At 40.7% G+C, this 144179-nt stretch overlaps 1 protein-coding gene across 1 annotated transcript; it reads right to left on the bottom strand.

Annotated features, from left to right (window-relative positions):
* Positions 1 to 58030: 58030 nt before the first annotated feature.
* On the bottom strand, positions 58031 to 140633 carry GIPC2 (GIPC PDZ domain containing family member 2). The gene is made up of 6 exons (XM_079942348.1): positions 140374 to 140633; positions 111238 to 111423; positions 101295 to 101475; positions 81339 to 81445; positions 75909 to 75990; positions 58031 to 58292 (listed from the first exon to the last, which is right to left on the bottom strand). Exons 1-6 carry the CDS (start codon positions 140611 to 140613, stop codon positions 58153 to 58155), a joined length of 936 nt encoding a protein of 311 aa, XP_079798474.1. The 5' UTR covers positions 140614 to 140633; the 3' UTR covers positions 58031 to 58152.
* Positions 140634 to 144179: the final 3546 nt, after the last annotated feature.

Raw genomic sequence — 144179 nt, 5'->3', positions numbered from 1 at the left:
ACCCAGGTCAGAAGTCGGCTAGCACCCAAATAACCGTGCAACACAAAATGTTCTCCTACAGTCAGATGACTGAGCAAGATTAATCAGAGAAAGCATTTTCACTTTCAGATAATCTTCGAATACTTACCTACAGCAAGTATTTAACTATTTCCTTGATCAGATGACAGATAATAGTACAGACAAAATTTACATCAGGGGAAAAAATGATGTTTTAGAAAAAGCCAGAGTTTTCATATATAAATCTGGGCTCCTCAGACTAGCTGCAAGTCACCTCTGATACGCCTCCTCTCCCAGCACCCCTCCCCAGCTGGCTGTCTTGATTTATTGCCACCATTAAAAAAAAAGTTCACTTACGCAAACATTCCAGCCACACTGACCATCTTTTAGTCTCTCAAACTTGCCAGATCTTTCCCATGTCAAAGCCATCATTCCATCTGCTTCAGTCTCCCCAATATATCCCTGGCTCAGATACCTCCACATCCTTCAGTCCCAACCTAAGGGTGTTACCTCCTTGGAGAGCCCTTTCCTGACCACTGGATGTGAAGCCATCTCTCACACCATTTTCTCTTGTGGCACCCATCTCTTTAGCCCCAAAGCACCAGCCAACCTTTAGAAAGATACATTCCCGTGTAAATTTACTTGCTTAACTCTCTCCTTCACTAACTCCATGAGGATAGGAACCTGAGGATTGTGTTCATCAGTGTTTATCCAAGATCTAGCCTAGTGTCCAGTAGTTAATAGGAACTCAAAAATATTTGCTAAGTAGTGGATATACACGTGTCAAATTCAGGGGAGGTGTTTGGTTTATAGATTTGACTTTAAAAGTCATTAGCATACTGATGGTATCCAAAGCCACAGGCTTACATTACAGAAATGTTCCTGAAATGTGTATAAAATATTTGTTTTTGTAAATTGTGCTCCTCCCCTCTGCTCTAAGCCCACTGGGGACCACTGATGGATCTCAGTTCCCCTAGATAGGGAAAGCTGATGCTTCCAGTGCATCTCAGAACAGAGATGACTACGGAGCAGGCCACACATCCTTTCACTGCCCCATCCCTTGATTCTCCGCTGTGCTGGTAGATCAGACTTTACTCACAGGTTAGGTGAGTAAATAGCCAAAGGAAATTACTACGTGGAGGGTGAATGCTCTTAACTATATCGTAAATAAGACTGCCTTTAAAATCCAAGGGAGGGACTTCCCTGGGTGGCACAGTGGTAAAGAATCCACCTGCCAGTGCAGGGGACACAGGTTCGAACCCTGGTCTGGGAAGATCCCACATGCCGTGGAGCAACTAAGCCCATGTACCGCAACTACTGAGCCTGCCTTCTAGAGCTCGCTAGCCACAACTACTGAGCCCGCGTGCCACAACTACGGAAGCCCGTGCGCCTAGAGCCCGTGCTCCGCAACAAGAGAAGCCACCGCAATGAGAAGACCGTGCACCACAGGGAAGAGTAGCCCCCGCTCGCTGCAACTAAAGAAAGCCTGGGTGCAGCAACGAAGACCCAGTGCAGCCATAAATAAATAAATAAATAAATAAATAAATAAATAAATAAATAATCCAAGGAAAAACCAGAAAAAAAGTTAAAACCCTTCACAGTGCTGTCCTGTTGGTCACGTCCCAGTTTCTAATCTTGCATCCTTGTCTTCATCTAACCTCCAGAATGGGACTCTCCACCCCCGTTTAGGATAACCTTACCCTCTACCCACCAGGAATGTCTTACTCTAGAGTTCATCCTCTAATTCTCCACCTACCCCAGCTCTGAGTAATCTGTAGGATACAGTAACCACTCAACAGAATATTTCCCTAAATCTGAGTTATTCAAACTAGAATATCATCACCGGAGACTACTTTAAGGCAGTTCAAGGTAGGCTTTGGCCTGGACTTCTGGAGTCACGTGACCACTGTCAGAGGCACCTGTGCCTACTTGATTATCCAGTGATTAACTACTGGCTCCGACATTTACACATTCACCTTCCGATGACAAATGTTAAGCCTCAGAGTCAATTTAGCCCAAATCTAGACAAAAGAAGACTAATGCTTTTCCCAATGTATACAATCTGCACCTCTGTCTGTCCACAACAGAGAGAGCAACTTGCATTATTGTGCAAAGTAGTAGGAATTCCCTTTGTTCATCCTCTCACTTTCATCCTATGCCCTGAGCTTACCAATGAACAAGAGACATCTAAGAAACAAAAGCACCTGTAGGTACTCCTTGGCTAAACAACTCTCTAGCTGAAATCATGAAATTAAAATTTTTTAATTTAATTTTTGGATCAAATTTTTGTGACAGGGACTTCTCAGGTGGTGCAGTGGTTAAGGATCTGCCTGCCAATGCAGGGGACATGGGTCCGATCCCTTGTCTGGGAAGATCCCACATGCTGCGCCGCAAACAAGCCCCTGCGCCACAACTACTGAGCCTGCACTCTACAGCCCGCACACCACCACTCCTGAGCCCGTGTGCCACGACTACTGAAGCCCGTGCACCTAGAGCCCGTGCTCCACAACAAAAGAAGCCACTGCAATGAGAAGCCTGCATACTGCAACAAAGAGTAGCCCCCACTCGCCGCAACTAGAGAAAGCTTGCACACAGCAATGAAGAACCAATGCAGCCAAAAATTAATTAATTAATTGATTTTAAAAAATTTTTGTGACAGGTATTTTCCTGCAATCTGTTAAATTATAGTTTAGCTGAATATATAGAATTCTAGGTTAGCATTTGTTAATTTATCTTCTCAGAATTTTCAATAACATTCCAATTCCTTCTGGCATCTATTAGTGCTGATAAGAAGTCCCTATCTATTGGGACTTCCCTGGTGGCGCAGTGCTTAAGAATCCACCTGCCAATGCAGGGAACACAGGTTCGAGCCCTGGTCCGGGAAGATCCCACATGCCACAGAGCAACTAAGCCCATGCACCACAACTACTGAGCCTGCACTCTAGAGCCCGTGAGCCACAATGACTGAGCCCGCGCGCTGCAACTACGGAAGCCCGCGTGCCTAGAGCCCATGCTCTGCAACAAGAGAAGCCACTGGAACGAGAAGCCCACGCACCGCAACGAAGAGTAGCCCCCACTCCCTGCAACCAGAGAAAGCCCGCACACAGCAATGAAGACCCAACGCAGCCATAAATGGATAAATAAATTTATAAAGAAAAAAAAAAGAAGTCCCTATGTATCAGTCTAATTGTCCTTAAGTACTCTGTCTCTTCTCTCTGGAAGACTTTAAGATTTTTCTTTGTCTTTGATCTACAGGTTTCCACAATGTTTCTAGATATAAATTTGGCTTTATTTATCTTGACCCAGACTGATAGTCACCTTTAATCTGAAGACTTATGTCTTTTTTTTCAATTCTAAAAATTGTCAGCCATTTCTTTTCAGATATTGCCTCTTCCCCATTCTGTTCTTTTTGATCATATTAGATAGATGTAGAAACTTTTCAGTCTAATCTCTCTCTCAGATTCAGTATCTCTTCTCTGTATACTGTACTGAGTGATTTTCTCAAATCTATCTTCCAATTTACTGTTATATTCTACTATTCCTAATCTACTATTTAACCTAACTATTGAGTTTTCATTCCAATGCTTATTTCCCAGAAGTTCTTAGTTCTTTTTCTAATCTCTCAGTTCATTTTTCATACTCTCCTGTTGTTCTGTGGGCTTTTTCCTTTTTTCTTCTCCTTAAGAACATTAAATATAGTAAGTATTAGGTCTATTTTAGCTAGTTCTACTACCTTCAGTTCTTGTGGTGTTACTTCTCCTCCTAGTTGCATCTGCTGCCTCCCTCACATGGTGATTCCTTTCCTTGTGTGATTTGCAAATTTTTTATCTTCAGCAGAGTTGTTTCTCTGGGAGTCCCATGTATAATCTCTGGTTATCTCTGGAGAAAAATTTCCATTTGTCTCTACCAGACTTCAGGTTCTATATCAGTATACATATAAATTTTTAATTTGGCATCCCACAAGAATGATAAATCAGGATGCTACCTCCAGATTTCCTGGGCTGGTGAGCCACATTTTTCTAATTCCTATTCTATGGATTGGGCAGTCTTACAAGGCTTCTGCTTCTATTCATTTGTCTCAGTTCCAGATCCCTACCTTACACAGTCTTGAGGCCTCATCTCCTGACTTTGTGTGAGTGTTAAAATTCCAGAAGAATTACACACCTCTACCCTTTATTGTACATACCGTGTGTACGTGTGCACACACACACATGAGCCAGCCTTCTACCCCCGCAACTCCCCAACTATATAATAAACCCTAGGGAGAAAACGCTTTTCCAATCCATTTGTTTAATACCTGGCATAGAGCCTATAACAGGTACTCAACAAGTATATGATGGACAAATGAATGGATGGATGGAGAGATGAAAGAATGAATAATACGGATTAATAACAGAATATACAGTCAGATCACCAAGGACAGATTCACCACATCTGCTTAAGAGAAGTGGATATTATTTCTATTTCCAATTTTTTTTAATTTCCTTAAAATAGTGCAGTTTCTATTATGGTAGAGATTTTTCTCTACATTATTACTAAGCTGTCTTTTAATCTTACTCTCAATCTTTTAACAAAGATATCTAATTATATAGAAGTATTCGAGTTTCCCAGAATCTGTGCTTTCACTGCCGAGGGCCCCCACAACCAAAAGAAACTTTTGTTTAGTATGTAGAAGGTACTCAATAAATATATATTTATTGAACTTAATCTTTTTTTTTTAAGATTTAATTTTATTTATTTATTTTTGGTTGTGTTGGGTCTTCGTTGCTGTGCGTGGGCTTTCTCTAGTTGCCACGAGCAGGGGCTACTCTTCATTGCGGTGCACAGGCTTCTCATTGCGGTGGCTTCTCTTGTTGCAGAGCACAGGCTCTAGGTGCACAGGCTTCAGTAGTTGTGACACGTGGGCTCAGTAGTTGTGGCACGTGGGCTCTAGAGTGTAGGCTCAATAGTTGTTGCTCTGTGGCATGTGGGATCTTCCCAGACCAGGGCTCAAACCCATGTCCCCTGCACTGGCAGGCAGATTCTTAACCACTGTGCCACCAGGGAAGTCCACAAGACACAAATTATTATCTTCTCTTCCTATTCCTTTCCACAATCTCCTTGGACAAAAAATATGTGTGAATGCGGGGAGAAGGGTCTATGTATTTCTTACATCATATCCTCCTGCTTCTTGATGTTAATCCTGTTAAGCCTTAAGTGTGTACAAGGTGCCTTCTCTATATGATGGGGACCCCTTCATGATCTGAGCTTTCTGGGCTCAGCTAGTAATGTGTGAAATGGGAAATAAAGTAATTAGCAAACTCTCTATCTCTGCAACACCTGGCTAAGAGGTCAAGAGTTCACCTTCTCCTTCTCTAGGACAATAAACCTCATGGCTCCCCATTAGAGGTCTGCCCTTTGCAATAAAATATGACATAAGAGAGAAATTTTAATGCATCCATTTAACATTTGCAAAAATATTAAGCCAAGAACATTTGTTTGACAGGTTGGTTTTGAGTTTTGGTTTTTAGGTTCCTTCCCTTTCAGCAATCCTACCTTTTCCTTTTACAATTAATTCTTGAGTACATACACTATCCAAAGCAATCAGAAAGAGAGCCTGCACATGAGTATTCAGGGATGCATTTAGCTTGATTCCAAATCTCCTATCTGAATCCCAGTTCTGTGTCTTTCCCTGAATGGTCCATTAGGTCCTCAGACTCAGCAATAACGAAAATTGAATCCATTCACCTTTCCCTAAAACTAGCTTTGCTTCTTGACTTTCTTCTCTTATCAGCAGTTTAAAAAAAGAAGACAAAACAAAACAAAAAAGAAAAAATGAGTTTAGAACAGCAGTTCCCAACCTTTCCTGGTTCACGGCATCCTTAGTGTTTAGTTAATTTTATCACAGTGCCCCTAAGCCAAAAGAAATACTTAATAGTTCCATTCATTAAATAGCTAGGTCCAAACAAATTTGTAAGTTGTATGTACTCACAACTTAATTATATTTGAAAAGTAATACACATAAAATTTTAAATGATATCTTATTTCTTAACCACATTTACTTGATAATGGTATATATGCACACATTGGGCACCACACAACCTCCGCAACCTTGGAACCAAATTGGACACCACTACCCTCACTTCCTGCTTCACAATCATTTTCCTGTGGTACTTGCTTTTCATCACAGCAACCACCATAAATCCAGCTTTGTAAAGATACAACAGCACCAAAAGGAATGTATCATTATGATACTGACATTGTGACCTACATCAAGCTAGTAGTTCTTGTGATGTCCAGCAGTCACAGAATAAAATTATGTTTCCCTCAAAATTGTAAAATATCCTGCAACAGTCCCTGTGAATTCACTCTGGTGCCCCAGGGCACCTGAGCCACAGTTTGTGGACTGCAGGTTTAGAGTGATAGTTTGGTACATGCTTTGATAGATCGTTGCAGTAATGACTCCCATGAATCATGCCTCCTGTATCCATGCTCTCAAGTCAATATGACTTGCTTTGGCCAATGGGACATTAGTAAATGGGACACAGGCAGAGGCTTGAAAAACATATGTACTTTGGGGTTTTCCCTCTCTTGCTGCTGGAAATATGACATATGCTGCCATATGACACACTCAGGCTATCCCCCGGGGGATAAAAGACCTGGTGGAGAGAGGGCCTAGTCATCCCAGCCATCCCAGACATGTGAGTGAGGCCAACCTAGACCATTCAACTCAAGCCAAGATGACCCAGACTGAAAGTGCTGCCCATTGACCCACGGAATCATAGAACATAGTGAAACTTTTTTGTTTTAAACCATTATGTTTTGCGTGTTTTTTAGGCAGCCAAACTAAATGATAGGATGTTAAAACAATTGCCCTTTATACTTTAGGCAATGGAAAATCAATGAGAATTTCTTAATTAAGTTGAATAGAGTTATTAAATACATGAATGCTTGATCATTCAATTATCCCCTTAAAATTCTTTTAGGAAAAACTCGTGATTTCCAGTCATAGCCTCAGGAACAGATCCTGAAGTTCATAAACATTTCATTGCCAATGAGATTAGAAAATTGACGTCATTTCTTTGAACCACAGTTCCTAAAATTATAAGTGATCATTAATCTATAAGGAAGCCTGATTGTAAAGCAAAATGTGAATTTTAACTCGGTTGTCAAAAAGGTGACTAGAAACCTTGATGCAAAGTATAAGAATAGCCCCTTCAACCAGAGGTCAGACCACTGACTGCTATAACTAACTGGCCAAAACCCAGCTGTAAACTCAGAACCAATGGAAATGGCCTCACAGTGGCAGAAATGTCTGCCACAAGATACTGAGTCTTGCTTCTAATCAGAGCCATTCCCAACCAAATGCTATTTCAGTATAGCAGGGTCTCAACCAGAACACACAGATTCTCAGATGGAACAGCTGTCAGCAGGGAAAGTAAGCCAACCATCTAAAAAACACAGGCATGGCCTTGAAAGTACAACCAGTAGCTGCTCTTGGGACTACATGTTTCAATGTGCTCAGAGAACATCACCATTCAACAGCACAATAAAACATGTTCTTTATAAGAATGAGACTGCATCATCAAGAAAATATTGAATGCTTGTGGAAATAAACTGAAAGCCCTTCGGTAAGATTTCCATTAAAAATGATGAAGAAAAATAGTATAAATTCTCAAGGTAGTAAATGCTAGTTATCTAGAAACTTCACTTGTGTGGATAATTCCATTCCCCAGGAGCCATTGTGAATGATGATGCTTTTGGCATCTCCATGAATTAGAGGTAACTCTGTGTACCAGCTCACCCCGAGCTTGTTACTATCTACGGTTTTATTCTCTTGAGTGGGAGAATTCTCCCAACCCTCAACGGCCCCAGGATGGCTGAGGCACTGGCTCTCCTCAGACATCAACACTGCTTCCTGGGAAGAAGACCACGTGGGGCACTGGAGGAAGAGGATGACCATCGCCTCATTTGGGCCCACAGGTGAGCTCCTTTCTGACCAGGTGAGGCTCTGCAGAAAAGAGAGAGGGATGGAGTCAGTAGCCACAGATCACAAGGGGGCCGGGTCCTGTGCAAGAATCCATGTAAAGAGGTGTCCAGCAGAGAAAAGCTGACCCAATTCCAGGTGTACGGCCTGTGGCCAAGACCCTGCTCTCCCCACCAAGGAAACAGACAAAAGAAGGGAAAGCACATACCAGCCACCATGAGCACAGGAAACACAGCAGTGAAAACAGCCTATACAGAAGCAAACATGTATTTAACCCATTTTGTGTAGTTACAGAAGCTTTAGAAAATATGGATGAGGAAAGAAAGAGGAAAAGAACAGACTACGTACATATATAATAAGTGTGTATGTATGCAGAATGCTATATTAGAATCTTTTCTTCTTGTATCAATATGTGCTTCAATGAATTGTTTTGAATTGCTGCATCATATCCAATTTTGTTGACACATCTTTTTAATCAATCCCATGTTTTTGAATATCCAAATTCTATTTTGCCATTGTTGTTATTTCTTGGGGGTATCAGGAAGCCCCAGTTCAAGGCTAACTGAGCAATAGAGAGGAGACTGACAAGTGGAAATCAAAACATCAGCCTTATTTTTGATAAAAGTTGGATAGAGGACATGGATCAGGTATGCAGCCCACTGAGATTCCTAACGCGGTAGCTGGAATTAAACAGAATTTCCCAAACATGCACAGACATAGCTGGGAAACCACAGGGCTCCCCAGTGGAGGGAGGCCTTTCCCATGAAAGCTCCACCTGCAGGAAGCTGATGAGAGCGCATGCTCTCCACAGACAGACATCCCAAATCGCCTAAAAGTAGTCAACGCTACTATCCAATTGCAGAAAAAGACGATATAGATTTACATGCTACTGTCCAATTGCAGAGAAAGACGATATACACCCCCAACAGCGATGGATCAAAGTGCTCTTTCTTCACATCCTTTTCTACTGTGACAGGTTCAAATGGTATCTCACTGTTGTTCGGTTTGCATTTCTCCATATGCAAATTTTTCTATATATATATTGGCCATTTTTATTTCTTCTTTACTGACTGCTTTGATATGCCCTTTACCCATTTTTCTAGTGAGATCTTCGTATTCTTATTCATTTGTAAGATGCAAAAGTATTTAAGCAAGTCACTCTTCTTAATCTTAGAATTGTGATGCATGGGGTAGCAGTTAGAATCATAAGCCTGACAAAGCATGACACTGATGTTGAGAGTGATCGTTTCCATATTTATTAAAACTTTTACTTATGCCAAAACAAGAACCTATTTGAAGAAGAGATGGGTTTTTGGAAAAGGTCAAGGTCTATTGCCCACAGAAGTGCTTAGATTTAATATCTTCTGATATTAAGTCCATGCGCTGACATTTTTATTCCAAATTTTAAGATACTTGATTATTGATCCAGAAATTTCTAATATGAAAAAATCCTTATGGATGTACCTTATTTCATTGCATATTCAATACATGGAAATTTGAAATTCTGGAGAAAAATGTAACTACTTGTTCTCTTTATTAAAAGTGCCATTAGAAACTTCAGGTGTAAACTACTGACTGAGGCAAGGTGCGCCGTCAAAATGATTGAACTCATACAGACGTTATAGAACAAACTGAGAGTTCCAGGATGTTGACCCATAACTTGCCAAGAAGAGCTACTTTATATTTTTAGGTATTACCATTGACCACTGAAAAAACAGAATACTCTTCAAAGAACTTTTATGGATTATTCAATAATATTTTTATAAAAGGTCTTAAAGCAATGGATATTGGACAACTGCTAGTAAACAATGCTTTCACAAAAATGTCTTTAGCTATTCTTTCTATTAAGAGAATAACCAAATCACTAAATTTTGGAATTCTAGAATCCCTGCTATTATGCTTTGTCCCAAAATCTTCCCTCCATCATCCTTATATTTCTCCATAAAGTATAAAAATGCCTGTTAGAGCCTTTATCATTCATCACTATTCATTAATTCAACAGACATTTTTAAGAACCTGCTAACAAACATTCTTAAGAACTTAGCTATATTTGGAGCTAAGGATAAAGACAAGTGAAACAGTTTCTACCCTCAAGGAAAACGTGATCTATAGCTTACATAATGGGGGAGATAGGCAAGTGACAGAAAAAGAGAATTCACTGTGATATAATCAAGCACTGACTGCTGAGACAGCCCAATGGAGCAGCTGCTAATCACGTCTGAGGGAATCAGAGGAGGCTTCCAGGAGGAAGTGATGAGTCACTGAGTCCTGGAGAATGAGCACATTCTATGCAGGGGAAGAAACCGAGGGTAATACAGGGGGCTGGTATAAAGGCACAGAGGCAGGATGGGTCACAACGTGGAGAATTACTATAAGGAGTTCGGTTTAGCTGAAGCATAGAGTTGGGGTAGGGACAGATGACGGTGAGAGACTGCACTACAGAAGGAATATTCCATCTTTACCTCTCAATGGATGCTGACAAAAATTGATGACGAAAAGAGTATTCATACCCTCCTCCTCCATTTCACAGTTAAAGAAACAAACCCAGTGTGATTAAGTGACTTGCCCAAGGTCATACATTTCTCAAATTACTAAGATAAAATTCCAATTTAGAAATTCTGATTCCAGAGCTTAGACTCATCTGCTAGTCATGAATGGATTTTATGCTATGCTAAGTAATTAAAATTTTACCTTGAGAAGGTCATGGGAGGCCAAGGATTTTAGGCAGGAGAATGACATGGTCAGTTGTACCTTTTAAAAGGAAGGCCCAGGTTACTGAGGGGAATAAACGGGGCTACATGTGATATGGAACTACTACATACAGTTCTGCATGTTGTATCCTCTACAACCTAGGGAGGGCCATGAAATGTGGTCTGTGAATGGCACCCCGGAGTGGTGTAGTGCTTGACCTACATGGCCAGATTTTGTGTAATTGCAAGTAAGGAGGCTAATAAAGAAGTACTTCAGACATGAAACGTAGGAAGGGTTGCGCTAAAGAAGGGCAATAGCAGAGAAAGGAAGGGGTCATAATGCAGAAATAATGATGTAAAATCAACAGGAGCTGGTGGCTGGTTGGATGAAGATGGTGATACAGAGAGAGCAGTCAAAGAGAGAATGATTTTATTTTGTGTAGGTCTGGCTAAGTCGGAACCACATTTTAGAATCGCCTTCCCTATTTGGTTTGGGGTTAGATTTGGTTCTAGGTTAGAAACTTGCACAAGATTTGGGAAGTGAAAGGAAGCAACAGCCCTTATGCTCTGAAGATAGTCACGATTAGAGGTAAGATGAGGCAGACACAGAGAAATGGCAGATGCCAGGCTGTCCTCACCCTCCTTCTCCACTCTGAAGACTCTTCCACCTCCAGGGCCAGCAGCTCTACCCGTCTGCCTGCCCCGCTGACCGACAGCAACCAGTGACCAGAGGCTGGAATGCAAATTCAGAGGCGGTTGCTAGGACCAGGTCACAGCCTTGCACAGACCTCTACACCTGCCCCCTTAGGGGTCCCTCTCAGCAGACTCCCCTCAAGCTCTGACTTGCCCACTGTGCCAGTGCTTCAGGAGGACTACTTAGTGACTTCCCTGATTCACCAACTCTCCTTTTTCTGGACCCCTCTTTCTCCAGGTTCAGTTCCTGATCCCAGCAGGTTCTGTTGCAGCCATTTGAAAAAATGAATCTAAAATTCATATAGATCTGCAAAAGATGTGTAATAGTCAAAACAGCTTTGAAAAAGAACAAAATTGGAGGACTTACACCAGCTGATTTCAACACTGATTATAAAGGAATCTATATACAGAGCTGTAAAGATGGACACCCAAATTTTACAGGGGCAAAACATTTGGTAAAATTGTTGTCTGAGATGACTTGGAAAGCAGACCACATGCCTAGTGAGGCCGTAGCTCTGGGCAAAGTGATTGGCAAGAGAATAACTGGGCTCACTTTCTTTGTACTGCAGCAAAGCATTATAAGAAATGAGCTCAGGAAATAAGTGGTCAGTTTGCAAGCAGAAATTGAGGGTCCAGAAATTGGACGCCTGACTAGAAAAGCTGTATGATAGCTGTTAGACCCCGAACACAAAAGCCTATTAAAATCCAGCTTTCCTGCTGCCATTGGGCTAACCAAAGTTACTTGTGGTGAGGTTTGAGGGTGATGGCCCTGACTGAAGGGGTATGACAGCATCTCCCACTGTCCCTGACACCATTGTGAGGCCTCTGTTCACTCAACATCATGAGAGGAAACACAGTCCTGATGCAAAGAAATCTGGATCAGAGAAAACATATTCCAGGGCCACACCAGTCCTCCAGGAACTGCAGGCAGGGAGGCTGCCTCAGCCTCCCAAAATGCCCGAGCAACAAGATGGACGGGAGAAGGGCCTTGCCTTCATTCTGGATATGTTTGTATCGGGATAAACTCCATGCCTAAAGGATGTGCTGAAAATCCAAGCTCCAGAAATATGTGGAATGTTTCTTGGAACTGGGCCGCTAACAACTTTCAACTGTGCAAACAAAAGCATTGTAAATCAGGCTTTTCTAAGAAAAAGGTGCTCAAACATTCAGTAAGCTTGGTTACTAGTATTCTTGGCAGGATTTTCTGTTCTTTCATTCTCAGTCACTTTATTACAAGTTAATCTTTTTAAATCCTACTTTGGATCATTCAAGCTTCTCAGAAGTACTTTGGATTATTAGAATTACAGACTTCATTTTGAAATTGCTTTTCATAGGCTCAAAAAATCTTATTATAGTAGTGCCTTCTTTCATCCTGCTTTTTAAATCCAAGGGTTACTGGTGTATGCTCTTATAAGAATTATGTCAGTTTTATTGAATTTTGTTCCCATATCAGTTTTGGTTTCATTACCTTATTTGCTTCAGGGAGTTTAATAATACAATTAGCTAGATTCTTGGGATATTACTGTCTTTATTCTACCTCATTTTATAGCTTTGGGGTTTTTTTGGAAATCTGAGAACTTTCAGATAGGTTTTGTGAATTTTTTGTTTTGTTTTGTTTTGTTTGCGGTACGCGGGCCTCTCACTGTTGTGGCCTCTCCCGTTGCGGAGCACAGGCTCCAGACGCGCACGCTCAGCGGCCATGGCTCACGGGCCCAGCCGCTCCGCGGCATGTGAGATCCTCCCGGACCGGGGCACGAACCCGTGTCCCCTGCATCGGCAGGCGGACTCTCAACCACTGCGCCACCAGGGAAGCCCTTGTGAATATTTTTTTCACAGCCAAGTTACAGAGTGACTTATTAGATGTGGATGATATTTGTTCAGTATGTCAAGCTGAATTTCAGAAAATTATTCTTCCCATCAGTCAGCATGTTTTTCTGAAGAATGCATTCATTGCCTTATGGTTTTACAGAGGGAATATATGTCCACTGTGCAGAACTGTGATTTCAGACCTTAGAAACAGATGGAAAGATGGGGCTGCCTCATCGTACCTTCAAATACAATTAAGTCCTATGGACTATTAAAACCACCACAAAAAACTAATTTCATTTGGTTACAATGACTATTAGTAGATCCATTTCAGTACTAAAAATTAAGAAAAATGTTTCCAAACACTTTTAGAATACCAGAACAAGATTTAAGCATGTTTTAATTCTTTTAATTTAAATGAAAGAACACTGTTTTTGAAAATATAATAGTCAACCTAATGTGTATGTCAACAATATTTCTTCAATCCTAATTACTTGACATATGATTGCGATGTAAAATTGTAAATGCGTTTTCTTGTTAATTTTATCAAAAACAGCAACTGGATAACTGACTATAACTAGTTGTTTTAGAGGAATTTGGGTATTCTTTTTTGACGTTGTTTCAGAATAAAGAATATTTTTCGTAATATTTTGGATATATCTTTACCCAAAATCTCAAAATTTTTTTAATTTTCATAAAATTTGTATTTTTAAATGAAAGTTCCATATGCTATATTTTACCTGCAACCATTAGATTTTCTAAGTGCATATTAATTTACTGAGGATGATGTATTTTAATATTGTATTACTCTTTGTAATATGATTAACAATCAATAAGAATTAATCATTTAAATTATTCCAAAACCTCAGTGTTGTTACAAAGTTACATTAATGGTGTGGCCGCCACCCAAACCTATTGTCCTCAAGGTAAACACCATTAAACTGAAAAAGAAGGGCATGGGGGCAAAGAAGCAAATAAATAAGACTTGAGAACAACATCTAGGCAAAACTTTGAATATATTTACTGGCATGTGGAACTGACTAGAGGCTAACAGATCAAAAACCTTCTAAATTTCTGGGTGAATTGTACTGCCAAATAAACATTACCTCAACCTGAAAAAGCCTGTGGCTATTTGAACATTAAAACCATCTCAGGACCTCATGCTTGCACAAGCAGAAAGCAGGCTGTGAAAGTTGTACAGCCCTCATGAAGAATAAACTCCCCGATGTCCTCTTCAGGCGCAGACATGGAATATAGGACATGGAAGACCCACCCAGAGGATGGACCAAGTGGACAAGGGAGTTCCAAGAGGAGAGCAGAATCAGAATCTAAACAAGGACCTTCCCCACCCACAGGGCAGGAGACCTTCCTGAACCTGCTCAGGAAGATATCATGTGTACCAGCAACTAATAACTGTCTTTCATTCTTTTGTCTTCCAAGAGAGATTTTATTGTAGTTATCCCTTCTCTGATCCACCGTATATTGAGTGGGAGAAGGGATGAACAACTTATCTTTTTATTCACAGATCTCCACAAGGAGCCCCATCCAGACACCACAGACATCATCTGAAGATCCTAAACTTTGTACTGCTACATTGACTTCATGTGTCTTGGAGTTGCCTCCTGTGGAAAAAGAAGGTGTTCTACAAAAGGAAGAAAGAATAGAATAGGAAATTTGTGACCAGAAGGAAAGACTGTGGAGGATACTGGTTAGTAAGTCACCAAAAACTACTTCCTTTTTCTCCTGGGCACACTGCTAGATTACGCTTCCCAGTCTCCCTTATGGCTAGACATGGCCCTGTGTCAGTTCTGACCAATGAAACGTGACATCCGTTTCTTCCAGGCCTGGTCCATTTAGCTCTTGATTCATGACCCTACATGGCCTTTCCCTTCCAGCTGGCTAGACTGGAGATGACTAGGACAACCCTGAGAGTCATGATGTGAAGATGAAGCAGCCACGGGATAGAGGAAACCTGTCTCCCTGAAACACGTGGAGAAAGGCCATCTTCCAGGAGTGACTGTATTGTACTATTATCTGAGCAAAACATAAATATTCTTTAATCATACTAAGTTCCCGAGGCTTAGGAGTTTATCTGTTACAGTCACTAATGTATGCACAGCACAGGGAACAGCACAGGCAAAGATAGGATTGAAATAGATGACATAGCCTGAGAAGGGCGAGGAGTTCCCTCTGGCTGAAATGTAGACACCGGGGGGAGAGCTGCAGAGGGTGAGCTTAAAAGGGTTAGCTAGAGTAAATGCTGCCAGTAATCTGCCTTTTCTGAGGCAATTGAGAATCCAAATCTTTTACACACTGTTGCCCCCCAAAATTGAGAACAGGAAAGGTAATCACCAAGCTGACAACAGCTTTTGCAGTCTGTTAAAGCTACAACTCATACCAAAATGGATCCTGCCGAATTCAGTAAGAAAATCGAGAATCAATAACCTTGAGAGGAAAAAGTCAATTTTTAAATCTTTATGAAACCGTGTGTGTGTGCTCACACATGCACGCACACACACATGCACGTGTGTGGTGTGTTTTCAAGTAATGAATGATATTCACGGAACAAAACGAGGTTGGCTTCAATTAATGCCACATTTTCCAAGCTCCTTCCATGTGGCAAGTGTCTGACTAGGTGTCTATGACAGGAAGATAAATAAATGACTTACCAGGACTTGGAATCACTCACAGACTAATACAATTGGTAGGCACGTAAACAGATTAACCAGGATACATGAGGACACATGCTATTATAAAAACAGGACCCACTAGAACTACAAGGGTTAGGGAAGAATCATGGGCAACTGAACTTCCTTAGCCTGATACTGAAGATGCTTCTTGATCGGACCCAACCTACCTTTGCAGGCTGAAATATCACTACATTTCTTCACACAATTAGTTGCTCTCATACCCGTCCTCCACTTTTCCACCTCCATGCCTTGCCTTCTGCCTCAAATTCTCTCTGACCCATTGCTGGTCACTGTTTAAGGTGCTAATAAGATTCCACTCATAAAATCTTCCCTGGTCCCAGTGCGGTGGACTCTCCCTTCTCCCATCAGCTCTCTCTGCCTCGGTAACTTACCACTCTCTGCTGTGCATAATAGCTATTTACTGACTTCCTGGTCTTGTCTGTGGAGACTAAACTGTAAACCCCCTGAGGACCAGGAATGTTTCTAGTCCTTTTTTATACTCCCAGTACCAGGTATAGCACTTTGTATGTACCTAGTGGATGTTCAATAGATATTTTCTGAATATTAAATTTTTAAACCCAAAACTCACTCCCTGTTGACTCTACACACACCAGTAGTCACTGTACTCTTTGGTCCAGAGCTTAAATGTTCAGTGATATATGATGTTTTCTCATGAGAAGAAGGTAATTTTGTAAGAGGATTCAGTGATAATGAACAAGAAAATAAAAATAGTGTCTACTTATTTCACAAAAATTAAGACAGTTCAATAGACAATAGCTTACTGATTAGAAAGATTGAATGTAAACTTTTCTTTACTGCAAAAAAATCTTTTCTGGAAGAATCTCTATTAACTTGTAAACTATCATGTTCAGGAGGAGCTTCAAGATGGCAGAAGAGTAACACGTGGATATCACCTTCCTCACCACAAATACATCAGAAATCCATCTACATGTGGAACAGCTCCTACAGAACACCTACTGAATGCTGGCAGAAGACCTCAGACCTCCCAAAAGGCAAGAAACTCCCCACGTACATGGGGAACAGACACCCTCAGGAGACCTACACGCAGAGGTGGAGTCAAATCCAAAGCTGAACCCCAGGAGCTGTGCAAAAAAAGAAAAGAAAGGGAAATTTCTCCCAGCAGCCTCAGGAGCAGTGGATTAAATCTCCACAGTCAACTTGATGTACCTGCATCTGTGGAACACCTGAATAGACAACGAATCATCCCAAAGTGAGGAGATGGACATTGGGAGCAATGATATATATTTTTTTTCCCTTTTTCTCTTTTTGTGACTGTGTATGTGTATGCTTCTGTGTGTGGTTTTGTATGAATAGATTTGCTTTTACCATTTATCCCAGGGTTCAGTCTGTTTGTTTGTTTGTTTTAGTATAGCTTTTAGCTCTTGTTATCATTGGTGGATTTGTTTTTTGGCTTCGTTGCTCTCTTCTTTCCTTTTTTCTTATTTTTTAAATTTTTTTAATAATTATTTTTTATATTAATAAATTTATTTTATCTTATTTTATTTCATTTTATTCTATTATATTTTGTTTTATCTTCTTTCTTTCTTTCTTTCCTTCTATTTTTCTCCCTTTTATTCTGAGCCGTGTGGATGAAAGGCTCTTGGTGCTGCAGCCAGGCATCAGGGCTGTGCCTTTGAGGTGGTAGAGCCAAGTTCAGGACACTGGTCCACCAGAGACCTCCCAGCTGCACCTAATAGCAAATGGCAAAAATCTCCCAGAGATCTCCATCAACGCCAAGACCCAGCTCCACTCAACGACCAGCAAGCTACAGTGCAAGACACCCTATGCCAAACAACTAGCAAGACAGGAACACAGACCCACCCATTAGCAGAGAGGCTGCCTAAAATCATAATAAGGTCACAGAAACCCCAAAACACACCACCAGACATGGACCTGCCCACGAGAAAGACAACATCCAGCCGCATCCACCAGAACACGGGCACTAGTCCTCTCCAACAGGAAGCCTACACAACTCACTGAACCAACGTTACCCACTGGAGGCAGACACCAAAAACAACGGGAACTACGAACCTGCAGCATGCTAAAAGGAGACACTAAACACAGAAAGTCAAGCAAAATGAGAAGACAGAGAAACACACAGCAGATGAAGGAGAAAGGTAAAAACCCACCAGCCCTAACAAATGAAGAGGAAATAGGCAGTCTATCAGAAAAAGAATTAGAAAAATGATAGTAAAGATGATCCAAAATCTTGGAAATAGAATAGACAAAATGCAAGAAACATTTAACAAGGACCTAGAAGAACTAAAGAGCAAACAAATAGTGATGAACAACACAATAAATGAAATTAAAAATTATGTAGAAGGGATCAATAGCAGAATAACTGAGGCAGAAGAACGGATAAGTGACCTGGATGATAAAATAATGGAAATAACTACTGCAGAGCAGAATAAAGAAAAAAGAATGAAAAGAACTGAGGACAGTCACAGAGACCTCTGGGACAACATTAAACACATCAACATTCAAATTATAGGGGTCCCAGAAGAAGAAGAGAAAAAGAAAGGGACTGAGATAATATTTGAAGAGATTATAGTTGAAAACTTCCCTAATATGGGAAAGGAAATAGTTAATCAAGTCCAGGAAGCACAGAGAGTCCCATACAGGATAAATCCAAGGAGAAACACACCAAGACACATATTAATCAAACTATCAAAAATTAAATACAAAGAAAAAGTATTAAAAGCAGCAAGGGAAAAATAACATACAAGGGAATCCCCATAAGGTTAACAGCTGATCTGTCAGCAGAAACTCTGAAAGCCAGAAGGGAGTAACAGGACATATTTAAAGTGATGAAAGGGAAAACCTACAACCAAGATTACTCTATCCACCAAGGATCTCATTCAGATTTGATGGAGAAATTAAAACCTTTACAGACAAGCAAAAGCAAAGAGAATTTAGCACCACCAAACCCGCTTTACAGCAAATGCTAAAGGAACTTCTCTAGGCAGGAAACATAAGTGAAGGAAAAGACCTACAATAACAAACCCAAAACAATTAAGAGAATGGTAATAGGAACATACATGTGTGGATTAAATGCTCCAACCAAAAGACACAGACTGGCTGAAGGGATACAAAAATAAGACCCGTGGGCTTCCCTGGTGGCGCAGTGGTTGAGAGTCCGCCTGCCGATGCAAGGGACATGGGTTCATGCCCCGGTCCAGGAAGATCCCACATGCCGCGGAGTGGCTGGGCCCGTGAACCATGGCCGCTAAGCCTCTGCGTCCAGAGCCTCTGCTCTGCAATGGGAGAGGCCACAACAGTGAGAGGCCCGTGTATCACAAAAAATAATAATAATAATAAAACAAGACCTGTATATATGCTGTCTACAGGAGACTCACTTCAGACCTAGGGACACATACAGACTGGGAGTGAGGGGATGGAAAAAGATATTCCATGCAAATGGAAATCAGAAGAAAGCTGGAGTAGCAATTCTCATATCAGACAATATAGAATTAAAAACAAAGACTATTACAAGAGACAAAGAAGGGCACTACATAATGATCAAGTGATCAATACAAGAAGAAGATATAACAATTGTAAATATTTATGCACCCAACACAGGAGCACCTCAATACATAAGGCAAATACTAACAGCCATAAAAGGGGGAAATCGACAGTAACACAATCATAGTAGGGGACTTTAACATCTCACTTTCATCAGTGGACGGATCATCCAAAAGGAAAATAAATAAGGAAAAAAAGCTTTAAATGACACATTAAAGAAGATGGACATAATTGACATTTATAGGACGTTCCATCCAAAAACAACAGAATACACTTTCTTCTCAAGTGCTCATGGAACAGTCTCCAGGATAGATCATATCTTGGGTCACAAATCAAGCCTTGGTAAATTTTTAAAAATTGAAATCATATCAAGTATCTTTTCTGACCACAGCGCTATGAGAATAGATATCAATTACAGGAAAAAATCTGTAAAAAATACAAACAAATGGAGGCTAAACAATACACTACTTAAAAACCAAGAGGTCACTGAAGAAATCGAAGAGGAAATCAAAAAATACCTAGAAACAAATTACAATGAAAACACGACGACCGAAAACCTATGGGATGCAGCAAAAGCAGTTCTATGAGGGAAGTTTACAGCAACACAATCCTACCTTAAAAAACAAGAAACACCTCAAATAAACAACCTGACCTTACACCTAAAGCAATTAGAGAAAGAAGAACAAAAAAAACCCCAAAGTTAGCCGAAGGAAAGAAATCATAAAGGTCAGACCAGAAATAAATGAAAAAGAAATGAAGTAAACGATAGCAAAGATCAATAAAACTAAAAGCTCGTTCTGGGGCGTCCGGGAAGATGGCGGCAGAGTAAGACATGGAGATCACCTTCCTCCCCACAGACACACCAGAAATACATCTACACGTGGAACAACTCCTACAGAACACCTACTGAACGCTGGCAGAAGACCTCAGACCTCCCAGAAGGCAAGAACCCCCCCCCCCCCACATACCTGGGTAGGGCAAAAGAAAAAAGAATAAACAGAGACAAAAGGATAGGGACGGGACCTGCACCAGTGGGAGGGAGCTGTGAAGGAGGAAAGTTTTCCACACACTAGAAGCTCCTTCGCGGGCAGAGACTGCAGGTGGCGGAGGGGGAAAGCTTCGGGGCCGCGGAGGGGGAAAGCTTCGGGGCCGCGGAGGAGAGCACAGCAACAGGGGTGCGGAGGGCAAAGCAGAGAGATTCCCGCACAGAGGATCAGGGCCGACCGGCACTCACCAGCCCGAGAGGCTTGTCTGCTCACCCGCTGGGGCGGGCGGGGCTGGGAGTTGAGGCTCGGGCTTCCGTCGGAGCTGGTGTTGGTGGGGTTGGCGGCGTGCAAACAGCCTGCAGGGAGTTAGTGCGCCACAGCTAGACGGGACGGAGTCCGGGGAAAAGTCTGGACCTGCCGAAGAGGCAGGAGACTTTTTCTTCCTTCTTTGTTTCCAGGTGCGTGAGGAGAGGGGATTAAGAGCGCTGTTTAAAGGAGCTCCAGAGACGGGCGCGAGCCGCAGCTAAAAGCGCGGACCCCAGAGACGGGCATGAGATGCTAAGGCTGCTGCTGCTGCCACCAAGAAGCCTGTGTGCGAGCACAGGTCACTCTCCACACCCCCCTTCCGGGAAGCCTGTGCAGCCCGCCACTGCCAGGGTCCCGGGATCCAGTAACAACTTCCCAGGGAGAACGCCCGGCACGCCTCAGGCTGGTACAACGTCACGCCGGCCTCTGCCGCCGCAGGCCCGCCCCGCACTCCGTGCCCCTCCCTCCCCGCCGGCCTGAGTGAGCCAGAGCCCCCGAATCAGCTGCTCCTTTAACCCCGTCCTGTCTGAGCGAAGAACAGACGCCCTCCGGCGACCTACACGCAGAGGCGGGGCCAAATCCAAAGCTGAGCCCCTGGGAGCTGTGAGAACAAAGAAGAGAAAGGGAAATCTCTCCCAGCAGCCTCAGAAGCAGCGGATTAAAGCTCCACAATCAACTTGCATCAGCGCAATACCTGAATAGACAACGAATCATCCCAAATTAAGGAGGTGGACTTTGAGAGCAAGATTTATGATTTTTTTCTCTTTTTCCTCTTTTTGTGAGTGTGTATGTGTATGCTTCTGTGTGTATGTGTATGCTTCTGTGTGAGATTTTGTCTGATTTTGTCTGTATAGCTTTGCTTCCACCATTGGTCCTAGGGTTATATCCATCCTTTTTTTTGTTTTTTTTAATTTTCTTTCTTAATAATTATTTTTTTATTTTACTAACTTTATTATATTTTATCTTACTTTATTTTATTTTACTTTATCTTCTTTCTTTCTTTTTTTCCTCCCTCCCTCCTTCCCTCCCTCCTTTATTTCCTTCTTTCTTTCTACTTGTACTGATTCTTTCTTTCTACTTTTTCTCCCTTTTATTCTGAGCCGTGTGGATGAAAGACTTTTGGTGCTGCAGCCAGGAGTCTGTGCTGTGTCTCTGAAGTGGGAGAGCCAACTTCAGGACACTGGTCCACAAGAGACCTCCCAGCTCTACATAATATCAAACGGCGAAAATCTCCCAGAGATCTCCATCTCAACACCAGCACCCAGCTTCATTCAATGACCAGCAAGCTACAGTGCTGGACATCCTATGCCAAACAACTAGCAAGACAGGAACACAACCCCACCCATTAGCAGAGAGGCTGCCTAAAATCATAATAAGTCCACAGACATCCCAAAACACACCACCAGACGTGGACCAGCCCACCAGAAAGAAAAGATCCAGCCTCATCCACCAGAACACAGGCACTAGTCCCCTCCAACAGGAAGCCTACACAACCCACTGAACCAAACTTAGCCACTGGGGACAGACACCAAAAACAACAGGAACTACAAACCTTCAGCATGCTAAAAGGAGACCCTAAACACAGTAAGATAAGCAAAATGAGAAAACAGAAAAACACACAGCAGATGAAGGAGCAAGATAAAAACCCACCAGACCTAACAAATGATGAGGAAATAGGCAGTCTACCTGAAAAAGAATTCAGAATAATGATAGTAAAGATGATCCAAAATCTTGGAAATAGAATAGACAAAATGCAAGAAATATTTAACAAGGACCTAGAAGAACTAAAGATGAAACAAACAATGATGAACAACACAATAAATGAAATTTAAAATACTCTAAATGGGATCAATAGCAGAATAACTGAGGCAGAAGAACGGATAAGTGACCTAGAAGATAAAATAATGGAAATAACTACTGCAGAGCAGAATAAAGAAAAAAGAATGAAAAGAACTGAGGACAGTCTCAGAGACATCTGGGACAACATTAAACACACCAACATTCGAATTATAGGGGTTCCAGAAGAAGAAGAGAAAAAGAAAGGGACTGAGATAATATTTGAAGAGATTATAGTTGAAAACTTCCCTAATATGGGAAAGGAAATAGTTAATCAAGTCCAGGAAGCACAGAGCGTCCCATACAGGATAAATCCAAGGAGAAATATGCCAAGACACATATTAATCAAACTATCAAAAATTAAATACAAAAAAAGCATATTAAAAGCAGCAAGGGAAAAACAACAAATAACACACAAGGGAATCCCCATAAGGTTAACAGCTGATCTTTCAGCAGAAGCTCTGCAAGCCAGAAGGTACTGGCAGGACATATTTAAAGTGATGAAGGAGAAAAACCTGCAACCAAGATTACTCTACCCAGCAAGGATGTCATTCAGATTTGATGGAGAAATTAAAACCTTTACAGACAAGCAAAAGCTGCGAGAGTTCAGCACCACCAACCCAGCTTTACAACAACTGCTGAAGGAACTTCTCTAGGCAAGAAACACAAGAGAAGGAAAAGACCTACAATAACGAACCCAAAACAATTAAGAAAATGGGAATAGGAACATACATATCTATAATTACCTTAAATGTAAATGGACTAACTGCTCCCACCAAAAGACACAGATTGGCTGAATGTACAAAAACAAGACTCAGAAATAAATGAAAAACAAATGAAGGAAATGATAGCAAATATCAATAAAACTAAAAGCTGGTTCTTTGAGAAGATAAACAAAATTGATAAACCATTAGCCAGACGCATCAAGAAAAAAAGGGAGAAGACTCAAATCAATAGAATTAGAAATGAAAAAGGAGAAGTAACAACTGACACTGCAGAAATACAAAAGATCATGAGAGATTACTACAAGCAACTCTATGCCAATAAAATGGATAACCTGGAAGAAATTGACAAATTCTTAGAAATGCACAACCTGCCAAGACTGAATCAGGAAGAAATAGAAAATATGAACAGACCAGTCACAAGCACTGAAATTGAAACTGTGATTAAAAATCTTCCAACAAACAAAAACCCAGGACCAGATGGCTTCACAGGCGAATTCTATCAAACATTTAGAGAAGAGCTAACACCTATCCTTCTCAAACTCTTCCAAAATATAGCAGAGGGAGGAACACTCCCAAACTCATTCTACAAGGCCACCATCACCCTGATACCAAAACCAGACAAGGATGTCACAAAGAAAGACAACTACAGGCCAATATCACTGATGAAAATAGATGCAAAAATCCTCAACAAAATACTAGCAAACACAATCCAACAGCACATTAAAAGGATCATACACCATGATCAAGTGGGGTTTATCCCAGGAATGCAAGAATTCTTCAATATATGCAAATCAAGCAATGTGATACAGCATGTTAACAAACTGAAGGAGAAAAAACAAATGATCATCTCAATAGATGCAGAGAAAGCTTTCAACAAAATTAAACACAAATTAATGATAAAAACCCTCTAGAAAGTAGGCATAGAGGGAACTTACCTCAACATAATAAAGGCCATATATGACAAACCCACAGCCAACATCATCCTCAATGTTGAAAAACTGAAACCATTTCCACTAAGATCAGGAACAAGACAATGTTGCCCATTTTCACCAGTATTATTCAACATAGTTTTGGAAGTCTTAGCCACAGCAATCAGAAATGAAAAAGAACTAAAAGGAATCCAAATCGGAAAAGAAGTAAAGCTGTCACTATTTGCAGATGACATGATACTATACATAGAGAATCCTAAAGATGCTTCCAAAAAAGTACTAGAGTTAATCAATGAATTTGGTAAAGTAGCAGAATACAATATTAATGCACAGAAATCTCTTGCATTCTTATACACTAATGATGGAAAATCTGAAAGTGAAATTGAGGCAACACTCCCATTTACCACTGCAACAAAAAGAATAAAATACCTAGTAATAAACCTACCCAAGGAAACAAAAGACCTTTTGGGTTTTTTTATAAGAACATTAAAAGACACTGATGAAAGAAATTAAGGATGATACAAATAGATGGAGATATATACCATGTTCTTGGATTGGAAGTATCAACATTGTGAAAATGACTATACTACCCAAAGCAATTTACAGATTCGATGCAATCCCTGTCAAATTACCAATGGCATATTTTACAGGACTAGAACAAAAAATTTCACAATTTGTATGGTAACACAAAAGACCCCGAATAGCCAAAGCAATCTTGAGAACGAAAAATGAAGCTGGAGGAATCAGGCTCCCTGACTTCAGACCAAACTACAAAGCTACAGTAATCAAGACAGTATGGTACTGGCACAAAAACAGAAATATAGATCAATGGAATAGGATAGAAAGCCCAGAGATAAACCCACACACATATGGTCACCTTATCTTTGATAAAGGAGGCAGGAATCTACAGTGGAGAAAAGAGAGCCTCTTCAATAAGTGGTGCTGGGAAATCTGGACAGGTACATGTAAAAGTATGAAATTAGAACACTCCCTAACACCATACACAAAAATAAACTCAAAATGGATTAAAGACCTAAATGTAAGGCCAGACATTATCAAAGTCTTAGAGGAAAACATAGGCAGAACACTCTATAACATAAATCACAGCAAGATCCTTTTTGACCCACTTCCTAGAGAAATGGAAATAAAAACAAAAATAAACAAATGGGACCTAACGAAACTTCAAAGCTTTTGCACAGCAAAGGGAACCATAAACAAGATGAAAAGACAACCCTCAGAATGGGAGAAAATATTTGCAAATGAAGCAACTGACAAAGAATTAATCTCCAAAATTTACAAGCACCTCATGCAGCTCAATATCAAAAAAACAAATAATCCAATCCAAAAATGGGCAGAAGACCTAAATAGACATTTCTCCAAAGAAGATATACAGATTGCCAACAAACACATGAAAGAATGCTCAACATCATTAATCATTAGAGAAATGCAAATCAAAACTACAATGAGATATCATCTCACACCAGTCAGAATAGCCATCATCAAAAAATCTAGAAACAATAAATGCTGGAGAGGGTGTGGAGAAAAGGAAACCCTCTTGCACTGTTGGTGGGAATGTAAATTGAAACAGCCACTATGGAGAACAGTATGGAGGTTCCTTAAAAAACTAAAAATAGAACTACCATAGGACACAGCAATCCCACTACTGGGCATATACCCCGAGAAAACCATAATTCAAAAAGAGTCATGTACCACAATGTTCATTGCAGCTCTATTCACAATAGCCAGGACATGGAATCAACCTAAGTGTCCATCATCAGATGAATGGATAAAGAAGATGTGGCACATATATACAATGGAATATTACTCAGCCATAAAAAGAAACAAAATTGAGTTATTTGTAGTGAGGTGGATGGACCTAGGGTCTGTCATACAGAGTTCAGTAAGTCAGAAAGAGAAAAACAAATATCGTATGCTAACACATATATATGGAATCTAAAAAAAAAAACAAAACTGGTCATGAAGAACCTGGGGACAAGTTGGGAACAAAGACGCAGACATACTAGAGAACGGAATTGAGGGCACAGGGAGGGGGAAGGGTAAGCTGGGACAAAGTGGGAGAGTGGCTTGGACATATATACACTAACAAATGTAAAACCGATAGCTATTGGGAGGCAGCTGCATAGCACAGGGAGATCAGCTCGGTGCTTTGTGACCACCTAGAGGGGTGGGATAGGGAGGGTGGGAGGGAGGGAGTCACAAGAGGGAAGAGATATGGGGATATATGTATATGTATAACTGATACACTTTGTTATAAAGCAGGAACTAACACATCATTGTAAAGCAATTATACTCCGGTAAAGATGTTTATATATGTATATATATATATATATCATGTTCAGCATTTGCCCTCAAACAATCAGAAAGGAGAAAATGGGCAGCCGCCACCCTTTCGAATATCAGTACCATTAGCAAATGATATTGACATAAGGGCAGGTGGGTGAGGAGAAAATATTGACTATAAGCTTCCCACATTGGTGGCATAAGAGAGCTGGAAGCTAAAACATGGGGCCAAATCAGTGTTATTCAGTATGGAATGGTCAAAGCCCAAAGTAGAAAAGATCAATATCTGTAAAATATTGACGTATACTGAATGTGTTTACTAAGATCTGGAATATAATAAAGGAGATGTATGCTTAAAGCTTAAGTGGGGACCAATTTAGGTTAAAGGGAAATATATATGTAAAGTAGTTTTTTTAACTGGGGTAAACTTTAGGTTTTTGTTAACAAGAGCAGACAAGAATGAAAATATAAATAAATCCATGGATAACATTTCCACAAAGTTAATTAATAGTAGAGAGATTTTTGTGGAAGTAGTCCCCAATCTGCTGGGTTCTGGAGCCCCTTGACCACTGTAATTATTTTAAGGAGAACTTAAAAACACACAGCACACCTTGCTTGTGGATATGCCTAACACACACATACTACCATTTGACGCAAACACGTAGATATTTTACTGATGAGTAACAGAATGTAAGACAGGTTGGAGAAGCCAGGCAGGCTGATCTAGCTTCTCGCATGGGAAGGGTTGTCAGAAGGACAGAGAGGACTCTACTCATCGGGGGTGCACATGATCAATGGGAGGGATCATGGCAAGAGCATGGGCTTTGAAAATCCCTGAGCAGAAAAGAGAGGTGGATAGAGTCAGCATGCTGGCATAGGCTGCATGGTGAACAATGGGACCTTTCAGATCTTCAGAAAATTACCACATTCATAAAATGCTGTGTATGGTTAATTTTTTTGTGGGAAATGGTTAAGGGGCTGAGCTTCTAGATTTGGCCCAGGGCTCATCTGAAACAGAAAAAAAAAAAAGTGGGAGTAAAGGAAACCGTGAGGAATTAAAGAGTGGGAAACCCAAGGAAACATGAGTAGTGGGACTTCCCTTGTGGTGCGGTGGTTAAGAATCCATCAGCCAATGCAGGGCACACAGATTTGATCCCTGCCCCAGGAAGATCCCACACGCTGCGGAGCTACTAAGCCCATGTGCCACAACTACTGACCTTGCCCTCTAGAGCCTGCGAGCCACAACTACTGAAGCCCACTCGCCCTAGAGCCCACGCGCCACAACTACTGAGCCCACGCACCGCAACTCCTGAAGCCCGCCCGCCTAGAGCCCATACTCCACAACAAGAGAAGCCACCGCAATGGGAAGCCCGTGCACCTGCAATGAAGAGTAGTCCCCACTCGCCGCATCTAGAGAGAAAGCCCACGTGCAGCAACAAAGACTCAACGCAGCCCCCCCAAAAAAAGGAAACATGAGTAGCACTTTGCCTGTTACAGGCCCTGGAAATGGAGCTCAAGCCAAATTTAATCTGATTTTCAGGGGACCTTGGGCAGTATTTGAGTTTCTTATATAAATTCACTTAAAAGTGTTCCTGAATACTTAGAAGCTTTTTGTCATTGTGAGTTTCAATTGATGGGATAATGCAGGGGAAAAAAGTTTTATATTAAAAAAAAATCAATCTTCATACTACAAGAGTTCAGAACCACTATTTTCAGAGCAGTTATGACTGGTGTCAACATGAACATGAATTTGTTAGCTTCATCAGAGAGGAGAGGCTGAACTGGATCCACTGCAGACTGTGAAATGCCATGGAAGCCATTGTCTTTTCTGAAAACATCTACAGACTGACCACATGCCGGACCCATGTGCTATGGACAAATAGAAATATTGGTCACAAGAAAGGCCCTGAATGGATATAAATGATCAGAGCTTTCATCAAAGCTTCTGCTTTCCTTTTCTGCCTTTATCTCATTTAATCCTCACAACAACCCTACATGGAAGTTAATATTATCTTGATATTAAATATGGAGAAACTGAGCCACAGAACTGACCAAGTTCACACAGCTAGTAAATAGCAGAGGCAGAGTCCAAAACTATTTATTTGACTGTGAAGCCTATAAGCATAATGATTAATAAATCAATTAATCAACTCCTTTTTGAGCATCTACACTGTGCAAAGATTAAGATAAGTATATTGTTAGCAAATGTTATTAGTCAGCATTCTCCAAAGAAACAGAACCGATAGGATGTGTGTGTATGTATATAAAGAGATTTATTATAGGAGTTGCTTACATGAGTATGGAGGCTGGTAAGTCCAAATCGGCAGTGTAGACTGGCAGGCTTGAGACCCAGGAGAAATGATGCTGCAGCTCTAGTCTGAAGACCAGCAAGCACAGGCCCAGGAAAGCTGATGGTACAGATGAAGTCCGAAGACAGTCTGCTGATGACTCTTTCTCTTACTTGGTTGAGGGTTGGTCTTTTTGTTCTATTCATGCCTTCCACTGATTGGATGATGCCCACTCACATTATAGAGGGCAATATGCTTCACTCAACCCATTAAAATGTTAATCTCATCCAAAAACACCCTCACGGAAATGCCCAAAATAATGTTTGACCAAATATTTGGGCACCCTATAGTCCAGTCAAGTTGACACATAAAATTAACCATCACAATTAAATTTAAAATGAGTCTCTCTCTCAACACTTTCTTACAGTAACTTTATAATTTATATACTTCACTAGTCTGGGATTTAATACAAGTACATTTTAGTCTCAAATACTTAAGAACCCACAATTCCCTTTATAGCAATTAGGGATATCATTTACATTTGTATCTCTTATTTTTAAACTTTAAATTAGATTTTAAATGAAGATTTTCAATTACTGTGTCTTCAGGGAACTTGTAAACGTACTAAGACATAAATTTGAAATTAACACTTTCAGGATTAAGCTCCTATCTAATAAAAATTTTACTTAAGTAAAGTGTATTGTGTTTCACATTTACCATATAAATAAAGACAAGAAAAAAATGTCTGAGTCAGGGAAATGAGCACTGAGGAGGCAGAAAGAACAACTTAAATCAGGTGGCAAGAAATATTAACAAAATTACAAACAGCAGTTAATAGAATGTCTGGTGAAAAAGAAAGCAAATCTTAGAGCTATGAGAATGATATCTCATTCTCAGAATGATATCTCATATCTCAGAATAGACAGTGAGGTCCTACCCTCCTGTCTAGAGAGAAGAGTTAGTGTGAGAGTTAGGACTAGGCCTCCCTGAGGGCAGGAATCACATCTTTATGTCCCCAACATGTGGTATAATACAGGCCTTACATAATAGGTGTTCAATAATTTTTTTAAGTTAAAAAAATGGATATTTGGGGAAAAGTAATCTAGCCGAAGGGAACAGAAAAAAAAAAGAAAGGCATGTGATATGGCTTGGTTACAGTCCTATTAGGTACAGAGGCTGAGACTCCAAGACCTCTATGGATCATCAAAGGGGTAGGGTTTACATGAAGAAAAGTTTCAAGGCCTGATATGCTTGCTCAGTTCAAGAGATACTTCTTCCCTATGGCAATAGAACATATCAAAACTTAGTTATTTAGTGAGAGGGAGGGAGACGCAAGAAGGAAGAGATATGGGAATATATGTATATGTATAGCTGATTCACTTTGTTATAAAGAAGAAACTAACACACCATTGTAAAGCAATTATACTCCAATAAAGATGTTAAAAAAAAAAAGATTAGTTATTTAAGAACCCCACTGCCTCATCCACCCACTTGGCTTTTTTTCTTCTTTCTTTCTGAAAAGCTAGTAACTTTCCTAGGTTAATTAAGGAGAATGTTCATTTCCAATTTTTCTTTTCTAATCTTTCTTTCTACCACCTTCAAATATTTGCACTCTGTTTTACAGCTTGAAAAGTCTTTTTTGAAACACGCATATATAATCTCAGCACCGATTAGAAATGCAAGATCAGCTCCACTTCATGTGTAGCATTATGGGAATTCTGATGCAATGAGAAGTCTGACACTCCTTCAAAGCCACAAGAATTCTCCCACAGATATATATATATATCATATATACAAATATATATACAGAAAACCAGACACCTTTTCACTTCATAGGATACATTTTTTCTAGGAAGAAACCCAAAGTTTTATAATCAATATATGTAAAGCACCAATTAAATAAAGCTATCATTTCAGAGCAAGAGCAGAACTTCTGGCCTAAGACTTGGGGTCCAGACCCTTACATCTGAGAAAAGTGCCTTGAGATCCTTCAAATTCCAATATCCCGTCTGCAAGAATAAACACAGACAACTGTGTGGACATAGTCAACTCACTAGAAAGCAGATATAGAAAGAGAGATTTCATTAGGATTGAGATGTGGTCAGGGAAGAATGGAAATCATTAACCCCAGGGTTAGAACTCACCTAGTAATTTTCTAACCACTCTCACTAGTGAAATCACAAAATCATAGACTCTTAGGCTTGAAGGAAGTATTAACATATCAAGATTCTAGAGCAAAACACTGCATCAGACACAGGACTATCCATATTTTGTTAATTCATTTCTCATGTTTAATAAAATGTATTTGGGAGAAAGCAGGGGGAAAGAGCCTGAAGTTAGCATTTTTTAAGTTACTGGCAATTTTACTTCCAGTTTGACAGAAAAAAAAAAAAGACAACAAAAACCAACGAAGTACAGTGTGAAACATTTAGGAAGATGGTTATTTGGAAATTTCTGTTAAGTGTTTTTTAATGTTTAGGCACGTATTTTGAGACTGCTTTTAGACAATAGAGAAAAAGACAGGATTAACAATCAGGAGGAAGGGAAAATTCCCTGGCGGTCCAGTGGTTAGTACTCTGCGCTTTCACCGCCTAGAGTGTGGGTTCAATCCCTGATTGGGGGACTAAGATCCCGCAAGCTGCAGGGCGCACTCGCAGCTAAAAAAAAAAAAAAAAAATCAGGAGAAAGAAGGCTGAAAAAGATCCTATGGACACATGGATACTACTTCTCTATCAAATGTGAACACCATGTCACAACACATGTCTCTGCTGGTTCTGGTGCCCACAATGGGGTCTCTGTCCCACTGACATAGGGCAGCTGCCTGATCCCTCAAGCTCTACTAAGGCCAACAGAGGCAGGTATTTTAACAGTTCTCTATTTCTTTGTATCAGCTACATTTCAAAAGATAACTTACTTTTTCCCTGGAGTCCGAGACCTTGTTTAAAGAAGGAGGTCATAGATGCTTCACACATTAATACTTCCCAAGCTTATTTCCACTAGTCAGTTACTTGGTTGCCATCTAAGCCCTTTAATTTAACACTGGACAGAAATGGCCCTGATGACATTTTCTGGAGAATAATGTGCTCTTTGCCTGGGAAAACTGGCTTTAAAAATTATGTCCTCCTTGGGGACTTCCCTGGCAGTCCAGTGGTTAAGAATCCACCTTCCAATACAGGGGGTGTGGGTTTGATCCCTGGCCGGGCAACTAAGCCTGCATACCACAACTACAGAGCCCACGCGCCACAACTAGAGAGAAGCCCGTGCACCGCAACAAAGAGCCCACGCGCCACAACAAAAGATCCCGCATGCTGCAACTAAGACCCAATGCAGCCAAAAATAAATAAATATTTTTTTAAATTATGTCCTCCTTTAGCTCTGAAAATTTATCACTTATGTCTGTGACATAAAGCAAAGCATGAAACAAAACACAAATGCCAAGCAGGTAACCTTGATTTTCTGGGATAGTCCAAATTTCACGCATTAAAATATAGTATTAAGTGTCAAACAATAGATGTTTGGTTAAATAAATTGTAATATATTACACAATGGGCAACTATACAACCATTTAAAAGATGGGTAGAAGAATATGAAAGGTAGAATGAAGTATGTGTTTAGGTTAGAAGCCAAGTTATAAAATACTATTAGAGAATAATCCCGATTTTGTAGAGAAAGGACTGAAAAATGTGTATCAAAATAATAATTGTAGTTATATTTGGGTGGTAAGGTTATACGTGACTTTTTTCTTTGAACTTTTCCATTTGCTAACTTTTCTATAGATGTGTTTAAAAAGATTTAAAATCATTGTAAAAGGAAAACACAGTCACTATCATCCATTCAGCAAAAGATACCTAAAAAACTAAAAGTTGCTATGTTTCCTCATATGTTCAGTATGAGCCTCTTTTCCATGGTCTTTGAACTCATTTTTGCCCCTTCTTTCTAGTCAAATGCATTACTTCCTATTTCTGTAAGACAATCTACCCCAAAACTTAGCAACTGAAAACAACGCACAATTTTATCTCACAGTCTCCATAGGTCATGAGTCTGGGCACAGCTTATCCGGACCCTCTGCTTCATGGTCTCTCAGTCAAGGAGTTAGTCCAGGATCTACAGGTTCAACTCGGTAAGGATCGACTTCCCAAGCTCATTCCGTGGTTGTTGGCAGCATTCAGTTTCTCACAGGCTGTTGGGCTAAAGACCTCAATTCCTTGCTGGCTGTGGGCCAGAGGTTTCTCTCATCTCCTTGCCACATGTGCCTCTCCCACTCAGCAGCTTGCTTCACCAAAGTACGCAAGCCAAGAAGATGACAGACAGGATCTGCCAGCAACACGGAAGTCACAGTATTTTTTAACTCAATCACAAAAGTCCCAGCCATAGTCTACTGTCTAGAATTTAGTCATTAAGTCCAGCCCATACTCAAGGGGAGAAGATTGCACCAGGGCACGAATACCAACAGGTGGGAACACTGGGAACCATCCAAGAAGTCTGCCTACCACATCATCCTTTCCAATTAGTCTTTCTGTGATTTCTCTGCTATACCTTTGAAGCAGTTCTCTTTTCTATCCCTCAACTCTCTTCCTTCACAGTCTATAAGTTTATAAAAATAAAAAACAAAGGTCAAGTTTTCTGTTTTACCCTTTAAGTTTTTAGATAAAATAAATAATTTTAAAATCATATGTTTCTGATGATAAATTGATGGATTTTTTTGGTATGTGTATGTCTTTAAGGGATTTTGTATTCCTTTAATGGGAAATAGAAAAACTCTATCACCACGTTATTTATAATACCAGCAAGCTACTTTAAAAATCTAAATTTTCACTGTATATAAACTATGATATAGTCATCAGAGGGAATAATATTTAATCATTAAAATCATGTGGTAGAAGAACATTTAGAACATCAGAAACACCTATATTGTTAACTTTTTTAAAAATCAAGATCTAAAGCAATATATACAGTATGATCATTATTTGTTAAAATATACAAGTAAACAAACAGGAATACTACTGGAAGTATGCACACCAAAATATTAACAGTATTTATCTTTGGGTATCAAAATCTCAAGTGTTTTTTTCCCCTTCACAATACTTACAGAATCTGAATATTTTATTAATACATTATTATTATATTTATTAAATGTTCATTATTTATAAATAATAAGTATTTTCTTCTTTCAACAAAGCAATATCTAGAATTAATATATTTATTGCCTATATTTAATGTGACCAATATTATTCACAAATTTCTAGTGGAATCTTTAAAAAATCCTTATAGTACCAAACAATTTTGAAATTCAAGTAATATAAATGGATTTTAAAAGATGTAGACATTCAGAAAGTTACAATGATCTTACATAGTAAGAGAATATGATGTTAAGACTAAAAACAAGAGGCAGAATGAATACTCTAGGATCCTTCCAGATAAAATCTCTTTGGAGAATGAGATGAGTGGAGTATAATTAAGTTTTCAAGGAAAATTTTTTTTCATGTTCTATTTGAGAATCTATTATGTGCAGGGAGATACTTCTACGGCTTTAAATTCAATTAGTTTGGAAACATAAAATCCAAGTTAGCATATAAATTTTCTTGTTTGCTATAATAAATCATTTTTATGTATCTAACAGTATTTTCTAATTAATTTATTGAACTTATCTGTAAAACAAACTTTTTTTTTTCTTTCGGTACGCGGGCCTCTCACTATTGCGGCCTCTCCCGTTGCGGAGCACAGGCTCCGGATGCGCAGGCTCAAAGGCCATGGCTCACGGACCCAGCCGCCCTGCGGCATGTGGGATCCTCCCGGACCGGGGCACGAACCCGTGTTCCCTGCATCAGCAGGCGGACTCTCAACAACTGCGCCACCAGGGAAGCCCTGTAAAACAAACTTTTGATAAAAGTTATTTGCTACTGAATTTTCGGTAAAACAGCCTTTCTTCATTTTTGTCACATTATGGAAAGCAGAAAAAAAAAAATTAAAAGAGAAAGCCCCTCAACATTAAAACATCACCTAGAGAATACTGCTATATTCCAAATTAGGATCCTCCAAAGATTCTGGCAGATAAAATTCATCTGTTTAAAAAATTTTTTTTTTAATTTTTAAGGGACAAAATAGAAAATGAAGAAAAGAAAAATTAAAGGAGAAATCTCCCAAAGCTTTCCAAGGACAAAGTTGGTCATGTGAAAGTATCTAACAAATATTCTTTCATAAACATTATCAATTTTATTATATCCTACATGACTGTATTTTTATGTAGTCAGTCTTCTTTTAGAATAACATTCCTTTTCTAAGTACAGAAATAATGTATAACCACTGTAGAGAATTTGGACAATTGACAAAGGCACAGGGAAGAAAACAGAAGTCACCCACAATTGTTTCTACCCAGATTTTACCATTGTTAATATTTATATTATCACCTTTCTTTCATATTTTTTGCTACCAAAACGGATCCTGAATATAATGTGTCTTTTCTTTTCACTGAACATTTTACATTTTCTCATGATATTAAATGTCTCTGAATAAAGTATTTTAATGACATTCCATCATGGTGATCATCTTTGTATCCAATGCTCTGTTCAAGTATTCAAAAATTTTATCAAGTTTTATATCAATATTATGCTACTCTTGTAAATTCATTGATAAAATGTTAGCATGATGTCTTTATGCTCTGCAACAGTTTCTATAAAACAGGAATTATCTTTTTACAAAACTTAAAAAACTCACCTTGGGCTTCCCTGGTGGGGCAGTGGTTAAGAATCCACCTGCCAATGCAGGGGACACGGGTTCAAGCCCTGGTCCGGGAAGATCCCACATGCAAAAGAGCAACTAAGCCCATGCGCCACAACTACTGAGCCTGTGCTCTAGAGCCCGCAAGCCACAACTGCTGAAGCCCACGAGCCACAACTACTGAAGCCCACGTGCCATAACTACTGAAGCCCATGCACCACAACTACAGAAGCCCACGCGCCACAACTACTGAAGCCCATGCGCCACAACTACTGAAGCCCACGCGCCTAGAGTCCATGCTCCACAACAAGAAAAGCCACTGCAATGAGAAGCCCACACACCGCAAGGAAGAGTAGCTCCAGCTCACCACAACGAGAGAAAGCCCACGCACAGCAACAAACACCCAATGGAGCCAAAAATAATAAATAAATTAAATAAATAAATTTATTTTTAAAAATTCCTGTAATAAACTATAATGGAAAAGAATATATATATGTACAACTGAATCACTTTGCTGTCCAGCAGAAATCAATACAACATTGTAAATCAACTATACTTCAATAATTTTTTTTTTAAAAACTCAATGTCTGCCTGGAAATTTATCAACAATAATAATACATAAATTTATTAAATATTTACTATGTTCCAGATAATATGCTAAGTGCTTTAGGTATATAATCTAACTAATCCTTACAACAACCACACAAGTAGGTATTATTATTCCCATTTAAGGAAATGGACTATTGGAGAAGTAATTTATCTAATCTGTAGGTGGTGGAACTAGTCTAGCACTCAAGTCTATGTGACTCCAATTCATTTCCTTAACGATTTTACAATATTCTCTCCCATTGTGAGCCATTTTTCTCTATTGTTCATTAATGTATTACTTATTTTGATATGTTTACACATATTAACTATTTCTCTCACCCACTGCAGATGAAAGAATCTAACTGAAAAACAAGGAAAAGGAATTTAATGCTATTAGATATAAAAGATTTTACCACCATGTGATAAGAGGGATAGGCATAGAAAATCCCAGACTTTTCCAAAAATTGAAAATTTATACATTCTAAAATATTTTCTTGCCAAAACAGATTCTTTTTGCAAATATTTTCTCTTTATTATGGTAACCTCATTATGTTGACATCATTATGGTACCTATGATTCCTATTTTTTTTTTAATGATTAACAGACTATTTTTTAGTACAGTTTTAGATTAACAGAGTAATTGGGCAGATAGTACATAGAGTTCCATACACCCATCCACTTACCCCTCTAACCCTTCACACAGTTTCTACTATTATTAACGTCTTCTTTTAGTGTGGTTACAATGAATGAACCAATATTAATATATTTTTATTAATTAAAGTCTATAGTTTACATGAAGGTCCAAATTTGTGTTATACACTGGTTTGTACAGTTTATGGATTTTGACATTTATATAATGACGAGTACACTACTATAATATCATACAGAGCAGTCTCACTGCCCTAAAAATCCTCTGTGTTCTGCCTATACATACATCCCTCCTCCTAACCCCTGGCAACCACTGATCTTTTTTTACTGTCTCCATAGTTTTGCCTTTTACAGAATGTCATACAGTTAGAGTCACATAGTATGTAGCCTGGCTTCTCTCATTTAGCAATATATAGTTCAGATTCCTCTATGTCTTTTCATGGATTAATAGCTCATTTCTTTTTTTTTTAACATCTTTATTGGCGTATAGTTGCTTTACAATGCTGTGTTACTTTCTGCTGCATAACAAAGTGAATCAGCTATACGTATACATATATCCCCATATCCCCTCCCTCTTGTGTCTCCCTCTCTCCCTCCTTATCCCATCCCTCTAGGTCGTCACAAACCACCAAGCTGATCTCCTTGTACCATGCAGCTGCTTGCCACTAGCTATCTATCTTACATTTGGTAGTGTATATATGTCCAAGCCACTCTCTCATTTTGTCCTAGCTTCCCCTTCCCGCTCCCCGTGTCCTCAAGTGCATTCTCTACGTCTGCGTCTTTATTACTGTCCTGCCCCTAGGTTCAGCAGAACAATTTTTTTTTTTAGATTCCATATATATGTGTTAGCATATGGTATTTGTTTTTCTCTTACTGACTTACTTCACTCTGTATGACAGACTCTAGGTCCATCCACCTCACTACAAATAACTCAATTTTGTTTCTTTTTATGGCTGAGTAATATTCCATTGTATATATGTGCCACATCTTCTTTATCCATTCAACTATTGATGAACACTTAGGTTGCTTCCATGTCCTGGCTATTCTAAATAGTGCTGCAATGAACATTGTGGTACATGACTCTTTTTGAATTATGCTTTTCTCAGGGAATATATCCAGTAGTAGGACTGCTGGGTCATATGGTAGTTATATTTTTAGTTTTTTAAGGAATCTCCATACCATTCTCCATAGTGACTGTATCAATTTACATTCCCACCAACAGTGCAAGATGGTTTCCTTTTCTTCACACCCTCTCCAGCAGTTATTGTTTGTAGATTTTTTCATGATGGCCATTCTGACTGGCGTGAGGTGATACCTCAATTATAGTTTTGATTTGCATTTCTCTAATGATTAATGATGTTGATTATCCTATCATGTGTTTGTTGGCAATCTGTATATCTTCTTTGGAGAAATGTCTATTTAGGTCTTCTGCCCATTTTGGATTGGATTTTCTTTTTTTTTTTTTTTTTTTTTTGATATTGAGCTGCATGAGGTGCTTGTAAATTTTGGAGATTAATTCTTTGTCAGTTGCTTCATTTGCAAATATTTTCTCCCATTCTGAGGGTTGTCTTTTCATCTTGTTTATGGTTTCCTTTGTTGTGCGAAAGCTTTTCAGTTTCATTAGGTCCCATTTGTTTATTTTTGTTTTCATTTCCATTTCTCTAGGAGATGGGTCAAAGAGGATCTTGCTGTGATTTATGTTATAGAGTGTTCTGCCTATGTTTTCCTCTAAGAGTTTTATAGTGTCTGGCCTTATATTTAGGTCATTAATCCATTTGGGGTTTCTTTTTTTGTATGGTGTTAGGAAGTGTTTTAATTTCATTCTCTTACATGTACCTGCCCAGTTTTCCCAGCACCATTTATGGAAGAGGTGGTCTCTTCTCCATTGTATATTCCTGCCTCCTTTATCAAAGAAAAGGTGACCATATGTGCATGGGTTTATGTCTGGGCTTTTTATCCTATTCCATTGATCTATATTTCTGTTTCTGTGCTGTCCACACTGTCTTGATTACCGTAGCTTTGTAGTATAGTCTGAAGTCAGGGAGCCTGGTTCCTCCAGCTCCATTTTTCTATCTCAAGATTTCTTTGGGGCTTCCCTGGTGGTGCAGTGGTTGTGAGTCTGCTTGCCAATGCCAGGGATGCGGGTTCATGCCCCAGTCTGGGAGGATCCCATGTGCCGCAAAGCAGCTGGGCCCATGAGCCATGGCCGCTAAGCCTGCGTGTCCGGAGCCTGTGCTCCACAACGGGAGAGGCCACAGCAGTGAGAGACCCGTGTACCGCAAAAAAAGAAAAAAAAAAAAAGATTGCTTTGGCTTGCGGGGTCTTTTGTGTTTCCATACAAATTGTGATTTTTTTTTTCTAGTTCTGTGAAAAATGCCATTGGTAGCTTGATAGGAATTGCATTGAGTCTGTAGATTGTTTTGCATAGTATAGTCATTTTCACAATGTTGATTCTTCCAATCCAAGAACATGGTATATCTCTCCATCTGTTTGTATCATCTTTAATTTTTTCATCAGTGTCTTATACTTTACTGCATACAGGTTTTCTGTTTCCTTAGGTAGGTTTATTCCTAGGTATTTTATTTTTTTTGTTGCAGTGGTAAATGTGAGTATTTCCTTAATTTCTCTTTCAGATTTTTCATTAGTGTATAGGAATGCAAGAGATTTCTGTGCATTAATTTTGTATCCTGCTACTCTACCAAATTCACTGATTAGCTCTAGTAGTTTTCTGGTAGCATCTTTAGGATTCTCTATGTATAGTATCATGTCATTTGCAAACAGTGAAAGCTTTACTTCTTCTTTTCTGATTTGGATTCCTTTTATTTCTTTTTCTTTTCTGACTGCTGTGGCTAAAACTTCCAAAACTATGTTGAATAATAGGGGTGAGGGTGGACAACTTGTCTTGTTCCTGATCTTAGAGGAAATGGTTTCAGTTTTTCACCATTGAGAACCATGTTGGCTGTGGGTTTGTCATATGTGGCCTTTATTATGTTGAGATAAGTTCCCTCTATGCCTACTTTCTGGAGGGTTTTTATCATAAACAGGTGCTTAATTTTGTTGAAAGCTTTTTCTACATCTATTGAGATGATCATATGGTTTTCATTCTTCAGTTTGTTAGTATGGTGTATCACATTGATTGACTTGCATATATTGAAAAATCCTTGCATTCCTGGGATAAACCCCACTTGATCATGGTGTATCATCATTTTAATGTGCTGTTGGATTCTGTTTGCTAGTATTTTGTTGAGTAGTTTTACATCTACGTTCATCAGTGATATTGGCTTGTAGTTTTCTTTTATTGTGACATCTTTGTCTGAGTTTGGTATCAAGGTGATGGTGGCCTTGTAAAATGAGTTTGGGAGTGTTCCTCCTTCTGCTATATTTTGGAAGAGTTTGAGAAGGTAAGTGTTACCTCTTCTCTAAATGTTTGAAAGAATTTGCCTGTGAAGCCATCTGATTCTGGGCTTTTGTTTGTTGGAAGATTTTTAATCACATTCTCAATTTCAGTGCTGTGATTGGTCTGTTTATATTTTCTATTTCTTTCTGGTTCAGTCTTGGAAGGTTGTGTTTTCCTAAGAATTTGTCTATTTCTCTCACGCTGTCCATTTTATTGGCATATAGTCACTTGTAGTTATCTCTCATGATCCTTTGTATTTCTGCAGTGTCAATTGTTACTTCTCCTTTTTCATTTCTAATTCTGTTGATTTGAGTCTTCTCCCTTTTTTTCTTGATGAGTCTGGCTAATGGCTTATCAATTTTGTTTATCTTCTCAAAGCACCAGCTTTTAGTTTTATTGATCTTTGCTATTATTTCCTTCATTTCTTTTTCATATATTTCTGACCTGATCTTTATGATTTCTTTCCTTCTGCTAAGTTTGGGGGGTTTTTTGTTGTTCTTCTTCTTTCTCTAATTGCTTTAGGTGTAAGGTTAGGTTGTTTATTTGAGATGTTTCTTGTTGTTTGAGGTAGGCTTGTATTGCTATAAACTTCCCTCTTACAACTGCTTTTGCTATATCCCCTAAGTTTTGGGTCATCGTGTTTTCATTGTCATTTGTTTTTAGGTAATTTTTGATTTCTTCAGTGATCTCTTGGTTATTTAGTAGCATATTGTTTAGCCTCCATGTGTTTGTATTTTTTACAGTTTTTTTCCTGTAATTGATATCTAGTCTCATAGTGTTGTGGTCAGAAAAGATACTTGATACAATTTCAATTTTCTTGAATTTACCAAGGCTTGATTTGTGACCCAAGATATGGTCTATCCTGGAGAATGTTCCATGATCACTTGAGAAGAAAGTGTAATCTCTTGTTTTGGATGGAAGGTCCTATAAAAATCAATTAAGACCATCTTGTTTAATTTGTCATTTAAAACTTGTGGTTCCTTATTTATTTTCATTTTGGATAATCTGTCCATTGGTGAAAGTGGGGTGTTAAAGTCCCCTACTCTTACTGTATTACTGTAGATTTCCCCTATTATGGCTGTTAGCATTTGCCCTATGTAGTGAGGTGCTCCTATGTTGGGTGCATAAATATTTACAATTGTTATATCTTCTTCTTGGATTGACCCTTTGATCACTATGTAGTGTCCTTCTTTGTCTCTTGTAATAGTCTTTATTTTAGTCTATTTTGTCTGATATGAGAATTGCTACTCCAGCTTTCTTTTGATTTCCATTTGCATGGAATATCTTTTTCCATCCCCTCACTTTCAGTCTGTATGTGTCCCTCGGTCTGAAGTGGGTCTCTTATAGAGAGCATATATATGGGTACTGTTTTTGTATCCATTCAACATTCAGCCAGTCTATGTCTTTTGGTTGTAGCATTTAATCCATTCACATTTAAGGTAATTATCGATATGTAAGTTCGTATTACCATTTTCTTCATTGTTTTGGGTTTGTTTTTGTAGGATTTTCCTTTTCTTGTGTGTCCTGCCTGGAGAAGTTCCTTTAGCATTTGTTGTAAACCTGGTTTGGTGGTGCTGAATTCTCTTAGCTTTTGCTTTCTGTAAATGTTTTAATTTCTCCATTGCATTTGCATGAGATCCTTGCAAGCATAGAGTAAATCTTGGTTGTAGGTTTTTCCCTTTCATCACTTTAAATATGTCCTTCCACTCCTTTCTGGTTTGCAGAGTTTCTGCTGAGAGACCAGCTGTTAACCTTATGGGGATTCCCTTGTATGTTATTTGTTGCTTTTCCCTTGCTGCTTTTAATATTTTTTCTTTGTATTTAATTTTTCATAGTTTGATTAATATGCGTCTTGGTGTGTTTCTCCTTGGGTTTATCCTGTAAGGTACTCTGTGCTTCCTGGACTTGACTATTTCCTTTCCCATGTTAGGGAAGTTTTCAATTATAATCTCTTCAAATATTTTCACAGTCCCTTCCTTTTTCTCTTCTTCTTCTAGGACCCCTATAATTCGAATGTTGTGCCTATAATGTTGTCCCAGAGGTTTCTGAAACTGTCCTCAATTCTTCTCATTCTTTTTTCTTTATTCTGCCCCCTGGCAGTTATTTCCACCGTTTTATCTTCCCGCTCACTTATCTGTTCTTCTGCCTCAGTTATTCTGCTATTGATTCCTTCTAGAGTAATTTTAATTTCAGTAATTGTGTTGTTCATCACTGTTTGTTTGCTCTTTAATTCTTGTAGATCCTTGTTAAATGTTTCTTTTATTTTCTCCATTCTGTATTCTGTTTCCAAGATTTTGGATCATCTTTACTAACGTTACTCTGAATTCTTTTTCAGGTAGGTTGTCTATTTTGTATTCATTTATTTGGTCTTGTAGGTTTTTACTTTGCTCCTTTGTCTGTAACATATTTTTTTGTCCTTTTTTTTTGATGGGTGGTGCTGTATTCCTGTCTTACTGGTTGCTTAGCCTGAGACATCCAGCCCTGGAGTTTGCCGGCAGCTGGATAGAGACAGGTCTTGGTGCTGAGGTAAGGACCTCTGGGAGGCCTCACTCTGATTAATATTCCCTGGGGTCTGAGGTTCTCTGTTAGTCCAGCAGTTTGGACTTGGAGCTCCTACCACAGGAGCTCAAGCCCGACCTCCAGCCTGGGAAACAAGATACCACAAGCTTTATGGTGTGGTTAAAAAAAAAAGAAGAAGAAAGAAAGAAAAATAGGAGCAGTACAATATCAAAGAATAAAACACAAAATAAAATTAGAAAGATAAAAAATATATTAGGAAAAATAAAACTATAATTGGAACAACTGCAACAAGGTAAAATAAAACCACAACAGAAAAAAGAAAAAAAAAGGGGGGTGTGGGGGAGAACAAGCCAAAGGGAGAGAAAAATAACAAAGTATAAAGAATAAAAGAAAATTAGAAAAATAAATAAAGATTTATTAGGAAAAATAAAAATATAAAAGAATCAACAACAATGAATCAACAAGGTAAAACTGAACCCCAATCTAAAAGAGGAAAACAAAATAAAAAAACCTTGGCTATGGGGACGGAGTTTAGGTGGGGGTGGAACTCAGGCAGGGGAGGGGTTTAGGGTGGGGCGGGACCTAGGCGGGTGTGGGGGTGACGTTTGAGCGTGTGTCGGGGCCTAGACTCAGGACCCACAGAGCCCGAAAATTCCCTGGGGGTGGGGCCAGGGCAGGGCAACGTTCAAGCGTGGGGTGGAGCCTTTACTTAGGATCTGTGCCCAAGGGGAGAGGCAGCACGTGGAAAGGAGGGCCTCTGGAGTGTAGGGTTCCGGAGTTTGGAGATAAGGCCCTGAGGGAGGGTGTGTGGGTGGGGTTTAGGCCCAGGGCGTTGGAGGGGGTCTCCGAGTGTAGAGGTGGGCCCCTGGGTGGGGGTGTAGGGGTGGGGCTTGGGCTCTGCACGTCAGGAGGGAGGCTCTGAGGGCAGAGGATTAGGCCTAGGAGCCCAACAGGCTCCCCGGTGCCTAAGTGGACAGGGAAAACACTGGCCGCGTTCTTTTCGTTCCTTCATGCCCCTCCCCCACCATCTCCTCCAGGGTCTCCCATGCCCACTGGACCCCTAACCATGGGTGGGTCCCACTGGGTATAGGAACTCCTCCCCCCAACCCTCAGGGGTGCCAGTCCTGGAGGTCTGGCCTTTACTTTTGCTCCCCCTTCCCTCCCTCCCACTCCCTCAGAACCCGTGAGGCTGGAGGGGGCCTTTGTGGGCAGAGGATCAGGCCTGGGATCTCAGTAGGTTCCTGGGGGCCCAAGTGGGCAGGGGAAACCTGGCCACGCCCCCTTTTGATCCTCTGCCCTCCCAGTGGTCCTCCAACTCCCCCCTTTGGGGTGGGATCCCTTCCCCTCCCCCAGTGGCCCCTCAGGGGCACCAGTGCCGTCCCACCTCCACTTCTCCTTCCCCTGCACTCCCTCCACACCCCACATCCTACCCTGTTGCTGGGGGTTCTTCCCATCCCCTTAGGTGTGTCCATGGTCCCCCACCAGTGCCTGGTAGGTGCCCTAGTTGTGCGGAGACACGAATTCCCCGTCCTCCTAGTATGCCATCTTGACTCCGCCTGCAAAAAGGAATTCTAGGGCTTCCCAGGTGGCGCAGTGGTTGAGAGTCCGCCTGCCGATGCAGGGGACACGGGTTCGTGCCCCGGTCCGGGAAGATCCCACATGCCGCGGAGCGGCTGGGCCCGTGAGCCATGGCCGCTGAGCCTGCGCGTCCGGAGCCTGTGCTCCGCAACGGGAGAAGCCACAACAGTGAGTGGCCCGCGTACCACCAAAAAAAAAAAAAAAAAATGGAATTCTAAGGGCAATGCTTGTTCTGTAGTACATTAAATTATATAGCAATGATATTATCACTCACCTTTATATCTTAGAGCCAAGAGATTTGCAGCAGCATGGATTTCTCAGTGTATGGGACATTTAAAACATTAATTATCTACAATTTTTTAAAGCAAAAGTCAAAATACCTATTATGAGAATGGCTGGACTAGTACCTCAACAATCAAGCAATCAGGGATGGAATTATACTAACCAAGAGTCAGTGACTAAATTAATTAAAAGAGAATAAGTATTCATTTAGATCCGTTCTTAGCACAAATCAAGGAAAATATCACTAGCGTTTAGCATTGCTTGTAAAATCCAATTTGGAAAGTAAATATAATTCATAGAGAAGATGCTTTAGCATGAACAACAGGGAGGCAAGAAAGCCATTTGCTCATTTAGATGAATTAGGAACCTATTAGTTTCTCAGTATGATTTGTCTATATCCTTTGCACTGAGATCCTCTATAATAATGAAGTAAGCCTAATAAAAGTCCACCTTTTATATAGGAACAAAGGATATTTTTTTAAGAAAATTGGAACATTTCAATCACCCAACAAGTAAAATACAATTGAAACAAAAACACAGTGGATGGCTGCCCACTCACTGAGTCCCAAACTAAAAACAGCCCTGATATGTCCCACATCACCAAAGAGAAATGCAGAAAAAGGAGTATACCAGTAAGCTGCCTTCTACCACACACCTCAACAATTAATCTATGAAGCTCATTTTTGCTTCATATCTTCAAAAATAAACCCTCTAATGTAGATGATTTTGTCTTAAGGCAATGGAATGTGCTTGGATGGTACTCTTTTATCCTGTGTCCAATATTTCACCAACTTTCATGTAAACCTCTACAAAAGTTGTTAACTATTTCTTATTCACTAAACTACTGATTTTACTTAAAAGCAGAAGCATTGCAGCATAGATAAAGGAAAAGCAGTTTACCAGGCTGTGTAAATACATTCTGGCTATCTGCTCACTATGCATCATGCCAAAAAAGGCTGGACAGATTTTTACCAATTAGGGAAGTAGGTTGGGCTGACCTGACCTAGTTTATTGGTGGTGGCAAATATTTTGGATTGGCATGCGCAACATCTATTCCAATACCCTTGTGTTATCCTTCTGATACTGCATTAGCCAAAAAGCTTTTATTTTCCCCAAGTTCCCTAGAGGCTACAGGTTCTGGATATGATTTAAGTTCTGCCAATCGCATGCACTTAAGACTTGAATTCAGAACCAAGTTAATTGTGAGAGAGGCAAGGCATGCGGCATCATTTGTGCCAATGCAGATAGAGCAGAAGTGGTATGGCCCCAGAGTTGGTACTATTTTATCAGAAGCAGCTTTCTGGCCATGGCAGCAGCTCCTTTAGCAAACCAATTGGTCAGCAAGGCTTTGGGAATTTATCCTAGTGTCTGCCTACTCAGCTCAGAGTCTTCTCTCCAATCTTCTAACAATTCTGGGGCCTGTTTAATAATCTGTAATAATCCCTTTCTGCTTAAAGCAGGTACATCAGAGTCTGTTCTCTATAACTGAATCCTAATAGGATATTAGGATTTTTTCACTGACCCGGTGAGGTGGTGGGGCAAGCCCCGAGGGGCTCTCCGGGAACAGTGCCAGGTGGGGAGTTTGACTGGGGCGGTACACCTGTCAAACGGTAACGCAGGTGTCCTAAGGCGAGCTCAGGGAGGACAGAAACCTCCCGTGGAGCACAAGGGCAAAAGCTCGCTTGATCTTGATTTTCAGTACGAACACAGACCGTGAAAGCGGGGCCTCACGATCCTTCTGACCTTTGGGGTTTTAAGCAGGAGGTGTCAGAAAAGTTACCACAGGGATAACTGGCTTGTGACGGCCAAGCGTTCATAGCGACGTCGCTTTTTGATCCTTCGATGTTGGCTCTGCCTACATCGGAGAGGAGAGGCATATTCCCTCTGGAACAATTGAGACTGATGCTCGAAATGGAGATTGTTTATGTCCTCAAAGAGATGAGCCATAGTCCTCCTGACTGCAGAAAATGAGGCACAGGATGCTGACTCCTGTGACTGTCAAACAGGAGACATGGTCTCTCACAGGCTACTGAAATTCAAGTCCAGCATTTGGTTGGGGTATTTGGTTCCAACAAGGAGGAACATGCCATACCTAATAAAACACTGTGAACACAGAAAACAAACAGTGATGCAAAAATAAGCCACAAATCAGCTATGTTAAGGAATCTAACAATAGTTTATTGTCCATCATTTACCACCTAATTAAGCATCCATGCTATTCCTGGAACCAATTACTAATCTCTAGAGATTAAGAAATCCTTATTATCAAAACAACATGAAGAATTTGGACATTTAGGGGACTTCCCTGGTGGCTCAGTGGTTAAGAATCCGTCTGCCAATGCAGGGGACATGGGTTCCATTCCTGGTCCAGGAAGATCCCACATTCCGTGGAGCAACTAAGCCTGTGTGCCACAACTACTGAGCTTGCGTGTCTGGAGCCTGTGCTCTGCAACAAGAGAAGCCACCGCAATGAGAAGCCCGCGCACCGCAACGAAGACCCAACGCAGCCAAAAATAAAATAAATTTTTAAAAAAGAATTTGGACATTTAAAATAAGATCAATGCTTACAGCAGGGCTTTTCAGTAGGTCTAGTAAAGGGAAATTTTCTAGAAGCCCCTGATTTCTTTCAACTTCCCATTTGCTTTTATATCTCTGCTATTCCCTGTGAGCCTCTGTTATACCATGACCAGTTATAAAGCGCAGAGAAAACAATTTGAATTGAGGGTGTTGATTTGTGATTCAGCTGCTTCTCTCACGGGCAACTCTACCTCATACAGCAGCAGGAAATCAGTCATATATACCCTGGACCTGAATTGACAGGTATGACTGATAAGAAAGCAATTCTATATTATCATAATGATAGGAAACTATTTCAATTCCAACTTTAAAAACTCTTGTTTCTAACAAATGTCATTTAACTATAGTTAATGAGTCTTTCAAGAATATCAGGTGATAATAGAGCTAATATATAATAAGAAGGAAATATCCTATGATAAGACCAAAGGACTTGATTTACCTCAAAAGTATTGGTAAATTATTTAAATGTGAAAAAATCAGAGAGAAGAAAAGTTAGTTCAAGTGATAGCTGTTGAAACAGTAACATATGGATCAATGTCTAGCCAGAATTCTATCTCAATGGAAGCAAGGTTTTCAGTGATGTGAATCATCCACATGATATTAAGTACTAAGTCCAAAGAAGCTCAGTTTGTTTTATTTATTCATGCAAAGAACAAATAAATTCACAATTAACTGTTTGCTTGAAACTTATTTAAAAGTTTTGAAACATGAATGAGGTTTTTAAAGTTTTTAATGTACCTATTTAATTTTATGCTTGGTATGAAGCCATCTATAACTTTCACAGGATATTAACCATAATTACCTCTGCAGCATTTCAGTGCTCAGTCATTTCTTTGCCTCTCGGGTCTAGAGGACCATTGGTTGGTTTGTAGAATTAGTCATTCACTCTGAATACTCTCTGAAACCGCATGATATAATCCCCAAGAGTCAGAGGAGAAGCTCTCTGTCTATCAAAGACACTTTAGCTGTCAAGGGGCTATGCTTCTTTGGATCACAGAGAGCTCAAAAATCAGACCCTGGACAAGTCAGAATGGATACAACAAAAATATAACAAATACCTGATTTGCTATTCAGGTTCACATAAGAGGAAGATAGACTCAAGGTAGCACCTAAGGCAGGCAATGCCACATAATGGACAGCCAAGATAAAATTTTAAGTTGCCTAGTGAATTCTGCCATATAGGACAAGGAGATAGTGGGAGTTTTATCAGTGAAATAAGCATTAGATTACCTGGAGGAATCTTTGTGGAAGCTAATGAATTTATATTTAAAGATTAAGCCAAGGTTATTAACAATGTTTATCAAGAAAATCAAAAAGGATAGCCACAGACATACTCCTTGGAATTTCAGAATAATCACGCTTGAAAATGCCACCTGTCTCTATTTCAGTCAGTATACCTTCCCACTTCAGAATTTCCTTGGATCTCATTTCAATAAAAATTCAATAAACATATCTAAATTACACATGAATATGTAATCCCCTGGAAGGAACATGGTTGATTTAATTTTTTAAATCACCACAGTTACAAATAGTCTTACTTTCAGTTTAATATTGAGGGAAGCCTTACAGATATTCCCTACTCATCAACTCATAAGTTAATATGTTGAAATTGACCACTCATGTATAGAAAAGAATTGAGTAGGGAATATGTTCAGGGAATTTATAATCATCTGTATAAACTCACCCCTTTGGCATATAAATTGAGTTTTAGTCCAGAAATAAGCCTTCTGAAGCAATATAACTTACCAATTCATTTCTCAGAACTGAAGTATCTTTGAGTCTTAAAAATGGTTAATGATACGATTCCATGCTCCATGAAACCTCAAATGCTAATGACATTTTCAAACAGTAAGTGGCATGCAGAGCATTTGATAACAAGCTGCTACTTTTTTTTTAATTTGTTTCATCCTATTAAAAACAAGCTTGAAGAACACAGCAATCACCCCTTAATAGTTTACTGAAACATAAACAATAATGATTCCAGAAGCAAAATACCCACAGCCCAAGTCAAAACAACTAAACCATGAAATCACTTGAACTAGAAGAAGCTTTGAAGGATTTCTAAGGCAAGTCCTTATTCTCCAAAAAAATGCTCAGGTCCTTTCTTTCCTTAATCTTTTTTTTTTTTTTCAGTCAAACTAGCAAGTGATTATTATGCCAGTGACTATAAAAAAAATCCAGACTTATTACTAATTATAATTTTTAACCTAAAGAACCATTACAATCCTTCAGCATATGGTTTCTAACCTAAAAATCTGTCACTTAGACATTTAAGTCTACTTCTTAGCCTGACCTCTGCATAGCTGCACCCTTACTCAGGCTGACGAGAGCAGTTAACTGGATCTATAACCTTGTTCCCCAAATGTTGATCCCCTCTACATCTTTCTTCAGTTGAGTGACTCAGAACATTGCTCTGGTAAAGTATTAACAGGATCAATTTTACAGAGAGCTCAGGACTTAAACTCAAAACTAGGTTCAAATCCTGCCACTAACCAAATATATGTCCTAGAGCAAGTTATTTAATTGCTTTAGACCTGTTTCTTCATCTTTAAAATGGGGCTAATCTTTACCTACCTTGCGGGGTTGCTGAGAATTAGGTGAGGTGATCCATTTCCTGCGGCTGGACACACAGTAGGCACTCAACACACATTTGTTGAAATTCCTCATCAATAATTACTTTTTTAGTGCTTGATATATACGAGGCTCCATGATAAGTGCTGGGGATACAACTATGAGAGAGACATTAACAATCCCACCCCCAAGAAGCTGACATTAAGGTGGGGAACATAGAATAAAAACAGCCTAATAAAATAATCACAGATAATGATGTGTTGTGATGGAAACAAACAAGGGCTGAGATCAAGAATACGGAGAATAAGGGGAGGGAGAAGGTCAAAAAAACCTTTTCCAAAGAAGTGGCATTTAAACAAACAACAGAAAGATGACAAGGACATAGCCATGCAAATAGGAGGAAGGGTGTTCAAGGCAGAGAAAATAGCAAGTGAAAAAGATCTGAGAAAGGTAAGAGCTTGGAAGTCAAAAGAAAGTTTAATGTAACCAGAGCACAGAACTAGGGGGAGTATGGCAATGGGGTGGGCAGGGCTTAGGGGGCCACTGTATGGAGCCTGAAAGGGAGTGATGTGATCCCATTAACATACAATTTGCCGGTGTCCCAGCCAGGGGTCACATGCTAGTTCAGGTCAGCCTCCCAAGGATTCCCCCACGCATCACCAGGTGTTCAAGAGACCATCTCTCTTTTCTAAAGCTTATGTGTCCTTTTTAAAAAAGAGCCTGGGGGGACTTCCCTGGCAGTCCAGTGGTTAAGAATCCACACTTCCACTGAAGGGGGCATGGGTTCGATCCCTGGTTGGAGAACTAATATCAAGCATGCCACGTGGTATGGCATGAAATGAAATGAAAAAAATAAAATAAATACAATGCCTGGGAATAGGGCAGCCACAAGAATAAGCCAGAGGTTCTAGCAGATAGGGTGACATTCCTGCTATACAACAACAGGCAAGACTGCTGACAAACAATATCCTCACCGAACACTGATGACAGAAACAAATAGGGGATGGGAAGAGCTGTTCTATGAAGGCTGGTGCTCTCTGGTCAACGACTCAAGCTTCCTCACAGGTCTTGGGTGTTCAAACACCACCCCTCATTGTGGGCCTTACTCCCTCTGTGCCATGATGAAAGATCAGGGATCTTTTGAAGACTTTTGTTCCTGTTGGTCTAAACACTCCATCTAACCATGATGTGCTTGCAGGAAAAAAAGGTACCAATCTCCTCTGTTTGGGCCTTTAAAGACATTTCTCTCTCTCTCTCTGTGCCCTTCCTACACACACACACAGTTTAGCCTTCACAGCCTTTAGTCTACACCTAAGAGATTTCTTCATTTTGCCTCCTTCCTCCTATTTCTTTCACAGTAGACTCTGTGGGCCCTTTAGTAGAAGCTGAATCATCCAAAAAGTAGTGTCCCTTCCCTCAAAGACAGAAAAGAGCTTAATATCAAACACTTCCAGAGAAGAAAAAATGAGGCGCTGACACTTTCATTTTAAAGGATGCTGAACACTCATGCCCTGCAGTAAATGTTTTCAGGGTACTCTTGTTACCGGGCAGCGCAGAGCCTGTTGCAGCAGCCACAGGAGAAATGACATGTGGATGAAATAGGTGACAGTGAAACTGGAAAGAAGTGTGATGTATTCAGGAGGCATTTTAGGAAATACAACAAAAAGGACTTGCTGCTGAATTAGACACAGTAGGTAAAAGAGCAGTGAGGTGAATTATGAGCCACTCCCTGTCACAGAAATTGAAGAAAATAAGACTTCTGAGAAAAATCTAATGTTTCATGCTAGACATGTTAAGGTTTTGACACACCAAGTGGAGATGTCAAGGAAGCAGTTGAATATCTGCGTACAGAGCTCAGAAGAGAGGCCCAAACTGGTGATACAGATTTTGGGGTTGAAAATATAAAGATGTTTAAAGATACAGGATCAGATGAGTCTCCTAAGAAGAGGGTAGAATAGGGGATAGGAACCCAGGCCTGAGGCCTGAGGAGCACCATGGATGGAGGTTAGGTAGAGAAGAAAGAGCAAGGAATGGAAGGTGTGAAGAGGGAAGGACATTGCAGGAAGATGGCTACAATGTTCCCATTATCCTGTTATCCTAAATTTTCCCATGGTTTTGACTCCATTCCTTAAGTTTGTAAGATTTTATTTCTTCATTTTTCTCCAGCGCCATTGCAAAAGACGAAGTTTTCCTCTTGTTTTATGGGGAAGAAAATCTTTGGTTTATCTCATTTTTATATTTCTGTTTACTTTTCTGTTAAAATAAGATGAAATTCTGATATGTGTTGCAACATGGTTGAATCTTGAAATCATTTTCCTGAGATAACCCAGACATAAAAGGATAAATATTGTATAACTCCATTTATATGAGATACCTAGAGCAGGAAAATTCATAGAGACAGAAAGTAGAAGTTTCCAGGGGCTGGGCAGAGAGAGGAATGGGGAGTTGTTGTTTAATGGATATAGAGCTTCTGCTTGGATGATGAAAAAGTTCTGGAAATAGGGCTTCTCTGGTGGCGCAGTGGTTGAGAGTCCGCCTGCCGATGCAGGGGACGTGGGTTCGTGCCCCGGTCCGGGAAGATCCCACATGCCGCGGAGCGGCTGGGCCCATGAGCCATGGCCGCTGAGCCTGCGCGTCCGGAGCCTGTGCTCCGCAACGGGAGAGGCCACAACAGTGAGTGGCCCGCGTACCGCAAAAAAAAAAAAAAAGTTCTGGAAATAGAGGTAATGATTGCACAACATTGTGAATGTACCTAATGCCACAAAACTGTACATTTAAAAATGGTTAAAATAGTAAATTTTGTTATATATATATATATATATATATATACACTATAAATATATATAACGTAAGTATTGTATATTATATATATGCAATATAAATAAAAAATTTTAAATAAACGAATCAAATTATTTTTACAAGAACTTATCTGAACAAGGGGGTAGAAATTCTAACTTCTAGAGAAAACACTTTTTCAAAGCTAAATTAATTCATTGGATGTATAACTTTTTTAATCATAAATATTATTTCTCACTTATTTTTAGATGACACATAAGATAAGGAAGCATGAATTACGTTCTGCATTCTACCCTCTGCATAAAGGGACCTCAATAAAAGAAAAATCTCTACAAGGAGAATTCAAGCAGCATTTTTACAAGATTAGCTTTTTCATAATCAAAACCACAGCATCCACTGAACTTATTCTAATTGAGAGAGGTCAGTCTTCTTATCACACATGTCAATTCCATTCTCCTAAAAGCGAAAATGTTTAGAAACCATTGTTTCAGAGGATCTTTATCTACAAAACTAGAAGAGGATAAAAAACCTAATAAGGGTAAGATAAATAGCCAATATTTACTTGTATCAACAGTAAGCATCAAACACTGCATGTAAACTGAGGCAAAACCATCACATGGGTTAACCAATAGTGCGCCACTTGGGGAGTCTATTTCTCTAAGATAACAAATTCTTCTAGCATACCAAGTAACGTTTAGAAAATTGCCCACTTAACAAAATGCCTATTGTCATTTACGGCTTTTTCGCATACTACATCACATGCATTTGAGCACTTATCTGATTGCATTAGAGATCTCTTTTATACCTCTGTTTACCTTGATAGATCCTGAGTGCTCGAGTGTATCTATTGTTCCACCCTAGACTAGGCCAGCACCTTCAGAGAGCTCACAGTCAAGGTCCCTGATTCATTTCCATTTAGAACCATTTGGAGGAGGTGTCAAAATGCAGACTCCTGGGCCCCACCACCAGTACATGGAATTAGCACATTTGTAAGGATTTCTAACAGCTCTGATAGGGCCTTCAAACTATCAAGGAGATAATGAACCCAAAAGGCATAACTACCGAAGAGCTAGGGGCTGATATGTCTTTTACTTACACTATTGTTTGGAAATTAGTGCCATAAAAATTGGTTGAATAAAGGAGAAAGTGTCACCCTGGGTAAACCTCCATCTTATAACAGGAACAGCTTCTGACTGTTTTGTCTTAAGAGTATTGTAGCAGTGCCTATCTCGTGTATTTTTACTGAATCAAAGCAAATAATTTGGGGATTTTAAAACTAAGAGACCATGAGGTTATACCTTGTTTCAAAATATGTTGAGAAAAAGATATACCAAGGTATGTTAAAAACACAAAGGCCTGGACAATCACATGTGTTATTCCCATTATTTATTTAGACAAAACTAAAAAGTCTGACATTTAAAACCCCAAATTTTTATTGTTTTCATGATAAAAACATTCATCACTTTTTTTCCATGAAAACGATTTTTTATTTGAGTTCTATTTTAAATATAAGAAATATAAAGTTATGATAGCTTTACAAATAATTTACTTTTTGATCAATACATGAAGATGTATACATTATAAGTAGAAATACAGTAAATATTACATTTTTAAACAATGTATCAAAATATAATTTGTAATTTCACATATTAATAAATTTCCAAATTCAATCTCAAAAATACATTTTAAAGTATAAGCTATGATTTTTACAAAAGAGAAAAAAACTTCTTTATGAAAAAGTAGAATATTTTACCTCTATATAGTCAATGCTATATGCATGGCACAAACAGTTCAAAATACAAAACGTTTACTTAAAACTATCTTTCAGAAATTTTTTTTTTAATTTTTCTTCCTATAGCTTGAAAATATCTATGGCTATACATAAGTCTCATAGAGATGTAATGTCTCCGATGAAATAAAGATGTCATACTCAACTTTTGTTCGCCCTCCTAGCAGATAATAACCGTGAATCATTTCTTAGAACTGGGTTTTCAGGTAATAGGTAGGGACAGGCTGTGCCAGTGGTACACTTCTCAATCTTAGAAATAGTTTATAACCATGATACATTACTCCGATATCTCTTTCAGTCTGTGTCAAGAAGATAATAAATGTGCATTTTACACAGAGCACTAATACGAGGGACTGTGAGTTGAATAGCATCTCCTATCTCTCTCTATTCACTCACAGCTTGAGTAAAACACTCAACTGTCTTTTTAACCTATTACTTCCTCCAGGTAACGGTACACTATTGGTATCCATATGTTTTAGACGTATCACAGAGTGAAATGGTAATTATATGGTCACTCTTTTACATCTCTGGCAGATAACTGTACTCTATTTAGAAAAGTCATTACTTTGAAAAAAAACACCATTTGCAGGTGAAATTCATTTTGCTACTATGCTAGGAAGGCAATGATAACTGAAGGAACCAGGAAGGCGCTCTCTAGACTTGATGGAGGTCTAGCAACATGGACCCAAATAAAGTGCGCTTTACTTGGAAAATGTCTATTTGTTAAAGTTATGGGGGGAAATACTGCAAATTAAACATCATGTGGAAAAATTATCTCTATTTAGCTAATTATCTGTCACATTATACTATTGGCTATAGCAGCCCCAAGCAGAGGTTAACTGATTACAGCTTTTATAGTTGAATTCTTTCTTTAAATTATTTATTTATTTTTGGCTGTGTTGGGTCTTCGTTGCTGCGTGCGGGCTTTCTCTAGTTGCGGCGAGTGGGGGCTACTCTTTGTTGCGGTATGTGGGCTTCCTATTGCAGTGGCTTCTCTTGTGGAGCACGGGCTCTAGTCATGCAGGCTCAGTAGTTGTGGCGCACAGGCTTAGTTGCTCCACAGCATGTGGGATCTTCCTGGATCAGGGCTCGAACCCGTGTCCCCTGCAGTGGCAGGTGGATTCTTAACCACTGCACCACCAGGGAAGCCCTATTAGTTGAATTCTTAAAGAGTTTCACATCATATAATTATATAATTGTATTTTTGAAACATCACAGAAACCCAAAATGTACCCATTTGTAGTCACCAGAATGTGTAGACCTGCTGGGAGCCAAGCTGTGCTCAAGACCCCATTGAACCCAACGTTCACTCATCCTTTGCATTCTTTGCACAAAGAAAACAGAGTGTGCTCTTAGTGGCCACTGAAAGATGCTGTTTTGCATGAAAGGAAATCAAGAATAAAATAATCAAAATCTTAAAAAGAATGAAACAATCATCCTCCACTTGGAGGAAAAAAAGTTCTTAGAGAACAAGAGAAAACAACAGAGGCCTTCTGAAAATGTTTAGTGTTGCCAATAAAATGGCACAGTTAAAAAAAAAAAGACTTCGTCTCATTGTAGCAGTAGAAGGGTAGCTCCCACTTGTAGACTGTGACATCCAAAAAGAAACCCTGTTCCTTTTGTGCACTGAGAGTTTTACCAAAAGGCACAAAGTTCACAAAGAGATATATTTTCAGGTAAGAGAACAGAGTGAAGAAACTTACTTTGTTATCAGTTTATCAGTAGAGGTAACAGAGAAAGACATTTCAAGAAAAAAGAAAACTGTTAGTAGTAAAACACCTGTGCCCAGCTGACACCCTTTATGCTCATTTGATGCTAACAAGCAAGTTACAGTTGCAGCTGTACATGGCCGTCAGTACCTTACACATCAAAACTCTAGAAAGATCATGGTAACCACTTTGTGAATATGAGATTGCACAAATCACAGGGAATTTGCACCAAGTGTCAGTGTTCATCCGTATCCAGAAGGAAAGGAGGATCAGACAGCCATCAGTAATAAACAATGACTCATCATTTCAAATCTAACGTCTAGTGCCAAAAATTTTATTTTTTGCTTCAACCGAAATATTTCTGTGGGCCTCTTAAGTCATCCAATAACTTTCCTATCCTATGAGAAGTGATATTAAGAATTAGTATGGGGGCTTCCCTGGTGGCGCAGTGGTTGAGAGTCCGCCTGCCGATGCAGGGGACACGGGTTCGTGCCCCGGTCCGGGAGGATCCCACATGCCGCGGAGCGGCTGGGCCCGTGAGCCATGGCCGCTGAGCCTGCGCGTCCGGAGCCTGCGCTCCGCAACGGGAGAGGCCACAACAGTGAGAGGACCGCGTACCGCAAAAAAAAAAAAAAAAAAAAGAATTAGTATGTATTTGGGGACCTCTGAAAGAAATTCACTAAACAAGTAGCAACAAATTACTACAGCCTGGGCTGAATGCTATTTCCAAATGATGGGCAAGGGCAATAAGACAATCCACATTCCATAAACTGCTTTTGTTACATGTTAATGACTGCAACAGTTTCTGTGCAGGTTTCAGATTAATGAGACAAAGAATACCAAGATTCATAGAATTAAATTTATGTGAAAAAGAGAGCGGAACGCAGCAAAAGTGAAGTTGCACCAGAAAACAAGAGTTATCTAAGCATCAACCCAGCATGAAAAGGGAATTACTTCTGATTTCCTAGAATACACCCCTCACAGGTTATTATTTCTGATTACCACGGCAGCATGCAGCATTTTCCATCTGACATTTTAGAAGAACACTTGGTCACACCATGCTCTGCCTTATTAAATGATCTATGTTGAAACCATTCATTTCCATTTCTCTTACATCTGTAAAATGTCAAGTTAAGAGTGATAAAACAGTCATTTACCCTCAATTTTCTCAATAATGTAAGGTTTCAGAGAGAGTGCATTAGAACTCTAAAATAATAAGCTAATATATTTTCTCAATTTTCCCTTCCTCCTGCATTTTCACTAGGGGGAAATCTACTGCTTATAGTATCTCCTTTTAAGTTCAGGAGGCTTAAAAGTGTTGCTCTTCCAAAAAAAAAAAAGTGTTGCTCTTTAACCCTCAAAAATGTTCTCAAACATAGTTATTTTCTGAGTAAACATCTTTCAAAAGAAAAGTTCTACAAAGACTATAAAAACTTTCCCTGGAATGCTTCTAAAGGGTAACATAACAGTAGGTATGGATGGAAAAGAAATAGTGTTGTAAGAACTGCTAAAAAAAGAAAAATCAAATATAAGTGGTTTCTACTGTATCTGCCTCTTTTTCACCTTCTTCTACATGTGCAAATACATACACAACACAATAGATTTCAACAAGTTTAAGAAGCAAGGAAGCAATTACAAAGAAGCAAAAAATAAAAGTCAATCAATCCTTGTTTTACAAAGAGAGTAAGTAAGCCATAGACATCAACAGGCTATAGGAATCTTCCTCTCCTTATTCAGTGGATTTAAAAAAAAAATGTTTCTAGACCTCTAGTAGGCATAATGGGTATTTCATGTCCTGAACATATCCTGTTCAAGCTAGTATAACAAAATGAAGATGCTATGAGGCAAATTATACTCCAATCCTCGTTTTCACTGCATTAAGATTTTGCAAAAGAACTACAAAGAGATTGCAATCAACTACTTATACGTGGAAAACAAAATATGGCTGTCAATGGGGACCAAAATAACCTATCTAGAAATACTCTCTAAAACTAACTTTAAAAAGCTTTTAAATGAGTATTAAATTTGATCACGTTTTAGGAAATTTATCTTAAGCATACTACATATGCAACTGCATTAAAAAGTGCCCAGAAATCAAAATTATATTTCAAAAGAATGTATTCATACGCATAAAACAAGCCAGAGTCCATAACAGTGTCTAAAAGCAGATTTTAACTTTTTTTTTTCATTCCTCCAGAGACGATCATTCACATCATAATCATCCTCATTTGGCATCACCAATGACTCCCCAAACATCAAAGACAAACTCATCTGGGAACGCAAAGTCTCCAAGGGTTTCATCAAGTGCCACAGCAAATTCATCCGGATTACCTTTGTCCTTTCCAGCTTCAAACATTGTAGTAGCTATCAAAAATAATTTTTAAAGATTAATTAGCATCAGAAGACTGAGAAAAATGACACCAAGGCAAAATACTTTCTAAAAGTAACATGCATAAGTCTATTCCCATAGATATTCTAGAAGGAGATGCACGTCTATGTGCACCAAAATCCATGGGCAATAAGGTTCATAGGCAGTATTATTCACAACAGCCCCAACCCAGGAAGACCCCAGGTATCTATCAGTAGGAAACTAAATAAACATAGTATAATCATACAATGAACTTATACACAGCAATGAAAGTGAAAAAACCACAGCTAATATACCAGAACATTCTCAAATCTCCCAAATGTGACATTAAGCAAAAGAAGCCGGACACAAAGGAATCATACTATATTATTCCATTTACATAAAGATAAAAAAACTGGCAAAACAAATTTATGGCTAAGTTGGGAAAGTGGTTACTTTTGGAGAGGAGGGAACAGGCAATAATTGGGAGAAAGCATAAAGAGGGCTTTTGAGTACTGGCAGAGTTTTATTTCTTGACATGAGTGGCGGTTAAATAAGTGTTCACATTGTGAGAATTTTGTGTTGTATACTTATAACTTGTTCATTTTTCTGTATGCATGTGTATTTAGCATTAAAGAGTTTAAATAATAAAAGTCATTCATTCATTCAAAAAATTTTTAATAAAAGGAACATGCATAGATACATACTTCTAGTACAAATTAAAATAAGTTACTCTCTATCATTACACATCAAGGTAGCAAAGATGTTTTAAACAATCTGTCTTTGGCACCCTGGTTTGCATCTTCTACCCCTGTCTTCTCCTCCATCTTGGAGCTCATCAGGTGGGAGCCTCTGGTGTCCCTATGGGTGGAGCAAGGGCTCCTGTGGCTAAGCCTGACGGGAGACCCAGAGTACATCTGCTCCCCACCCCCCACAGTCACTAGCTTTCTCCGTCCCCTCTTCCACTCCCCACCCCCAACTATAAAAAAGACAAAGGATAACAGTTTGCAACGGGGCAATCAAGCTAGGGAGAAGGGGAGGAAATCTGTCTCCTCGTGGAATCAAGGAAACTTTTTTTGAGCCCCTTTCCAGTTTGGGATAGAAAGCAAAGATGGTGCCCTTGTTCTGTTTTTCTAATAAGTTGCCTGGATCCCATATTTTATGTCTGGGGAACCAGCATCTTCAGGAGTACACACTCCCCTGGGACTTGTCCCTCCTGGCTGGGAGCCCATAAGGCTCAGCTGGTTTTTTTTCTCAGCCCCCTATAAGCACTAGCTACCAGGAAGAGACAGTGTGGATGTGATTTGGGACTTGGGTGAAAAAAACCCAGGTAAAACAGAAACACCAAAGCCCAGCCTCTTTTTCCCTCCCAAGTTAAGGTTAAACAAATGAAAGGTTGTATGACTTCTCTGAATGAGCCAAGAGGTCTGGTCTTTCCAGCTAAAATCCACTAGGGCTCTGGAGAGCATTTAAGAACTGTTCCTCACCTCGAACAGCTTAGTACTAACACAGGTAGGCTAAGGGGAAGGCAGGAGATGTGGCCAATAGAAGGGCACCACAATCAGAGCAGAAGTGGGATGTGGATGGGGTGACCTGGGGCAGGAGTCAAAGCCCTAGTAAAGGTGAGGAGGGCTTCCACATAGCTGGACAGGTTGGTGTAGGGTGGAGAGTCCAGGTGTGGTAAGGAGGGCATGGGGTGGGGGAGAAGAGGACAGCAGGCACACTGATGAGAGATTGGTTACATACAAGGGCATGCATCACATACATGTATATCCACCGAATAGTGGGAACCACGTTTTGTCAGTCAGAGAAAGATAAATTGGAAAAGGGAGAAAACTAGAATGATTGCTGCTAAATTAGAATTGTAGAGATCAGTGAAATATTTTTTTTTTCAAAAGAGAGATTAAAAACTATAGAGGTAAAGACATGAACACAGGGTTTCCGTGGTGGCACAGTGGTTAAGAATCCACCTGCCAATGCAGGGGACACAGGTTCAAGCCCTGGTCCAGGAAGATCCCACATGCCGCGGAGTGGCTAGGCCCGTGAGCCATGGCCGCTGAGCCTGCGCGTCCAGAGCCTGTGCTCCACAACGGGAGAGGCCACAACAGTGAGAGGCCCACGTACTACAAAAAAAAAAAAAAAAAAAATCCTTTCTCTCCTTCAAGGCTCCTTCCTCCATGAAATCCTGTGTCCCCAACTGGAAGTGACATCTGCATTCCCTAAAGCCTTCTACCAGTGCTCTTCATACTTGAGTATGCAAACATATTGGCTGAGATCTCGGCAAAGTGCAGATTCTGGTCCAGTAGCTCTGCAGCAAAGCCTGAGATTCTGCATTTCCAACAACCCCCAGGTAATGCCAGTCCCCAGACCACACTCTGAGGCATAAGGCCTTACGGTGCACATTTAACATTGTTCTGTGTTGTCATTATTTTCATCTACATATTGCCTCTATCAGAGAATAAACTCCCAACAGATCTTGAATAGCTTACTCAGTCTTTTATGCCCAGGGAAAACTAGTTCAGTGTCTTATGTACAGTAAATGCTGGTAGTTGGGTAGGTCCAGAAAGAGTCCTTGTAATTACACTTAAATAATTTTTGTACCCGCACAGTTAGCATGCACTCAAGAAAGTGAAGCCCAGAACTCTGATCCTGTAGCCAGGATGTGAAAGAAGAGCAGCCAAAACTTTTGCAAAAGTAGGACTCAAGTTCAGAAGTTTGCTTAGACTCCAATTCTAAATAGTTCTCATAGGGCCTACAGACAGCATTTATTGAGACAGTTACCTAAAGATCATACTGACATGAGGGTGATATTTCTTCTTTGAGGAAGAAATAAGATGCACACAAATAAAAGATATGAGAAAACCTACAGACAATTCAGAAGCAGAAATTAACAGTGCAGATGACTGATGCTCTTAAATGCTGGAGGAAACGATGACCAGGATCAGATGTTCACTAATGGACACTGAATCAAACAACCTCCCTCTCTCTCTCTCTCTCTCTCTCTCTCTCTCTCTCTCTCTCTCACACACACACACACACACACACACACACATTGGCTGAAAGAAACAACTTGGTGCATGTTTTTTGGCACCTCAGGAAGTCAGCAGTACTGGCTAGCGCCCTGAGCCCAGGAACAACATATCCTGGACCTGGCCGACTCTGACTCGCAATCTCTGGTTTGGGTTCCTTAGTCACAAATTGAGAAAAATGATGGCTTAAGATGCCCAGACAATAACCTTACAGTCCAAACTATATAATCTCACTCATGCTGGCACAGCAGAGAAGAAAACCTCCAATACACTAAACACAGCCCCAGAACTGCTCAGACCTCCTATATGTTTCTACCTCTACTACACCACTACCATTATTACTGGCAATAATTGTTAGTAATCATTGCTAAGAATGATAATAGCTATACCTATTATTTATGATGTGATAGAAACTTTATATATATTTAATTTAATGCCTTGCCAACCCAGTAAGGTTGTTTTTTATCATACCCTTTTACAAAGATACAGAAATTATGATTCAAAGTTAAATAATTTGCCCAAGGGCTAAAGCTTCAAAAATGATATTAGGACTCCATACTCCCTGTGAATTCACTATTTTTGTGCCTCTTAACAGACATTCGGTCAATAAACATTTACCAAGGATTTACTCTGGGAGAGGCACTGTGGTAGGAGCTGAGATTAAAAACTGAGTAAGTTATCTCCCTTCAAGGAAACACGGGTCTTGTAGAAGAAACAAAAGTACCAATTAGGCAGCTTCATAGTTATGCTGGAAATACTGTATGTAATACAGTGCTCCAGAGATCTTTCCAAAATCCATAATTTGCTTATGTATTTTAAAAGAAATTAAGAATGGAGCAGGCTCTGAACATGTTATGAATTGCTAACTCATAAAGTATAAACATAGATTTTAAATATTTTTTACAGGAGAAATAAATGGTATTATTGTATCCGTTTTGGTGAAAGATTGAACCTCTGATTTAAGACAAAAGCAAAAGAGGGCTTCCCTGGTGGCTCAGTGGTTAAGAATCCACCTGCCAATGCAGGGGACACGGGTTCAAGCCCTGGTCCAGGAAGATCCCACATGCCACACAGCAACTAAGCCCGTGCGCCACAACTACTAAGCCTGCGCTCTAGAGCCCACGAGCCACAACTACTGAGCCCACGTGCCACAGCTACTGAAACCTGTGCGCTCAGAGCCCGTGCTCCGCAACAAGAGAAGCCACGGCAATGAGAAGCCTGCAGACCGCAAGGAAGAGTAGCCCCTGCTCATCGCAACTAGAGAAAGCCTGTGCGCAGCAACAAAGACCCAACGCAGCCAAAAATAAGTAAAGAAATAAATTTATGAAAAAAAAGAGAAAAGCAAAAGAAACTTTAGCAAAATGAAATACTTTTTAAAAAGTTTTATTACATTAACATAGTGACAGCTACTAAAATGCTTTTAATATGTTAACTATAATAGATCTGCAGTATGCCGCAATAATATTCAGCACCTGAATACAACCTGGCAAAAAATATTCCACTAAAATGTAGAATTGTTACACCACATATAGCAGCTAAGTGCTGACATCTAGTGGCCATACTGAGAATATCTTTATATTATTACCACTACTAAACAACTTTCACATCATTATTAATGACAAACTTATATTGGTGATACAGGTCAATCTGTATTTTCCACTAAGTTTTTAAATACTTAAACATAACTTTTAGCTATAAGGTACTACTTAAGGTGAAAAATCTTGGTATCAAAGACCCAGAATTAAATCTCAGTCCTTGTTAGCTGACTGGGCAAGTTACCAAACATCTCTGAATCTGCTTGTTCTCAAATCTATAAAATGGCACATAGCAGGGTTTAGATAAAGGTTAGTGACCACCATTGTTAATTTAACCATTAAATCTGTAACTGTACCTCTTTCTACGTAAAGTCTTTAACACCTACTTTCCCTAAGACTTTTCATAAATGTCGACCCATTTCAAGCAACTCACACATTAGTCAAACATCAAAAAATACAGGCAATACAGAATGTTTAAGAAAAATCTATTTCCAAAATTTCATTGGCTTTATCTGAGAAGGATGACTTTCACTGTTTTGAATTCAGTGAAAAAAGAAATCATCCTAGGAAAAATGTAATAACCTCTAAATAACATTATGATATACATTTAAAAGACCTATAAAAGATTTTACAGGAAAACTCTACTGAGAAACTATCATTCAAATTTCCTTTCCACATATTTCTGGATCTTTTTTTTTAAGGATTTTCATTTCTACTTTTAAAATGATAAACTTCATTAGCAATAACATTAATTTTTTAACATCTTTATTGGAGTATAATTGCTTTACAATGTTGTGTTAGTTTCTGCTGTATAACAAAGTGAATCAGCTATATGTATATATATCCCCATATCCCCTCCCTCTTGCGTCTCTCTCCCTCCCACCCTCCCTATCCCACCCCTCTAGGTGGTCACAAAGCTCCGAGATGATCTCCCTGTGCTATGTGGCTGCTTCCCACTAGCTATCAATTTTACATTTGGTAGTGTATATGTCAATGCTACTATCTCTCTCTGTCCCAGCTTACCCTTCCCCCGCCCCATGCCCTCAGGTCCATTCTCTATGTCTGCGTCTTTATTACTGTCCTGCCCCTAGGTTCTTCAGAACCTTTTTCTTTTTTTTTTTTTTTTGCGGTACGCGGGCCTCTCACTGTTGTGGCCTCTCCCATTGCAGAGCACAGGCTCCGGACGCGCAGGCTCAGCGGCCATGGCTCATGGGCGCAGCCGCTCCGCGGCATGTGGGATCCTCCCAGACCGGGGCACGAACCCGTGTCCCCTGCATCGGCAGGTGGACTCTCAACCACTGCGCCACCAGGGAAGCCCCCCTTTTTCTTTTTTTTTAGATTTCATATATATGTTTTAGCATATAGTATTTTCTCTTTCTGGCTTAACTTCACTCTGTATGACAGACTCTAGGTCCATCCACCTCACTACAAATAACTCAATTTCATTTCTTTTTATGGCTGTATATATGTGCCACATCTTCTTTATCCATTTATCTGTTGATGAACACTTAGGTTGCCTCCATGTACGACCTATTCTAAATAGTGCTGCAATGAACACTGTGGTACATGACTCTTTTTGAATTCTGGTTTTCTCAGGGTATATGCCCAGTAGTGGGATTGCTGGGTCATATAGTAGTTATATTTTTAGTTTTTTAAGGAATCGCCATACCGTTCTCCATAGTGACTGTATCAATTTACATTCCCACCAACAGTGCAAGAGGGTTCCCTTTTCTCCACACCCTCTCCAGCAGTTATTGTTTGTAGATTTTTTCATGATGGCCGTTCTGACTGGTGTGAGGTGATACCTCAATTGTAGTTTTGATTTGCATTTCTCTAATGATTAGTGATGTTGATCATCCTTTCATGTGTTTGTTGGCAATCTGTATATCTTCTTTGGAGAAATGTCTATTTACGTCTTCTGCCCATTTTCGGATTGGTTTATTTGTTTTTTTGATATTGAGCCGCATGAAATGCTTGTATATTTTGGAGATTAATCCTTTGTCAGTTGCTTCATTTGCAAGTATTTACTCCCATTCTGAGGGTTGTTTTTTCATCTTGCTTATGGTTTCCTTTGCTGTGCAAAAGCCTTTAAGTTTCATTAGGTCCCATTTGTTTATTTCTGTTTTTATTTCCATTTCTCTAGGAGGTGGGTCAAAAAGGATCTTGCTGTGACTTATGTCATAGAGCATTCTGCTTACGTTTTCCTAAGAGTTTTATAGTGTCTGGCCTTACATTTAGGTCTTTAATCCATTTTCTGTTTATTTTTGTGTATGGTGTTAGGGAGGGTTCTAATCTCGCTTTTTTTTTTTTTTTTTTTTTTTTTTTTTTTTTTTTTTTTTTTTGCGGTACGCAGGCCTCTCACTGTTGCGGCCTCTCCCGTTGCGGAGCACAGGCTCCAGACACGCATGCTCCGGACGCACAGGCTCAGCGGCCATGGCTCACGGGCCCAGCCGCTCCACCACATGTGGGATCTTCCCAGACCGGGGCACGAACCCGTATCCCCTGCATTGGCAGGTGGACTTCCAACCACTGCACCACCAGGGAAGCCCTAATCTCATTCTTTTACATGTACCTGTCCAGTTTTCCCAGCACCACTTAAGAGGCTGTCTTTTCTCCATTGTATATTCTTGCCTCCTTTATCAAAAATAAGGTGACCATATGTGGGTGGGTTTCTCTCTGGGCTTTCTATCCTATTCCATTGATCTATATTTCTGTTTCTGTGCAAGTACCATACTGTCTTGATTACTGTAGCTTTGTAGTATACTCTGAAGTCCAGAAGCCTGATTCCTCCAGCTCCGTTTTTCTTTCTCAAGATTGCTTTGGCTATTTGGGGTCTTTTGTGTTTCCATACAAATTGTGAAATTTTTTGTTCTAGTTCTGTGAAAAATGCCACTGGTCATTTGATAGGGATTGCATTGAGTCTCTAGACTGCTTTGAGTAGTAGAGTCATTTCCACAATGTTGATTCTTCCAATCCAAGAACACGGTATATCACTCCATCTGTTTGTATCATCTTTAATTTCTTTCATCAGTGTCTTATAGTTTTCTGCATACTGTTCTTTTGTCTCCTTAGGTAGGTTTATTGCTAGGTATTTTGCTCTTTTTGTTGCAATGGCAAATGGGAGTGTTTTCTTAATTTCTCTTTCAGATTTTTCATCATTAGTGTATAGGAATGCATAAGATTTCTGTGCATTAATTGTGTATCCTGCTACTTTACCAAATTCATTGATTAGCTCTAGTAGTTTTCTGGTAGCATCTTTAGGATTCTCTATGTATGGTATCATGTCATCTTCAAACACTGACAGCTTTAATTCTTTTGCGATTTTAATTCCTTTTATTTCTTTTTCTTTTCTGATTGCTGTGGCTAAAACTTCCAAAACTATGTTGAATAATAGTGGTGAGAGTGGGCAAACTTGTCTTGTTCTTGATTTTAGAGGAAATGGTTTCAGGTTTTCACCACTGAGAACAATGTTGGCTGTGGGTTTCTCACATATGGTCTTTATTATGTTGAGGTAAGTTCCCTCTATGCCTACTTTCTGGAGGGTTTTTATCATAAATTGCTGTTGAATTTAGTTGAAAGCTTTTTCTGCATCTATTGAGATGATAATAGGGTTTTTATCCTTCAGCTTTTTAATATGGTATATCACATTGAATGATTTGGGTATATTGAAGAATCCTTGCATTCCTGGGATACACCCCACTTGATCATGGTGTTTTGATCCTTTTAATGTGCTGTTGGATTCTGTTTGCTAGTATTTTGTTGAGGATTTTTGCATCTATGTTCATCAGTGATATTGGCCTGTAATTTTCTTTCTTTGTGACATATTTGTCTGGTTTTGGTATCAGGGTGATGGTGGCCTCATAGAATGAGTTTGGGAGTGTTCCTCCCTCTGCTATATTTTGGAAGAGTTTGAGAAAGATAGGTGTTAGCTCTTCTCTAAATATTTGAAAGAATTCGCCTGTGAAGCCATCTGGTCCTGGCCTTTTGTATGTTGGAAGATTTTTAATCACAGTTTCAATTTCAGTGCTTGTGATTGGTCTGTTTATGTTTTCTATTTCTTCCTGGTTCAGTCTCAGAAGGTTGTGCTTTTCTAAAAATTTGTCCATTTCTTCCAGGTTGCCCATTTTATTGGCATATAGCTGCTTGTAGTAATCCCTCATGATTCTTTGTATTTCAGCAGTGTCAGTTGTTACTTCTCCTTTTTTATTTCTAATTCTGTCGATTTGAGTCTTCTCCCTTTTTTTCTTGATGAGTCTGGCTAATGGTTTATCAATTTTGTTTATCTTCTCAAAGAACCAGCTTTTAGCTTTCCTGATCTTTGATATTGTTCCCTTCATTTCTTTTTCATTTACTTCTGATCTGATCTTTATGATTTCTTTCCTTCTGCTAACTGGGGTATTTTTGTTCTTCTTTCTCTAATTGCTTTAGGTGTAAGGTTAGGTTGTTTATTTGAGATCTTTCTTTAGGTAGGATTGTATTGCTATAAACTTCCCTTTTAGAACTGCTTTTGTTACATCCCATAGGTTTTGGGTCATTGTGTTTTCATTGTAATTTTTTCAGGTATTTTTTTATTTCCTCTTTGATATCTTTGGTGACCTTTTGGTTATTTAGTAGCATATTGTTAGCCTCCATGTGCTTGTATTTTTTACAGTTTTTTCCTGTAATTGATATCCAGTCTCATAGCGTTGTGTTCAGAAAAGATACTTGATATGATTTCAATTTTCTTAAATTTATCAAGACTTGATTTGTGACCTAAGATATGATCTATCCTGGAGAATGTTCCATGAGTCCTTGAGAAGAAAGTGTATTCTGTTGTTTTTGGATGGAATGTCCTACAAATATTAATTAAGTCCATCTTCTTTAATGTGTCATTTAAAGCTTGTGTTTCCTTATTTATTTTCCTTTTGGATAATCTGTCCATTGGTGAAAGTGGGGTGTTAAAGTACCCTACTATGATTGTGTTACTGTCAATTTCCCGTTTTATGGCTGTTAGCATTCGTCTTATGTATTCAGGTGCTCCTATGTTGGGTACATAAATATTTACAACTGTTATATCTTCTTCTTGGATTGATCCCTTGATCATTATGTAGTGTCCTTCTTTGTCTCTTGTAATAGTCTTTGTTTTAAAGTCTATTTTGTCTGATATGAGAATTGCTACCCCAGCTTTCTTTGCATTTCCATTTGTATGGAATATCTTTTTCCATCCCCTCACTTTCAGTCTGTATGTGTCCCTGGGTCTGAAGTGGATCTCTTACAGACAGCATATATACAGGTCTTGTTTTTGTATCCTTCAGCCAGTCTATGTCTTTTGGCTGGAGCACTTAATCAATTCACATTTAAGGTAATTATCAATATGTGTGTTCCTATTACCCTTTTGTTCATTGTTTTGGGTTTGTTTTTGTAGGTCATTTCCTTTTCTTGTGTTTCCTGCCTAGAGAAGTCTCTTTAGCATTTGTTGTACAGCTGGTTTCTTGGTGCTGAATTCTCTTATCTTTTGCTTGTCTGTAAAGGTTTTATTTTCTCCGTTGAATCTGAATGAGATCCTTGCTGGGTAGAGTAATCTTGGGTGTAGGTTTTTCCTTTTCATCACTTTAAATATGTCTTGCTACTTCCTTCTGGCTTGCAGAGTTTCTGCTGAAAGATCAACTGTTAACCTTATGGGAACTCCCTTGTATGTTATTTGCTGCTTTTCCCTTGCTGCTTTTAATATTTTTCTTTGTATTTAATTTTTGATAGTTTGATTAATATGTGTCTTGGCGTGTTTCTCCTTGGATTTATCCTGTATGGGACTCTCTGAACTTCCTGGACTTGATTGACTATTTCCTTTCCCATGTTAGGGAAGTTTTCAACTATAATCTCTACAAATATTTTCTCAGATCCTTTCTTTTCCTCTTCTTCTTCTGGGACCCCTATAATTCAAATGTTGGTGCATTTAATGTTTTCCCACAAGTCTCTGAGACTGTCCTCAATTCTTTTCATTCTTTTTTCTTTATTCTGCTCTGCAGTAGTTATTTCCACTATTTTATCTTCCAGGTCGCTTATCCATTCTTCTGCCACAGTTATTCTGCTACTGATTCCTTCTAGTGAATTTTTAATTTCATTTATTGTGTTGTTCATCACTGTTTGCTTGCTCTTTAGTTCTTCTAAGTCCTTGTTAAACGTTTCTTGTATTTTCTCCATTCTATTTCCAAGATTTTGGATCATCTTTACTATCATTATTCTGAATTCTTTTTCAGGTAGACTGCCTATTTCCTCTTCATTTGTTTGGTTTGGCGGGTTTTTTACCTTGCTCCTTCATCTGCTGCATATTTCTCTCTCTTCTCATTTTGCTTAACTTACTGTGTTTGAGGTCTCCTTTTCACAGGCTGCACGTTCATAGTTCTCATTGTTTTTGGTGTCTGCCCCCAGGGGGTAAGGTTGGTTCAGTGGCTTGTGTAGGCTTCCTGACGGAGGCACTGGTGCCCGTATTCTGGTGGGTGGGGCTGGATCTTGTCTTTCTTTTGGGCAGGGTTGCATCCAGTTTTGGGTGTCTTGACTTAGTATGATTTTAGGTAGCCTCTCTGCCAATGGGTGGGGTTGTGTTGCTGTCTTGCTAGTTGTTTGGCATGGGGCATCCAGCACTGGAGCTTGCTGGCCGTTGGTGGAATTAGGTCTTAGTGTTGAGAAGGAGATCTCTGGGAGAGCTCTCGCTGACTGATATTACGTGAGGCTGGAAGGGTTCTGGTAGTCCAATGTCCTCAACTCGGCTCTCCCACCTCACAAGCTCAGGCCTGACACCAGGCCGGAGCACCAAGACCCTGTCAGCCACATGGCTCAGAAGAAAAGGGAGAAATAAAGAAAGAAAATAAAAATAAAATAAAATAATTAAAAATTAAAATAAAAAAATTTAAAAGTAATTAGAAAAAGAAGAGAACAACCAAACCAATAAACAAATCCACCAATGATAACAAGTGCCAAAACCTATACTAAGATAAACATAAAAATCAGAAACAAGTCAGTTGCAGACAGCAAACCCCAAGTCTACAGCTGCTCCCAAAGTCCACCGCTTCAGTTCTGGGTTGATTCGTTGTCTATTCAGGTATTCCACAGATGCAGGGTACATCAAGTTGACTGTGGAGATTTAATCCACTGCTCCTGATGCTGCACAGAGAAATTTCCCTTTCTCTTCTTTGTTCGCACAGCTCCTGGGGTTCAGCTTTGGTTTTGGCCCCACCTCTGCGTGCAGGTCGCCCTCAGGCTTCTGTTTCCACCCATACAGGAGGGGGTTAAAGAAGCGGCTGATTAGGGGTCTCTGGTTCACTCAGGCCAGGGGGACAGAGGGGTACAGTAGTTATAATTGGAATGCAGCACGAGCCAGTGGCAGCAGAGACCACCATGATGTTGCAACAGCCTGAGGTGCACTGTGTGTTCTCCCAGGGCAGTTGTCCCTGGATCACAGGACCCTGGCAGTGGCAGGCTGCACAGGCTCCCGGGAGGGGAGGTGTGGATAGTGACCTGTGCTCGCACACAGGCTTCTTCGTGGCGGCAGCAGCAGCCTTAGCGTTTCATGCCCGTCTCTGGGGTCTGCGCTGATAGCCGCGGCTCGCGCGCATCTCTGGAGCTTGTTTAGGCAGTTCTCTGCCTTCTGTGGGCAGACAGGGAAGGAATCCCCTTCTCCTCGCACACCCTGAAACAATGGTCTCTTGCCTCTTAGGCAGGTCCAGACTTTTTCCCAGACTCCCTTCCTGCTAGCTATGGTGCACTAGCCCCCTTCAGGCTGTGTTCACACAGTCAACCCCAGTCCTCTCCCTGGGATCTGACCTCCAGAGCCTGAGCCTCAGCTCCCAGCCCCCACCTGCCCCAGTGTGTAAGCAGACAAGCCTCTCGGGCTGGTGAGTGCTGGTCAGCACTGATCCTCTGTGCAGGAATCTCTCCGCTTTGCCCTCCGCACCCCTGTTGCTGTGCTCTCCTCTGTGGCTCCGAATCTTCCCCCCCCACCCACCGCCCCCCACCGTCTCCACCAGTAAAAGGTCTTCCTAGTGTGTGAAAACCTTTCCTCCTTCACATCTCCCTCCCAGAGTTGCAGGTTCCATCCTTATTCTTTTGCCTCTGTTTTTTCTTTTGCCCTACCCAGGTACGTGGGGAGTTTCTTGCCTTTTGGGAAGTCTGAAGTCTTCTGCCAGCATTCAGTAAGTGCTCTTGAGGAGTTGTTCCACATGTAGATGTATTTTTGATGTATTTTGGGGGAGGAAGATTATCTCCAAGTGTTACGCCTCTGCCATCTTGAAGGCCCCCCCCCACCTCTGGATCTCTTTATAAATTAGAAATCCTAAAATTCTGAAGTTGCTGGGATGATCTCCAAACTCCTAAGTTGGTATCTTCAGAAAATAGTGTAGTTCCGTATACAATTTACACAATGGCCTTAAATATTCATGAAGAATATTTGACACAACTTTCCTTTAAGTTATATGACACAACTTTCCTTTAAGTTAGGTCAATCCCATCTAGGGTCTTACAGGACTCAAAATCTTCCAGAAACCATTTTCCCCATTGGGTAACATTCCAAGGCAAGCCACGTTGGCTGGCATTGGGTTGGTTGTGAAATAGTTCACAACTTTACAACCAAATGAAGCACTATCCCCTTCAGGGTTACTTCTACATAAACCCATTTGAATTGTTTTCCATTTTCAAATGGTAAATACATCCCAATCCTTTTTTGAGGATAGTGTTTTGGGTTTTAGTCATTTTATTGCCATATTACTTTTTAAGTTTTCTAACAAAAACATATTAACTCGAATATAACGTGATATCAATGTAATTTGCATTAAGACAACATTTCTGAAAGCTAAGAAATGCTTGGAATACAAACAAGTAAATATATTCATTTGTCTGTTGAATCAGTGTCATATTTGTGAGTTATATCTCATGCTAATCAGATCTGAATAATGAGAGAAATTCCTAATTCAACAATGGTTCACATTCTCAAAATAATTACTTTCCTTAAACTTTACCTCCCTAGGTGACTAATCACGTTGCTAATCATGTATAATAATAATGATTTTTATGCCATTGGAGGAATTTGATTAATTAACTTTATAAAGGGATTACTAGTTAATTTACAAGGAATTTGTGAGGAATGTTTAGTGCTCTGAATTTGTCAGAGTGAAAGAAAATTGATCTTTAAAGAACTTTATTGGGCTTCCCTGTTGTCGCAGTGGTTAAGAATCTGCCTGCCAATGCAGGGCACATGGGTTCGACCCCTGGTCCAGGAAGATCCCACATGCCGTGAAGCAACGAAGTCCATGTGTCACAACTACTGAGCCTGCGCTCTAGAGCCCATGAGCCACAACTACTGAAGCCCGCGTGCCACAACTACTGAAGCCTGCACGCCTAGAGCCTGTGCCCAGCAACGAGAGAAGCCATTGCAATGAGAAGCCTGTGCACCGCAATGAAGAGTAACCCCCAACTCGCCACAACTAGAAAAAACCTGCGCGCAGCAACGAAGACCCAACACAGCCAAAAATTTAATTAAATAAATCTATAAAAAAAGAACTCTCTTAATTCATTTATAATTACTTGTACCATTGCCCAGCACTCTTCACTGTATATCTGTATATTTTAATAACAAAAGATTTATTATTAAATATGATTTATTTAATTATGCCCAATTTATACTTAAGTAGCTATAAGACCTATGCCCAAAATTAAGTTCTAAAATTAAGCACTGCTTTAAGTTCTCACCTTTGAAAAGTATGATTCTCCTAAAGCTCAAGATCCAGCAACTGATACCCTAGTTCCTGAATCTTATAATATTTATACAGTATACAATTTTAAAACTTCTCAATTGAATAGAGATATTTCATATTACTTTCCTAACAAATACTACCTGAGTTTAAGAGCACTACCATCTCTAAATCCCCTTTACTCTCATTTGCAAGTTCATTTGCATAACTGCCACAGGCCCACATCATTTATGCAAATCTCTTTACTTTTCCAAATACAAACAGGTTGGGAGAAACATTTTAAAACACTTGCTTTCTATAGGATCATCTCAGCTTTAACTTCATGTCGTGTGTAGCAAGGATCTATTATATGCAAATTTTATATTTCTCTTAAAGGAGCTAGAAAAGAGTATCACTTTTTTCAATTACAGACATCATCTGCACAGCCAACATAAACATTTTATTTTTAAAGTTCAGATAGGCTAGAAAAAAATAAGAATAAACTCTGTAAAGAAAAAGGAAAATGAGTAGAAGTAGAAAAGGAAGAATGAGTTTTAAATACTTCTAGCTAATGTAAAGTAAAATACTTTCCCTGGTAGCAAGTAAATAAAATAGTCCCAGTCTTTGACTTTAAAAAATTTATTAAGTACCTGATACAAATTCACCCATGCCCACACACAGATGCATGCAGGCACACACCCCACCACTAGCATGCTCATTCACTCTTTCCCCACCCAGCATCCACCTGCCCTTCTTAAGGGAACAGTTATCATCTTGCTTCTACACTGGAGGGACCAGGCCCTGCACAATCTCAGCCCTTGTATTTCAGAGTCACTCTCTGTTGCATAGGTAGAGCATCTGACCCAGACCTAACCACCTCCCTGGCCTCTGTGACTAGTTCACTTGAGACAATCAGAGACGATCCTGAACATTTTGTTTGAATGACTTGGAAAAGGCCCTCCCTCTCTCCCACCGTGCTTGCCACCAAGAAGATGTAGAGGGTGGAGCCATGGCTGTCATTTGGGTTCTATGAGGGAGGGCCTGAAGCTGCCAGGGGATACCATGGAGATCTGAAATGAAGCCAGAATTGAGAGAAGAGAAACCACATCCTGATGACAGCATGAGAACGCCACTTCTAACCATTTTTGAAGCCAAGATCTACCTCTGGAATTTTCAGCTATAAGAACCAGAACATTTCCCTGGCTTAACATTCCCTTAAGCCAGTTGGAATTAGATTTGTTGAGTTTTGTTTTGTTTCATTTGTTATTTGCAATTGATAGAGTCTTAACTGAGAGATCAAGATACTGACATCCTAATGATGACATAAGAAATACACAGAGAGCTTCCCTGGTGGTGCAGTGGTTAAGAATCCACCTGCTAATGCAGGGGACATGGGTTCAAGCCCTGGTCCGGGAAGATCCCACATGCTGTGGAGCAACTAAGCCCGTGTGCCACAACTACTGAGTCTGTGCTCTAGAGGCCATGAGCCACAACTACTGAAGCCCGCACGCCTAGAGCCCATGCTCCACAACAAGAGAAGCCACCACAATGAGACACCTGCACACTGCAACAAACAGCAGCCCTGCTCACTGCAACTAGAGAAGCCCGTATGCAGCAACGAAGACCCATCACAGCCAAAAATAAAATAAATAATTTTTTTAAAAAATAAAATAAACAAATACACAGAAATTCAACTGCTCAAATGCCCTTGTTCGTCACATGTCAAGTGTGTCTGCTTTCTTCATATTTGATTCATTGTTCACAAGGTTTCAGTATTCTTATTAAATGGGGCACAACTTTAATACTGTAACAAATACACAATTTGTCCATTAAATCTGATGTATTCAATACTTTTCATATGTATCATTTACTAAATTTTTATATATATTTTAATATATGTATATATTATGAAATCATCACCACAGTAAGTCTAGTTAACATTTATCATCATATATATTTTTTAAATCCATAAAACTGCTTATGTAGGAAATATTATTTATAGGTTAAAAACTGAAGTTTAAAACAGCCTATACAACTCAATACCAAAAAAACAAACAACCCAATCAAAAAATGGGCAGAAAACCTAAATAGGCATTTCTCCAAAGAAGACGTACAGATGGTCAACAGGCACATGAAGAGATGCTCAACATCACTAATTATTAGAGAAATGCAAATCAAAATTACAATGAGTTATCACCTCACATCAGTCAGAATGGCCATCATCAAAAAGTCTACAAATAATAGGGGACTTCCTTGGCAGTCCAGTGGTTAAGACTCTGTGCTCCCAATGCAAGGGGCATGGTTTCAATCCCTGGTCAGAAAACTAAGATTCCACATGCTGCAGAGCACAGCCAAAAAGAAAGTCTACAAATAATAAGTGCTGGAGAGGGTGTGGAGAAAAAGGAGCCCTCCTACACTGTTGGTGGGAATGTAAATTGGTGCAGCCACTTGGAAAACAGTGTGGAGGTTCCTTAAAAAACTAAATATAGAGCTACCATATGATCCTGCAATCCCACTACGGGGCATATACTGGAAAATATGAAAACTCTAATTCAAAAAGATACACGCACACCAATGTTCACAGCAGCACTATTTACAATAGCCAAGACACAGAAGCAATGTAAGTGCCCATTGGCAGATGAATGGACAAAGAAGATGTGATAGATACAGATATATTACTACTCAGCCATAAAAAATGAATGAAATATTGCCATTTGCAACAACATGGGTGGAAGTAAGATAAAGAAAAATATGATATCACTTATATGCAGAATCTAAAAAATAATACAAATGAACTAATTTACAAAACAGAAACAGACTCACAGACATAGAAAACAAACTTACAGTTACCAAAGGGAAAAAGGGGGGGAGGGATAAATCAGGAGTTTGGGATTAATAGACACACACTACTATACATAAAATAGATAAACAACAAGGATTTACTATATAGCACAGGGAACTATATTCAATATCTTATAATAACCTATAATGGAAAATAATCTGAAAAAATATATATATATATATATAACTAAATCACTTTGCTGTACATCTGAAACTAACACGATATTGTAAATCAACTATACTTCAATTTAAAAAAGTAGAATGAACATTTTCCTGTAAAAAAAAAAAAAAAAAACCCTGAAGTTTAGGAAAGTTGACTTGGCTTTGAGGCCTCACAACTAATAAGGGGTAAGGGCCAGGTGTTCTTTTCATTTTTATTTATCTTTATTTTCATTATGCTTTTCATCACTACACAGATACTGTTTATCTTGAAAAATATAAGTGACAATAAATGCAAGCAAGACACAAATAAGCATTAAGTTCCATCAAATTAAGACATAAGACTTTTTTAAATAGTATGATCTTACCTAAATCGATATCTCGAATTCCCATGTACAATTCAAGAAGATCATCAACCTTTCCAATCGACTTTGCTTTGGTTTCAGAGGGCTTTATCAAAGAAAAGAGAAATGAAATCATATTTTTATGTATAATCTCTTGAATGTCGAGCCATACATAGGGGGAAATCTGATGTGGAGCCAGTTCCTGGTTGTGTACTTCAGCTAATTTCAATGGAAATATATCTAGAATGTACACCGCAACTCAATACAAATCAATATAGTAAATATTTTTGGTGTTTGTGTTAAGTATTATAGATTCAAAGAAGAAAAGCAAGAACAGTCTCCAAGCGGCTAGCAGTCTAGAAGGGAGACAGATGTGAAAATAAATAGCTATTTAACAATAATAAGGACAATTTCTAAAGGATGTCAGAGGCAAAGAGGCATCACAGGGGAAGTAAATTTAAATCTCTAAGTGTCCAGGAAGACTTCAGAAAGGTGACTTAAGAAGTGTGTTTTCAAAATGAACTGGCGTCAGATAAGCAGAAGCAGGCACCGAAAGTAGAAGGCAATATATACACAAAGTCTACGTGAGGCTGCAGAGTCTGATAAAAGCGCACAGTGGGTTAAAGGACTGCAAGAAGTCCCATGAGATGGGAATCATAGCGCCAGACATGACTAGATCTTAAGGAGTCCTGTATGCCTTGAATAGGGCTTTGGTCTTTATCATGCAGGCCACATGCATTAACAGCTCACCCCAAGAGTAAAACACTCTGAACACATACCCCTATTATTTATTTTTTATTAATTTTATTGAACAGAAGTCCCCCCTCATCTGTGGTCTTGCTTTCCTCAGTTTCAGTTACCTCAGTCAATTGAGGTCCAAAAATATTATATGGAAAATTCCAGAAATAAACAGTTCACAAGTTTTACATTGTGTGCCATTCTGAGTAGTATGATAAAATCTCACACCACCTGCTCCATCCCAGAATCCCCAACCACAGACATCACCTGCTCCTGAGATCCAACCTTCACCATCATCACGGCTAGATGATCCAGGATCACCCAAGCAGATGATCCTCCTTCTGACTTAGAGTCAGAAGGTCAGTGGTAGCCTAACACTATGTCACAATGCCTATGTCATTTACCTCACTCCATCCCATCACACTGGCATTTTATCATCTCATATCATCACAAGAAGGGCGAGTACAGTAAAATAAGACATTTGGAGAGATCACGTTCACACAACTTTTATTATAGTGTATTTTATAATAGTTCTATTTTACTATTAGTTATTATCATCTTTTACTGTGCCCAATTTATAAGTTAAACTTTATCATAGGTATGTATGTATAGGAAAAAACATAGTATATATAAGGTTCAGTACTATCCACAGTTTCACACATCCACTGGGGGTTTTGGAACGTGTCCACTGTGGATAAGAGGGGACTACTGTATGCAATTTTTATCAATTACACACATGTTACCACATTAATGTATTGAGTATGTTATAAAAATAGAAATTTTATAAGATGATGAAATAATATTTTTAAATAATTGTTGTTTTATGTATTAATGGCAATAAAATATTTTTGTTCTTCCTACAAGTTTCTATGAAAAACATGATTGGATATATTTTATTATTCTTTTAAAATCTTGGTTTAATATTTGGTGAAGTCTGGTTCTGTTTAGTTTATTTCAATCCTTGGTTTTAAATGGCTTCATAGCTGAAATAAAATTTGCCCAAAGATGTTAAACACTCAACTACGGGTACAAATGTTGAATTCAAGACTACACTGCAGGGCTTCCCTGGTGGTGCAGTGGTTGAGAGTCCGCCTGCCGATGCAGGGCACACGGGTTCGTGCCCTGGTCCGAAAAAATCCCACGTGCCGCGGAGCGGCTGGGCCGGTGAGCCGTGGCCGCTGGGCCTGCGCGTCCGGAGCCTGTGCTCCGCGACGGGAGGGGCCCCAGTGGTGGGAGGCCCACGTTCCGCAAAAAAAAAAAAAAAAAGGCTACCAAGATGTTACTGTTCTAAATAGCTATTGATCTCATCACCCCCTCTTCCATTCACATTCTGATTGCCTGTGTTCAGTCCTGACTTTTTTAAACTGAGATATAATTGACATATAACATTATCTTAGTTTCAGGTATACAACATAAAGATTTGATATGTGTATACACTGTATGGAAAATCATCACCACAATAAGTCTAGTTAACATCCATAACCACACATAGTTATTTTTTTTCCTTGTGATGAGAACTTTTAAGATCTAGTCTCTTAGCAACTTTCAAATATATAATATAGTATTATAAACTATAGTCACCATGCTGTGCAGTCTATCCTCAGGACTTGTTTGTAAGTGAAAGTTTGTACCTTGACCCTCTTCACCCACTCACCCCCAACCCGCTGCCTTTGGCAACAACCAATCTGCTCCATTTATGTATGAGGTGGGGTTTTTTTTTGGCGGGGGGGGAGGTGAGAGGAGCATATAACTGAGGTCATCCAATATTTGTCTTTGTCTGACTTATTTCACTTAGCTTAATACCCTCAAGGTCCATCCATGTTGTTACAAATGGCAGGATTTTCTTCTTTTTTATGGCTAAATAATACTCCCCTCATCTTTTCTTATTTGCAGAAGTCTCCTAATTGGTCTCCCTGCCTGAAATCTTCAGGCTCGGGACTTCCCTGGTGGCACAGTGGTTAAGAATCCGCCTGCCAATGCAGGGGACATGGGTTCAAGCCTTGGTCCGGGAAGATCCCACATGTCGCAGAGCAACTAAGCCCATGTGCCACAACTACTGAGCCTGAGCCCTAGAGCCCACGCGCCACAACTACTGAAGCCCACGCACCACAACTACTGAAGCCCATGCGCCTAGAGCCTGTGCTCCACAGCAAGAGAAGCCACCACAGTGAGAAGCCTGCGCACCGCAATGAAAAGTAGCCCCTGCTCGCCACAACTAGAGACAGCCCGCACACAGCAATGAAGACCCAATGCAGCCAAAAATAAAATTAAAATTAAAAAAAAAAAGACAAATCTTCACGCTCTCAAATCCACCCTGCTCAATATCCCATCCCCCAGAACCAAGGGGTTTTTCTAAAACACAAAACTGATTTGCTGTTCCCCTTGCAATTTTTAAATAGCCCCCCCGCTCCATTATCCACAGGCCCTTCACGCCCTGACCCAGGCCTCTACCTCCAGCCTCATCACCCACCACCAGGTACTTGCAGCACACTCCAGTCCCGTGGACATTTCCATTTCATGCGTAGAACACTCTTCACCCCATCTTTGACCAGCTCAACCATTTCTTCTGGAGGGAACTCTCCCTGATTTCCCTTTCCCAATCCCTGACTGTAGCTGATCAGCCAGCCCCTCCTTTATGACATTAACCTTGCCCTTCTGATTTGTAATAGCTTCTTTTCCTGCCTCTCTCCTTTTAAAGGAAAAACAACGTCTTTATCCATCTTTGTATCACCAGCACCTGGACTGTACCTGTCTCAACAAACACATAGTGAATAAATTGTGAGGTACGCAGGGGAGTATAGTTCAGTTTTCAGAAATTGTGCTAGATAACGAGGGGCTGATTTGCTTCAAATCTGTAAATCCTTTGGTGTTTCAAATTAAATGGTAGGTCATTTGCATCAAATTTAATATTAGCACCAAACTAGTTTTTTTTCCCCTTTATTACGAGCTATTTTAATTGCCCTATTTAATGAAGCAGGCTATGCAAATAGGAAGGGAGTTTTAGATGTTTTTCTTGGAATGAATCTTTCCCACCTCCTCAGGCAGATCTGCAGTTATTCTTTTTCATTGCAGCACCTTCTATACAGCAGCTGCTCATAAATAAACAGATATGTATTACCCATTTTAACTGTTAGAAGAGGGCGCTCCTCCTGAAGTGGCATGGAGTTTTTCCTGCCGACCCCACTTCCTTTGCAAACAGTTTGAAGGTCTGTCCTTTTCTCCTCCACTTTAAAGCACACTTGGCATCCCCTAGCTCCTTCCCACTGTCCTTCCATCCTCTTACAGATTCCTTTCTTCCACTGAGGTCTGTTCATTTGTTCAACAATAAACATTTACTGGACTTCAGCAATATGTCTGGCAGTGTGCTGGGCATTGGAAAAGCAAAGACTCAGAACAACCAGATGTCACTGCCCTGGGTTTTTTCACAAATCTTGTCATATCTCACTTTCAAAATGCTTTCAGCTCTCCCAGGCCTCTCCGTTGTCACTTGCCTCCAGATCAATCTTTTCATTCACCCAGGACCAAGGCACTCGACTCGGAGTCTTCCTCTGGATTCTCCAAAACAGACAACATCCTGGGTGACTCAAACATTCAAGAGGACAACCCTGGCTTCGTGGTTCCTTGAGGGTCTGCTCCAACCAACCACACCCATGACTGACCCTGACATCGTCCCCCAAAAGCTCTGGATCCTATGAAAACAGCCTCCTAACCATTCATCTGTCTCTCTTGCTCTTCAAACAGCTGGGAGCCCTAGGACGGTAGGCGCACACAGACATGCCTTCCCCCCGACCCAGCCCCCCCACCCCACGCCAAGGAGCTCCGGAGCCTCTGCCTGACCTCCCCAAAGGAGGGCTTCATCACCGCTGTCTTCCTGCTGTGAGCGGACCTGCCACTTGTCATTTTGAATCCTTACCACTGCCACCCTCTTCTTCCACCCTCCTTCCCTCCATGTGTCTCTTCTCCTCGTGTTTTTCACTCAGATACTGACCTTTACATAGACACAGTCAATCAGCAAAACCCTTCCTCCAGTCAAGCGTAAGTGAATCACTCACTAATTCATTAAATTCAAAGATCTGAGCTCCTCTGAAGTGTCAGGCACTGTTCTAGGTGCTGGGGATACAGCTGTGAACAGGACATGTGAGAACAAGACATGGGACCGAGAGGAGACAAGGATATAAGTCCCACTGGGTTCAGCGCCTTAAAAAAAATGAAGGGCAAGGAAGATTGGGCAGGGGGCAGGGTGGCGGGACCTGCTATTATACCAGCTGCTCAGAGGTTAAACAGGGTAGGATGTGGACAGAAACTCAAGGCGGCAAGGGAGTGAGCAGTGCCCGTAAATGGGCAGCGCATCCAGCTAGAGGTAACAGCTCATACAAAGGTCCTGAGGCAGGGATGTATCTGGAGTGCTTGCGGACAGAGAGGAGACTCAAATAGCTGAAGCAGAGGGAGCCAGGAGGAGAGGGGTGGAGATGAGAGCAGAGAAGAGACGCAGAGTCAGATCGTGTTGGTCACTCTGAGGACTTTAGCTTTTACTCCGAGTGACGTGGGAAGCCACTGGAGGATTTTGAACAGATTGTTCCATCACATCTGAGTTTCTAAAGGATAACTCTGGCTGCTGAGGGAGTAGAGGGAAAGAGGGCCTTTATTTCCAGCTCTGACAAACACGAACGTCCATCCATTTCCAAGACATATAGGGATTAAATGAACATAACATACCACTTCTTCCACAGTGGCAGGACCTTTTGATCTCAGGCGAAGTGTCTCCCTTCCAGTACCAATCCTTCCTGTTGATGACTTTCCAGCTTTTGCCCTGGGCTCCATGTCTATAAACATACAATGGATGGGGAAACGTACATATATTAAGAATTCCAACCAGTTGCTATAAAAGCTAATGAGTTTCCGTCACAAATTTCTGTACAGTTATTGAAGAGATTTGATAAAAGCTATGCCTTCTGATAAAATTTCCCAAAACAAAATAAATTCACCTGTCATCCATTATTCTCATATGAGAGTCTCTATGAGGTCTGCCTACAACAAGAAAAGGAAATACGTGAAATGTGCTGATTGGAAAGACTGGAAGTTATAAGGAATAAAAAATAAAACAGTCGGTTTTATTGTAAGAGTAAAGAGGTATATGTGGCAGGAAAGCAGAGGTAGGTGTGTAGCTGGACTTCATTAAGGTCGTAAAGAAGGGAAGGAGTCATGTCTTGATAGAAGACAGAGATGGAGGCACTATTATTGGAGGACCTACCTTCTGCTGGATGCTTTCAATACAAAATCCCATTTAATTCTTGGGCCAACCTATGAGGCAAGTTAGAGCCGTCATTTTACAGAAAAGGAAACTGAACTCAGTAAGGATCAGAGCTGGTATTCAAATCCAGGCCTTGTGACCCCAAAGTCTCAACAACACTTCACCACCACACCTCTTGGAAGCACAAGGGATAAATTCAGAGGTAACGGACCTCAAGAGGCTGGGAACAGGTTCCAAGGAAGGAGTTCCCCTCGCAAGGCAGACGACAACAGAGAGCAAGAGTCCACGAGAAGCCGCTCCTTCCCTTCGCTGGTTTTCTACGTGTGTGTTTTGGTTTGGTTTTGGTTTTCCAGCATACCAAGAGTCACCCCCACTCCCAGACAGTAACATAAATGAGTGGAAGGGTAGGGTGGGAACTGAGGACAACTCCCAGGACGTACCCTATCGAGGTCACTCCAGTAACTGCTCTGTGAGAAGGCAGGCCCTGCACAGCCAGATCTTCTACTGGTTTTCAAAGCAGATGAACACTCAGTTTTTTGCCAACCTCCTGATTTTTAACTTTTGGCAACTAAATCAAACTTTTAAAAACAACATAATGTGCTCCGCAACAAGAGAAGCCACCACGATGAGAAGACTGCGTGCCGCAACAAAGAGTAGCCCCTGCTCGCCGCAACTAGAGAAAGCCTGGGCAACAGCGAGGATGACCAAACACAGCCAAAAATAAATTAATAATAAATTAAAGATACAAACAACGTAATGGCAAAAATAAAAAATTTGTGGATCAGATTCTGATCATAGGCCACCGATTTATAACCTCTGCAGGTATCCCGGGTCCTCTTGACTGAGGACTCTGGCAGCAGTTTGGGGCACGGATGGAGGTGGGTGTGAGGAGACGCAGCACCAAGGCTGGGAGATAACTGAGCTCCAATGCGGAGTCACAGGGCAGGCCGCAATGTACGAGCAGGTGGTGAGGTCCATACAAAGCTCTCAAAACGTGGACGTCAAGTGGCCTGCACAAACACATCCTTCCTTAGAATCTAGGATAATTCCCATCTTCAGCAAGTCCTGTTTCACTACTGGGGATCTATTCCAAGGTGACTAAGGACTTTACATGTTAATTTTAACCTGCATTTGAGGACAGAGCCACCAAAACATAAAACATAAGTTTTCCTCTGAGAGTGAAATTATTCAAAATAATCATGCAATAAATAGGGTAGTTCCCCTAAGCCAGAACCTCTCAATGGTGGCTGACGGTGCTCATGTTGACCACGTTGACCAGAGAGATGCTCAGACCAGAGCTGTGTCAGCACGTCTGCAGCATTTGCCTTGCCAGTCACACTGTGTCCTGTCCGAGGGAAGAACAGATTAACAGGAGATGCTCACTCAGCACAGGGTTTCCAAAAGAATGCCCAACGAAAAAGATGAGGCCAGTCTGTCACCAGCACTGTCCAGGATTCTATACTGCCCAGTTTGGAGTCATGTACAGACCTACAGTGGTCAAGACAGCCTCACCTTAATGATGCTAACCTCCAAGATAAACAACCTTACACCCGCCCTCCCCCTATCACACACGCTACCCACCGTGATTTCACGAAGCAACCTGCTCTGTATAATTTGTCTTCCAATATAAATTTTCTACAGGGTGGCAAATGAAGCACTCAGCTAACACATGTCTTTGGTTTACAACTACATATACATTTCTAACTGTAAAGTAATACACTGGCATTCTGACTTAACAACGAGTCTTTTGTAAGTTTGGTAAGCAAGATATAACCCTGGAAAATTGCACAAGTTCTGGATACACTGAAGAAATTAAAGGTTCCTGGGATGTACGAGCTAAGGACCCAGACTCTGGAACGTGGGAACTTCACGGAGGGAATGTCATCCAGGTTTGAGAAGTCGGCCAGCTGCCCTAGATGATGTCTCTGCTTACCTGGCTCTTACCTGCAACACCAGTAGCTAAAAGGGAAAATGAAATGTAGAACAGAAGTTTTTTTACTTGGTTTTTTTTTTTAATTTTTTTTAATTCATTAATTAATTTATTTTTGGCTGTGTTGGGTCTTCGTTGCTGCACACAGGCTTTCTCTAGTTGTGGTGTGCATGCTTCTCATTGTGGTGGCTTCTCTTGTTGTGGAGCCTGGGCTCTAGGCACGCGGGCTTCAGTAGTTGTGACGCGTGGGCTTCAGTAGTTGTGGTGTGTGGGCTCTAGAGCGCAGGCTCAGTAGTTGTGGTGCAGGGGCTTAGTTGCTCCGCGGCATGTGGGATCTTCCTGGACCAGGGCTCGAACCCGTGTCCCCTGCATTGGCAGGCAGATTCTTAACCACTGCGCCACCAGGGAAGCCTCTAGGCTTTATTTTTTAAGCAGTTTTAAGTTCATAACAAATTGAGAAGACAGAGCTCTCCCATACACCTCTTGCCTCCACATATGCATCACCTCCCCCATGATCAATACCCCTCCCCACAGGGCTACATTCGTTATAATCAATGAACCTACATGGACACATCATATCACCTAAAGTTCATAGTTATGTTAGGGTTCACTCCTCGTGTTGTACATTCTGTGGGTTTGGAAGAATGAATAATGACATGTATGCACCATCAGAGTATCATTCAGAGTAGTTTCATTGCCCTAAAAATCCTCTGTGCTCTGCTTGTGCACCCCAGATTTTTTTTTTAATCATTACATGCTTGTCATCTTCTCCTCAAAAGTGTTATCTCAAAACTAACCACTTGGTGGCACCAAAACAAAAGTTAAAATTTCACTTCTGGCTTAGACCAGCCTCCAGAAAGGCAGTTCTTGTGGCTAAAGAAATAGAAGCCATGTTTCTCCACAATCCTGATTCAGGGAAGTAAATCAACCGGTTTATACATGAAAACAGGCAGGATGGCCCTGTTCAGCCTCAGAGGGAAAAAAATGTTTTGCTTTTTTAATGCTTGCAAAGGTTGCTAGTCTGGCCTACTTTTAGGGTGCTGGCCGGTCTAAGCTTGTCGAACCAACCAGGCCAAGCCCTAGATCAGTCACTTCACTTCTCATGAACAGGTTTTCATGAGGCCTCTCTTGGGGCTGAATGATGAGAGGGATGCAGTTCACACAGGAGATGCTGGTAATCGGCCTGCAGCTCGAAGGATTCACTAGACTCAGGGCTCCCCTCCTGTGTCACTTAGGGCACAGGACACTCAGAGCTCAGGGGTACACAGCTGCTCCCACAGCTGAGTGGGATGTCACCAAGAAGCAGTCGCCTTAGTTCCAAACCCTTTTGTGGCAACTGTATTTGTTACTCTAATTACATAATTGAATTTAAAACTACATGAGCTGATGAAATAAGTGTGAAACACAGAGTTATTATTGCTAGGAAAACTAGGTTAACTGCTTTGGAAAGACTCCATAAGGGGGAGTTGCAAAAAAAAAAAAAAAGGTGTGGGCAAAATGATGCTAGGAGATTAGGAAAAATATCTTTAAACATCCAGCATTTCACATATCTGGCTTTTAGATATCAAACAGAAACCATAGATGTGCGTTCAGGTTCTGATTACTAAAGCAAGACTTCATAGAACTCCAATTTGTGTCCTCTACTCAAAGAGCTTTTTACATCTAAAGAGTTGTAAAAGAACGCATATTTATATGTTTTAAAATAAAATGTTTATATCCACTTGTGTCATTCTTTATGATACCATTTTAACTGGCATTTTCAATAAACAGACCAACCCCCAGTCCCTGCTACAACGTGAAGGTCAGGGGAGAGATGGGGAAATGGAGAAGACAGCAAGATGTCTGTCTCTAGTCCCACCCTGAGCCCCAGGGCAGGGGAAGAAGAGCACTGACAGCGGCCAAGGCCCTATCTTCAGGTGGAACACATGCAAGTGGTTTAGATCCCCAACGGACACAGGGTGACAGTGAGAAGGGTAGGCATTCTCCTGCTTCTGCACAGAACAAGATCTTGTTCTGGTCCCACAAGGGCCTGAGTTGGCCTGGAGTACAATTCATAGCAGGGGCAGAGCCATGATTTCCGTGAGAGGGGGGCACATATGGACACCTCTGTGCCCAGCAAGAGATAGACTTCAGAATCAGAGAACTTGAGTTAAAACCCAGCTCCACCATTTACAAATTGTGAGAGCTTAAGGAATAAGTTCTTATCTGAACAAGAACACTACTGAAACCAAGGGAGGCCCTGTGGGACTCCCAAGCACAGAGGCTCTTTTGTCCCGTTTCTTGTGGGCAAGGCTCCAGTCTCTATGACCTTCCCTGAGTTCCAAAGGGCAGATTCCAACAGTTGTTAATCAAGGGAGAAGCAGCCATGAAACCACCTGAGGCCAGATTAAAGGGACCAGAGAAGCTCATCAAGATTAGCCGACCACCTGAGCTGAGATTAAGGGCGTGCAGGCCCTGCTCAACCCTAATCTTGTCACAGACCCTCACCTTTGAACCACTGTTATAAAACCCTCATCAAATCCTCCCAGGTTGGGACACATAGTTTTTCAAGGCAGAAGCCCGGCATGTCTCCCTTTGCCTGGCAAAGTGATAAAGCTATCCTTTTCTACTTCACCCAGAACTCTGTCTCCAAGATTTGATTCGGCACCCGTGTACAGAGAGGCCGATCTCTCGGTAACACTACCTACATAGGATGTTGTCTTAAGCATTCAAATGGCTGCCGTATGAAAGGTGCTTTGCCCAGTGGTCTGGCTAATACACAGAGAGCTGCTACTGCTGTTGGACTTGCTTCTGCTGACACGGTCCACACTGGACAGACAGCCATCTGCTCGTCCCATGCTCTCCCCAACAAAACCATTTGCACTGGTTTTCCCAGGATGAGAAACATGCAGAAGTCTCTTCAAATGTTCAGAAAACTGTCACTTCAAATACAAAGGTCTCCTTTTTATTCTATCTTCTATAGAACTGTGATTTTTCCCCCTTCCATTTACAGGGGAGTAGAAACAACAGATGACCCATTACCCTACTCAGATTCACCAAAGTGGCTGAGTTTAAGCCCAGCTCCTCGGGGGGGCGGGGGCACTCAGCAGTGGGGGCCCTCCAGTGTCCATCTCATTGGACCTCTGACCCCCATTCAAAACGTCCTGTTAGAGTTACATGACACCGTGTGGGCAAGAGGGCAGACACATCAACACTCCAACCTGGAAACTTAGAGTCCCCTCCCCTAACCACCCATGTAGGTGAACTAAGCTACTTCACCAAATTCACTAATCCATTTCTATAATTTCCACCTCTGGAGTTCGACAGCATCAAAAATGGTGGCCATATGGCAACTCAGGCAGGACTTTGCAGGATGTGTATACCAATGCCTTTCAGCACTGCAGGCCCAGAAATGCTTTCTTCCAGCGTTCCCAGAACTGACCTGAGTCTTAGGGATTGATTCACACTAACCAAATTCACAAGAATAGACGTCATACATCAATGTATTAATCATAGGGAGGGATGGTATCAAAGGTCCAAGTGGGCTCCCATGCTTCATTCTCATGAACCCAAAACTTCCTGGGGAAAATGTCCAAGCAGAGACTCAGCCATGAAGGTCTAAGACAGCAAGGCTACGTGGGAAAAGGGGAAGGGATCATGCTCCAGGCCATGAGTTCCAAGACTCCAGAAGCAAGGAGTGGAGAGTTGATGTTTTAGAGTCCCTCCCAACTGGGTGACTCTCAGTTTACCACGCCTCTACCCCTCTTGGGAATAATTCACTTGAAACTTTCTTCCCACTGGGTACCTGAGAAGTTTAGTGTGCATGGATGATACCAGAGAAAAGGACTTGGGCACAAAGGATAACTCTCACAGTCCAAGGCTGCAAACAGGTAGTTCAGTGACATGTGGTCCACAGACATGTTTGTGAAGTGTGCAACGTTTTCAGATTTTTTAAATTAGTTGCCAACTTTTAAAAGTTGGGTGATTTCTCATCAAAATTCAAATTTTAAGTTTCTCTTGGAGACTGACGCATGCCTACAAAACAGTAATAATTAGGGTCGACAACTTTACTTTGGGGTTTGCAGCTCTCTGCCCTCATTTTCAGACAATCTCTCAAGGTATAGAATTTCTCACTACATACGGCTATAAAGCGTTATATGCTGTTTCATATACTAGTGTTATTCTTAGACTGCAGTCTTATTTCAAAGGAATAAATATACACACATACATCTACACTATAATTCATCTAGGGGCAAAAACATAGATCATCTGGGAAAATTAAAGGTAACTTTTTTAACTGATCATTTAATATGTCCCAGGTACTAGAAATTCTTGATAAGTTCTTTTATTTAATCTTCACAACACTATTACAAGGTAGGTATTACTCTAATTTTACAACTAAACTTACAGTTGAGGCTTGGAGAAGTAAGATGATTTCATCAAGGTCATAGACAACTGGTAAGTGGTAGAGCTGGGCTACCCCAGAGCCACTGCCTGATTTTATATTCTCTTAAAGATTATGAGTTGCCATTGGTAACAGACATTAGTTGGCTGTCTTCTCAGTACCCGGTGGTCATGAGGATCACTGTGGTACAGGGGAAGCTGATTGCTCCCAGCTTCAGGGATGGGACACACGAATGGGCCAAGCTAACTGATCCCCTTCATCACAGTGATTGTTTCAGAGGTGGACATGGGAACAAAGGTAAGTCAGAAAAAAATCTAAGGACTTTTGCTAGAAATTCTGAGGCAAGGACACTCTCTTTTTCTGTTCTATGTAAATAAGGAAGCACAGGGTCCCAGCCATTGCTGATCACCATCTCGGGATACGTTAAGGATGTATGGATGATGAAGCTGATGCCTCAGGCAGCAGAGCACAAAGGAAGGGCAAGAAACAGGGTCCTGATCACATTGTACGGGCCCTACATAGAGCTCTGCTAATGCCGGCATCACTCACGGATGGTTGATTTATAAGCTTCCCTTTTCTGCATTAGCCAGGGTCATAAAGTTTTCCACTGTTTCCAAGTGAAAGATACCTCACAGATACAGAATTGTGTCTGAGCAATGAAGCAACCCTTCTAAAGAGACCTTCCAATGCTTGCACATACATAAATGACACTGTCCATAAACAGCTGGTGTGCTCACTTCCCTACCTCGACCCCCGACACTCCCTCCCTCCCTCCCTCCCTCCCTCTCTCTCCCCCCACCCCTCTCTCAGAGTAGCTGACATAAAATCTAGCTTTGCCCCAGAATTTAAAACTTTAACTATTCATTCCCTTTTTCTATGTCTCCTTCCTCTCTCCAACATTCTTCAGACTTCTTTAGAATAGCTATGCTGTTTTTTTTGTTTTGATCGAGCTGGTAGGGTGCTGGGGCGGATACGAAGGAAAAGGAGATAAGTGGATGCCACATACACAAGGTGGCTATCGGATCAATAGGGCTGGCAACACATGACCCAATCCACCCAAAAAAAAAAAAAAAAAAAGGCTACACAAAGTTGCTCTTAATTGTTCCTTTAATGAGACTGAACAGTGTAAGACAAGTGTCAGAAGGGAAATAACTATGCCCAAAATCATCTTGTTCTCTAGGTAAGGTGTCATTTGAGAAAAACTCAACCCTATTTTCATAACTCCCTGAAATTACAGGCAAAAGTTAATGTGCATCTCTGGGATAATTTTAATCCAGAGGGGACTGTGTCACCAAAAAATATTACAAACCTTGGGACTCTAACACGAGGAAGTTAAAAGGATGGCTAAAGTATTTTTATCCTTTTATACTTATTTTATTCCATAGTATGATTTTATGGGAATTCAAAAATCAAAAATTGTTCACTTTTATTCATGGTTTATTACACATATTTTTCCTCCACCTTTTAAAAAGTTTAGTAGTTTACAAAAACAATCCTGCCAGGCTTCCCTGGTGGCACAGTGGTTAAGAATCCGCCTGCCAATGCAGGAGACAAGGGTTCGAGCCCTGCTCAGGGAAGATCCCACGTGCCGCGGAGCAACTAAGCCCGTGCGCCACAACTACTCAGCCTGCGCTCTAGAGCCCGTGAGCCACAACTACTGAGCCCGAGTGCCACAACTACTGAAGCCCATGCGCCTAGAGCCCGTGCTCCACAACAAAAGAAGCCACCCAATGAGAAGCCCGAGCACCGCAACGAAAAGTAGCCGCCGCTCTCCGCAACTAGGGAAAGCCCGCGCGCAGCAACAAAGACCCAAGGCAGCCAAAACTAAACATAAATAAATAAATAAAATAAAATAAAATGTCTAGTTCATATTAAAAAAAACCACAGGGGGCTTCCCTGGTGGCGCAGTGGTTGGGAGTCCGCCTTCCGATGCGGGGGACTCAGGTTCGTGCCGCGGTCCGGGTGGATCCCGCGTGCCGCGGAGCGGCTGGGCCCGTGAGCCATGGCCGCTGGGCCTGCGCGTCCGGAGCCTGTGCTCCGCAACCGGAGAGGCCGCAACAGTGAGAGGCCCGCGTAACACAAAAAAAAAAAAAAAAAAAAAAAACACACAATCCTGTCAATTTAAAAAGTTGATACAATGTAATCTACCACATTTCTAACATGGAACCATTTAAGATAATGTTAAAGAAAGCTGTTTAAAATAAGTATGATCATACAGTTAAAAATTATAAAGCTACTAAAAGTGGAATGATTCCGTTTCTCTACTTCCTAGACTAGGAATGCTCGACTTTTTTTTAAATAATTGTTTTCTGGTTATAAAAGTTAATATTTTGTAATTAAAACGTGAGAAACACAAGAAACCTAAAGAAACAAGTCATTCATAAACACACCACCACAGATAACTGTTAACATTTCAATATACATATACTGCAAGTCACTTCTTCTACATGTAAAGATAGTTTTTTACAAAAAACGGGATATTACTGTACATTGTTTTGTAATCTGTCTTTTCACTTAATATATCAAGCATTTTCCCATACACAAAGGGAACTGTTTATCTGCTTACATTTTTCTGAAGGCATACTCTGACAGTTTTGAGTATAATTTGTCAGATCCATTGTCTTACAATTACATGACACTTCCCATTATACAATGGGAAGAATGTGTATTATTAGAAATGTGTATTATTAGAAAAAGAGCAATTAGACCAATAAGTTATATTATCTTCACACTGTTCTACCATATTAAGGAAGCCACTTCCATGTTAGCATCAGTTTTGACCCCTTCATCCTACATGGCTATTTTAATTATCAAGCTTACAGACAGCTGAGAACTATTATCTACCTTCCACTCATGGTTGTTATTAATTCCAAAGGCTCCTTAAACATTGTAGTTCTAAGAGAAATCAATCACTGTTTAGGGTAAGTGACATGGGAAATACAGATTACAGAGCTTTCAGTATTATAGATTATAATAATTTTACCTTTCTTAGATTAAAAACATGAGCATTTAATAAGTTTTCCCTTAGAGAGAGTTTATAGCTAGAGTAGAAAAGAGTGACTATTTAGCCTAGGTCTTTATCCAGCTGAGTCTTTACACTGAAAACACATTTATCGGTTACACCCAGCGTTCATCTAACACATTGCCACACCCCACAAAAGAGAACTTGGCTCTTCATTTATCTTCTTCCATAGTATTTTTGTGGTAAATGCCAAACCAATGTCTAGCTAGATATAAGAAAGGCAGAACAAACTCTATGACATGAAAAGATGATTAAGTGGCATGTTCTAGCCCCCAAATTTGTCACTGTGAGTGCTTTAAACCTTTGCCAAAAAATACATGAGAGTGCCACTGTCACATAAAATGCAATACATCTAAAATTAAACTTCTCTCCCTTTCTCCCAAACCATTACTATATCCAATGGCCCCATTTCCAATGATCACTTTTATCACAGGCTCCAACGATAGAAACCTGGGGTTACATCTGCTTCTTCCAAACCTTCTCTCTCCCTCTCTTAGCTAAAGTGCATCAACCCATCTCTAACCTCTAGTTGTGCCTCTGCAGTATTACTCAGGCTTTCTTCTTTCATGCGAATTCCCACTGCTGCCTCCAATCCCAGCCCTTATTATTTCCTCCTGGACTACTGCAGCAGCTTCTGACGTGGTTTCTCCTCCAATCAAATACAGCCAACATTCCTCCTCCGGGCTTAACTCCCCAGAGTCTATTTCATCATTTCATTCTTCAGTTCTAATATCTCCATGGTTCCCTGTTATCCTCTCCGACAAGCTCAGGTTCCCCACCTAGTTTTCAGAGGTCTTCTTAACACGGCCTGGAGCTATTTTTGCAGCCTGATTTGCTGCAGTCCCTCCAAGACTCTTTTCCACAGGAAACCCTCCTTCCTTGTCTGTACTTCCCCTGCCATCCTGCAAGGCCAAGTTCAAGTGCAATCTTCTTCAGGAATCTTTCTCACCTACTCCTATCTTTCCCCTCTTTAAACACCCACTTAAATGTCTGTAGTGGATTTAAATTTTTGCTCCACAGCTCTGGAGAAAAGAAATGTCAGGTTGAATCTGACTGGGAGCCCCTCACTCCACAGGTTTGGTGAGAAACTGAGTCTTGGTTTTTGCTTTGGGAGTCTCCCCTTCTCGGGATCCAGAGGGCTGATATGGTGCTCAGTCCAACATAGATCCTACTCTGAAGCTTGACCTCCAAGTCAGTGTGTCCAAGCCCAGGGCACAGGGGCTCTTTCACCTCCGATGGCAAGGTCACAGCTCTCACAGCCCTGATATCCCTTTGCAACTCTATCAGGAGTCCTATCACTTCTCACGGGGAGTTACATGGGAATGGGACACTGGTTCTTGATACTGGTGGGACATGCTATATAAGCCATCTGTCCCATGGCTTATCACTTTGGGAAAATTCCTTCGCAATCTTACCATGGCTCCCAGCCTCCCCCCCTCTCAGCTTCAGGACCCTTCTCCGTCATGGACAAATCAGCTCTCAGCTGAACTGCCCTTCGTTTAAATCTGCATTACAGCACGTATCATATGGTTTGCATTATAGTCTAAGAGGCAGTAACACATACTGTTAAGCGCAGAAGCCTCAGGAGCAAACAGGAATGGAGTACTATGACCTCAGGGAGGTATTCAACTGCCCAAAGCCTCAGTTAACTTATCTAGAAAACCTTCATAGGAATGACACAAGGATTGAATCAGGCCGGAATAGAAGTCCTAGTAGCAATGACTTACATTTATGCAGCACTGTGTGCCAAGCACTATTCTAAGTGCTCTACCTATATTAACACATTCAATCCCCACAACACTTTATGGATAAGTAAACAGGCATAGAAGGGAGTAAGTAAGTAGTCCAAGGTCACATAGGAAGTAAGCAGCAGAGGTAGGAATTCAACCCAAGCAGTGTGGCTCAGAATCTATGCCTTTAACCATTATACCATATTGCTTCTAATAAGCAATTGCTTCAAATGGTAGCTATTACGGTTATTGATAAACTACCTGATTCTTTTTTTTGGGGGGGGGGGTTCGCAGGCCTCTCACTGTTGTGGCCTCTCCCGTTGCGGAGCACAGGCTTTGGACGCACAGGCTCAGCGGCTAGGCCGTGGGATCTTCCCGGACAGGGGCACGAACCCGTGTCCCCTGCATCGGCAGGCGAACTCTCAACCGCTGCGCCACCAGGGAAGCCCAAACTACCTGATTCTTAATATATCTGCCTCCTTATGTAAATTGCAAGCTCCTTGAGGACAGGAAACATGCTGACTCATCCATTACAGCTGTTAGGGGCTGGCTCTGGAGGCTCACTGCAGGGGTTAGAAGCCTACCTCCCGCGTTCACTAGCTAACTCTAAAATCTTGGACAGATTGCTTAACTTTTTAGAATGGCTGTAAGGATTAAATTATTTCTGACTTAGAAAGTACTTAGAAAAGTGAACGGCAGCTATGACAATGACATACTGATATAGTTCATTATTTGATATGAGATGTGATTTACCATCTGTCTTTCCACGATCCGGAAGAGTGCCAGAGTTCTCAACAAATATTTGCTAATCACCAACTCACCCACATTGTTTGTCTTGCTTCATGTGGGGTTCATCCTGTTTCTAAAATTACTTCTTAAAGAAAGGGCTACACCTTCAAGATAGTATCAGTAGTAATAATAGCAGCTAACTTCCACCAAAGACTTATATGCACCAGGGACTGTTCTGATTGTTTTTGTGTTTAATCATTTAATCCTCACAACGGCCCAATGTGGTCGATATTATTATCTTTACTTTTTGTGTGAGGAAACCAAAGCACAGAAAGGTTAATTCACCCAATGTCACATTAACACACAGCCCATATGTGGCAGAGTCTACGTACTTAACTACTTACACTTTGTTGTCCCTTTTGTAACTTTTTTCATATTCCACAGGATATTTAGTAGAATTCAGTATATATAAAAGTACCGGACTTCCCTCGTGGCACAGTGGTTAAGAATCCACCTGCCAATGCAGGGGACATGGGTTCGAACCCTGGTCCGTGAAGATCCCACATGCCATGGAGCAACTAAGCCCGTGCGCCACAGCTATTGAGCCTGTGCTCTAGAGCCCGTGTGCCACAACTACTGAAGCCCAAGAGCCTAGAGCCCATGCTCCACAACAAGAGAAGCCACCGCAATGAGAAGCCCGCGCACCGCAACAAAGAGTAGCCCCAGCTCGCCGCAACTAGAGAAAGCCCAGGCGCAGTAACGAAGACCCAACGCAGCCAAAAATAATTAAGAAAGAAAAAAAAAGTACCAAAAGCACTGTTGCTTGAAAAGTGTTCACTCAAAATAGCATGAATAGTAGAGAGTATTTTTTTAATGTTTGAAGTGTCTATCTAAGAAGTCATAATACTTAAAAGCCAAAGTTTCTCTTAATAGCAAATAGACTTAGTCTTTGAAAATGAGCACATTAGTTAAGCTGAATCACGAAGATGAGGTACAAGTTTTCCAGCTGTGAATGACTCAAGGGAATCGGACGTACTTCACATACTGAACATCCTATTCTGATGGGCACATAGCACAGAAATGAGGTCTCTAAAAGAAGACATAGCCCAGAGATCTGTAACAAAATCTAACCCCAAAACAACGACTATCGATGCTTTAGGAGGCCAACATTCTTTCAACTCCCTTTGTTTTCAAAACACTTTACTGATACATTTCATACCTCCTTCCACAAACCTCTTTCCATAAAGTGGAACAATTACAAATTAAAGAAATTCTCCAGGATAAGTTAAGTGGAGACTCATCTAAATAAAATCAAGGCCTCATAACATTTAATAATTAAAAGGCCTCGTAAGAAAACAAACCAGTTGAACTAGTCTGATCCTTCAGCCAGTTAAATGGAAGAATGAATTTTCACAGCCCTGGGAAAATCTAGGTTTACAGGGCAAACTCTGAAGGGTTGAGCTCATTGTGGAGACATGTTCCTTTTCACTGGCTAAAGAGAAAAGGAAGTGAGCCATGCCCTAAAAAAATTACCACTAGAGACATTCCAGCCGATACTTGATAAGAACTGGGAAGGCTGCCATCAACTCATGGCTAGAAGATGGAAAATTTGGATTGGAATGCAGCTGACCAGGAGAAACCATGTTAGGTATGAATAAGATTTCTCATTAAATTACAAGTTTTCAACAAGGGGGTCATTTAAACCAGTCGTTTTCAAATGTTTTTGTTTTTTGTTTTCTGTGGTTTTTTTTGCTGTGACACAGTGACAAATATATATAATACATTATATCATGACATATATTACCTATCTGAGACACCCATATGCATACACGGAAACATTGAAACTGAAACAATGCTTACCCTTACTAGGCACAAAGCACTATGAAATTTTCAGTTCTATTCTACTTTGTGTTCCGAACACACTAGTTGAGACCTACTGGCTGAAAAACAGCTATTTAAACCAGCAGAGGAGATTCTGAGGGTATGTTTTATAATAGTGTTTATTCCTCCCTCAGAGTCCCATAGCCAACATAGGAAAGCTGCGATGGCGCATCTGCTCTTGGGACAAGTGACTTGTTCCTTGAGTGCTTGGGTAAAGGCCACCCAGAAGCTGGCTCTTCCAAGTCCAGCCATTCCTCACTGTGCTGACTCCTTCTCTTTCTATCCCTTGAATGCTGGGGTTCCCCCAGGGCTCTGTTTTTGGCCTTTTTCTCTTATTACTCTGAGTAACTGGATCTACTTCCATGGCTTCAAGTTACTCAGAAATCCCATTCCCTAGGCCCCAATTCTAAATGCCCATCTACATCTAACGCATTTCCAACTGAACTGGCCCACAGATCTCAAACTTGTAAGGCCAAAATGGTACTGTAAGTACAATCTCTCTTCCCTGTCTCCTCACCCAAATCTTTCTTCTCCAGTTTTCCTCCTCTCAAGGAAGAGCACCACACACAACCCACAAATCTGTGGATCATCATTTGCAACTTCTTCTCCTATACCTCAACATCCAATGCGTTACCAATTTTACCTTCTTAATATTCAGTGGTATGCAGGTAAATGTTTCACAGTCACCTTTCCAGGTTAAAAAAAAAAAAAAGCCCTGACTTGCAGCACTTCTCTATTTCTGTGACGCAAATACCGCACCAGAGCCCATTTCAAGCAACCGACTTGATGTCACTGAACATGGAATTGAAGAGACGGGCACTAATGGCTCCAGCACACCACCATCTAATACTCAGAACCATTTCTTATCTCTGTGCCTACTGGCACTGTCTCCGGATTTCATCTTGCTTCTCCTCAACACAATAGAGTCTTTACTGACTTCCTGACCTTTTACTCATACCCTACCTCTGTGACATAGTCTCCAAAATACCTCTCTAAAATCCAGGTCTCATTATGCTTCTCCCCTGCCTAAACCCCTTCAGTGGTTCTCCACTGTCCACTCTTTATCTATAATACATAAGGCCCTTGATAATTTGGTGCCCACTGACTCTTGGGCTTTGTCTCTTGCCACACCACAACCTATAACCTCTATTCCAATCACACCCACATACATCATATTCTAAGGTATATGATACTGCTTCATACTTCTGCACCTTTGTTTGTTCTATTCCTACTCCCTAGGACAACCTTCCCTGATTCATTCCTTGAGTAAGCCTCTTAGGATTCAGCTCAAACTCCTTCTCCAGGAAGCTTTTCCTAAACTCCTTGGTTGGTTTGATGTATCCCACTTTTAGACCTCCAGTACATTCTATCACCTCTAACACCCTTCATTGAAATTTTTTCATATCCATCTCTTCTCACTAGACATGGGTTGTTTTTTCTTTTCTTTTCTTCTTTTTTTTTTTGGCTGTGTTGGGTCTTTGTTGCTGTGTGAGGGCTTTCTCTAGTTGCGGCGAGCGGGGGCTACTCTTCGTTGCAGTGTGCAGGCTTCTCACTGTGGTGGCTTCTCTTGCTGCAGAGCACGGGCCTCAGTAGTTGTGGCACGCGGGCTTCAGTAGTTGTGGCTTGCAGGCTCTAGAGGGCAAGCTCAGTAGTTGTGGCACACAGGCTTATTTGCACCGCGGCATGTGGGATCTTCCCGGACCAGGGATTGAACCCGTGTCCCCTGCACTGGCAGGCGGACTCTTAACCACTGCACCACCAGGGAAGTCCCTAGACATGCATTTCTTGAAGGCAAGAACTGGATTTTATTTATGGAATACCAAGTATGTAGTATGGTGATGGAACACAGTAGTTTCTCGATGAACAGTGACTCTTATCCCAGCAACTAACACCCTAAGACCAGTATATACTAATTACTCAAATATTCATTGAATGAAAACATATTGGTAAGTTCTTGCCATCTGCCCAAGGCCAAAGGACTGCTAAGACACCCAACCTATACCTTCTATATTGTCAGGAAGTCCAAGATCTACTGCCATAGTCAAAGAACTTGCACTATATTTTCTTTTTTTGCTTCTTGGCCTCTGTATTAGTTTCCTGGGGCTGCCATAACAAAGGACCACATGGCTTAAACAACAAAAACTTATTTTCCTACAGTTATGGGGGCTAGACGTCTGTTACCAGGGTTACTTTCTTCTGAGGTCTCTCTCCTTGGCTTGCAGTTCATGTTCACAAGGCATTCGCCTCCTACATGTCTCCATGTCCAATTTTTCTCTTCTTGTAAATACACCAGTCATATTGGACCAGGGGGCCACCCTAATGACGTCATTTTAACTTAGTTACCTCTTTGAAGATCCTATCTCCAAATATTGTCACATTCTGAGGTACTGGAGATTAGGACTTCAACATACAAATTTTAGGGGGACAAAATTCAGTCCATAACAGCTTCCTACTAGACTGTGAGCTTCTCAAGAGGCAGGAGCTATAACTTAGTCTTTTTTTCTTAGTATCTGCTAGGCATAGCAGAGTACCTGGAACACAGCAGATTCTCAAATTATTTGTGGGATACATAAATGAAGGACCTTCAAGGAGTGTAGTCCAAATCTATGGAGTGAGGTCCCTTCCAAATTTGGTGGCCAGCACCAAGAAGAATATGGCTTTAGCCTTTCCCTGAAAGAAAGTTAGATACTGTCATGGTCTCCAGATAGCCCACTGCCAAACAGCCATCTATATAGCACCCAAAACTTAGTAGAATAATAAAATCCTTAAGACTAGACACCCAAAGCCAGTTGACAATACCCTCCTCCCTCCAGACTCATTCTGATACACCAGACTGACAGCATCATGCATGGATAGAGTCAGATTCAAAGTCAAGAGAAAACAAACACTTCTCTACCTAAAGAACAAGACGTAAAAGCTTAGAGAAATGGTTAAATGGACATCTGCCTTTTCCTACCCAAAAGGAAACTTCCTCCCCTTCACTGTTCTGTGTGATTTTGGTGGGCCTGTCAATTATGTAGTCTACCTTCCCCACTATCAAGACAGACACACGACCTAATAAGTACCCCCCTCCCAGGAATTTGAATCCTAAGTGGGGTAACATGAAGACAGGAAATAACTGGAGGGAGTCAATTAAGCCAGTACCATGAAGGGCTCCTTGTTCACACATCCCTGAAACAGCCTCAGTTCCTATCTTTCCAAGACTTGATTGAACTTTCTTTGTTTCTGAGACCTACTTGATAGTCTTTCCCAAAAATGTCTTTTCCTTAAATTAGATAGTGCTTATTCTGTAGCTCTCAAAGAATCTTGACACATATAGTGGCCCCTAGAAGTGGAGTGTGGATAGTGGTGGGTGTAAAATATGGAAATAAAACAGGTAGTACGGGTTCCCTCATCAGCGGTTAAGAAGTTGTGTTCATCATACCTGCTATGCCAGCACAAAGCAGCCAACTACATTATTCCCTCCTATATTTTGGGACACAGTCCACATGCCTCCCCAGGCTAAATCTTTGGGAAGCTGATAGGAAAATCTCAAGATATTGGAGTGTGTGGCTATTTCTGACAGCTTTTGGTTAAGTCCAAGAAATGACTTAGGCCATCTTGGCTGAAGCTATCTGAATGCAAAGAAGAGAATTCTGCCTCATGTAGACTGGCCCTTTCTCCTGGTAGGAATCCATGATGACAGAGTCAGATCATGAAGGACTTTAAATTTGAATCAATGAAACTGCTAGAAAAACACAGGAAGGAAGGAAACATAGCAAAAGATAAGATGGGGATGGAGAGAATGGGTCCAAGACTGGTCCCCCAAGTACCTCCTGATGTATATTCCCTCCCTGGCAAAGAGCTAAGTGCTGGAATAAGGCCACAGGGTAAGGAACAAGCTAGCATTGCCTTTATCCTAGAGTCAAAAAGACAGGCACCAAAATTAAGGGCTGAAGGGTGGAAAGAGAAGCAAGGCCTACTTCTAAGAGAAATCCCCGGGCTAGGGCCCAGAGGCAAACCTTGATCTACAGAGTGAAAAATGCATATACACCAGCAGGTGTTACATTGAGTTAAGCTGCCATTGAAACCATGGAAAATAAAAACTTGTCACTGCCCCAAAATCAATCTCCAGGTATCCTAACTCATACCACCAGAATGTGAGCTGCCTGAAATAATATACCCCCATTAGGAAACTCCTTTTCAAATTTGTCCATGGAATTCATATGAAGCAAAAGAGCAGGTTCAGCCAACGCAGACACATAAGGCAGTGAAGTACACCAACCGTCCGTACATGTATCTCAAATATTGAAGGAAAAAAATCTAATCATGGAGCAATAATACCCAAATACAATGACCTCTGTAACATCCAAGACTATTACCAACCTAACATCCAAGTTAAGGTGTACCAGCAACTTTCTACAAAAGAACACAGGGACCACACAATTTGTATGCAGACAAGGAAAAACAGGAAGAGATCAACTCTGGAAAACAGATTCTATGGTAGAAATAAATGTAGAAAGAAATTATATTTCTTGAGCTGTACTAAGAGAATAATTTTGATTTACAAAGAGTCTAAATCAGATACTGTTTATCTCAAACTGCCTACATCCTATCAGTTTATATGCTGTGATACCTGGGAAGTTGGTTACCAAATAAAGCCATTTCAAAAGGGGCTGCTGGATAGAACTCTGCGTGATGGCCCACCTTCCTCTGTGGGAAGTGAGCTCAGATGCTGTGATGTACCATGCAGAACCACGGTATCTGCAGCAGTGGTTCCTAGAATGGTCCCTCCAGGAGCACTACTGGCATAAGGCATCCTTTTCTTACATCTTCTTGGAACTCTGTCACCCACAAGCAATACCACCTACACTGCATTTCTATTAAATGGCACAGAATCGCTTGGAAGCAGAGAAAGTGTTTCAATTTCGTATGGCTAGGATCTGCCCCTTACTTGCTTAGGGTGGGGAAATGTAATTGCCCAGACCCACTGCATTCACTCATCATTGTCATTAACTGCCCTGAGAAAAGCCATTAGAGACAAACTATAAGGAATATTTATGCTTTGTGAGCAAAGGAAAGAACATAAGGTGGGTGGAGTCACAGATGAGCAAGGGCAGGCTGAGAATGATTCTGCTGAAGATATTTTAACACTGATGAACACTAGGCCATCATTTGGCTTATTAAAATAGTTCTGGGTAGTGAGAGAGAAGCTGGCACATTTTCCTGTAGATGAGATAGCCCTAGGGGTTTGAACAGCAGTTGGAACACAGCTGCCATGGCTAAAACCAAGCAAGTACAGATGTCACACCAAAGTAGAAGCAATTTCATACCATTCCATACTGCCAAGTTTAAAATGCCAATGGAGGAAGAGTATTGAAGGAAGTCTTTAAAATAGACCAAATAACTACTTTAAATACCAATTCTGTGTGTAACTAAAATTTTTGCTATTGAGGTCCATGAGTGACAGATACCACTGTTCAGAGAGCTCAGTCAAAAATCTCCCTGCTCGGCAAGATGAACGCAATACAAGGTGCTGTTCTTCAAGCTTGGAGCAAATTGAGTCACTATACATGACACTTTATAGCTCCAAAATGTCTTTTTAAGAAAATGTCCTTCTAGGTAATCTTTTTCTCCTTCAATGGTTGTTTTCCTTATAAGTAGAGCTTATCTATCACTTCCTATGTTCTTAACTGATATACAAAAGCACATGGTACCATATCACAGTACTCATTTCCCTGAGAAAGATAAACCAAACCGACTTACCAAAGGCCTTCTTAGGTTCTATTAACTTCAAGGTAAAGAGTTCCTCTTTTTTTAATTCCTTTAACTTCTTAGCAACATCAAAGTGACGCCACCCAAGGATAGTTTCTCCATTGATGGCTTCAATGTGATCCCCCACACAGATTGTTTTAACTGAGTCAATTATGCTGCCATCTTTAATTCTCTGAAAGAAAATGAAGGGTAATACTTAATATAAAATAGCACTGTGTAACATTACTTATCGTGCTCTTGAGACATTACATACAATATACTGACACATCAACAAGGCAGTTTAATGTTCAGTTAAAGACAGAAGCCCAAACAACAAAGACAACCATCCTACTCCCAACCATTCTTTTTTTTTTTTTTTTTTTTTTTTTTTTTTGCGGTACGCGGGCCTCTCACTGTTGTGGCCTCTCCCGTTGCGGAGCACAGGCTCCGGACGCACAGGCTCAGCGGCCATGGCTCGCGGGCCCAGCCGCTCCGGGGCATGTGGGATCCTCCCGGACCGGGGCACGAACCCGTGTCCCCTGCATCGGCAGGCGGACTCTCAACCGCTGCGCCACCAGGGAAGCCCCCCAACCATTCTTATTTATCATTCAGAATTCAGCTTCCATCACAGTCACCACCTCCTCTGAGTAGCTTTTCCTGACACCTCCCAGCCCACTCCAAGACTAGGTAAGGTGCCACTCTCATGTAGTACTTTCTGCTACATAAGTTGAGCTCTAAGCTAGGTACTTTACATTCGCCATCTCAATTAATTTTAACAAACTTTATGAGAGTCTCATGTCTCGATCAGAAGATCAAGGAATTTGCCAAGTTCAACAAACCATACTGCAATTGTTCATTTATCTCTCAGTCTCCACTACTGAACTGTAATATCCTTGGGGACAGAGATGGTCTTCTTCACCACTGCCCTGTGCCTAGCACAACATCTGCACAGAAAAGTCCCTCCATAAACGATTGTTGAATCATTTCAACATGAGGCCCATTACATCAGAATAAAGCTTGAGCTTCTTCTACCAGCTACAGTTTTTTAAACCTTAGTTACAAATGCAAGACAAGAATTGGTAGTTAAGAATATTGATACTTGGGCTTCCCTGGTGGCGCAGTGGTTGAGAGTCCGCCTGCCGATACAGGGGACGCGGGTTCGTGCCCCGGTCCGGGAAGATCCCACATGCCACAGAGCGGCTGGGCCCGTGAGCCATGGCCACTGAGCCTGCGCATCCAGAGCCTGTGCTCCGCAACGGGAGAGGCCACAACAGTGAGAGGCCCGCGTACCAGAAAAAAAAAAAAAAAAAAAAAGAATATTGATACTTAAGAGACAGGTGTGGTTACCAGTTGTGGAGCCAATGAGAAGGATGTTATACCATCGCTTTTCATTCATATATTTTAGGTGAGGAGAACTTAGGACCCAAGGAGAAATATCAAATTGGTCTTTCCTAACTCTATCATAGGTATGTACAATATATCAGTAGCGCAGAGTTTCAAGATGAGGTGTAAGACTCCCTAACATAATCCTAAGAATTTCTGAAAAGATTTTAGGGACAGAAGCTCCAGAAAGCTCTGCACAGGTAACAGCCGCACAGAGGATGTACAAATTCTTCAACAGTGGTGAGGAACACGGCAAAATGCAGGCCACAGTCTGCCTCGGGCATCACAAATCCTTTGTGAGAATGACAGGCTGGAAATATTAGGGGCTGCTGCTATTGTGTAACTGAAGTGTGTGTATTCCCCACTCTTGCCAGGTGGAGTAACAACATCTTCTGAGGCAGCAGGGGATTGATTACTGCGTCCACGAGTTGAGAGACAAACCGATCTCAAGTACCCCAACATCTCCATAATACTGTCATAAGAAAAAACAAGTTGTAGAAGACTAACCTAGAAAGGTTGGGCATTTTTAATTTTTAAATTGTATTACAATATACCAAAACTTACAGTGGGTTTCTTTTTTACCCCCCCAATTTTAAGAACACTGATATGTTCATTGTAATAACTGTTAACAGGCTTTATGCTAATGACACAATAATGCTTATTCACACGGAGATTATTGTCATTACAGGTAGTTAATTTTAAAGGAAAAAAACCAGAAATTTCATAATCTAAGTGACAATGTTTTTTTAGTAAGTCCATATTTGACACATAAACTAGAGAAACAAACAAGGGTAACAAACACTGTACTGAGTGGTAACAAACCACTCAGTACACCTGGAGTTTTCAAACTGTCATAGAAACATAAGTGAGATTAAACAAAAGATTAGAGTTTAAAGAAACAAAGCAAAAAAATGTAATATTCTGTCATCTAACCTTTCTTAAGTCACTAGAGAATATGAAAATCTATAACTCTGACTTTCTTCATTTTTATTCTAAGTTGTTTCTTGATACATTCTGAACCTATTTTTTCCTTTGATCAACTATACCATACAAATTTCACTTCCACATATTTTTAGTTTAAGACTTACTGTTGTAATTTTATTAAAAATAAGCACTATATAAAACTAAATGAAAGACTTTAAAGACATGTATGAATCTTACCAGTAAATTAAATGGCAGAGTAACAGAAATCTAGGGTCACCAGGACCTATGAGTAGCCACAGGTCACAAGAAAGGTGCCCAGAGAGAGGGAGGAAGGGCAATTACCAGAAGTCAGCAGGTAGCAAGGTGAGAATCCAGGTGGGCAAGAGAAAAGTCAATGCATATGTAATCATCAGGGCCAGTGGATAAGAATCTGGGATGAAGAGAGAGGAAAATCGACATAAGAAACTTGGAGAAAGGCACCATAGGTGAACCAGATATAGAAGCAAAGTGGGAGACACTGATGATATATTTTGTGGGTGACCTGAGCCTTAGCTTCCTAAATAGATAGAATAAAGAATGAGGTAGCGGGCTTCCCTGGTGGTGCAGTGGTTGAGAGTCCGCCTGCCGATGCATGGGACACGGGTTCGTGCCCCCGTCCGGGAAGATCCCACATGCCGCGGAGCGGCTGGGCCTGTGAGCCGTGGCCGCTAAGCCTGCGCATCCGGAGCCTGTGCTCCGCAATGGGAGAGGCCGCAACAGTGAGAGGCCCGCATACCGCAAAAAAAAAAAAAAAAAAAAAGAATGAGGTAGCAACTGAAACAAGTTTCTGCAATTTAATATACTTTAATAATCATACCATAACTTGATATAGATTAATAATATTGCTAAAAGTGCTACTCGGGCACAAAGGACCAGCAAGAAAAAAGAGGCATTAATTCTATATTTATATTTACTGAGTTACTTAATATCATTCTCTTAAACACTTAGAACTTTCTTTCATCTGGCTTTGGAGCTTGATGCTGCAAAATGTGAAGACAACATTAAATATTTTTTGGAAGGTAGGATTTACAATATTATTAAACTTAGAGGTTCCCAAACATTTCAGACCGTTATTATATTAACTTCTATTAACTCATCTCATATAGTTACAAAATTCTATCTTCTCATCACAAATCCGCAGAACTCTAGGGTGGCATCCCACCATCCTCAAAGTCTTAAGCATTGACTCGAGGTTGTTTGAGCCGACTCTGCCCACATGGTCAGCAACTCTGAGTCTCTGCTGCTGACCCTCCAAACACTGTCCTCAAACCTTGTTCATAATAATAAACATACAGACAACAATTGTAAATAGCTATTTCATTTAGTCCTAACAAGCCTGGGAGGGGAAATATTTAATATTCCTTTAGTGAATGAAGAAATCAAAGCACAGTGATGACATGGCTTAACCAAAATAACACAGCTAATAAATAAGAAAACTGGTTTTCAAAGAGAGGTGGTATAATTATGAGACATCATGCTCTTTCCTCAAAACACTCCCAATCAAACAGATCTAACTAACCCAAATGTCTGGTTAAGAAAGAAAGAAAGTCACATGAATAATTCAAGATCTTCTGACTCAAGACCGGAGTTTGGGGTTGTAGTTATCCAAGATGATCTATCACTTTGATAATCATTTTACAATACTAAGTGTATCAAATCAATACATTGTACACCTTAAATTTACACCATGTTATATGTCAACTATACCTCAATAAAGCTGGAAAAAGGTGACCTATCACCTTTGAACTTTTTTTTTTTTTTTACAAACTCCACCCTCCTACTTTACTTTTTCTTACCTCTACTAAAGCTTTTCTTCATCTATATCATGGCCTCCAGATCTCAAATATTACCTCTTTTCTCAGATCACCACTTCTATTCTTGCTTTACATGCCTCTTCTCCTAGCTTCCATCCCAGAACTGCCCCCACCCCCGCCCCCCGAGTCCCTTAATCTTGTACAATTATTAGTTCTGGATAATCAAAATATTAGAAATATATGAGTACCATATTTCTCAAAGGATCATGCTAAAATGTGATTTAGTTCTAGTAAAGTAAAAGTATCCCAAAGTATACAGATTTCTATAAGAAGATATTCTGAAAATGACAGTTCTGTGGTTATTTATAAGTTACTTCAATTCTAAATCAACTTAGGTTTTCATTTCTTAATTGCATAGTATAAGCCCTTATTTTTAGTTTGAATCTAAAAGTATTCTCTTCTGTTAAACTAGGGAAAAGGAAACAACAGTTCGGAGGTCAAATCTGGCCTACCATTTGTTTTTATACGACCCATGAGTTATGAATGGTTTTACCTTTTTTAATGGTTGGGAAAAAATAAAAGAATATCTGTGACATGTGAAAATTATACAAAATTCAGATTACAGTGTCCATAAAGAAGATTTTACTAAAAGACATCTATGCTCATAGTTTAAGTATTGTATATAACTTCTGTGCTACAACGTTGAGTTGAGTAGTTGCAACAAAGATTGTATGACCCTAAAATTTAATGAAGCCTAAAATATTCACTACCTGGCCCTTTATAGAAAATGTACGCCAACTCTGGTCTTGAACTATTTTAGGAATTTGTAGAGTTTGTTGTAAGTATACTCTGATTTTTCTGATTAAGTTATTTATATATATTTTCCTGGGAAATGTTAAGACTTGGGTACAAAAGTTATACATGTTTAAGTCTGCTGTCTTTCCACCTGAAGAGGCTTATCAGTGAGAACCATGTGGTACTAGTAAATACATTTCTCTGCCATCGATCTCATCTCCTAAGTATGTGATGATTTGTTGTTGTTGCTATTTATTAAGTTATTAGCTATCAATTATAAGTACTATCAAACATTTCAGAGGTGTCATCAGTTTATACCCAAATAATCCTATAAAGTAGGTGCTAATATTCCATTTGAGAGAAGGCACAGAAATGACTTTAATGACTTGTCCAAGGTCACACAGCAAGTAAATAAATGGTTGAAGCAAGACCAAAAGCAGGCCTGATTCTAAAGCCCGTGGTCCTATACACCACTGCACTGCCTTCCTAATCATGGACTCCTTCCTCCTCACCCTTGTCTGAATCCCCACAACACTGTTCTCTTACATCAACCTTCACTGATTTGCAGCCACTGCTAAAAGCATATCAAGTACTCATTTCAGCAGCACGTACACTAAAATTGGAACCATACAGAGAAGATTAGCATAGTCCCCAAACAAGGATGACATGCGAACTCTTGGAACATTACATTTTTTCTGCTTATCTTGGCAAAAACACTGGAAGAGTGAGCCAGAAATTAACAAAATTGATTACTTTAAGGAGTGGGGAAAATGAGTAAATGGGGATCACAGAAGGAGCGACATCTCTGAATACATCTTTTATTATAGTTTTAACTTTTGAAACCATTTTACATACTCAGAAAATTAAATCAACATGAGAGGAAAAACTCAAACTCAATTTGAATAGAAGCAAATGGATTCAACAGTATTTCAAATGAATAAAATTCATGGGGTGGGTGGGGGAGGGTTCCCTGGTGGCACAGTCGTTGAGAGTCCGCCTGCCGATGCAGGGGACACGGGTTCGTGCCCCGGTCCGGGAGGATCCCACATGCCCCGGAGCGGCTGGGCCTGCGAGCCATGGCCGCTGAGCCTGCGCGTCCGGAGCCTGTGCTCCGCAACGGGAGAGGCCACAACAGTGAGAGGCCCGCGTACAGAAGAAAAAAAAAAAAAAAAATCATGGGGTGGGAGAAGGAGGGGCAAGTGAGAACCTATTCCAAGTTAACTTCTGAAGAGAATACTTTGTGTACATACATTTAAAGACAAAAAAATGCATAGAAATCTTGAACTCTTAATAGATTTTTCAGAGTACAAATACGGCAATTCTGAAACTATTTTATGTATATTGTAGAAATAAGGAAATAAGTAAATATTTCAATAATCTTGAGAGCAAATATTTTAGTGGGGAAGCCAAGGTAGCACCTTGTGGGGCAGGATTAGATTGGAGGCATAATTATGAAATCATAATTCCTAAAATACATGTTTTCTAACCCTTTCTGTGGTAACTGAAAGGACCTAGGAACACTGACACTCAGGTAGCAATGAATGCATGCGACCAGCTCAGATCTTGATTTTGAAATACCCATCCTCACTAAAAAAGAGAGCTCCTTGAAGAATGGTTGATTCCAAGCCTGGGGAAAACAAGATAAAAGATGATCGTAGAACATCTTGTTGTACCAGAAAGGAAGGAATTGCTCAATAAAATAATGGGAGGCAGGTCAAAAGGATACAGGAGCCAGCTGAAAAGGACTCCTGCAGGACAAATCTCAGGAAACTGGAGTATCAAAATAAATGATGGTAATGGACCCACTGAATAAGAAATTGACAACTAATAAGGACCTACTGTATAGCACAGGGAACTCTTCTCAATACTCTGTAATGACCTACATGGGAAAAGAATCTAAAAAAGAGTAGATTTATGTATATGTATCTGATTCACTTTGCTGTACAGCAGAAACTAACACAACATTGTATAATCAACTATATTCCAATAAAAATTAATTTAAAAATCATGTGTTCATTGCTAATAGATAATAAATAAGTGGAGTACTTTATTATAATAGAATGTTTTAAAAATATATATAGGAAATGATGGAATTAGAAAGACCACCATTTTGCAACCATTAAAGACCGAGTCAGGCAAGACTCATCAATAGATGCTAAGTGTGTGGGGTGTGACTAAGAGAACAAGATATATACATAATCTCAAAGTATCTCTCCACAAATTATTAATTACAAAGGAAAATATAACTTTGCAGTGAATAAGACTGGCAGCCACTACCTTACACAAGGGAAAAAATTAACATCATGAATAGTGAGACAAACCAATAAAATGCATCTTCTGAGGTAATACACTGAGAAGGACACAACATCACTTATCTAATTTTCCTACCAAAAATGCGTAATAACCGGTTTCACAACATAAAGAGACATCAGAAAAGTCCAAATTGAGGGATATTCTATAAAAGGCTGAGGAACTATTCTAGAGTAAAGATGACTAAAAAGACATGATAACTAAATGAAATACATGATCCTGTATTGGACTTATTCCAGGATAAAAATGCATTACGAGGACAACTGATAAAATTGCAATATGGACATTAGATTAGTTTGACAGTATTGTATCGCTGTTAGGTTTTCTGAATTTCATAATTGTACTGTAGGTATACTAAAGAGAATATCTTTGTTCTTAGAAACTACATTCTGAAGTATTACTGGATAAAGAGACATAATACATGCACTCCACTTTTTCCAATGGTTCAGGAAAAATTACATATATGTATATGTGTGTTTAAGAGAATAAAGCAAATGTGGCAAATGGTAAAACTTTTTTGAGTAAAGGGTATCATGTGAGTTCTTTGTTATTACACTCTTTCAGTAAGTCTGAAATCATGCCCTCCACAATTTTTAAAACATCATATCAACCTTGTACACAGTATGATATTCATTTCTTTTCTAAGTTGAACTGTAAGTTGGAGGTTTGGCTTAGGCTCCACTTTCTCTTTGACACCATGTTCTCTGTCCCCACAGGGCTAGTGACTAGTAATCTGAGGCAGGCACATGTCTGAAGGGACATAAAAAAATAGAAACACAAGCTCTGGACATCAGAGGCTAAGATCTAAAAAATCCATGCGTGTTTGCAAAACTTCCAAGCCCTTCCCTTGCAAAACTTCCAAGCCCTTCCCTGCTGACATTAGAATGGCATTGCTCCATGTACCTCATGTCCTGAGCTTCCCCCAGATAATCCCACATGACTTTCCCAACTCACGGATTTTCCATTTGGTCACCCGCTCAACCTTCAGCAGAGTCATATCTTTTGCAGAGCTAAAAATAGCCATTCTATCAAGTGGGAAGTTAATTAAAGTACTATTTACAGTTAAGAAGATAACTTCCCTAAGGCTATTCTTTTCAGTGATGACAATGCATCAGCAAATCAAGGATCTGGACCAAAAAAAGGCATGAAATTTTATCACTAATTCTAAGCTCAGTGGGTAGGATTGCCAGCTCTGGAGTCAGATCGCTTGGATTCAAATCCTGAATTTGTCCAGCTGCATTAACTCTGGGCAAGCTGCTTAACCTTCCCAAACCTGTTTCTACATCTATAACAGTTGATAATAGTGCCTACCCAGAGATGAACCTCACAGACATGTTGAGCAAAAGCCAGAAACAGCAGAGTACATAATATGTGATTCCACTTGCATGAAGTTCAAAAACAAGCAAAACTATGGTGATAGAGGTCAAAATAGTGGCTACCTTTGTGGGGGAAGGGTACTGACCGAGAAGGAGCACAAGGGAGCCTTCTGGGTGAGGGAAATGAAATTTCCCTTACTCTAGGTGGTGTTTACACAGATCTGTAAACATTCGTTAAAGGTGTACATCTGTTACATCTCAACAAAAAAGTAATTAAAAAGAAAACATGATACCAAATGGAATTGTTGTGAGCATTAAAAAAAAAATAAATCCCACCATGTGAACAGTTCCCCATATTCACAGTTCCACATCCATAGATTCAACCAACCTGGACTGCATTACACTGTAATGTTTACTATTGAAAAAAATCTGAGTGGACCCACACATTTAAACCTGTGTTGTTAAAGAGTCAACTGTATATGTTCAGATATTTTTGAAGAGCATTTTTTTTTTTTTTTTTGGCGGGACGCGGGCCTCTCACTGTTGTGGCCTCTCCTGTTGCAGAGCACAGGCTCCGGACACGCAGGCTTAGCGGCCATGGCTCACGAGCCTAGCTGCTCCACGGCATGTGGGATCTTCCCAGACCGGGACACGAATCCGTGTCCCCTGCATCAGCAGGCAGACTCTCAACCACTGCACCACCAGGAAAGCCCACTGAAGAGCATTTTTTTAAAGAAAATAAGGTGGCCAAAAATATGTGCTCTTGGAAATAACACAAAATCAATGGCAATGAGCATGGAAGTCACATGCTGACGAGCAACAGACCTACAAGATCCCATGAGGATAAGTAGGCACCAGGGCCAGGCTTTCCTTTTCAGTAAATGCTAAATTCTAGAGGAAGTTTAATCTGAAGGAAAAAAAAAAATCAAAAAAAAAAAAAAATCAAGGAAAGAGTAAACAAAAGAATGGTGTTGGGACTTCCCTGGTGGTGCAGTGGTTAAGAATCCGCCTGCCAATGCAGGCGACGCAGTTCGAGCCCTGGTCCGGGAAGATCCCACATGCTGCAGAGCAACTAAGCCCACACACGGCAATTCCTGAAGCCCCCGCTCGCCGCAACGGAGAAGCCACCACAATGAGAGGTCCGTGCAATGCAGCAAAGAGTAGCCCCTGCTCGCCGCAACTAGAGAAAGCCCACGCGCAGCAAAGGAGACCCAACCCAGCAAAAATGAATTAAATAAAATAAATTAATTTTAAAAAAAAGAATAGTGTCTTTGAAACATTTTTTAAAGGAAACATTACCAATCCATCCATCGCTGTCGAGTCAGCTCTCACTCCAAAGATCATTTCAAACTTTCTTTGACCTGGTAGATTTTCATATAATATAGATTATATGTTACCCTCAGTTAAGTCACACAGTTATTTTTTAAGACTTACCTTTATAAAAGCATAGCCAGCACCATTATCTGTAATGGTGAGACCAAGTGAATCCTCAGATTTATACACATTCACTTCTTTTTTGATCCCTTTCACATGGGCAAATATGAAATCTTCAAGACCTATCTGTGCTCCTAAGAGTTTTCCCATGTCAACTTTAGGTGTATTTAAAGTGCAATATAAGATCTGCAAAGAGAAAGAAATATTTTAGGTCAGTTTCCACCAGGAAAACATTCTGATCATTAGTTTATTTAATACTTGAGTGAAATAGTCCTCAATTTATGATGTAAGCAGTTATATCATTAACGTTAGGTGATATGAACTGTTTCCTATAGGCCAAGCTCTGTGTTAAGCAATTTATATCCATTATCATATTTAATCCTCACAATAGCTTTATAAATACATTATCATCTCCATATTACCAATAAGAAAATCGAGACTTAATGAGAGTAAGCAATTTGTCTAAAGTCACAAAGATATTACTTGTCAGAGCCAGGATTCAAGCTCAGGTCTCACCAACTTCGTAGAGGTTTACACTCCTATGTTACTTGCCATTTACAATGCTGACATCGAAGGTTGTGTTCCCAAAGGTGGGGTCATGATATGTATACCACAATGAATACATAGGCAAGACTATTTTGGAAAATTTGCTTTTTTAAATGAGGAAATTTTTATTTATTTTGCATTTTTGTGCTTAAGAAAGTAATTAATGGGTTTCCCTGGTGGCGCAGTGGTTGAGAGTCCGCCTGCCGATGCATGGGACACGGGTTCGTGCCCTGGTCCGGGAAGATCCCACATGCCGCGGAGCGGCTGGGCCTGTGAGCCATGGCCGCTGAGCCTGCGCGTCCGGAGCCTGTGCTCCGCAATGGGAGAGGCCACAGCAGTGAGAGGCCCGCATACCGCAAAAAAAAAAAAAAAAAGAAAGAAAGTAATTAATGAATGAGGTAGTAAAACAAAAATGTCTAAAATGGACCTTGACTAGTCCAATCCCTTGGCTTTTTTTTTTTTAATAAATCTATTTATTCATTTTTGGCTGCATTGGGTCTTCACTGCTGCACATGGGCTTTCTCTAGTTGCAGCAAGTGGGGGCTACTCTTTGTTGTGGTGCGCGGGCTCCTCACTGCAGTGGCTTCTCATTGCGGAGCATGGGCTCTAGGCACACATGCTTCAGTAGTTGTGGCACGTGGGCTCAGTAGCCATGGCTCACAGGCTCTAGAGCACAGGCTCAGTAGCTGGGGCGCACAGGCTTAGTTGTTCCCCGGCATGTGGGATCTTCCCGGATCGAACCCATGTGCCCTGCGTTGGCAGGCAGATTCTTAACCACTGCACCACCAGGGAAGTCCCAATCCCTTGGCTTTAAGAAAGGGGGAACTGAGGTCTAGAGAGGCTAATGCAACTTGATCAAATTCACTTAATGGTAGAAACAGAAAGACTGAAATGGCAAGAAGTTGTGTGGAGGTTTTAAAGGGACTTCTTACGTTTACCCGTCTTTATTTGACCTCATTTTCCTTCAAAAATACAATTCATTTTACTAAAATCTGCAATGCTACTCTTAAGTTTGCCAACTGTAATTTGGGTAATTTGTGAGGCCCAGATAAAAAATGGAAGAGGAGAAGGAGGGTTAAGAACATGCCATTGGTTTCAAGATTAAGTTCGGGACTTCCTGGGTGGCACAGTGGATAGGAATCCGCCTGCCAATGCAGGGGACATGGGTCTAATTCCTGGTCCAGGAAGACCCCACATGCCAAGTGAAGCAACTAAGCCCATGTGCCACAACTACTGAACCCGAGTGCCACAACTACTGAAGCCCATGCACCTAGAGCCCGCGCTCCTCAACAAGAGAAGCCACCGCAAGGAGAAGACTGCGCACTGCAACGAAGAGTAGCCCCCACTCACCGCAACTAGAGAAAGCCTGCATGCAGAAACGAAGACCCAATGCAGTCAAAAATAAATAAAATTAAATCTTAAAAAAAAAAAGACTAAGTTCAATAAATAAATATTTATTGAGTACCTTCTACATACCAAACAAAACTTTCTTTCTTTTGGTGGTAGGGGCCCTCAGCAGTGAAAGCACAGAGTCCTAACCACTGAACCGCCAGGTAAATCCCTAATACAGGTTTTTTATATCAAAATGGCTAAATGAAAATTTTTACCTTTTGTTATCAAGTAACATTTGCCAAAGATATAGTCAGCCTTTCCTCCATCCCTGAGACTTGCTTCAGCCCTCACTTCCAACCCTCTCCCAACCTCCCTGAGTTTCACACCATTCCTGATTCCCCTGGAACCTTGAGTTTTAATGCATCCATAAGCCTCTGGAAGCTCAGAAACTGTGCAATTACTATTTGTTAAATGGCTTTTTAAGCCCTATCAAAATATGTCTGGGGCTTCCCTGGTGGTGCAGTGGTTGAGAGTCCGCCTGCCGATGCAGGGGACACGGGTTCGTGCCCCGGTCCGGGAAAATCCCACATGCCGCAGAGCACCTGGGCCCGTGAGCCAAGGCCGCTGAGCCTGCGCGTCCAGAGCCTGTACTCCGCAACGGGAGAAGCCACAATAGTGAGAGGCCAGCGTACCGCAAGGAAAAAAAAAGTCTGAATTGGAACAGCTCTCCCTGCTCTACAGTTAGAGGTCCAGCATGGTTGGCAAATCCCTTATCAAATCCCAGAGGTATATAAAAGGTACTAGTGATAAAGACAAGGAAGAGGCCAAAGGGTACAGAAGAATTGAACGCCTACAGGGAAGAACTACTGCCGCTGCCCTTTCCTCTTTACACGCAGGTCTGTAGTGAGCTGTTCTAACTGGTGGGCCTTTAACACAAAGGGTTGTTAACCTTTGTATCCCGGTGAAGACATAATATATTCGGCTTTATAGTTACCCTTTGCAAATACTCACTGGTGTTAAATTTTTATTATTCACGGGGGGCGGCGAGTCATTTAAGCCAATAATGGCTCCTATTTCTTATTCCAGTTGTGAAGTCAGTGGTATAATTAGTCCACTAACAAAAATCATTAATCATAGTTAGTCAGGGGGAGGTAGTATGCATAGAAAACAGCTTTTCTGGCTTCCTTTCTCAAAAAGATGGAAAGTGAGTAGAACAGTTTTCTCCTTGTCGTTTTTTTCCCGTGAAAATCTGTTAATGATGCTCATAGTGGATCCCAACCACCATTAATAAGCAACTTACCAAGTAGACCTATGATCTTATTTGCAAAGCAGAAATAGAGACACAGACATAGAGATCAAACGTTTGGATACCAACGGGGAAGGCAGGGGGGATGAATTGGGACACTGGGATTGACATATATACACTACTGCTACTATGTATAAAATAGATAACTAATGAGAACCTACTGTATAGCACAGGGAACTCTACTCAATGCTCTGCGGTGACCTAAATGGGAAGGAAATCCAAAAGAGAGGGGATATATATGTATACGTATAACCGATTCACTTTGCTGTACAGTAGAAACTAACACAACATTGTAAAGCAATTATACTCCAATAAAAATTAATTTATAAAAAAGCAACTTACCAAGTAGACAGGAAATAAAACATTAAAACATAATGATGATAAAACAGGGTAGGGGAAAAAGCCCCAAACAGGAAATCCCACACAAACTGAACTTCTAGCTACTAAGCTACTTCCTTTCTTTCAACCTTTTCACATGCTTCACTACAGAACAAATGTAAGATTTCCTGTAGATATAACCCTTTCCCACTGTGCTTCCTCCCCTGCAGAATAACGTTCCACTCCAGGCAGCCAGAAGTTGGCAGCCCAGACATCAGGGTTTCTTTCCTGGAAGGAGTAGAGCCATGGAATAGAGCTCCACAGAAAGTTGTGTTGAAAACCGGCAGAAATGTAATGGTCCCTGGGAGGTGGAGTAAGAGCCCTCTGTAGCAGCAGGTAACTAAAGCTCCGAGACTTCAGATCAGTTCCTCAAGGGAGGATAAAAACCTATCACTCACACGATCTCAATGCCCAGACATCAGCAAATACATCTGTATGTCATAAAGTCTAGAGATTCAAATACTCCTCGTAGATACTGCATTTTGAACTGAAAAATAAGAAATGCTTTCTAAATGTTGCAAAGTTCGTGCTCGTTCATCTACTCACAATCATCTATTGAACACGTGCTTTTTGTCAGGTTCTGTGCTGCACGCTGGATGTACAAAGATGACTAGGACCAGTCCTCATACACAAGGAACTCCCAGGCTGGTAGACGCTACACTGAGGTACAGTAGGGCAACATAACCCAATTGTAATATAACAGTCCTGGATATTTAAACCAAAAAGGAACCGCAGATACATATCATGAAGCTTCCGACCTCCATTCATACATTTTCTTCAATCCAAAATCTAAAAGGCCTGCCCGCCCACCCCCAACTCTACCCCCATGCTCTTGTCTACTGAGACTCTGCAGGAATGTGACTGCCCGGTGGAATCACTCTTTCCACTTCACTCACAACGTTTAAATCTAGCACCTCATTCGAGTGTCTGAGTCACCTTGCCTTCAACTCCAATTGGTGTAACACGTATTTGTCATCCTCACTCAGAGAGGAGAGATCTGTCATCTTTCTCCTACGATGTCTAACACAGTGCACTGCTCAGTTTTTATCCGAATGTCACTGCACATTCACTTACCTCGTTTAATAAAACCCACCTGTGTACTAGGTTTTATTAACCTCATTTTGTGGATGAGAAAATTATGACTTCATCCAATTATCACAGCTAATAAATGTTTAGTGTTAAAGGAAAGAAAAAACAATACAAGAAAAGAAACACTGAAGTGGCTATATAATCAATGTTCCTCTAACAAATACCTGGTTACAGAGATATACTAGAGAAAAGATATACTAGATAAAAGTAGTACGACATAGTACTTAACGTCATTTTTTTATACTCTGGTGCACAAACTAAATCAAAAGAAAGTAAACTCAGGGTAAGGTAGCATATAAGGAAAATTATCCAGCCATTAGGTATACCTTTCTGATGTTTTTTCACTGTAAAATGAAATACTTAACATCTTCTGGGGTATCTATATTTGATGCTTTACCACCATCATTGTTAATTTTCATAAGATTGATGGAGTTCTCATGACTATTCCACTTTCTAGAGCAGTACTACTCAATATAAATGTAACACAAGCTACATAATTTTAAATTTTCTAAAAATCACATTAACAAAAGATATAGGTGAAACTAATCTAATTTCCTCATATAATCCCATATATCCAAAATATCATTTCAACATATAATCATTTTTAAAATGAAATTGAGAGTTTACATTTTTATTGTCTTTTTTTTTCCCAATCGTCCAATTCAGCACACCACCACCACCACCACCACCGCCGCCGCCGCCGCTTCCCCCCTTGGTGTCCATACATTTGTTCTCTACATCTGTGTCTCAATTTCTGTCCTGCAAACTGGTTCATCTGTACCGTTTTTCTAGGTTCCACATATATGCATTAATATACGATATTTGTTTTTCTTTTCTGACTTACTTCACTCTCTATGACAGTCTCTAGATCCATCCATGTCTCTACAAATGACCCAATTTCATGCCTTTTTATGGCTGAGTAATATTCCATTATATATATGTACCACATCTTCTTTATCCATTCATCTGTCGACGGGCATTTAGGTTGCTTCCATGACCTGGCTATTGTAAACAGTGCTGCAGTGAACACTGGGGTGCATGTGTCTTTTTGAATTATGGTTTTCTCTGGGTATATGCCCAGTAGTGGGATTGCTGGGTCATATGGTAATTCTATTTTTAGTTTTTTAAGGAACCTCCATACTGTTCTCCATAGTGGCTGTATCAGTTTACATTCCCACCAACAGTGCAAGAGGGTTCCCTTTTCTCCACACCCCCTCCAGCATTTGTTGTTATTTTTAAGATCTGGTGTATATTTACCCTTGCATTTTATCTCAGTTTGGACTAGCGACACTTAAAGTGCTCAATATCTGTATCTGGCTAGCAGCTACCATATTAGGCAGCTCTGTTCTAGAATCCCATGTCTTTAACAATTTTATACTTTGTATTTTTCCCATCTCCATATAACTATACATGTCATTCCCTCGACCAAAAATGCCATAGCTTAAACTCAACTTCTAAACCCAGTCATATCTGTCAAAATCTTCCGCATCCAATAAAGTCTAGCTAAACTACATTTTCTAGTAACACCCTAAGCTAATGTTATTCCTTCACCTTCTATATACCTATTAAATTTCATACATTTGTTGTGGAACTTACCATGTGCTGCTTTGTAAACTTTTAGCAGGTAAGGATTCATCTTATTGTCATATTTGTCTTATTGCGTGCCTGTCACCATGATTTATAGGAGATGTGGTTTAATGAAAGGAGAAAGCTATTGCCCTTTGAGGCCAGATTTGTTATTGTGCTGGACATCAATATCTACAGTAGCCATTCCCCTTCCCCCTCAAGTTTCATTCCTCATTTTAAGCCATATGGTAGCTTGGGTAGGAGTGACCCATCCTCAGTTCCATCAGAAATGAATCATAGTTAGGTTTAAATCAGTTAATGACTAATTCATAATCCAACTGAGGCCAATAACATACAAGAAAGAATTTGTTGGGGTTTCTGGGGAAGGAATCTTCTTTTCCACAGAAGCTCCTAGAGAGGTGTCTCTGTCCCTCTGATGTGAAGTCTAACTACTGCAGCTGTCACTTCAACATTAGAAGACTGACCCTGGGGACAAAGCTGGCACATGGAGAAGGGCAGCGCCTCTAGATCCAGCCTCACCTAAAGACAGTCAGTAATGGACACTGGAAGTTGTCCACCCCTTTCACCTCCTAAGGTAATCTTCCGATATCAGGTAGCTATACTTCGTGTGTGCTTTGGAGGAAAATGATTCACCTCCTGTGTTACAGGCGTAAGGCTTAGACTGGTAGAAGTGGTGATTTTAGGAGTAAGCATGTGGCCCGGTCCTGGCCAACAAGACATGGGAGGAAGATGTCCAGGAAGCCTCAGGGAAGTATTTTTTCATTCCTAAGAAACAAACACAGTAAAAGACAATCCCCTCTTCCCCGGATGTTCCCTTACCTGTATGTGATCTAGAAACTTCCATCACCACCTTACTACCAACGCAGGAAGAGATCAATGCTAAGAATGCAAAGATTTCAAATGAACCTAGGTCCTTGACGTTGGTGAGTTGCTCTGTTAGCCAGCTCTGGAACCCACTATGCCTCTTTTATGTAAAATAGAAAGTTATTTGTCTTAGGCAGTTGAACTAGTTCTGTGCTACTTGCAGCTGAAAACATCCTATCTGATACACAGCCTTATCCCAGAATGTTTAGTTACACAAGCCAATAATTTCACCAACCCATTGTGGGTTGGATTTTCTGTTACTTTCAACTAACAGATTTCTAACTGATAGAATCATTATCCTTTGTATCTTCATAATTCACGGGGGGGGGGTTGTTTTGGTTTTGGCCACACTCCACAGCTTGTGGGACCTCAGTTCCTGGACCAGGGACTAAACCCAGGCCACGGCAGTGAAAGCACCAAATCCTAACCACCAGACCACCAGGGAACTCCCCATAATTCACAGTTTAAAAGTTCTTTCTACCTACTGTCTCATTTTATCCTTAAAAAAAAAAAAGACAACTCTGAGGTCTATGGTGAATCATGTTTCTTTTAATGCACTGAAGTGATATGCATTCTTATCCTAATTTCATATCCTATCAAAAATTTCAAGCATTGGGCTTCCCTGGTGGCGCAGTGGTTGAGAGTCCGCCTGCCAATGCAGGGGACACGGGTTTGTACCCCAGTCCGGGAAGATCCCACATGCCGCGGAGCGGCTGGGCCGGTGAGCCGTGGTCGCTGGGCCTGTGCGTCCGGAGCCTGTGCTCCGCAGCGGGAGAGGCCACAACAGTGAGAGGCCCGCGTACTGCAAAAAAAAAAAAAAAAAATTTCAAGCATAAAGTAAAGCTCCCCTTACTTCCAGTATCAGCAAAATGGATATCTAGAGAGGAGCTATGTTATACTTGTAATGGTTGTGAAAAAGAAAGAAAAATAGAAATAAAGGAAAGAAGGAAACAATGGGTTAAGAGGTAAGAGACCTGGATCTAGTCCCCACTCTGTGCTCTCAGTAAGCTCAGTCATTTGACCTCCTTGGTCTTCATGTACATCCTGGCATTAGTAAAGCTTGGCCTACATCACACAGCTGTTACTAAAACTCAGTAAGAGATTATACATAAAAGTGCTTTTTAAACTAAAAAGCTCTAAAGGTTATTATTAGTATTATTCCTGGAATACAGGTGCTTCTTGAATAATATTTACACCTATGCTTGACAGCTTAAATTGCATTACTTTTCCTGAAAATTAGATTTTGCTCCTTTTTAATGTCATAACCAGGATGGATTTCACGTTCCCCCATAAATTACATTATCCTTCAACTTTTTTTGTTGAGTGTAACTCATGACAGTATTCTTACCCTGCACTTGTATTTCAATAGCTATTTTTCAGTTCTCATCACACGATTACGATTATTCACCCCAGAAACTCAATACGGCCAGGATGATAAGAGTCTGAACTACTGTATAGAGCCATTAATATAAATTAATATTGCTTTTTCTCTGATGGCAGCATTATACATGCCACGAGTGTGCTAGGTGAATAGGGTTAAATAAATCATTTGTCATTAGTGCTTCAAAAGATATTCTAGCCCACAGACAGGTTGCAAATCTCTCCAAAAACACATCAAATTCATTTTTAAAACTCCAGGAAGTCCACTTCCAACCTTTTGTTTAATGCTTTCCTTAAACAGGAACTGAGTTGGCCCAAGATTCCACATGTTCCAAAGATCTCTGGAAGAAATTATGGGCTTGTGTGGCTTGCATTACAGTATTTGGAATGTGATTTTAAATATAAGCAACTAAGGACTTCCCTGGTGGCGCAGTGGTTAAGAATCCACCTACCAATGCAGGTGACACGGGTTCGAGCCCTGGTCCAGGAAGATCCCACATGCCTCGGAGCAACTAAGCCCATGCGCCACAACTACTGAGCCTGCACTCTAGAGCCCACGAGCCACAACCACTGGGCTCGCGTGCCACAACTATTGAAGCCCACGTGCCTCGAGCCCATGCTCCACAACAAGAGAAGCCACCACAATGAGAAGCCCGCGCACCACATCAAAGAGTAGCCCCAGCTCGCCGCAACTACAGAAAGCCCACATGCAGCAACAAAGACCCAACGCAGCCAAACATTAATTAATTAATTAATTAATTTTTAAAAATAAATATAAGCAACTAGAATAGTTATCTCCTGTGGTTATCTAAAATAACAGTGTTACTAAATATTTTAATACAACTACTTTCCTACATCTCAATCTACCAAGAAACTTGCTAACTCTTTATATTTTTCTAAAATAAGCATTATAGAAATATCAATGTCATTATAGAAAATAAAGAGAAAGTGGATAATAATAAACATAGTAATTAACTAAACCATACTTTCGTCAGGAGTTAATACCACCATCTTTATACACAAGAATACCACTTGGATTATGTTTTCTTCGTTAATGACCAAGGCCCTATCTGGGTTATTCTTATTATCTAAGCCTCACAGACTGTTTCTCAAAAAGAGAAAAAAGATTTTACTTCCGTTTAGTTAATTGCCCTTAAAATAGCAGGAATTAAGAACAACCTGAAACTAAGAATAATTACTGAGGAGAAAAGATCACCCACTTACCCTGTGTGCTTGAACAGAAGGAAGTAACTCTAGGCAAGCCAGAGTGACAGAATTATATTACTCAAAACTCGTCCCAAAAGCTGAGAGTCTCATCCTACATGATTCCCCCAAATATATGGTAGATGTGTTGTATAAAGGAAATTCTAGAACTCAAACAATTCTTCAATGACATTCATGGAATGAGACACCTGTTCAGCCCTCTCAGCTCTACACAGTTTGGAGACTGGGTCCCACTTCTATCAGAGCAGTAAGTGAAGGAACTGGGGAGATAAAGGTCTGGAAAAACAAAAATAAAATAAAAATTAAGGTCTCAGAAACATTAATTGATCACTTATGTGTACCAGGTATTTTCACATACTACCTCATTTAATCCTACAACAATTCTATGTGATATTTATTACTATACTCATATATTATACAGATTAGAACATAAAGATTTAAAGAGATAAAATAGTTTGTGATTAAGTAGTATTTGGTGCTAATATAACTCCAACCCTGCTTGTACAGTTCCAAGCTCTTTCCCCTACAACGTTGCCTCTCTGACACCTAATATCTACATAGAGACATCCAAGTTACAGATCACTTCCTAAAGCATTAGCTCAGCTAATCCATGTGCATCAGGTCATAAGGACAAGCATCACTACATGCTGTGTAGAAGAGAAAACCAGCTCAAACCCCCTTACATGATTTGTCTAAGGTCACATAGCTAGTGAATGACAGAGACAAAACTGGAATTCAGACTTTTGTGCTTTCTCTAACCCCATGATACCATAGCTGTGATGTAAATATAAATTTGGCTTTAAACTTAAAACTCCTAGAAGGCAGAGACTACAAAGTTTTTGCTCTATATGGAGCCAAATACACTGTTTATTTATTAAACCACCCACTTCTTAAAAGGAGTGAAGACAGCTTACAAAAAGGAGCTATTTGTAATTGGACGTGAAAAGTCAGATGTAAGACTTCTCTGGTGGTGCAATGGTTGCAGTGGTTAAGAATTCGCCTGCCAACGCAGGGGACACGGGTTTGATCCCTGGTCCGGGAAGATCCCACATGCCGCAGAGCAACTAAGCCCGTGCACCACAACTACTGAGCCTGAGCTCTAGAGCCCGCGAGCCACAACTACTGAGCCCGTGCACCACAACTGCTGAAGCCCACACGCCTAGAGAAGCCACTGCCATGAGAAGCCTGCACAACAAAGAGTAGCTCCCGCTCGCTGCAACTAGAGAAAGCCCGCGCACAGCAACAAAGACCCAACGCAGCCACAAATTAAATAAATAAATAAATTTAAAATAAAAAATTTTTTAAAGTCAAATGTATTAGGTGATTAGTAAATATCAAAATATTAATACATTGTTTAATTTGATTTACTGTAAAATAAGTATTTTTAAATGATTTCTTCCAGTTAATTTTAAAACTGACCATAACGCAAAGAAATGAATGTAACAAAACACAGACATTTAAGATCCATGCCTATTATCTTCCCAGTATAACACATGTAACAAATTTCTAAGATTTGTTTTTTTAAATATACATTATTTTATAAATCCAGTGCCTTTGCCTTCACCTTGTCAATGGCTACAGTCATCTAGAAAAAAAGTTTCAGTTTGGAAAAGATATAAAATTGGCAACAAGACAGATATTTAGAAACCTGATACTGTATGCTCTATTTAGACCTTCATGAGGATATCGTACAAAGCCCTGCCTCGGAACTATGTAGAACTTTCTATAAATGATTCACTTCTAAATTAGCTGTCCTGGGTCAGCAGTGGCAAGTCTTAAATAAAAGGTGAATCATCCTTTGTACTGTTCCTTCTCTGGTACAACCACATTTTTTCCCAGTGTTTTCAATGGGCAAAATAATGTGACAAAAATAATTTTATCCCCTCCTCCAAAATCAAATCACATTTTTTAATCTACCAAATGACTTCCCAGAGTAACAGAAAGAACGTTTTCCTTTGTTAATGAAATCTAATCAAAGCAACCACATAACAAAGAAAGGCAATCTCAAAGCAATTCTTGAAACAGGAAAAGGTTAAAAGAATAGAGATAGGTTTTAGTCTTGCTTTTGTGGACATTACACCAACACTAACCCGAGGAGTAAGATAAATCAAATGTGTGTAGCTATATATATCCATCCTCTTCCAAACTATAATTCAGGTCAGAGGAGATATCTGAGCTTTAGCCTGGTCTAATAATGCTGCAAGGTTACATGCCAATTTGAAAGACATCATAAATCACTGCTGTTCCCCTTGTCAGGTGCTGTCCCAAATTTTCCAGGTTTCTAAACCACGTATCTTCTTTTTTTTTTTTTAAACCACTTATCTTCTTAAAAGCGTCCTCTTGTTTGACACTTAAGATGGAAGAGAACCTCAAAAGGGAAGGAGAAACTCGATATAACAGGAGACATTTTACATCCGAGAATGCAGGAGAATGGTTTGTGAGACATAACGTTATAAATTATTATTAGTAAAGAGACCTGTGATTAAACTTTCCAGTTTACCAAATATACAAATATAAATTATATTATTTTTTAAAAAGCCATTAGATCCCCAAAGGGTCCTTAAACAAAATTCTAAAATTTGTTTGGCAGAGTGCTCATGTAGCAAGCACCCTCTTCGTATTAACCAGGAAGCAGACTTATTATAATTCTTACAATGAAATGTCTACAAGGTATGTGATATTTAAAATCCACCCAAATGGTACAACATTGTAAATGAATTATATTTCAATAACTAACTAAATAAAAGCTACCCAAATAAATCATGAAAAATTGGAAAGCAAGCATGGGGAGCCACTCAGAGGTCAAGACGGGAGTGATGCAGGAGGGTGGTCTATTCCTTCCTATTCCCCAGAACAGAAATTCTGACAGAAAGAGATGAGCACTTTATGAAGAAAATGGGTCATGCAAGAAACTATCAACAACTTGAGGGAGTGAAAGATTGCAATTGATTTTTATTCTAAACTAGGACACCTGAAAGATGTTAGAAAAACATAGTGCAGAGTGACAGGGCAAGAGGGGACAAAGGAAAATGTACTATAGGGTTCCCTAGATGAGAGGTGACGAAGGGTTGGGGTGAGGGAGTGGAAGCAAACTCAGTGACCGCCTTAGACCCTTACTGATTAGAAAGCCTGAGAAGCATAGAAAAGTTCACCCATGGGTGGGGCTGGTGTGACGCAAGAGGTTAGCCGAGAGTCTGGAGACTGTGAAGATTCATCTAGGTTCAGGTTGTTCAATTTCAAGCCACCTCCCACCCCAGGGGTAGACAGCTCCAAGAACAGAGACCAGGAAGACACGGAGAGGAGTTGCCAGGAATAGAATCCTGTCACAGAATCGGAGACACTTAGTCACAGCCCTGGCTGAGAGCCTCTCACCTTTGCTCCCAGGGGTTTATGACCAGCTCGGGCTCCCCACTCTCCCGAGCAGCTTCTTCCCACCCTCTGCTTGCCAACATTCCTGCCCTTCCTGCCTGTAGGACTCCTGCGACTGGAGCAGACAGAGCAGTTAGAGAAGAGGGGAGGAGGACCCAGCAGTGTCAGGAAGCTTCCCGAAGAAGCTGGCAGGGCTCCATCCTCACTCCCAAGAATGTGTCACCAAGCCAGAGCCAGGACGAGGAGTACCAGCATCTCCTGGCTCCAAGCTTAGAGCTGACGCTGTGCCTTCACTACCTGCTTCTATTTTTATGCCCACACCCTTCTCTCCCCACCCCCTCCCTAAATGCCTACCATTCAAAACCTTCCTTACTGCCTAGGAAACTGGCTTGTGTGTGGTGCGTGCTTAATTAGCAAATGTATGATAAACTTTCCCACATCGCATTTTTTTTTCTCCTTTTCTATAATTAGAGGGACTCTGGATCCTAGTTCACCGCTGCTGTCCCAGAGTAATTATTACAACCTTCCTTCTCACTCTGTGAAGTGTCTGGGCAGGAAATATAAGTTACATGGCCATCTATTTATAATGCTTCTTCTACTAAGCAGATCAAATAAGCACGTTCCCTTTTCAGGATGATAAGACTAGACAACATGGGATAAAAGGAAAAACATGATTTGCATGTTGAGGAAAGGCAGTGGTAGGGTTCTTCCTCTATCCCTTAGCATGTAAGTAATCTTCCCCAGAAGCTTCTTGGAAGTCAGTGTCCGTGACTTGAGCACAATTAAGAATCTAGGAGGGACTTCCCTGGTGGAGCAGTGGTTGGGAATCTGCCTGCCAGTGCAGGAGACACGGGTTCGAGCCCTGGTCCGGGAGGATTCCACATGCTGCGGAGCAACTAAGCCTGTGCGCCACAACTACTGAGCCTGTGCTCTGGAGCCCGTAAGCCACAACTACTGAAGCCCGCGTGCCTGGAGGCTGTGCTCCACCACAAGACAGGCTACCACAATGAGAAGCCTGTGCACCGCGATGAGGAGTAGCCCCCGCTCACTGCAACTAGAGAAAGCCAGGGCACAGCAATGAAGACACAACGCAGCCAAAAATAAATAAATAAATAAATTTAAATTAAAAAAAAAAATACTTCATTATAAAAAAAAGAATCTAGGAGACTCATGTACACAGTGTTATATTGAAAATAAATAACCAACAAGGACTTACTGTAAAAATAATAATAATAATAAAGACATTTAAATAATTTAAAAATAAAAACTTTTTTAAAATCTCCAACTAACTTTAAAAAAAAGATTCTAGGAGATTTAACAAGTGTGGGGAGAGTTGAAAATGAGCTCTAAATGTTCAGTGGGAGAATGGAGTAGAATAATAGAATTCCATGCTGAGAAAAATTCTGTCACAGATATGTCTAGAGATATGACACAAAGAAACATGGGTATTCCTAAAGAGTTCTTTTTGAAATAACTCTTCTGAATAAGAGTTCAAGAGAAATAAGCATTGACAAATGCAATGCAAAATAATTCTGAATAAATTTGTATATTTAATATTCCAAGTTTGAGATCTTTGACTGTGTTAACTGAAATAGTTTATTAGGTTTATACTAAACTTTATTGAAGAAGCCCTTGTCAGAAGAGTCCACGTTAGTTACTGTAACACAGAATTCCACACTGAGATAGCTTAGTTTGAGGATCATGTATAGAGATAAACTTTTAAATTTGCTTTCCTATTTTCTGGGATTAGGCAAAAAGTAGGAGACTGAAATTGTACAGGTCTAGAATAGAAAAACTAAAAAGACAAAATTACCAAAAAATTACTCAAAAATTGCCTAAAAAGCATCTTTTTTGAGGAAAAGAGAGAACGAGAACTAACATTTATTGAACCGTTGTTCTAGATACCTAATATGCTATTTCATTCAGTTCTCGCGACACTCCTATAAGCCAGGTATTATTTGTACATTTTCCAGGTTCAATTCCATTGTTCAATTTTCCAGGTGAGAAAATTGAAGCCACTCGGTGGCACCTCCAAGCATCAAACTCGGGGCACACCACACTACTCTGAAACCCATCTCCCCATCAGATTGACGTAAAGCATTGCTGTCATGCCACCCTGACTCTCCATCTATCATAGGACCCTATAAACCTGTGGAATAGCCACAGCAACATGTGTGGCTTTGAGATATTGCAAAAGCTTGGAATCTCACTAAATTAACCAGCCATGTTTCACTTTGTATAATTACAATCCTATAATACTGATCCTAAAACTGTAAGTATAAAACAAGAGGTCTTTCTACTGCTTTTCCCTTCTTGTTGCTTTCCCATTTTGCCCCCCTTTACATCCTTACTTCACAGCTTAGAGCAAGTGATTAACCTCAAGCAAACTGGCATAAAGCAATGTTGCCAGCAGGTAGGGTGATACTGGAAAACTTTGAAATCTTGTGGGAGCTTTTTTGGTTGTTACAATGATTATGTACACCACTGGCGCTGGCAGAGATAGGAGATGAGGCAGGGATATGGTATGAACTCTAGTGCTCAGAGAGGCTCAGCCTGGTGAGCCTAATTCTGATGATTTTCAAATGTCCTACTAGAGATTCATGTTGGGAAAAGAATATATATATTCTCTTGTTTGTGTAGAACCTTATCAAGAGTTGTTCATCATTTCAGAAAATCAAGTCACTGACAGCACTGTTGTCCATGTTATTTGAATTTAACATGAAACATTTATACCATTTGCTCCTATTATTGTTACATTCATTATATAGTTCTACGAATACCTACAAATATTTAGATAACAAAAGGTAACAGAAAGGAGTCAACAACAATCAAGTGACTACTGTCTTATTTTTTTTCTTCGTTTCCTTATTCTTTTTAAATCCAAACTTATTCACTGTAAGTAGGTAAATACAAGCAACTGACTGCTTCATTATGTCTTCTGAGATAGTTTTCCCAAGTATTTGCATTGAAATCCATGTTTGTTCCTAATAGTTTTAAAAATTACGTGTATAGGTAGGTATTATTGTTTAAATTTTTATTTCAGGATAAGTAAAAGTGGTGCCACAAAATCTTTGTTATTACAGGGGAACTTTGGGTCCAATAAGGTTAAGAACCACTTGTGTAAAGGAAAGAACATGGGCTTTGGAGTCAGACAAACCTAAGACAGAAGACGTCTCTTTGGACTGCACGATTTGCGTACTTTACTTTTTTTTTTTAAGTCTTTATGGAACTTGTTACAATATTGCTTCTATTTTATGTTTTGGTTTTTTGTCCCCAAGGCACGTGGGGTCTTAGTTCCCCGAGCAGGGATCAAACCCACACCCCCTGCACATTGGAAGGCGAAGCCTTAACCACTGGACCGCTAGGGAAGTCCCTTGAGTAGTTTACTTTTTTTTTTTAATTAATTAATTTTATTTTATTTACTTTTGGCTGCATTGGGTCTTCATTGCTATGCATGGGCTTTCTCTAGTTGTGGCGAGTGGGAGCTACTCTTCATTGCGGTGCGCAGGCTTCTTATTGCAGTGGCTTCTCTTTTTGCAGAGCACGGGCTCTAGGCATGCGGGCTTCAGTAGTTGTGGTGCCCGGGCTCAGCAGTTGTAGCTCACAGGCTCAGTAGTTGTGGCACACTGGCTTAGTTGCTCTGCAGCATGTGGGATCTTCCCGGGCCAGGGCTCGAACCCGTGCCCCCTGCATTGGCAGGCGGATTCTTAACCACTGCACCACCAGGAAAGTCAGAGTAGTTTATTTTTGTTCTGAGCTCCAATTGCCTCATCTATCCATCACAGCCATTTCTGGGGGCTCTGTTAAGAATTGCTATTTCAAACAAGGTAGCACAGGTTAAGTGGTAATGATAGGTATTCAACAATAATTCCCTTCTCAATGCTCAAGCTATGCTTCCCTCCCCCACTTACCTTTACAGAAGGCAGGAAAATTAAGATAGGAAGGGGGAAGTATAAAGAATACAGAAAGAGGGACTTCCCTGGTGGTCCAATGGGTAAGACTCCACGCTCCCAGTGCAGGGGGCCCAGGTTTGATCCCTGGTCAGGGAACGAGATCCCACATGCATGCAGCAACTAAGAGTTCTCATGCCGCAACTAAAGATCCCATATGCCACAATGAAGACCTAGCACAGCCAAAAGTAAATGAATTTTTAAAAAAGAATACAGAAGAAAGGGAGTAACAAATCGTGATCTGTACCTAATACCTAACTACACCCAGAACACACTGTTAGTATCAAATGTGAAAAGGTTCAGGAGGTTCAAGTTACATTCTGGCCCTGGATCATGAAGAACATGTTGTTAATGCCAATCAATCACACAAACACTACTACAAACACTACTACTTAATGCAATATATGGATATGTAAATTGTTCCAGGAATGGGTACAGAATTATCATTTCCTCAACCTTGTTACTGTGTATCCCTTTAAGACCACTTAAAGTTAACACTGTAACTTAAGAACCTGTAGAGGTTGAGATGTAGATCTGGATTTTAGCCTTTCTTTTTTTTTTTTTTTTTTAAGTTGGAACTCTTCCTCTACACGTAGTTTGATTATCTCCAGGGAGATTTTTATACAATAGCAAATACACTTTCTGAATGCTGGATCTTGGGCCTGTTTAGCCACTACTAACTGGCGGTCAGATATGTTCCTAAAAGGCAAATATTCTATCACTGACAAGGTCTAAGGTCTCTTCTTCCCTTTCGCTTATCTGTAGAAGCCATAGGACCTCCCTGGTATTAGTCATGTCCAAGCTTCAACTTCATACTCCACATTTTAATCACCAAAATTTCAAAATACTCAGCATACCCCAAACAGAAAGGCTAGAGTTTCTAAGACAGTGAGAAAAAAGCAGTTTTTAGATCCCAATCCAGAGAAACAGTGACAGTCATCCACTCTTTGTTGGCTTCCTCTTTTCTTTATCTCAGCAAGTATCTAGCCCAAAGGTATTTGTTAGTTACTTTATCTGAATACGTAGTTTCAAGAAACAGCTTTAGATGCACCCCAATGTTCACAGCAGCATTATTTATAACTGCCAAGACGTGGAAACAACCTAAGTGTCATTTAACTGGTGAATGGATAAGGAAGATGTGGTATATTCACACAATGTAATACTACTCAGCCATAAAAAATGAAATTTTGCCACTTATAGCAACCTGGATGGACCTGGAGGGTATTAAGCTAAGTGAAATAAGTCAGACAGAAAAAGACAAATACTGTATGATATCACTTATATGTGGACTCTTAAAAAAGTACAACAAACTAGTTAATATAACAAAAATGAACAGACTCACAGGTATAGAGAAAGAACTAGTGGTTACCAGTAGAGAGAGGGAAAGAGGGAGGGGAAGAGTGGGATAGGGAACTAAGAGGTACAAACTACTATATATAAAATAAATAATCTACAAGGATACATTGTACAACATCAGGAATATAGCCAATATTTTACAATAACTATAAGTGGAATATAACTTAAAAATTGTGCATCACTATGTTATACACCTGAAACAATACTGTACATCAACTATACTTCAATAAAAAAATGAACACCTTTGGTTACCTTAGGTGATGGGGATTTATTATAAGGAAACACAGGGAAACAAAAGAAGCACAGGAAACCTTCTCAGAAGACAGACTTCTTAGAAATTACTAAAAATTGGCTCATTGCCATTAAAGACACAGTGTCAGCTCTCCTAGCATGAAGGACATTCTGATGGCCCTCTGTGACCTTGAAAGGACCCCAGTGACTCTGTCATCCCCAGGCTTCAATGTTTTTTTCTTAGGTCCACTTCTTCGCTTCTGCTACTACCAACTGTACAGAACAGATACATGGTATGCTCCTAATCTGTTAAAAGTAGAAGGGAGGTTTACACTTACACAGATATGCATTTACTTTCACACAAACACACACTCATAAATTCACAAATTTTATTTTTCTGTAATGATGGTCAAGAAAGTGGCTGAAGCAGACGCTTCTGGGGAAAGAGGACTAGGGAACCGTGGTTCACACTTTTTTCCCCACACACAAAAAAGTGGTTATCCACTTTTTAAAATTTTTTACTATGTACATATATTATTTTTTCAATTAAAATAAAAATTGGCGGATTTCCCTGGCAGTCCAGTGGTTAAGACTCCATGCTCTCAGTGCAGGGGGTCCAGGTTCAATCCTTGGTCAGGAAACTAAGATCCCACATGCTGCACCACATGGCCAAAAAAAATAAATAAAAATAAAGACACCAATTTCTAAAAAAATTAAAATAAAAAATAAAATAAAAATTGGGTTTTAAATAACATTTACTATGTAGCTCCTCTGTGGACTTCTGCTTCACAGAGAGTAATTTCTGCTAGGAAATTTAGTGAATGAATAAAACAAAACCACAAAAGCCATTTTCCCTTGGTGGTCTTTGGTCAAACATCGTGGATATGCTCACTAACTGAGAGCCAACAGATGGAAAGAAAGAGGAGGACCTGAGAGGAAGGTTACAATTAATAACACTGAGGAGGGGACTTCCCTGGTGGTCCACTGACTAAGACTCCACACTCCCTATACAGGGGCCCAGGTTCGATCCCTGGTCAGGGAACTAGATCCCACATGCTAAAGATCCTGCATGCTGCAACTAAAGATCCCACACATGGCAATGAAGATCCCGTGTGCCGCAACTAAGACCCAGTACAGGCACATAAATAAATATTAATATTAAAATATATATATATATGGGACTTCCCTGGTGGCACAGTGATTAGGACTCCGCGCTCCCAATGCAGGGGGCCGGGGTTCGATTTCTGGTCAGGGAACTAGATCCCACATGTATGCCACAACTAAGGAGCCCTCGAGCCACAACTAAGGAGTCCGTCTGCCACAACAGAGACCCGGCGCAACCAAATAAATAAATATTTATAAATAAATAAATAATTTTTTAAAAAAACAGTCTTTGATTTGAAGTCATTCTCTTTATTCTAGTTTGTTACCACACTTTCCTGTATAATTACAGTTTTGCATTTGTGGAATCAAAATTACATGCTAGGTATGTACACTGAGCAGTAAAGGTACACACGGCTCAATACTTTTGGGGCTCTGCCACAATTTTCTCAATCAAATTCCATCTCACTCTTCTTTGATCTCTGCCTACCATATCCCTACCTACATATTTGGTATCTCTGGCAGCATCCTTCATATTCCACCTTGTATTATCAGCATATACATACTTGTTTACTCATATGCCTTAGTTTACTCTTACCACCACTCCTATACATTGTAAGCTCCATGAGATAGGCAGTTGGTAACACTTGTATGCATTTTAATACTTTTTACATAAAAATGACACTCCAATATTTTTAATTGAGTGCACAAGCTCTGGAAGACCGTTCATACCGGAAAAGACCTTGGATCTTCTCATTTAATCCAGTGGTTCCCAAAAACATATCTGCCAACAGATGATAGGCCAACTGCCTAAGGACACCAGGGAAAAGTTAAATTACCACATTTTTCAGGCCCTAGCCCAAATCTGTAGAAGCGGGGCCCAGAAACCTGCATTCTTGGAGTACTGACTCACAAGCCTGAGCATAAGTAGGAGTTGTTAATTTTTAAAGGAGGCCATTAGACTGAGAGGGTTCTAATGAACTTGGCAGCCTAGGTAAGCAAACCAAAACCTAGGCCAGCAAATGCCTCAAAGTTAAGAAACCTAAAGGACAACCAATCACAGCCAAGTAGGTTTTCCCAAATAAGGCAATCACTTAAGCTAGAGCCAATCAAATAACCTCCTCACTTTGCCTCCACATTTCCTGTAGAAAAACCTTGCCCCTAACTCCTGTCTGCTGAGCACTCCTAACGCCTTCTGGTTTGCCACTGCCCAAATCGATTTTTGCTCAAATATACTCAATTTAAATATGCCTCAGTTTATCCTTGAAAAGAATTAACAGGGAAAGAACAGGGGAAAGATTTCCAGGTAAAGAGAAGAACAACAGATAAATGTCAGAGAACCAAGAATAGTTTCATGCTCTCTACAGGCCGTGGAAGATGTCTGCCACATCCCTAATTCAAGAAGTCTCAGACGATCTGTCCTGCCCACTGTCCTCTCCAACAGGACTCCTTATCCACTGTTCATCCGCCTTAGTACCACCTACACACTGGACCAGAGACGAGCCCTGACCCACAAGCCAAAGGGGCCTGCCCCACCTGTCCTGTACCCTGACTCAACAACAGAGACTCACTCTCAGGGAGTTCAAGTTTGAGACAGAGTGGGCACACAGAAAGTACAGAAGCAAAGGACTAAAAGACAGAGAGGAGGCAATAGGGGCCTTAAAGGGGCAAAGTCAAAGGATAAAAAGAGGGAATCAGTCAAGAACACAGTAAGAAGTAGGGAGACAGGTTGAGAGGGAAGGGGAAGAGCAACTGGACTTGCTCTTGGTTCTCCAGAGTCTGAAGTTACTGCTTTCACCCAGACAGCATGAGTGATGTTCCAGTTGTCCATGGAACCTGACTGCCCAGCTACAGAGGCGATCCTGGGCTTCCTCGCCTCCCCATACATCCTAACAAATACATACATACACGTTGTCCAAGGTAACCTGAGTGTCTCCATCTCTTACAACCTGCAAGAGCCTCCCATGTCCACTCAGGATGGCTGGAGGGGTGGGAGTAGGTGAGGGACAGCAAAGGGGACACCATCTGTCTATGAGGTAGCAGAGGCTTGGGGAGGGGTTCAGACTTGATTCTAGAGTTGTTCACACACCTACTTGGGGGGGATCTCCAGCACACAAATCAACAGTCTTACCCATTTCTTATCTTCCTGAGAGCAATGAGGTCTATAAGGCAGCTGGTGAGACTATCCTCCCACTTCTCAAAATGAGTCACGGTTCTAGGGGGAATTTTTTGGTGTTTTGTTTTTTACTTGAGCTTTTCATAGAAAACAGAGGCTGATGCTCATGAGGGATAGTAAGCATACATAATGATCGTAGTTTATTTAGAACTTCTCAGATGGTACTGTGCAATTCCAGAAAATACCATCCTATTTAACTTAAACTAAACTTTAGAAAGGAAGCATAGCAAAGGAATGGTCGATTGGGTTTCAACTTTATAAAACACCAGTCAGGGGTCATTCCCCTGCTGAAAAATACTTGGCTTACTCTTACTGCCTACAGAATAGAACCCATATAGCTTCAAGGACATTTGTAGTCTCACTACTGTTTACATCTTCAGCTTCATCTCCTACCGGATCCACCATCTACTTTTATTTATTAAACTTTTATGGTGCAACTGAGCAATCTAGCAACTCTGGAAATGAGATTTTTAAGGGAAAAAACTCTCCCAGCCCTCAGTAAGAGATAAGTAACTAAATTCAATTCAGTGTGCTAATGCTATGTTAAAATCATGCAGTACTGGGTATTAAACATATCTAGGGCTTCCCTGGTGGCGCAGTGGTTGAGAGTCCGCCTGCCGATGCAGGGGACATGGATTCGTGCCCCGGTCCAGGAAGATCCCACGTGCCACGGAGCAGCTGGGCCCGTGAGCCAGGGCCACTGAGCCTGCGCGTCCAGAGCCTGTGCTCCGCAACGGGAGAGGCCACAGCAGTGAGAGGCCCACGTACAGAAAAAAACAAACAAACAAACAAAACGTATCTAGATTGGCAGATTCACAAGGAAGGCTTCTTGGAGGAGGTGACAGTTGAGACTGGAGAGGTGGGTAGGAGCTACCAGAACAAGGAAGTGAGAACATCATGAGAAAAGTCATAGAGGAATGAAACAGTTAAACATTCTGGAATAAAAAGGGGATTGTTAGGAGATGAGACTGGAGCAGTAGGCACGGGGCAGGACTAAAGAGGCAGGCGGGACTAGGAGACGTTGTCTGGCTTGTGGGGGTTATTTGTAAGTGCTATGGTCTGAATGTTCATGTCCCCTCCCCCAAAATTCAAATGTTGAAATCCTAGTGTTAATGGGTGGGGCCTTTGGGAATTGCTCAAATTATGAGGGTGGACCCTCACAAATGGGATTAGTGCCTTATCATAGAGGCTCCAGAAAGACCATTAGCCCCTTCCACCAGATGAGGACAGAGAAAGAGTGCCAGCTATGGACTAGGAAATGAGCCTTCACCAGAGGTAACCATGCTGGCACATTGATCTTGGACTTGCCAGCCTCCAGAACTGTGAGTAATACGTTTTTCTTGTTTATAAACTACCAAGTTGGTGGTATTTTTTTAATAGCAGCCCAAAAGGAATATGACAGTAAGTAACAGGGAGCCTTGTAGGTTTTTGAGATTGGTATGATGAGAATCAATATTAAAATAGAGGATGCGGGACTTCCCTGGCAGCGCAGTTGTTAAGAATCCACCTGCCTATGCAGAGAACACAGGTTCGAGCCCTGGTTCGGGAAGATCCCACATGCTGCGGAACAACTAAGCCCGTGAGCCACAACTACTGAGCCTACACTCTAGAGCCCACAAGCCATAACTACTGAGCCTGCGTGCCACAATTACTGAAGCCTGCATGCCTAGAGCCCATGCTCTACAACAAAAGAAGCCACTGCAATGAAAAGGCCATGCACCACAACAAAGAGTAGCCCCTGTTCGCCACAACTAGAGAAAGACTGCACGCAGCAATGAAGACCCAACAGAGCCAAAAATAAATTAATTAATTACTTTTTTAAAAAAATAGAGGATGGGTGGAATCAGGGAAACCATATTCAGGGTACCATTTAGAATCTGCATTGTAGAAATCCAGCAGTGACAACTATCAATGCCTTCCAGCCAAAAACCACCAGGAATTCTCATTTCTAGTTTACTGTTCCTTGCAACAAGGAGGCAGCACACCATGGAGAACCGTGGGGGAGGGTCTGAGTAAGAGGGCATTAGAAAAGATTTGGGCTTATGTTAGGTGATGTTAGGACAGCATAGGTTTGCTGTCAGGAACTGGGGACAAGTCTATGACTCAGTATCTTAATAAAACTATCTACAAGGTGGGGAAAACTGTCAAAGCTAAAACTGTGGGTGGTAAAAGGAGCAGCAGTCATTTATATCAGTCAAGACAGGGGGATAAGAACTTCCCCAATGACACAGTGGTTAAGAATCTGCCTGCCAATTCAGGAGACACGGGTTCGATCCCTGGTCCAGGAAGATCCCACATGCCACGAAGCAACTAAGCCCGTGCACCACAGCTACTGAGCCTGAGCTCTAGAGCCCGCGAGCCACAACTACTGAGCCTGTGTGCCTAGAGCCCATGCTCCACAACAAAGAGTAGCCCCGGCTCACTGCAACTAGAGAAAAGCCCACACGCAGCAACAAAAATCCAATACAGCCAAAAATAAATAAATAAATAAATTTATTTTTTATAAAAAGGGAATAGGGAGTGCTATAATTTGGGGGGTTTTGTTTTTTCTTTTCGTTTTTTATTTTGTTTTTAGGGGGTGCTGTAATTTTAAATGGGATGATCAGTACCAGCCTCACTGAGAAGATGACATTAGACCAAACTTCAGGAAGCGCATTCTGGGAATTCCCTGGCTGTCCAGTGGTTAGGACTCGCGCTTTCACTGCTGAGGGCTCAGGCTCAATACCTGGTCGTAGAACTAGGATCCTGAAAGCCACAAGACATAACCAAAAAAAAAAAAAAGATCATTTTGCCAAGGAGAGGTTCTGGTAGAGAAGACAGCCAGTGCAAAAGCCCTAAGGCTCCAGAGCTCAAGGAACAGCCTGGAGGTCAGACTAGCTGGAGCATGTTAGAGAGGCCACAGGGCCTGTAAGCATCATTGGATTTTGGCTTTTACTCTAAGTGAGCTGAGGAGCTATCAGTCTTGAGCAGAGAGATGAGATGCAGAATATATCTCATTGGAGACAGAAACTTCTGAGTTTTGCTATAAAGGAGAAATGGGGTAATAGCATAAGAGATGGGGGCAGGTGACAAGAGAAGGTTTGTTGTTGTTTTTTAAGAGAAATAGCATAATTGCATGTTGAACGTTTGGCTTGAAATTAAAATCACAATTCTTGACTCTTCTGCTTCCCCAGTGCACTGCTTTATTTGACTGCTCTATGTATTGAGAGAGAAGGGGCTGTACTTGCTTGATCCATTCATTCAATGAATCACTTAGTATCACAACATATACAAACTAATGTAACCAAATCGAAGTTAATAATTTCTGAAATCTATAGTTTTCAGCTTCTGGACAAGTATCTAGCTATAAAAGTGATTTCTTAATAAACTCTTTCAAATTCACTCTTTCCCCACAATCTTTCCACATAATAGAGAATTAAGAAAATATGTCATGACACAAACTACTGGTCAAACAATTACAGTAGTAAAATATTCAAAAGGCCCCTTCAACAAATTTTATGACTACAGCTCAAGAGTTTAGTAATCAACTCGTACATGAATCCTGAAATTTTTCCTTTTTTTTTTGGCTGTGCACGGCATGCGGGAGTTTAGTTCCCTGACCAGGGATCCAACCCATGCCCCCTGCAGTGGAAGTGCGGTGTGCTAACTACTGGACTGCCAGGGAAGTCCCTGAATCCTGAATATTTTAAAAGATGGTATCAAATGTTTTGTAAAACTGTCCCAGCATTTATGACTTAACTGTTCTTTTAACTCTTCTTTTAGATGAGATTTACTTTTTTCTTTTTGCTGAATTGCTCATTTAGCTGTTTAGAAAAATGATATCAGCTGTAAGGGATTTTTGCATAATTGGCCATCTGTTTCAAGGTAATGAGTACAGACTGCACCCTGCAAGTGATTCATAGGTTTCGTTAACTTCGTCCTTCAGAAACCAGGAAATAGGTGAAATCCATAATTATCAGTTTCACTACAGCATCTTTTTGAGGTAGTAAGTATTTTGGTGGTTGAGTCTGAGGGTTTACTTGAAAAGATCATTTGTTTAAAAAAGAAGTTTTGCCGGTGTGTATTTGGAATCTGAATATAGTTACCAAGAATCCCACAGCTGCTATGCAATGAACTTGGAACCAGGAAACCTTGATTCGAATCCCGACTCCGCCACACATGAGTCCAGTGACTCTGGGCAAGCTACTTGACTTCTCAGAGCCTCATGTAGCTCAACTGCAAAATGAGAAGACTCCTTGCCTCAGTGCTATGGTGAGGATGCAATGACCACCCTGTAGCCTTAAACGCCTCGCACAGCCAGGGACACATTACAGACTCCCCGCCATCAGGTCAGGCCAACTCCTTCCCTCTTTTCCTTAGCAGAAAGAGTACAGTTCTTCATACAGTGCCATTTGTATCCTTATAGCCACCTCTCTAGAGAAAAGGCAGGACTTCTGATATAGTCATATAAAGGGGGAAAACTTTTGTTTTTTCCCCACTGACATCTCAAAAGTTTATACCACTATTCCTCTTGCTGGGGGAATGGGATGAGAAATGGTATCTCACTAGTGTACATTTTATTTTAATAAATTACTCATTTCAAAAGTAACTATTGAGGACTTCCATGGTGGCGCAGTGGTTAAGAATCCACCTGCCAATGCAGGGGACACAGGTTCAATCCCTGGTCCGGGAAGATCCCACATGCAGCAGAGGAACTAAGCCCGTGCACCACAAATACTGAGCCTGCGCTATAGAGCCTGCGAGCCACAACTACTGAGCCCGCGTGCCACAACTACTGAAGCCCGCGCGCCTAGAGCTCGTGCTCTGCAACAAGAGAAGCCACTGCAATGAGAAGCCTGCGCCCTGCAACAAAGAGTAGCCCCCGCTCGCCACAACTAGAGAAAGCCCGCGTGCAGCACTGAAGACCAAACGCAGCCAAAAAATATTCATTCATTCATTTAGAAAGTAACTATTTAGATACTTTGACATATACTATGATGATCAATACTTTACCTTGAATATACTTAACTCTTTTTAGTCTAGATGGAAAACCTGCATTAATGTTGATTATATGCATAAACATACTAATATATATATCTAGGGTTATAAAAATTTATGAACTTTGATAAAGCACATCAAAATACCTAATGTTTATCTTGAAATTTTAATGCAAGTCAGCACATTGTAAACTTAAAATGCTGAACGTGGTTGCCAAGTTATTGCTGAGACACCCTGGAAAACTTGGGAAGCAATATAACTTCATGGAATTTGGAGCCAGAAAAAAAACCTGGGTTTAAACCCAGGCTCTGGGACTTCCCTAGTAGTCCAGTGGTTAAGACTCTGCACTTCCAATGCAGGGGGCATGGGTTTCATCCCTGGTCGGGGAACTAAGATATCACATGCCGCACAGCATGGCCAAATAAATTAATTAATTAAATAAACACAGGATCTGCCACTTGCTATATGTAATTTTGAAAATTTTCTGAACCTCAAAGCATTAGTTTCCTATCTGTGAAGTAGGGATAATAATAATACTTCTCAGGGATTAAGTGGATTGAGTAAAGTCATGCATCTAGAACTCAAAATAGTATCCCATTATGATGAGGAAGACTTAATGCAAAGTAAATAAATCTGGAGTCCCTGGTTACAGGACCGATATTTAAAGTTGTCAGTTAAGAATGCTAACTAGCTCACTTAGCTTAGAAACAAGAAGATCCAAGTTTAAAATAACGGCCCAGCTTTTTTGTTGCTAGCTATGTGACCTTGGCCAAAGGCCAGACACATTGTACCTCAGCCCACTCATTTAACTGTTAGGTATTAATGATATTAGGTATTAATGATATTAGTTACAATTTGTAAAGCACTGACCATACACCAATGCAATCTGATAGGTTTACACACGCACTCCAGTCTTTACAATAACCCTTCAAGGTAGATATCCTTATCTCTATTTTACAAATGGCTGAAATTGAGAGAAGTTAAACTTGTTCAAGGCCACCCAGCTAGTAAGTGGTAGAGCCTGGATCCACAGTGGGGTTTGTCAGTCTCCAAATCCTGTCCTTAACTAACCAATGAACTCTCTGCCACCTACCTCTCTTAGAGAAGATCAAATAACATTTTTCCTGCAAGAGTGCTTTTTGAATTGAAACGTCCTATACAAACGAGAAGTATTATCGTTAATACTCTATATCAATCTAAATAATTCATAGAATGGGTCTGTGATTTGCCCCCTCAGTGTCTGGGAACCCTGAAAGAATAAAAGGTTAGCTTCAAGATCTCTTTCATCTCCTCTTGGAATTTTGTCTTGACCTCAATTTCGCTTGAACTGACCTGATAAACAACATTAAAGAATAGATAGCCAAATGCTGCTCTTTGCCACCCAAAGGCAGCTCTCTGCACTCTCAGGAGTCCAGGGCAACAAGGTCTTGTGCTTTTCCTTGAAATATGGACAAAATATTTTCTTGGACTGACTTCTCACACCTGCATTTGCAGTTAGCTTGGGAAAGTATAAATAAAAGTGGTCACATAAATGTCCGCCTAAACTAGGGCTTTGGAAATCACCCTATAACAAACTCCAGTTCCTGGCACACATGCTATCGATCTAATAAAAGCAAATTTCAGTCCCTTTTCAAGGATATGGGGTAAAATTTAGAGGGGCTTTTCCCTCTGAAATTTTTGTCAACTAGTCCCGCATAGTTTAGTATAACTCTTTTAGTTATCCACCCTTAGAATAATAAGCTTCCCGGAAATACCAAAGCGTTGATGACATGTGACATGATATATGCGGGTCAAAATGGGGCTCGGTTTGGTATCATCCGGAAGCCACCCCCTAGCCCGCCAATCCAGGAGATGCTCAGCGTGGCCCGCTCACCCCTGCAGAGGAGGCAGGAGGGCAAAGTCCAGACAAAGTGAAGGGTGTTAATTTGCCGAGCCAGATCTCGACGCTGGGAAGGCGCCGAAGCTGCTGAATCTCGGGTTACTAGAGCATGCTCATTTACATGAGGAAGAAAGGTCGTCCCGGGTTTCCCAGAGGCCAGATAGAGACTGGAGAGTGTGACTTTCTCCAGTCCTGGGACTTACCTCTTCCCTTCCCTGTAAGGCCCTCTCGCCCCCCCTGGGGCGCTCACAGCCGCGGACCCCACCCCGCTTCCGACTTCGGGATCCGGGAAGCGCAGCTCAACCAGCCGGAGCCAATTTAAACCTGCGCGGGGCGGTGGGAGAAGCGGCGAGAGGGAGCGAGAGGCTGAGCCCCAGCCCCCGGCGCTTACCTCCGACGGCGAAATCTCAAACACGCTCGCGATCTTGGCGTAGAGCTCCTGGATGCTGGAGAAGTTCTCCACTCTGCCCGTGGCGCTGCCGTGGGCCAGCTGCGTGTGGAAAACCAGCCTGCAGGTGGGCGCCGGGAGGCTGGGTAGGCTGCCGCCAGCCGCATTAGTCTGCTCGCCCTCCACCAGCCGGGAGGTCTCCTTGGTATTGAATTTCTTTTTTCTCCGCAGCCGCAGGGGCATCTTGCCTGGCCGAGGGCGGGGACCCACCTGCACTCCACGGACTGCTGCCTCCTTGGCCTGGGCCCGCGGACTTTGTGCTATGGGCCTGCCGGCTCCGGGCAGGTGCAGCCTGGGCTGGGCCAATGGCAGAGGAGCTCCCGCCAGGCCCCGCCTGCTCAGGGCCCTCCTCCACTGAGAGGAGCTGCACCTGCAACCCACCGAGCAGCCACCTGCCCTCCGGATGGATCAGGGAGAAGAAAAGTTGGACCCTGAGGAAGGGGAATGTTGCCTACCATTCCAGTTCTACAAGGATCAAGCCATCAACCATTGCAGCTGCCCCGGATGGTGTGCCCTGAGGGGAATTCAGGATGGAGAAAACAAGGAAGCATTCTGTTATTTGGATACTGGCCCTAGATAGTTAAGATGCACATCTAAGGAATCATTTCAGTGAACTCAGACTCTTGCATCTTCCCCTACATAGGAAAGCACTACAATCATTAACTTGAGACGTCTGTCCTTTGTGATTAGCAGTAATCTTTTCATGTTCCATAACACGTTTTTATCCAACAAAAACACCCATATATCCTGGCTCCTCCCTTACCTCTTCTGAGCAGTTCCTCAGAGCTATCTGAGAGGCTCTCCTCCGCTATAGTGCTCAGTAAGGTCCCCGAATGAAACAACTCAAAACGTTTAGGTTGTGCAGGTTCTTCAGTCGATAGCCCATTCCCTCCTCTCATCTCCTGGCTTCTTTCCCCTCCTTTAAAAATGGTTCAATTTCTAGGGATTTCCCTGGTGGTGCGGTGGTTAGGAATCCGCCTGCCAATGTGGGGGATTCAGGTTCTAGCCCTGGTCCGAGAGGATCCCACATGCCCTGTAGCAACTAAGTTCATGCACCACAACTGCTGAGCCTGCGCTCTAGAGCTCACAGGCCACAACTACTGAGCCCACGTGCCACGACTACTGAAGCCCGCACACCTGGAGCCATGCTCCGCAACAAGAGAAGCCACCGCAGTGAGAGGCCTTTGCACCGCAATGAAGAGTGGCCCCCACTCGCCGCAACTAGAGAAAGCCCGCGCGCAGCAGTGAAGACCCAATACAGCCAAAAATAAATAATAAATAAATAAATTTTGTTTTTAAATGACTCAATTTCTATAAAAGCCTTAGAATTCTGATTCTATAGAACAACACATCTTAGAATACAAACATGCTGGCCCTTCTGGTGATGGTCATAAACGTGTGGTCGGCACTCACACACGACTGGGCCACATGCCTTCGTAACTGTGTCTGGGCCATTGAGAATAGGAATTTAAGTGGAAGTCAATCTCCATCTTTCTTCTCTGTACCTTACACCCTGCAAGGCAGAATTGGAAGAAGTTTTGAGATTAGTGCCACATTGAATTCATAGTTAAACACCCTCAGCCATGCCCTCAGCAACTCTCAGTAATCCTTTTTACTTCTTCCTGGGCATCTTTCTCTCCCAAACGTTCAGCACTCTCCCAAGGTGATTTACTCCACCTCCGCCCTCCTTGGTCTCTGTAGAAAACCCTGTCTCTTATTCTACAGAGGAAATTGAGGCCACTCAGCGTGACTCCTGAACTCCCTCAATTCCCCACCCTTTGTCTGTAATTCCACCAACCTCCCTTCTCCAAACTCTGAAGAAATCTCTTCTTTTATTTGACCCTTGAGCTGATCTGTTCTTTCCTTGAGAATCTCTATGTTTAAGCTACCTGTTGACTCTCATCTTTCATCTCCCCACCTGGTACCATCCACTGATGGTCAAAAGCCCAAATCTTTTACATTGTTTTCAAGTCCTCCACCCCTCCGCCCCTGCAGTCACCTCTGCATTTTCACAGCAAAGCAAAACAGTCTTGAATTAGCTGCATTTCCTCAATTCCCCCTTTGCTCTTAGACTCACTGTGATCAGACTTTGCCCTCACTCTTCACTGAAATTGCTCTTACTATGGTCAGCACTTAATCATCAGATATGATTAATACTTTTCCGTCTTACTTCACCTTTTGGAATATCTGACTGCATTGACCATCTTATTCTTAAATCACAGCTCTGTTTTGGCTTCTACTGAAATAAAAACATACAACATGAGAGTTCTGAGTTTCAGTTTTATTTGGAGATTTACTGAGGACTATAGCCCAAGAGGCAGCATCTCAGATAGCTCTGAGGAACTGCTCAGAAGAGGTAAGAGGGAGGTCAGTATCTATGTGCTTTTGGCAAAGGGGGTACATGCACCCAAGCACACATCTCAGTAGAAGGTTAAAAAATATCTTCATAAATGGTTTTAGTGCTTTTCTAAGTATGGGAAGGCACAAGAATCCAGGTTTATAAAAAATTTCTTCTGAAGATATTTAACTATTTGAAGCTTTGTTCTACCAGTTTTCCCAGAGTCTTATTCCTAATCTCTGTCCTGAACTCCTTTCAGGGTGTGTTAAAGGTCAGCAGCTGCAGTGGCTAATAACTCAATTCCACTTATGATATCAACAAATTTGAATGCATTCCTCTCTTCTTGAAGCTTCCAAGATATCTTGAGATTCCTGCACTTGTCAGGAGATGGCCTTCATTATTCACCTGACAAGTCTGCTGGGAACCTAAGAGTTTCCAATTTCTGGAGGGATGAGGTAGAGAGAAAAGATAAAAGTTTCAATTCTGCTTACAAGGATATAATTTACCAAATTGCTGTAAGCCATAATTAGCTTAAGGGGAAATGTTTCCTTATATCTGGAAAACACAGAGTAAAAGCCAGTAACATTTCAGACAAAAAATTTTTAAAAACATAAAAATTATAACCATATTCAGTAGTTCACTCAGTCCTATGTAACTAATCCTTGATCTCTTGTTAACAGTTTTATGAAGCCATCAGGGTTTCCATTAAAATTCTTTAATTCCTTACCCAGTTCAGCTGTATGATATGAAATTTATCAGAAACCTGTACTTGTCAAACAGTCCTTTCTATGAATCTTGAAGATGAGGCTTTATTTTTTTGCAAAAACATCAATACAACAATAACTGTCTATAAATGACAAAAGATTTTAAAAGGCATAGTTAAAGATCTTATTTCAATGCAATTGACAAGGAAGCTTGGTTACTGCTGTGACATACAACATTTTAAAATAACTAGAATTATGACTGATAACATTTTGCTAGGACATACCAGATTTTTAGGAATTCCATATAATTTCTAGAATACCTGTATTAATAATATTTACCCCAATATAACATAGGAAGGTTTATCACTCATTTAATGATGCTTCCCATGTAATTTAACATACCAAATAAACCTAATTAATTTAATACCTCTTTTTGGAGTTTCATGGCGGTCCAGTGGTTAAGACACTGCAGTGTCAATGCAGGGGGCATGGGTTCAATCCCTGGGTCGGGGAACTAAGATACCACATGTTGCGTGGTGAGGCCAAAAGATAAATAAATTAATTAATTAATTAAAATTATTTTTTAAAAAGGGCAGACCTTCCCTGGCAGTCCAGTAAGCCTCTGCACTTCCACTGCAGGGGGCATGGATTCAATCCCTAAGATCCCGCATGCCATGCAGCGCAGCCAAAAAAATTAATTAATTAAT

This window comes from Stenella coeruleoalba (genome assembly GCF_951394435.1).
Source record: "Stenella coeruleoalba genome assembly, chromosome: 1".
Lineage (NCBI taxonomy): Eukaryota > Metazoa > Chordata > Mammalia > Artiodactyla > Delphinidae > Stenella > Stenella coeruleoalba.
The sequence above is the reverse complement of the archived record's forward strand: the minus strand, read 5'-3'. Positions and strand labels throughout refer to the sequence as shown.

Bases quoted from the DNA above. Each gene is read 5' to 3' on its own strand.
- GIPC2 (XM_079942348.1), bottom strand. From the start codon at position 140,613: ATGCCCCTGCGGCTGCGGAGAAAAAAGAAATTCAATACCAAGGAGACC. The intron at 101,476-111,237 runs GTAAGTCTTAAA...ATTTTCTTTCAG, and splicing joins CTGGCTATGCTTTTATAAAG to AGAATTAAAGATGGCAGCAT. The intron at 75,991-81,338 runs GTATGTTATGTT...TCTTTGATAAAG, and splicing joins CTGCCACTGTGGAAGAAGTG to CCCTCTGAAACCAAAGCAAA.